This window comes from Scleropages formosus, chromosome 12 (assembly GCF_900964775.1).
Source record: "Scleropages formosus chromosome 12, fSclFor1.1, whole genome shotgun sequence".
NCBI classification, from domain to species: Eukaryota; Metazoa; Chordata; class Actinopteri; order Osteoglossiformes; family Osteoglossidae; genus Scleropages; species Scleropages formosus.
In genome coordinates, this window is record NC_041817.1 from 17,161,317 (window position 1) to 17,303,797 (window position 142,481).

General features: G+C 43.0%; 9 protein-coding genes across 14 annotated transcripts; 8 read left to right on the forward strand and 1 right to left on the reverse strand.

Annotated features, from left to right (window-relative positions):
- Positions 1-24,765: 24,765 nt before the first annotated feature.
- LOC108920636 (fibronectin-like) lies at positions 24,766-51,019 on the forward strand. 2 transcript variants are annotated; one of them, XM_018729538.2, is made up of 46 exons: positions 24,766-25,067; positions 26,126-26,251; positions 26,573-26,710; positions 26,811-26,942; positions 27,323-27,460; positions 28,135-28,293; positions 28,551-28,730; positions 29,116-29,298; positions 29,428-29,604; positions 30,534-30,689; positions 30,784-30,912; positions 31,877-32,014; positions 33,292-33,413; positions 34,091-34,259; positions 34,436-34,612; positions 35,599-35,727; positions 35,992-36,081; positions 36,157-36,351; positions 37,241-37,519; positions 37,669-37,932; positions 38,045-38,139; positions 38,288-38,456; positions 38,666-38,752; positions 39,087-39,278; positions 40,167-40,439; positions 41,494-41,685; positions 42,017-42,106; positions 42,238-42,504; positions 42,679-42,795; positions 42,880-43,044; positions 43,173-43,328; positions 43,451-43,564; positions 43,696-43,965; positions 44,069-44,256; positions 44,520-44,607; positions 44,874-45,053; positions 45,308-45,397; positions 45,601-45,789; positions 45,909-45,998; positions 46,579-47,021; positions 47,369-47,507; positions 47,615-47,776; positions 48,739-48,864; positions 49,120-49,226; positions 49,516-49,629; positions 50,202-51,019. In XM_018729538.2, exons 1-46 carry the CDS (start codon positions 24,917-24,919, stop codon positions 50,268-50,270), a joined length of 7,404 nt encoding a protein of 2,467 aa, XP_018585054.2. In that variant the 5' UTR covers positions 24,766-24,916; the 3' UTR covers positions 50,271-51,019. The 2 variants fall into 2 exon arrangements, with proteins under 2 accessions (XP_018585054.2, XP_029112637.1); XM_029256804.1 differs by lacking the exon at positions 40,167-40,439.
- A 483-nt stretch (positions 51,020-51,502) lies between these two features.
- Positions 51,503-59,404, reverse strand: atic (5-aminoimidazole-4-carboxamide ribonucleotide formyltransferase/IMP cyclohydrolase). Its single transcript, XM_018729589.2, has 15 exons — positions 59,306-59,404; positions 58,420-58,546; positions 57,691-57,834; positions 56,946-57,034; positions 56,525-56,676; positions 55,168-55,324; positions 54,764-54,889; positions 53,896-54,003; positions 53,609-53,694; positions 53,341-53,430; positions 52,955-53,080; positions 52,678-52,770; positions 52,403-52,585; positions 52,129-52,284; positions 51,503-51,975 (listed from the first exon to the last, which is right to left on the reverse strand). Exons 1-15 carry the CDS (start codon positions 59,322-59,324, stop codon positions 51,856-51,858), a joined length of 1,776 nt encoding a protein of 591 aa, XP_018585105.2. The 5' UTR covers positions 59,325-59,404; the 3' UTR covers positions 51,503-51,855.
- A 3,981-nt stretch (positions 59,405-63,385) lies between these two features.
- Positions 63,386-70,366, forward strand: LOC108920693 (tubulin alpha chain-like). Its single transcript, XM_018729639.2, has 4 exons — positions 63,386-63,763; positions 68,312-68,534; positions 68,680-68,828; positions 69,198-70,366. Exons 1-4 carry the CDS (start codon positions 63,761-63,763, stop codon positions 70,170-70,172), a joined length of 1,350 nt encoding a protein of 449 aa, XP_018585155.1. The 5' UTR covers positions 63,386-63,760; the 3' UTR covers positions 70,173-70,366.
- A 1,484-nt stretch (positions 70,367-71,850) lies between these two features.
- On the forward strand, positions 71,851-77,453 carry stk16 (serine/threonine kinase 16). Of its 4 annotated transcripts, none has more exons than XM_018729520.2 (8): positions 71,851-72,356; positions 72,918-73,173; positions 73,810-74,029; positions 74,465-74,598; positions 74,734-74,854; positions 74,954-75,049; positions 75,217-75,338; positions 75,629-77,453. In XM_018729520.2, the coding sequence occupies exons 2-8, from the start codon at positions 73,088-73,090 to the stop codon at positions 75,765-75,767; spliced, it is 918 nt and encodes a 305-aa protein (XP_018585036.1). In that variant the 5' UTR covers positions 71,851-72,356; positions 72,918-73,087; the 3' UTR covers positions 75,768-77,453. The 4 variants fall into 4 exon arrangements, with proteins under 4 accessions (XP_018585036.1, XP_018585035.1, XP_018585037.1 ...); XM_018729519.2 differs by having other exon boundaries at positions 73,042-73,173; XM_018729521.2 differs by lacking the exon at positions 71,851-72,356 and adding an exon at positions 72,376-72,755 and having other exon boundaries at positions 73,042-73,173.
- A 20,847-nt stretch (positions 77,454-98,300) lies between these two features.
- mnx2b (motor neuron and pancreas homeobox 2b) lies at positions 98,301-101,785 on the forward strand. The gene is made up of 3 exons (XM_018729537.1): positions 98,301-98,748; positions 100,865-101,025; positions 101,393-101,785. The coding sequence occupies exons 1-3, from the start codon at positions 98,301-98,303 to the stop codon at positions 101,783-101,785; spliced, it is 1,002 nt and encodes a 333-aa protein (XP_018585053.1).
- Positions 101,786-112,359: 10,574 nt separating this feature from the next.
- On the forward strand, positions 112,360-113,954 carry LOC114909073 (tubulin alpha chain-like). The gene is made up of 3 exons (XM_029256681.1): positions 112,360-112,555; positions 112,718-112,866; positions 112,977-113,954. The coding sequence occupies exons 1-3, from the start codon at positions 112,375-112,377 to the stop codon at positions 113,952-113,954; spliced, it is 1,308 nt and encodes a 435-aa protein (XP_029112514.1). The 5' UTR covers positions 112,360-112,374.
- A 5,796-nt stretch (positions 113,955-119,750) lies between these two features.
- LOC108920633 (tubulin alpha chain-like) lies at positions 119,751-121,234 on the forward strand. Its single transcript, XM_029256678.1, has 3 exons — positions 119,751-119,886; positions 120,005-120,153; positions 120,257-121,234. Exons 1-3 carry the CDS (start codon positions 119,766-119,768, stop codon positions 121,232-121,234), a joined length of 1,248 nt encoding a protein of 415 aa, XP_029112511.1. The 5' UTR covers positions 119,751-119,765.
- Positions 121,235-128,982: 7,748 nt separating this feature from the next.
- LOC108920706 (tubulin alpha chain-like) lies at positions 128,983-130,737 on the forward strand. The gene is made up of 3 exons (XM_018729662.2): positions 128,983-129,118; positions 129,499-129,647; positions 129,760-130,737. The coding sequence occupies exons 1-3, from the start codon at positions 128,998-129,000 to the stop codon at positions 130,735-130,737; spliced, it is 1,248 nt and encodes a 415-aa protein (XP_018585178.1). The 5' UTR covers positions 128,983-128,997.
- Positions 130,738-139,528: 8,791 nt separating this feature from the next.
- Positions 139,529-142,291, forward strand: LOC108920632 (tubulin alpha-1A chain-like). Of its 2 annotated transcripts, XM_029256675.1 has the most exons (4): positions 139,529-139,664; positions 139,924-140,072; positions 140,163-141,089; positions 142,262-142,291. In XM_029256675.1, the coding sequence occupies exons 1-4, from the start codon at positions 139,544-139,546 to the stop codon at positions 142,289-142,291; spliced, it is 1,227 nt and encodes a 408-aa protein (XP_029112508.1). In that variant the 5' UTR covers positions 139,529-139,543. The 2 variants fall into 2 exon arrangements, with proteins under 2 accessions (XP_029112508.1, XP_029112507.1); XM_029256674.1 differs by lacking the exon at positions 142,262-142,291 and having other exon boundaries at positions 140,163-141,196.
- The last annotated feature ends 190 nt before the right edge of the window (positions 142,292-142,481 follow it).

Genomic DNA, 142,481 nt, shown 5'->3' on the forward strand with positions numbered 1-142,481 from the left:
GCTAAAGACCCAGGTGTGGGGTATGTCAAAAGTTAGAAGAGTAAGCAGATTTTTTTTAAAAAAGTCACATAATAAATGGAAATGTTTTCACGACGTAGGGGTGCGGTGGCGCAGTGGGTTGGACCACAGTCCTGCTCTCCGGAGGGTCTGGGGTTCAAGTCCCGCTTGGGGTGCCTTGCGATGGACTGGCGTCCCGTCCTGGGTGTGTCCCCTTCCCCCTCCGGCCTTACGCCCTGTGTTGCCGGGTAGGCTCCGGTTCCCCGTGACCCCGTATGGGATAAGCGGTTCTGAAAATGTGTGTGTGTGTGTGTGTGTGTGTTTTCACGACCTTACATTTCATTCTGCCTTAGTTATTTAAGGTTTAACAAGGACAATTGATATGAACACATCACAATAAACAATTTATGGACAAGTAACTGGAAAAGTAGTACTGAAGACTCCATAATAATTACGAAAAACAACAAAACAATTATCAGTTTCATTTCAGTAGCAACCTTGGTGCTAATTTCACACTTGATATTCTCCACACCTTCTCAAAAAACCCTTATTATGTTGACAGTTTATGAATGAGCAAAGAACAAGAGGAGAAAAGAAACATACCTTGAAAATAATCAGCATTACATCTGCAAAGTACTGTCAATAAGCTCTGTTACCCATTTACATATAAAAGAGCCACCAAAAGGCTTCCAGCATACCTGTTGTCATTTTCTTAATCAATCAGTTAATCAATCAATCAGTCAATCAATCAATTTACATTTAAAAAAAAAAAAAAAAAAAAAAAAAAAAACAAAAGAGTGGCTCTGGCAGTTTGCGGAACATGAACAAGTGCATGCCAGTGTCCTTGCCAGTCTGACTGTGCTTGCCTCCAGTTTGCTTGTTCTCCACGTCCTCCAGTCATTGCCTCCTCATTGTTGAATTGCTTCAGTCACTGTGCCTGCTTGCCCTGAGTCCTCCAGACACCATGTCTCAGTGACTCTTTGCACTCAAGCCTTCACAGGACTGAATCTTCACTTCTCACAAATTGCACCTTTGAACTCGCAAATAAATCTCTGCACTTGAGTCTACCAATGAACAAGTCTCTGTGTGATCATTTACATTTATTCTTCTAACTGATGCTTTTATCCAAAGCAACTTACAATGTTCAGGTAACAGTTATCACAAGCTTACTTGTATTTACCCATTTATGCAGCTGGGTAATTTTACTGGAAAAATTTAGGGCTAGAATTAGTACCTTGCTCATAGGTACTACAGCCAGAGGTGGGGATCAAACCTGCAACCTGGGGGTCTATTAGTGCAGTAGCACTAATCACTACACTACCAACTGTCCCCAACTTACTATGAATTGCCCATAACTGACTAATTGACTGGACTGTATTTTTTAAAACAATATTTAACTGGAAAAAAATATTTTCTAGTTAGAGGTAATATTACTCTTTTAAATGGGCAGTCCCCATATCTGAAACTTTTATTTGTTATTAATTTATTGTATTTGGCTAAAGCCTTTATGGAAGGCAAATTAATATGCTAGATAAACTGCACTACTTACAGTTATTTAGCCATCCAGAGTACAGAACAATTAACACACACACACACACATTAAGGAAAAATCTGAGCTATCAATTTATTGAAAACACATTCATTTGAACTATAGAAGGGAAGTCTATGGAAACACATGGAGAACATGTAGCCTCCACAAGGACAATGCCCCCTTCTAACTCATATCCAAACCTCCCAGGCACTGGGAGGCACCAGCACTACCCACTGCTTCACCTGTTTTACTTTTACACACACACACACACACACACTGCCTGAAACCACTTGTCCCACACTGGGTCACAGTGAACCAGAGCCTAACCAGGCAACACAGGGTGCAAGACATCCAGAACGGCATGCCAGTCCACCGCAACACATTCCGAGCAGGACTTGAACCCCAGACCCGCCAGAGAGCAGGACCTGACCAAATCCCCCGCACCCTTGCACCCTTGCACCCTTTTTACTCTCGTTGACCTAAATCTGGTGGTAACAGCAGTACTTTTGAGACACGTCCACCACTAGAGGGTGCTTCCTGTTCTTAGAATAACTGCAGGGCAGGGTGCAGCATACACTGTACTGTGTAAAGTCAAGTTACACCAGCAGATCCCTGTAGTTCTTCAATACTTGTCTTAGACAAAAAAAGGTCCACCAAATCTGCAGTCCATACTTGTGTGCTGAAGCAGAGCAAAATTCCGAGCTGATCCACGTCAAGTGAGAACCAAGGTCTGCTTGATGCGCAGGCAGGGCCTCGACGGCGTTGTTTCACAGCGTGACCTACATATGGTCTGCAAGCAGATGTGGATTTTGGAGTGGGGACAGGGAAGTATGTTTCACTGAAAGGTAACAACCTCCTGTCCAGCCCCCACCTCCACCTAACAGCAAAAGACTGCATCTTGATCCCATTAAACCGCTCTGTGACAGCGCAAACCTCAGCCTTGGTATCCCTCTAGAAAATTCCGGAAACTCTGCGCTCCACGTGATGGAAAGAGGGCACAGAATAAGAGTGAAGTGTGATGATGATCTCATATGCGAGCCTTGCCACAAAAGACAAGCCCCGTTTTGCACTGTTACAGAGAGACTAACTAGATGGTTCTTCACCTCAGTCCATCATCAATGATCAGCATTAACACTGCCAAAAAGTGACCAAATGTGGTACGGCACACGGTCAAGCTTCCGGACAGCGGGCATCCAGCTCAGGTAAAAACCTCTAATACCCAACCAATAGCAAATGAATAAAAGAGCAGTTACTGACAGAAGACCAAAGCTGAAGTAGACTCACACACGAGGTGTGACATGTGACCTCCGGATCTCCATGGTTTCTCAGGGGGGCGTTTTTGTGTGCTGGAGCAGAATTAGCTGCTGAAACAGTGTTCTGTTACAGTAAAAACTCCCTTTCTGGGCAGCGTTGGGAAGCTTTTGCTGGAATATGAGGCTTGATAGATCACATTGTACTTATCATGTCAAGGTGGGGCTCATCTGCCCACAGATACAAGTGAGACCCAAAGCCAGCAGCTGATGTCATCCTGGTAACAGCTTGTGCAAGTCAGTGTTCATCACACTGAAACAGGTGAAGAGCACAGAACTCTGCTGAGATGTGCAGGTTCTCCAAGCACTGCACAATGACCTTGAGGGTCAACGTTCACAGCAAACTGCATGTCCACAACATCTAGAGCAGGCCATGTTGGTGTTTGATGCCAAACCCTGCTCTCATTCGCATGGAAACTGTTTGGGCTGGGTGTGAACAGCGCTCTGCCGTCATCGGACATCCTATTCATCACTGCAGTTAAATTAAATAAATAAAAGGGGGCAGGCAGATATTCATTATTGCAAGCAAGAAGCAGCCAAGAATGAGCTTGAGAGCTGTTTGGTGGATCTGTGGAGCACTCTTCCTCCAGAGCTGTCTGTTTCTCCAGGCGAACAGCCAGGGCCATCGCAATTAAACAATGGATAACATACAGAATCTGTGTAAAATCAATCAGCGTTCCTGTGATGTCAGTGGAGCTCGTAAAATACTGCCCCCTTCCTCTAGTCCTACATCACCATCTCCTGGCTTCGGAACGACTTTTGTCAGGGCTTCTTCAGAATTTGTTCACAGGCAACGGGGAATTTGGGTCCAAAGCACCTCTCATCTGCTTAATGCCCCATGTCGCCTGTTCCGGTGGTCACCTTCCTCTGTCGTACCTCAAACTGCCCTCTGGGCTTCTTCCTAAAAGTAATTGGGCTCTGCATGACAGCTTGTCTCCGTGCGCCATGAGGTCAGCCTCTCTGAACCTATAAATCCATTAACTCATGAGTTTGGTATTTTGGAGAAGTTGTTTTCTGTAACAGCAGTGCCTTGCTATAAATGGTTAAGAATGTTCAACATCAGAGCGATGAAACAAGAAAAAAGGCACAACAACACAATAAAATTAGACTGAACCAAGACTGAAATGGAAGAGATGAGGAGCAGGACCTTCATTGTGGGCTGTGAAACACCGCTGTCTCTCCAGCCCAAGAACATCCAGGCGTGAGGCGGTATAAGGCAGACAACAGGATTTACTCACTTGCTTTCCAGAACTGTTAGTCCAAGTCAGGGTCATGGTGGTCCAGAGCCTGTCTAGCAAGAATGGGACACAAGGCTAAGTAAGGTACACCCTGGACAGGACGCCAGTCTACTGCAGGGTAGCCACATATTCACACACTGCTGTTATCATATAGTCAATTATAGGCAATTCATAGTAACTTGGGACAGCTGGTAGTGTAGTGGTTAGAGCTGCTGCCTTTAGACCCAAAGGATACAGGTTTGATTCCCACCTTGGGCTGTACCCTTGAGCAAGGTACTTACCCTGAATTGCTCTAGTAAAGAATTTCCCAGCTGTATAAAGGGGCAAATAATTATAAGTAGCTCAACATTGTAAGTTGCTTTAGAGAAAAACATCAGCTAAGTAAATAAATGTAACTGATTCACCTGAAATACATGGACTTTGGACTGTGGGAGAAAACTCAATACAGAATAAACTGGATTCAAACCTATAGCCCAGGCATTACCTGTTGTGCCACTGCTTACAGGGTTGGGTTACAAGATTTCACAAGTGGTGCAGCAGTACTACCATAATGAAACAGAAACAACAATCAGTTTAACTCCACCTGAGGTTAGCAGGTGGGCAGGTGGGTATGGCCCATGTCCTGCATGTAAACCCTTGGGTGGATGGGACCCTAGGGTCAAACAGCACACCACACCCTCTTAAAGCAAAATGGTTTAATTTGTTATGCTAAAGCTCTGCACTATGGAAACCTGAGCTTGTGGGGGGTCTGAGCATCAGTGTTGTCCCAGAGTGCTATTCGGTCAGAGAAACAGCAACAGCCTCCTGCTGGTCGACAGCTATTGTTTAACCATTTCCTATTTCCTCACTGGACATTCTGAAATGTTTTTCACAGACACACGTTAGTATTGGAATAAGTTCCAGTAATGATAACTTAGTTTTTCCCTAAGACTTGATTTTTTTTTTGGTTTCTCAAGGTTTCTGCTGTTTCTTCAAGGCATCGAGACTTTCGGTCCCATATCGTTGACCTGTGCAGTATTGTTGCCCTCTAATGGCCCTTCATATTGTCACTGAAAAGTAAGGTAAATAAAAGTTTCCACTCCCATAACATGTGCTGTGTACACTTTCTCAGAAGAAATGTGTCATTATACAGGGCAATTTAGGGGCACTTGAATTTTTCTCTCTTTGGCTGAATCTGAACATAAAAAGCCTTGAACTAGGGCACCACTGTGTCTTGGACGTCAGTCTTGGTTGTCTTCGTCCACTTCCATCCCAGCTGCATGCAGTGCTTCTCCAAGGAGAGCAACCCCTCCATACTGCGGACCTCGGACGTGAGCTCAGTCCAAATACCGCAGATTCCTCCCCTCATGGTTTTAAACAGCAGCGGTGCTGCTCTCTAATCACTGGAGGTCTCGTACAGGGTTCAGAGCTAACAGAACATCGATTTCAGCAGACTTTACAAGCAAGGCATGGACAGACATCACAAATGATCTGGGGTGAGATGGGCGTGTGGTTGAAGGCTCATGCTGACCTCACGTAGGTTACAGAGCAGCAGTGGTATGGCGGATGAATAAAGCAGCAGCCCACCATTGACCCTGGGGTCACAGCTCCTGAGTGTTGTTTTCAAGACTTGTGAGGATGATTACAGAAATTGTGCTGGGTGAGGGGGTGGGGTAACCAGGCGCTTCACTTCACCCTGAGGTCAAGGAGCCCGAGACATCAATAGAGCCCCGTTTGTTAAGGGCTTGGCCCTAACACAAAGTGCAGCTTCTGACGTCAGTCATGCTGTCCAGCTCCTGCTTCTCTCCTTGCTGGGACGGCATCTGAACCCTCAAGATGTTGCAAGCTGTCTGCTGTGTTATCTGTTCCGGCGAAACATTCAGCAGATGGGCTGACGTTAAACATCTCATCAAATGACCCCTGGAATCTCATGGCACGTCGAAGCAGAAACACACACAAAAACTCACAACCTTTGCCAAATACACCCATCCATGACCGTGCGCCCGGACAGGGGGCCGCACAACAGGGCACGTGTGAGCACACGCAGCCCGGTGCATTCTGAGCGCCCATCCATGGTGAACGCCCTCGTCTCTCGGAGCACATCTGAGGCTGCTGTCAATTGTGGCGTTGCTAGAGCTGCAATTAAGGCTCCGGTTCAGCCTTTATTTTTGTGCTGTTATATATTCGCAGCAGATGAACTGCTCTGCAGAGCTTCCCTTCCATGAGGGATTTGGGGAGATGATTATAGTGTACCAAAAAGATTCTCTCCCTCCTCACTTTTCTGTCTTCTCTTCTGTAGATACACATCCATCTGAGCGCTGGCGCTATTATGGTTTTGTTTTCCTTCACTATCTACCATTTTTTAACCAAAGCAACGTCTCACTATTACTTGTTTTTACAGCCAGGTGTTACAATAGAGTCAGTCACCTTGCTTAAAGGTGTTACCCTTCCTGGGGCTCAAACATGGAACTTTCAAATTATGAATCGTTGCTTTACGACTATCTCATTTCCTTCATCAGTCGTGTTTTATCACTGTCAGCAAGTTTGTACTATGAGCCTCCTTTTCACAGTTGGAGGATCACAGAGCATTAAAACCTTTTTTAAATGAAAGGCCTTCTTTACGGTCCATGCACCTCCCGTACATTTTTACCACCCCTTCCACCCTTCCTATACGGTGAGATAGCACATTTGCAGCAGCCGATGGGTGTTTTAATCTGCGCAGAAGACTTCTGTCAATGTGACAATTCGGCCTGGGATCCCATTGCCAGCGGAGCATTTCCCGAACACTGAGAAATCTCCAGGAACGTAAACAAAATCAATCAGTTTACGCTTGCCAAGGTTATTTGGCTGAAGCTGCCACCATCTACTCAGAGAGACGGTCTGTAGGTCTTGCTCACGGAACAGGAGGCGGCTAATAAAAAACAAATTTAGATGTTTGAGTTTCCAGTAACATGGTTATAAAATGGTCCCATCGCTTTAAACAGTACATGATTACAGCCAGGGGAACATAATCCTTCTCATGTATAGCGGCACATGGCTCTATCGTCTGGTACCACAATCGTGCCGATGTTTTTTGAGTCAGATGAGCCAAAGACCTTGGATTTACAGCTTTATAAGAATTCCTCAGACCCCTGAAACAAAGTATTTATAGACTTTTATGTTCCAGAAACAAATTAACACGTTTTAAAAAAGGAGACATGAGCCTGTGGAGGAGATGAGTAAAATGAGAATGTGGAAAATCAGACCCTTCACACAGCCTGGGTCAAAATGACCTCCGAAGTTGGAAATGCCATTTTTCTGTTTGCTTGGTTACAAGTCTGCGCAGATATGTTTTAATTATGTGTGCGATGGAACTAAACAGAGACATAAAATTGGGCGTGCACGGATACTGTGATGTACTGAGGGACTCTGTCTATGATGAAGTCAGTATTTAAACCTGACCACTCCTTCGAGGGCTTGCAAGGCTTTGAAGGAGAACTTCAGAAGCCACAGTTAAGCAAGGGTACGACCTATAAATACGTATGAAAGTGGGGGAAATATGCCGAGGAAACAGGATTCCCCATCGTCAACGAGAGGTGGTTCCAGCCCACTCTACTCTGGATACGCCCACGAAGCCTCGGCATCCAGGAGGGCGAGGTCAGAGACATGGCAAGTGAAGCGGCGGGGAGGGACTAGAAAGCCCCCAAGTCCTCAGAGACTCCATGTTTCAGCTTTAACTTCTCCCTTTTGATTCCTCTGCCCAAGTATTTAGTTGCCAGGCGTGGTGTTGTCATCGCCTTGTCTACATTCCTCTGCATTTAGGAAAACAGACGAGCGCTGATGAACTCGTACGAAAACTAAACTTTGGTCGTGGGCTATTAACAAACTGTTTAAAACCTTGTGGTTGATATTTATTTCGTACTTTAAGAAGTCCTTCAGTCGCAAATCCTATGCATACACTGTACACAAATAGTAGGGAAAATTTAGCAGATTGAGCTACTCATACAATCAGTGCTACTCACTTAAGCATACGTACTTCTCAATGTACAGTGTCTTAATCACAGCCCTGCACAGACGCATGTAATTTTAGTAAAAGCTTCGTAAGGAGACGAACCTTATGCTCGTTTTGATATGCAGACACTACAGCAGCCCTTTCCTAAGCGAAAATGAAATGTTTCTATAATGACTGATACACTGACGCATCAAGCCTATGTGAGAATTTGCCCTAAGAAGGAAGAACATGCAGAAGACCAGACTGTCTGAGGACTGTCAGAAGGGATTTGTGTAAAAGAATCAGTGGCGGGGAGAAAGCAGTGACTCCTTTTTTCTCTTTTTATCTTTTTACCTAACTTAGCAGAATAGTCAGGATATTTGGCAGAGGAAATGCCCTGTGAGTACCGAGGGCTGCAGCACATTTAAAACTGTTGAGTGAGGGACCTTCCGTGCACCTGGCTTGTGAAAGGAGGAACTAGGCAACGTTCAGAAAAGCCTTAGTTCCCACATTAACCAAATCCCAGCTCCGAACTATAGGCGCTGTGTCTTCATACAGTATGTAATACTTGTTGCTTGAAGTGTCAGGAATCTCATGCTGTTCTATCCTTTGAAAGCATGTAGAATTGTCTGTCTGTCTGTAATCACTTGTCCCAAGTAGGGTCGCAGTGAGCAGGAGCTTAACCTGGCAGCACAAGGCTGGAGGGGAGGGGACACACCCCGGGCAGGACGCCAGTCTATTGCAAGGCACCCCGAGCAAGCCTCGAACCCCAGACCCACCACAGAGCAGGTCCCAACCAAACCCATTGCGGCACTGCGCCACCCCATCCCCCCATCTACAACTGTCCATATGCAAAACTAAAAACCATGTAAGCGAATTTGACACCTACTGCAATCAGAGCACAGTTGGGAGAAGAAGTCTGTTCGTAACTCCAAAATATCATCTATGCTCAAAATCACAATCAATAAATGCTACATGATACAAACATCCCTCTGTTTATTCCCAAATCCCATCTCTCCGCTGTGTATATGGAGGCAGTCAAAAGACAGTCACAGTCACACTGATGTCTCCATGTGCTGCTCAGTTCCTGTGGAAACCACCTTCATATAGCAGCAAACATATTGCAGAAAGAGTGGAAGAAACCACCACATAGCCCTCATACCCTGCAGGGCACTGCACTGGTCCTGTGGTTAGGATGCCCCAGGGTTCACAATTCTGCGGCGTTTGATTTGCACGCCACTTGGTCTTTGTGAGTCTCCGTCAACGCTCGGGACTCTGCATTCCCACATGGTGAGCGCTATACTGGTTGTGTGGTCCAGCGCTTTCGGGAAACTTTAGCTGGAAGAAGAGAGCATCGACTCACGAAGGGTGGCAAACGTCACACTGGAAGCCAGGAGCTCTGTGAGCTGCATGTCGCATTGATCTGATGCGGAAAGCCAGAATTGTTCTTGCTGGTGCTGTTTGTGACAGTGGGCAGCGGAATCACACACTTGTGCCATGGGGGTGTGCTCTTGTTTCTGGTAGCCACCTTCTTGCAGAGTGTGGGTAAAGTGAGGAGATCTTTGGTATCTCCATGCAATTGCATTCAGCCTCATTCCTTGGTTATTTTATCCATGCGCCCATCTCCTCTCCTGGTGGAGGCAGCTGTTTTTTATCAAAAAGAAAAGCTTCATAGAGGAGACAGTACTGCGTCCAGGAAGACCCAGCTGGAACTTCTCCAGTTTAGAAGGTAGAGCTGTGAGAGATTTGGCCTCAAAGTGAGACAGCAGGACTCTTGTGCTTCAGACAGCATCTGGATGATGTCCCCTGGTATCTACTCCCCACAGCCCACAGCTTTTCTCAGCACATCTGTGGAGGACAAGTGAGATCATAACAGTATCCTGCTCCATTTTCAGGCAAATGCAGGAGAGAAATAGTTAACAGGTCAGAGGCTTAGAAAAAAAAACAGTTTCTCATGTTTATTGCTGCTGCTAACTCAAATTAGACAATTACAGATTATAGGAGGGCATTTTATCCCAAAATCGATGAAACAATAAGTCTTAAACAGTGTAGTTTTCTTAAATGCTGCCTTATTTCCAGTTACGTAATGCACACACAAATACGAAAGCAGTCCATTTAATGTTTATACCAACAAAATATGCCGATGTAATTGTGAGAAAGCTGTAAGAAGTGGTTACAAAATTGAGGGTTTGTTCAATGCTGCTGATGCCGTCTGAGATAAACCGTATGAAGAAAGCTAGTATCTTTGGAAAGGATCACTTAAATACAAATAGTTGCCATGATAGGGTAAAACTGGCCTTTTTTCAATGTAAATCTACACTAGAGCTATAAAGAAATACAAAATCCTAATCTTCTAATTTGACTTCTTAATGAGTTTAACCTTAATCAGAACTACTCGGTTCTGGCTAATTTAGCAAGTACCATTAGAGGGTTATACTTGGGACCGAAATGACTCACATATGCAGAATTTTGTTGATATGAGAATTTCCTAGGGTTATATTAAAGTATTTAAATCAGATGTTTACAGTTAGTCACACAGATGAGTTCCTGATAGTTATCAAACAACACAAGTGTATATAATATACAAAGTGACTCAGATAAACATGAATACACAAACACAAAAGCATGCATGCAAACATAAGTGTCTACACACATGAGTGTATATACCTATAAAGTGCATAAGAAATTATTTCCAATCCCACATAATTACATTTTACTAGAGTTGTAAATATTAATCTCATGATGGAAAACAAATTAAATTTTAAACCTGATCTTACAGAACCTTGGGCTTTAGGATGCACTGTGCTTGTTATTTCATAGTCAGACATTTTTTCACACACTTTATTATCAGGCAGACATAGCTGAAGATGTGGAGAAATCCAAAAATACTGATCGCTGTGTGTTGGTTGCTTAATAATATTTATTGATTTTTATTTAGTACCTGACAAGTGGTTTAAGGAGGCAGCGCCACAGTCAGCACCCTAGTGCGCACAACGGTTCCTTTAGTTCACTCTTGCTTATTTTCTACCTCTCAGCTCACAATGGAATCTGATTTTATTGATCCAACTTTTAATTTTACCAGAACATCATCAACTCATTTTGAGAAGATGAAGACTGGCATTTTAACTCGTTGTGACCACATTTTTCTGAAGAGATACGTTGTCTGAACCGCTTGTCCCATACGGGGACGCGGGGAGCCGAAGCCTAACCCGGCAACACAGGGCGCAAGGCTGGAGGGGGACGGGATACACCCAGGACGGGACGCCAGTTGAAGAGATACATTTAGGAGCTTTTCCTTTTAAAACCATACATCATTCACCATGTGTGAGCAGTAACGACATCATTCTGTTGCCTAAGACTTTCTTGTTCCGTCCCTACAGAGACAATTTCTCTCAATTCAACTTTGTGTCTTTGAACTTGTGCTCCAATTTGGCTAAACTGAGGAAATAATGACTATGATAGATATCTGTCTAGAAGATGCATCTTATCTTGTGTCATACTTCTCCTCCTGTAATCTCCAGTCTTTACTGAGGACCCAGTGAACTGGTTCAGTGCTGTCAGCGATAGAGAATGTCGTGGCATTTCTGCCGTTCGCTGGGTGACCATTCATGGATAGCGGACACCTTCGTTCTCAGCATCGTGCTTTTGGTTGTGTCTGCCAGGTGAAGCAGTTTAGTTTCTCTGATTTGATCCAAAAACAATTCAAAGAGGTTTGATATGTGTAACAGGAAGAGGAGAATAAATTGGTTCCTTCCTGTAGGGAAGTTTGTGGAAGAGAAATGTAGTCAAACCCATAATGGACCTTAGGAGTCCTGGATTCAAAACTAGTGGATTTTAGGATCTAGTTCATGTCGGTGGACACATGCGCACATGTGTTGCCTGTAGCATGTGAAGGATGTGTGTGTTTGTGTGTGTGTCTACTCTACGATGGACTGGTGTATCCCCAGCGATTCTGGGATGTGCTCTGCACTAGTGCAATCCCTGACCCAAGTGGTAAGTGAAGATGAATGAATTAAATGAAATTTAAACCTCCATGGTCTTTCATATTTTGCTCACTGCACCCCACCAACCTACCACCTTCTCTCTTCTGTGAGATGATGTCCCAATCTCTCCTGATGCCAGATGAGAGTCCTCCAGCTGAGGGAAAGCCAGAAAGAAAGTACAACAAGCATCCCCTCTACCGCACTCCATTTTCGAGGTGTGTCAGCGTCACATTCTAATTTACTTTTAGATCATAATGCACAAAGTATGTTACCGCAGAATGCTCAAAGTGAAATGTACTTAATAGGAAATGTTCCTGAAGGGGAATGGTTTGTGGTATGTTTGTAGACTTTGCCTCTCATAGCCCATGAGGAGGATTATGATGATGATGTCAGTCTTCCTGGGCTCTGGACCACTGTGTTCTTTCTGCGGTTTGACCTTCTGGTGCAGTACCATCAGCCAGGATCTGTATTTTAGGTGGTGCTGTTTCCTTAGTGGAATTGACCACGCGATAGTGAAACAGTGTCTTTATCCTATCCCCATATCTGTAACTCGAAGTCCCAGATCACACTGTTTATTCCAGCCACCAGCCAGTTTTAATGGACTATTTACATAAGGTCTACAAAACCAGTGCATAGAAGGAAATGCATTGGTCTAACTTCAGCCTGTTTCTGAATAATGTATGAACACTTAATAAGTTCATCCTTTTCCAAAATCTGCTGTCATTGTGCTGTTTGTTCTCCATTCTGCATATAGAGGATAGTTGGTCTTTTCTGACTTCATTAATCTCAACATTCTGCCCAGGCACTTTCATGAACTCAGTGGGGGCTTTCTTAAAGCTTGAAGCGATAAAACAAGTATGTGCTGTATTTATTTCCAAACGCCATGATGTCATCAGAAATCCAGCTGTGATCATCTGCCTGGACTTTTTGCATAGTTAACCCTGTGAGTCAACCAGGCTGGGAAAGACTGATGGAAAGTACACAGTAGATGTGTCTGGAAGGCAGTTGAACTGTGCCATAGAGTATGAAGTGGCGTGGTCCTGCTCTTTCCCTATGCTGTCCGTACCTGAGTCCAACCCCTGCAGGGTCAGGGCAGAGGCAGATCTCCAGTCAGCATCAAAGAGTCCTGCGGCAAATAATTACCAGAGTTCGTTGTGCTGGCTGCCCCACAGGCCTCTCACCGAGTCTGGGGTTCTGTGATCAAGCCCAATGGCATAACTGGGGCCTGCAGCTTCAAGTGCCCTGTATATACTTGTACGTACATACTGTAACGATCTGGCTAATGAGTTAGCCCAGATCCTCACGTGGATTCCAGAAAGGTGTATAATTATATAAACCCAGACGGACACGGAAAAAAGGAAGCTCTTCTTTTTAATATCTTGTAGGCAACTATGGGTGACATATTTCACACAGCTGTCGTTACAATAAAATAAACAACATTAAAGTAAACTCCAAAACGTGCGAGGCACAAAATGTGTACACGGCCAAGTATATCAGCCTGCGCGCGCGGGAGAGAGGACCGAGGGGAGGAGCAACCCCTTAGTCTCCACCATAATACGTCATCATTACAATACTCCTACAGCAGAACAACAAGAAGAAAAGCTTATTCTGACGTGAGAGCGACTATATGTGTGCTTGCTGAATAGCAGGTTGGGTCTAGATGGCTACAGCATTTTATTAGATTTTAGCGTCTGCTATAAGCAACAGGTGAATACAGGGTTAAAATAATAAATTGCAATGAGTGATGGTGGAAGGAAGACCGGGGTCTGCTGTGATTTACTTGCTTTTAGTCAGGTCCTTTGACTGCATGGAAATGGGTGCTTCTAAGTCAGTTTCTAATAACGGATGGTTAAAATGGCATGATCGGTGATGTCGAAATAGGTTTAACAGTAGGATCATATAGTGTGTTTTTACAGTCACACTTTAATGCATTCTCCATACACCGAAGGGCTGCTGGGAAACTGCAGTAAGAGGAGCTAATGGTGGACCATTGACAGACTATGACTCACCCAATAAACTGAGTGGATAATTCCAAAAAAGCACAGTCAATGGATGCAAAGGCACCACATTCCTGAGAGGCAACTGGAGCCAGGCCCGAGCGCAGACCGCCAAGGTCTTGCCGAGGCTGCTGGGAACAGGTATCCTAGCAGGACTATTTCAGCAGCCTGTTGAGTCAATGCACAGAAAGTCATTGATGAACAACGTGTCACGTGTATCTATTTAGCATTTTTCTCAGATGTATTTTTGCATATGTTTTTATGCATCTTAAGGGAAAGTTAATAAAGTGGCTGTAATCCCTCAATCTGAAAGCTATGGTAAATAGAGTAATATAGTAAATGATGCAGCTGAAGTGTTAACTATGTGATAGTTTAACATTTGGCAAATCAAAGTGTAAGTGTCGGTATAACGGGTAGTGACCAAAATAGCTGCCTCAAGGAAACATTTTCCAACTGCACTTAAAAGCAAACAGCCAGCCATGGTGCTGTGTGCTTGTCTAATAGGCACTGTGCACCACGGTATTTCCCATGGCAAACAAAGATACCCTTTCGAGTGGCCTGGGAACAGCGTAAAAGTGTAACGGCTCTTCTTCCGCGGATGCCATGTTTACTTTATCGTGAACGCCAAACGCAAAGCTGTGATCGCCTGGGAGATGTGTTAAAAATCAAGGGTCTTCTCTCTGTTACTACACCATCTTTAGTCCAAAATCATACTGACGCTGTCTTCTGTACCCACACACCCCCACCCCCTAGCACCCTCCCACTCAGGATAGGAATCTGAGGCATTAAGAGAAGCAGAAGTGCCTTGGCACACATTAAAAAGTATATTTCTTATGGTGCATTTGTATATTTTTGTTTCGTGTGCATCAGGGCCATCCTGTTAATGATCAAAATGCTCCAGGCGTTTCACTGTGAAGAGAGAGATGCACACAGCATTTTGGATTTGGCAAAACAGGAAACAACCCTGAGTATCAAAGGAGAAATTCGGGAGTTACCTTAAAAAAAATATTGCAGGTTTCGAGTTTAGAACAACTTACATTTCAAGGGAGAGCAGAGTGAGCTGCTATATTTTATTATTTTCTATAATTCAAGTGAAAATATTTCACTTGTTTTGCAAATCCCTGAATGGATCCCATAAAACCCTGCGCTCTTGGACTTTTCCTGAAAGTAAAAATGTGAATTATGTAAAAGTGGTTGCAGCAGTTCTGCTAAAGGGTAAACTTTTATGCAGCTACTCATGCTCCATATGTACTGTGGTTCATATGGTGGAATGTGACAAATTGACTGTACTGTAGAATCACGTGTCTGTATCCGAGTCTCTCCTTCTGTCGATATAACGCACTCTTTTTTCTTTTTTCTCTGAGATGTACATCCCTTTGGAGAAAAGTTAAATGAATAAATGTAAATGTCAGCAAGTCAGGTTGTCCGCATTCTCAGATCACATACAGTTTTGCAAGTAATTCTTCAGCCTTAAAGGATCTCGGCTGAAAAAACAAAAAAAAAATCCCATTGGTGCCGTATTGTCTGTGATACCTGTTTTATCTGGAGAGCTGAACTTCAGCAATACTTTATGTGTGTGTACCTGCGCTATAAAATACACACACTTTCAGAACCGCTTGTCGCTGACGGGGTCACGGGGAACCGGAGCCTAACCCGGCAACACAGGGCATAAGGCCGGAGGGGGAGGGGACACACCCAGGACGGGACACCAGTCCGGCGCAAGGCACCCCAAGCGGGATTCGAACCCCAGACCCAGCGGAGAGCAGGACTGCGGTCCAACCCACTGCGCCACTGCGCCATCACGCCCCCTCTGCTGTAAAATAGCAAACCACATTCTGAAAGTGAATGTGATGGTTTTATTTTTTCGACCGGTAACTGTTTCCGAAAATATAAAGTAAATCCGCAAAAGCTAAGTGCGTATCCTGGTGAGAGAGGTGCTCCTTGCCTCAGGGGTTCTTCACACTCCTAATCCGGTGTTCCTCACTGACGTAACGTAACGTAACCTCCCAATGTGCGGGAAGATGCCTCCGCTCTGGACTGCTCCCAGGCCACAACGCTACGTCCCCCCGTGGTGGATGATGAATCCTCCCTGGTTCGCTTCCAGCCCGCCATGCAACCTGTGGCTGGATTTGAAGCCCCAGTGACGGCTAGAGGAAAGCGGGAACGTTCCTGCACAGGCTGGAGACACAAAGCTGTCCACACAGAGGTGAAAGGGAGCAAATAGGCATTAAACTAACTGATAAATGAGCGTATGTACAAAAGAGAAAGCAGTACAATAAGCTAAGACTCTTAGTATTTTACGAAATGCATGTTTACCCTTAACTCTAGATTACTTTGGAGAAGATTACCTGCTACATGAGGAAATTAAATACATGTGAACACTGAAATCTACACAAAAATCTACAGATGGCACAAAAGGATACTCGGTGATGTACATTTTGATTGATGATACATGTCAGTGGTAATCCTCAGTAAACTATAGTCATAAAATGAAATATGCCCACCTTGAGTTACGAGAATTCAGCTGTGCGAGGGGTTCCGTTTAATTCTCCTGCATCAGCTTATGAGGAATTTCTTTGCATTTACGAGGCTCAAATTTAGATTTTGTGCACCTCCTGAGGCTGAGCCATGGGAGATATTTACATGTGTTTATTTCGCAGACCATCCTCTCCGCACACACGTACACTACAGGCCATTTAGACTCATTAATTCATTAGAAACGCCCACACAAACACGTGGTGAACGTGCAGACTCTGCACAGACTGAGCAGGGATAGAACAAGCATCAAATCACATACCTCTGGTGCGGAATTCCATGTCAAATTGTTTGCTGAGTCAGGTTCATCTGCACTGTTTTCACTGATTTCTTTTGTCTTCACTGTTCTGTCTTTTTTGCATTAAAGGTTGAATTAATACATAATCATTGAGTATCATGTATATTTTGTCTGTGAGCATTTGTTAAGTGGATGGTAGTTAAAGGCTACAAGCTCAGGTAGACTCATTCGGCATTATAGAGTAAGTAGTGAGGGAAATTACCGTGTTACCTGGTGCTATGGTAATTAATGATAACTACTGAAGCAGTAGTGTCCTTTTTAATGAACTTTGGTATCAGTTTTTTATTATTTTATATATATAATTTATTTATATATTTTATATATATTTTATATAATGGGGTGCGGTGGCACAGTGGGTTGGACCGGGTCCTGCTCTCCAGTGGGTCTTGGGTTCGAGTCCCACTTGGGGTGCCTTGCGATGGACTGGTGTCCCGTCCTGGGTGTGTCCCCTCCCCCTCTGGCCTTATGCCCTGTGTTACCGGGTTGGCTCCGGTTCCCCGCAACCCCGTATGGGGCAAGCGGTTCCGAAAGAGTGTGTGTGTGTGTGTGTGTGTGTATTTATTTTATATATCTCTAACCACTACAGTACCAGCTGTCCCTATTTTGGCACCGAAACTCTTAGAAATGTTTCCCATTGAAACTAATGGTAATTTCATCTTCATGTTGTGAGAATTCACGTTACAAAGAGTTTTCTGAGAACACATTACCTCAGTAAGGTGGGGGAAGACTGCATTTACATTGATTTCTTTAGTTATTCTTCAGTACGTTGCTCACCCTGACATACTCATGGCCAGAGTCACAGTCATCTGCTATTTGCACTTTATGAAACAGAAAACATGTTGTTTTTAGTTATGCTCACATTTAAGCACTCTTAAGTGGCCCTCCTTCAGGCTCAGTTATTGATCTTTTGACCCTGAAATTATTTTTTTTCTCAGAACCTCTGACTGATGCATTATTTTAAGGTTGTACAATGATGAATCCAACAGACAAAGACAACAGAATGGTCCAGCACAGGGCAATCATTGCTTGCACAGCAGACAAGCTGGGTTCAAGTGTGAAACCCAGTCTATGGTAGCATACAGTAACCTTTATAACGCACGACTACAATATTTATTATCTTAGTAGAACTGCACATCCTCGCTGGCAGAAATGACTGCTGAGCCACAGCTCCGAATCACCTGTTTCCGAGCTTTGTCTCACACCTGCCCTTCCCCTGATGTTCTTTAGGCCCAGCCAGAGGAGCAGAGACCTATACTCCCTGTCTAGACAGGACTGAGTGACTCACGCACACAATCGTTTTCAACAGGAGGATATTTTCACGTGCACGGCTTTCCGCAATGGAGCTGGGTCCTCTCCAGCCCTGGCATGTCAGAGAGTGGGCAGAGTATTAACAACTGGCATGACTGCCTGTTCATGTGCCGAGAGGTTCTGACTGGGTGGGCTAAGTTCTTGCATGCCCTCAGCACCCGTGTGGGAAATGGTGGTGAATTTGAGGAGAAACGTCTGCAGACACTGTCCAAAAGCTTGTGCCTCTGGTGTTCAAATAAGGCAATGCTCAAAAGTTATGTCATGCCACAGTTTTGCTGAGGATAGGAAGGTGAGAACATTATTTTTCAGTGAGTAACATGAGGTCTGGTTACAGATGTTGGTTGTGTAGGGTTAGGGAATGTGTCCTGAAGTTGACGATGGAGCCACGTAATCCTTGAACCCAGGGCTTTATTTTGCTTTTCAGATATGTAGCTGGAGTAAAGAAGTCCATGTTCTTCCTTTTCTGGAGTTCCTCAGTCTCACCGGTATGACTTAGAACGCTGAGTAAGCAGAAAAGGATTTGAAGACCAACAGAAGTCATTCCCTGGTAACCTCAACATCAACAGTTGTGCATTGCCAAGGCCCCCTGTTAACATCAACACGCTGGCAAGAGAAAGACTGTCTCCTCAAACCCTGTCATATGAAGTTCAACCTCATCTGGACCAGTATGCCAGAACATCTCCAGGACAAAATCAATCTCTACCACATCCACATGAAGACCTTCTAATCTCTCATACAGTCAGTGTACAGTAATAGATTGTTTGTAGATTTTTGTCTGATGGCAGAGCTGTACCAGACCCATCTGAACCCTGCCTACTATGAGAAAATGTGCACAGAATGACCTTCAGTCTTCTAATATTAGTAATTTGATTCCATATGTCTCATGCAGTTCTGAGTGCTATTACAAATTCAATGCCTAACATCTGAAGTACTTTGCTCAGAAGTAGCACAACAGTATGTGAGATCTGAACCAACAACCTTTGGATCTATAGGCAGCAGCTGTAACCACTAGACTATTAGCGGCCCTTATTTTAAGGGTCCTGTGTCAATTTCTGCTTAAGTTACTGAATGCCACTGAGTGTCTTCCCTTAATGTAGTCCCTGAACGTAGAAAGTTATAAAACACTAACACACTATCAAAGCACTCTGAAACATAAAAATAAGCAATAACACCGGCATGTCTTCTGCCAGTAAACAAGAATGATTCTGATGGAATGCCTCTGAGAGAGAATAAAAAGAGCAATAAAACCTGCAACATTTCAGTAATTAAGGTTTGAGCACAAAAACAAGCATTGTTCAGCATGACAGACTGTCAAAATTACAAAGCAGTTTACTGTTCAAGGTTTTAATGTGCAGAAGGCATGCAAGTAGCAAAATCACAAGGTATGGCATGAACCTGGGAGTAATAAGAAATCTATGCTAAATAATGTAATACTGCTGTGAAAAATTGCCCACTGCAAGGGGCAGTGACAGTATAATCCTTGACTTCTTCGGGATACTTCCATTTGTATGATGGACGGTGTACAAATGGGTGAAAGTTGAAAATGTAGAATGTCAAATCATGTAAGAAGACCTGGAAGGGAAGCACCCATTCAGAAAAGAAGGTGAGTACTCCCATGGCAGACTCAAAAAGAGCTGCTGTGTCTCCTGGAAGTCTGACTACTTTGCCATTGGGCTGAAGCTTAGGGAAGAAAAAAGGTAAATTGTATGGTGACTCAATAGGACCCTGCCCACATTGACCAGCTGCTCTTCCACTTCCTGACACCGTTCATGCCTGCATGGTCAAACAAATGACCAGTCACTGACCAAGTCTGCAGGCTTCACAGGAAAATAATTGCACGACAAGAACGATTACGGAATGGTTATGTTTAATTTGGTTTATCTACCGCAAAGGCAAGGTTCACACTCCCATTTTGGCATTAGGGATAGACTCAAGGAGTATTGATTAATTATGTTTTCAGTAGTGACATGCACTAGAAGATGGCATTGTGACCCAACAGGTAGTGCAGGTGCCTTATAGCACCTGGCATGTGTGATTGGATGCAGGTTTGCTCTCTGTTCATTCTGTGTAGTGTTGCTTCTTTGGCTTCCTCCCATAGTCCAAAAACATGCTACAGGTGCCCTGTTGAGCAGAAATTGTCCGCAGTATGTATGTGTAGGTGACTGCATGTGGCTATCCTACAATGAACAGGCATCCTGTCCAAGGAGTACACTGAATAGCCTAGCACATGCTTCTGGGATGGGTTCCAAACCTGATTTTTGTTCTTTATAGCTTTTGGTCCGAAAGTTTCATTCTGGGACACCGCCAGCCACATTCAACATGATTTCTTCTGCTTCAAAACTAACTGAATACTGAAATGTCCATCTTGGACTCCACTAATCTGTCCACCTCTTTTTGTCATCATTATCCAACTCCAGTGTGCTAATATGTACTATTTCCTGTGCACGTCTCTCCAGCAGAATTACATGTAATTAATGCACTAAACTCTTGACTAAAAATAAAGTCACTGATTCACTGAGGCAAAACATACCATAATGATAGCCTTGAACATGCGAGTTTTCCAGATTTCAGCAAAACAAAGACTTAGTGTTTTATTTGTTTCTAGAGGTAAGGCGTCTGCCTTCTGAATAATTCTCAGGAAAGGGATTTGAAGTTGAGGTTGCGCGTGCCATGAAAAAGAACTGTGATCACTGAAGTAGTAAAGACCAGCATTGGACAGTATGTTCCAGACTAACCCACACTGGCCAGGGTATTACCTTTTAGCACTTACTTCTGAGGGCTTTGGCACTATGCTACCTCATGACAGATGAGTGTCGGCCCCCTCCCCCAATACTAGCACTGTGCAATTTCTGGTCCAAACAAGGACTTCTGCTGCTCCCCGTGACTCAACAACTTTCAGAGAAGCACTACAGCACTCCAGTCACATCCCTGGACTTCTCAAAGTCTGTCTTTGGCATTACCATGGGTATAGTTTTTCACTCAAAATCAGAGATTATGCCTCACACTGATTCAGTGAAGTCTGAATTGATGGGGTTAAAAAACAAAATGGACCAACTTGTTAAGAGCTTCTATCTTCACTACTGCACTCCGTGTAGTAAATCCTGTTCTCTTCCACAGCCTTTGGTTTTAATGTGTTTCTGTTGACGAATGCGTCTACTCTAGTGGACAAGCATTTGGAATGCTGCTTCAGCTCGATGGGATTTGAGCCTTGCACTGACCCACTATGACCTTCTCACTCCTCAACCTTGTGTTTAAACGGAAGACTTTCCATGACACTTGACAATCCACCCTTCCAGAAAACGCTGCCTCCACCCATATCTGGAACTGAGCCCCTCCCATGTGTTGGTTGAAATCATGCCTTTGCACCCAGTCAGCAAATGATACTTTGTCCTTGGGGGCAGAGAAGGAACTTTGCATTTGTACATCCACAGCTCCAATGGACAAACAAAGAAATGCTGCACTTGTGACGTCACTGGGTAGGCCATCTTTCAAACTAAGTCCAAGAGACAGGGCTGTTATTTACGAGTGCCACTATGAACACAAACAGGACCCTACATGGAAAAAAATAATAGCAGTAACATAAAAAAGACACAGACACACACACACTTTCAGAACCACTTGTCCCATACAGGGTCACGGGGAACCGGAGCCTACCCGGCAACACAGGGCATAAGGCCGGAGGGGACACACCCAGGACAGGACGCCAGTCCGCCGCAAGGCACCCCAAGCGGGATTCAAACCCCAGACCCACTGGAGAGCAGGACCGTGGGCCAACCCACTGCGCCACCGCACCCCCTTAAAAAAGAAACATGCCTGAGATAATATCAACTGGAATGATGTTGAAAATGTAGTTATTTGTGGTAAATTCAGCTGTTTGTTTTAGCAATGGTGAAACTTTGGTCCTTCGGGGTTGTTTCGACATACATATTAGAAGACATGTAGGCATATAAAAGGCTTTCTGAAGAAAAAAGGTGTGAATATAGAAACTGCAGACCCATTCATAATGAGCAATGGTTTTATATGGTTTCAAGTATGTAAAATATAATAATTATCATATTATGTAATAGACATATTCCATTTATATTCAGAAAATGGGGACACTACCTCTTAACCGTGAAAAGGGTCCAAACTACACCTGCGCTGATGTGTAACTGTGAACAGAGGAAGAGGCGGAGAGACAGCGAGTGTGAGACCAAGCTGGGGATGTATGCAAAAGGTTAAAATGATGCAGAACTCAATGTCACAGTCATTCACTAGTCCAACACGTGATCATGTATCATTTACTCAATGTCTTTTTCTGGAGTTGGTTAGTTATCTTCAAACTGTTTTGTGCAGAGATTATTGCAGTTTTCAGTTTTACTGTCCCTTTTCGAAGCTCATATTTGCTGCTGTGTCCCACAATTAGGCACCTTCCTCAAAGAGAGAACAGCAGCAGGGCCCATTGTGGGCCTCAAAACTACAACCTTCTCGTCACGAGATATAGCTGTCTGAATGCCATCCACAGCGTTGCACAAATTTCCTCTAATTTCCTCTAAGGATTCCTGTTATATTGCTTCCTTTCCTGGGACGCCAAAGAGAAGAAGGGCCAGTTTTTATGAAAGCCTGTGTTCGTTGGCACTTTGAGGTTTTAGAGTCTAGTCAGTGTTATGGCTTAACTGCCTGATTGTGAGTTTTGTGGTGAAAGATGAAGTGAATGTGCATGCTAGCTACAAGGTCCAGCTGGGCTGCAGGAGTTCAGAGTAGGCCGGGTAATTAGGTTGATGGGGGTTACAGCTGTGCCCCACGCCTCCCCTCTTGGGGGATGAAGTCATAGTCTGAGGGAGCAATGGAGAGGTTACAGAGCACTCCCAGCGTCGGCCCCCACGCTCTCTTGGATCCATGCACTCTGTTCAGAGGGATGCCACACAAGAAGCCTGGTCTGACCTTTGACTAGGGACTCCTTCCTATCTGAGCATATGACAGAAGACATGGCTAAATGTATCTCAAAAGGGGAATGGCATGACATGCAATTAATTAAGCAGAACTCACACACCATACTCCAAATGAACTGCTGTGTGCACACAGTTACGTGCTCCATATAAATCGCAACTATTCCGTCACAGCTGTTGTCAAAATCAGGCATGTGCAAAAATTGAATGTTGACATGATGGGAAAGTTTCAAGATGTCTACTCCACTATTGCTGAAAAAGGAGAAAATATACAGTCCACTGGTGTTTTCTCAGCTGTTCATGCACACCATCACCGCCCCAGTTCCACTTTTACTCCATATATATTGTTATATTATGTTATATAGAGTATATTATGTTATGCACTGTGAAGTTGTGGCTTTCTTAGAAATCTTCAAAGCCCAAGCCTGCATCTTTGAGCTTTTAGGATTTATTCCATAAATGAAGGAGAGGGGATGATGTTTGACACCCACAGGAATTTCAGATGCTGCTGATGTCACGAGCCTTAAGTCGTCTTCAGAGCACATATGTACTGCATATCCTGTGCATTGTGGAGTACACATTCTGCTTCCTCTATATATCGATAAGGCAACACATTGCATCCTGCAGGAAGACAAGACATCCAGGGTGGGTCTGACTGCAGTTTGAAAGGAACTTGTTAGCAGACTATGAGACAAGTGAATGGAGATTTCATTTCCACAAGACTGTAATTGACAGCATGTGTGAGCCGTGGGCAGAGCCCTGTTTGACTGCTGCCTGCGTACGCAGAAGGCGAGGCACGTTCTCCATTTGGTGCCACTGGCGTGCTGTGTTTATAGCTCTGCATTAGGTCATGACAGCCCTGGAAACATCTAAAGACTGTGGTCTGGAATGGCACATTGAAGACTTTCAACAAAGCCTCCATTGATGTGTAAGCCTGTTTACAGCTATTACAAATGAGCGGATGCAATGGTGCAACAAAGACTCCTTGTCACCTGTTATGATTTGGTTTCAGTGAGACCCAAGAGATCTAAGGTAGTATGTTAACTCTGTCCTGCATTTTTGATGAGATTTATCATTAATCAATGACTATTAAATTTAATATTGCATTGTTACATTGCTCAGTTCCATCACTTTTGTCATACAGTGTACGTCACTACTTTGTCATAAACACCGTGTGACAGAAGTAATGGAATGAAACCGAGCCTCTCACTGTGGATTTTTTGGCAGCAGAATTAATAAAAACACACGCAGTAGTACATACATGAATGAAAGAACAAAGCGCATATGAATTTCCTTCATGCGTACTGTGACTTCTGTTATTCCTTACAACTTCTTCACTACATCTCATCTGCAACATTGTCTAAACCATGATTTGATAACTCTTCCTTTCGAAAGACGAAAAAGAGTGGAAAGCAGTATATTATTAAAGCCGAATAACTGAATTCTAATTATATTTATTGAATTGAGTTATGGCAGAATATATATATGCAGTGTTGTTTAGCAGTTCAAAAGACACGATGAACTTTTTAAATTAAAAAAAAAAGAAAATCAACTTTAAGAACTATTCTGGAGAGCGATGGCTCACGGACCGCGCGCGCACCGCCGCAGGACCCACCTCCCGCGCGCGCCGTTGCCCCAACCCAACTCAACCACCCCCCCCCGCGGTGATAAAAGGGCCCCGCGGAACTGCCCCCGTCCCACTCAGAGTGGCCGCGCTGGAGGCGTCGTGTCGCTCGGGGACCCCGCAGCCTGAGCCGCTTCGCGCACCGAGAAGAGCCGCAGCTTCGCACGCTGCGCTCCTTGGGATTGTACTTCGCTTTGCTCCCCGAAGCGCTCTAAGAGATGGGCGCTGCTCCCGCGGTGCGCCTCCTGGTGGCGCTGTGCCTCGGGCTCGGCTGCGCTGTCCGCTGTGCGCCGGAGACGGGCGCCCGAAGCCGCAGACAATCGCAGCATCAGGTGTTCCCGTCGCTGGAGGACGCCTCCCTGTCGCGCGGTGAGTGAGTGTTAGTGTAGCGCCTCGGAGCGCAGAGTAAAGCGGGTCCCTCTCGGGCTGCTTAACCCATGACGTGAAGACCTCAACTTAAGTTTTTTTTTTTTTTTTTTTTTTTTTTTTTGCAGACTTACATTAAAATCCTTTTATTTATTTATTTATTTACTTACTTATTTTATGTTGCGACGGACTGGCGTCCCGTCCTGGGTGTGTCCCCTCCTCCCAGCCTTTCGCCCTGTGTTGCCGGGTTAGGCTCCGGCTCCCCTCGACCCCGTATGGGACAAGCGGTTCAGATTTATTTTATGTTTTTTCAGAATCAACTTTTAAGCACATACATCTTTTTTTTTAATGAAATGAATTCATTCTCTACAGCCACTGGTTTATTGTCCGTTATCAAATACTGCACCGTTAGATACTTTCTACTTGTGTTGAATACCATATAGGTGTCACTTAAAATTCACAATTTCCGACCCCCAGTATTTTTGTGTAACTCTGTAAAGTGCTGTTGTTGATGTTTTTGGACTCCCCAACACCTTAAAAATGTGTACACTCCTGTAAAAATACTTTTTTTAAAAAAAAAAAGCACAATGAAACACCAGTACCTAAAAAAAATACACGCACACACGCACACACACACACACACACACACACACACACACCATCTCCGGTCGCGGGGGGCCGGAGACTAACCCAGCAGCACAGGGCGCAAGGCTGGAGGGGGAGGGGACACACCCAGGACGGGACACCAGTCCATCGCAAGGCACCCCAAGCAGGACTCAAACCCCAGACCTATCGGAGAGGTGGACCTGGTCAAACCCACTGCACCACCGTGCCCCCCCTGCCAAAAAAAAAAAATATTTCAACAATTTATTCTAAAATAATTACATAAAGTGCTGTTTGGAATTCAGTTTTCCCACCAAGAGACTGGACACTGAAGCACATTGAAGAAAAATGAGTTATGAAATTTTCCGCCAACATGCGGCACTTGACCACGAACAGATCCCTCTGTTCGTGGTCAAGTAGGGGGTTAATGTGTTGTCTTTACTCACTTCTTCCTTCAGACGGATGCGTTGAAAATGATCGATTTTATACAATTAACGAGCAGTGGGAGCGCTCCTATCTGGGCAGTACGTTGCTCTGCACCTGTCACGGAGCTGCAGGAGTTAAATGCAAAAGCAAACCTGCAGGTGAGCTTCTGTTCCCATCAGTGCGTTGACTGCGATGTCACATTGTAGCCAGTGACAGCTTCCCACATCTGTGTGTGCCTGTGTGTGTGTGTGTGTTTGTGTGTGTACCATCACCTCAATCACTCACCCCCCTGGGGAACATCCTGATTCTGGCCTGGTGTTGGGCTCCATTCTTTCCCCTCCTTGCTTTGCCGCTGATGGAAGAAGCACATAATTCATTTCCCAGCTGTGCTGCTTGTGTCCTCGCTGCACTTGTGTCACATGCACCGCTCTCTTGTTTTTTCTGATGAAAGAACCGACTAACTCTCGGCTATCCTGCAGCCGAGGAAACGTGCTATGATAAAATAAACGTGCGGTCCTACCGCGTGGGAGAGACGTACGAGCGGCCGAAGGATTCGATGATCTGGGACTGCACGTGCATCGGCTCCGGAAGGGGCAAAATCAGCTGCACCATTGCAAGTGAGTGCAGTGATGAGTGCGTTACGCACTTTCTGTGTGTGTGCGCCCATGTGCCCATAAGCGTACTGTATGCTGAGCGAGCTCTCCCTCTCCCCCATAGACCGCTGCCACGAGGGCGGCAAGTCCTACAAGATCGGAGATACGTGGATGAGGCCCCATGACAGCGGAGGCTACATGCTGGAATGTGTCTGTCTGGGCAATGGCAAAGGCGAATGGACTTGCAAACCTGTGGGTGAGAATCCAGGGGAGGGCCCGACTCTAACATATTACTTACCATTTTCACCGTAGGAAACGGTGGCCAGCCGTGACGCTTGCAGTTGATAACATTTCAAAAGTGCACCGTAAGCCTTGCTTAGAAAGCATGTACCAGTGAAGTAGAAAATATTTTACCAGCTTGCAAATATTGACGAGACTGTGTTCCTGGAGCCGCTGCTAAATGGGACATGGAGATAAACGGAAGCCTGTTGCAATGCTTCTTCTTCAAATATGATCAATCAATCAATAAGCGCCTTTCCGAGAGCGTTCCTGTGCCGAATCCGTGTAATCCGTTGGTCGGCGCACGTCGCTCGCGTCCAGTTTCGCATTTTAACTCCGCACCTCTTTCCTCCCAAGCGGAGCGTTGCTATGACAACTCCGTGGGCACATCCTACGTGGTCGGTGAAACCTGGGAGAAGCCCTATCAGGGATGGATGATGGTGGACTGCACCTGCCTAGGAGAGGGAAACGGCCGCATCACCTGCACCTCCAGAAGTAAGCACCCGCCGTGAGCCGCACGCTGCGGAAGGACGTCTCAGTGTCAAAGAGTAGAACCCGTCCGGACGGGATGGAACCAGGGTTCTGCCCGTGGAAGCGGTTAACAGAAGTTATTCAGCTGCGTGACAATGGGGAAAACTCAGTGGTCGAAATGCTGATCATCTCAAACATCTCAGCTTTTGCTTGAATTTTTTTAAATGCTAAGCGCTTGCTGTTTGCCCCAGTGTTCAGTTTCTACGGAGAATTTCTTCAGAATTTGCGGTGACACCACCCACCATCTCATGTGTTTTCTCACATACTGGGGTGGCGGATTTTCTTTCCCCTCCGATGTCTCGGCGTTACAGAGCGGCGTCCGGTCACGCCTCGATGTCGTCATTCCACGTGATGTCTGCAACTGTCTGTCTTTAAGCAGCTGGACAGGAGTGAGGAAATGACCTTATGAGGGAGTCGCTGAAACGCTGACGCCGTCAGCTCAGCTCTGGGTGTGTTAAACCAACCCATGGGCTTACTGCTGACCTTCTTTCACCAAACAGGGAACTTTAGGATCCTCAGATGACCCGGCCAGTGTGGAGCAACTGACAATGAGTTTGAAATGAGAGGGTGTGCCGATGTGTTGTTGTTCGCCGTTGAGCGATTCCGCCCGAAAGCTTAGTTTTTCCACCGTGTCACAGATCGCTGCAACGACCAGGACACGCGGAGGTCCTACCGCATCGGTGACACTTGGAGCAAGGTGGATGCCCGCGGGAACGTTCTGCAGTGCCTGTGCACTGGGAACGGACGTGGCGAGTGGAAGTGCGAGCGTCATACATCCCTGCACACCAGTGGCCCGGGTAGGAGACCACACCCTCCACCCCATCAACAGTTGCAAGGGTTCCTTTGGGCATTTCTCTTCCAGCGTGCTCACATTTATGAGTCCGTGCATTTCCCTGTGGGGCTTCTAGGAGTTTACACAAGAACAAATGTTCCTTCCCCACGTCCTGAGAATCACCGCAATAACCTTAGACTCTGGGTATTAAAGTCACCGATGTTTTGGCCCATTCAAGAAGCAGTAGGGTTCACCAGTGCGATTGTGTTTTATGGAACCCAGGCACCAGCATCCAGCCATTCATCTACCAGCCGCTGCCCCATCCCGAGCCCCCCGTGGAGGGCACATGTGTGACAGAATCGGGTGTTTCCTATTTTGTGGGCATGCGGTGGATCAAGACCCAGGGCTCCAAAGAGATGCTGTGTACCTGCCTGGGCAATGGCATCAGCTGCGAGGAGTGGGGTCAGTCTTTCCTTAGATTTATCTTGCCTTTACCTGATGTTCACCTGGGTCCAGCCTTCTTTCAGAGCCTCTCAGTGAGTCAGTGGGCAAAGTCTCTCAGCTCTGTGGCTGTTGCAGGAGGGGCTTGTCTCCAGATTTTTTTTTCCCTTCATGTACCATTTGTTCTACTTTTATGGTAGTTTCCATGGTAAAACAGTTGGGACATTGTTGGCTTTTTCATGGATATGTCATTTATGTAATGTAAGACCGCGGAGGCTCTGGCTGGTCATCGATGACCTCTATCCAGCATATTGTGTGGAAAAGAAAAGGCATATTAAGACACAACTGCCTGGAGCGTGATGTGTTTTTGTTGAATGTTACTGTTTGCGTGCGTGACATCACACAGAGGGCCAGTCGCAGGTCTATGGGGGCAACTCAAATGGTGAACCCTGCGTGTTCCCCTTCGTGTTCATGGGGAAAACCTACTACTCCTGTACCTCCGATGGGCGCACCGATGGCCAGCTGTGGTGCAGCACCTCCTCCGACTATGAGAGCACCCACAAGTACTCGTTCTGCACGCAGAAGAACGGTGAGCTGAGCAGCAGAGGGTCCATCATCTGATCTTGTCCATCGATCATTGCTGTACTGACATATTTCTGAACGATTTTTTGAGTGCGTCCTACATCGACAGCGCTTCCGTTTTTGCCCTTGTCTCCAGTGTTTGTTACCACCAGGGGAGGCAACTCCAACGGAGCTCTGTGCCAGTTCCCTTTCATCTATAGCGGACGCAACTACACTGACTGCACGTCGGATGGTCGCCGCGATGGCATGAAGTGGTGCGGCACAACCGTCAACTACGACAGAGAGCAGAAGTTCGGCTTCTGCCCCATGGCTGGTGGGTTCCCTCTTAGGCCAGCTGAGGCACGCCGCTCTCCCGTTGGCTTCTCGGTTTTGCACAGGCTCACCTACAGAGGAGACACATAAAGAGAGACTGCTGGTGGGTCTCCATTCACACCATTTATTTCTGCATGGAGTCTGTGCTTTAGTAAGTTGAAAGACCCCTGTGGTTCTCCTACAGATGTGCCAGTTGAAGCACATGAAGTACATGAAATACATGAAGCGGGTGTGTGAGACTTGTGCTGGGGGGTTTCGCATGACATTCGCACAACACCCCTGGGGATATGCAGAGCAAGGATTCTTTGTTTTTGGAACAAAGGGCTGCAGAGGAGTTGTAAATAGATTTGGCTTGATTTCTAAAAGGCTCGGTGGAAGTTACTGGGGCTGTTAAGTACCGAGACCAGTCAATAGCGGAGTTAAACTCCAGCTGTTATTACAATTGGGCCACTGGGTACAAGAGCTTGGGAAATGATGCTGTCATGTACATTATGGAGACAGTAGGGCCTCTGGTCCTGTCTGTCTGGCTCAGCTCTCCATATTGTTTAACCCCTTCAGTTCTGACTTGTTGACTGCACGCTGTGTTTTAAGGTGGCAGATTCACAGTACGTTTACCTTTTTTCTCATCATACCAACTGACTCTTCACGTATTAATTTGCCGATGAAGCCTTAGACATGAGCTGATGACTGACGTCATGTCTGTAAACAGCGAGTGATCCCCTGTTTCTCACTCCCCGATTTTGTTCTAATGGTGACAAGACTTGCTGTCTGTGACTGTTCTGTAAGGAGCGACTTGCTACCCGAGACTCCCCCGCTGTCTCTTATTCTGTTTTATGGAGAATGACTCCTGATCTGCAACTTTATCCGCTCAAGAACTGCTCTGTATCTGCGATGCTCGTATGTGAGGAAGTTCTGTGACGCTCCCCTCAGCTCACGAGGAGGTGTGCACCACCAGCGAGGGTGTGATGTATCGTGTCGGTGACCAGTGGGATAAACGCCATGATCTTCTGGGTCACATGATGCGCTGCACGTGCATGGGCAACGGGCGTGGCGAGTGGAGCTGCATCGCCTACTCCCAGCTCAGAGGTGAGGGGTCATGTCGGCTGTGGGTAGCGTACCCATGAGCACCGACGCGCTGACATCGTGGCCACCTGACCCGCCGTTCAATACTTTATCACAGATCAGTGCATTGTGGATGGCCTAACCTACGACGTGAACCAGACCTTCACCAAGCGGCACGACGAGGGCTACATGATGAACTGCACCTGCTTCGGCCAGGGCCGTGGGCGCTGGAAGTGTGACGCCATTGGTAAGCCAGCAGCCTGTGATGTTCACGTTGTATTTACCGTGTCCTTTCCATTATTCGCATTTTAAAGTCGTTCTACATTGTGAACTTTGTGTTTGTGTGATAGCTGTTCTTGACATTTCACAAATGCGTGCTCTCGCCTCAATACCATTGTTCTCCTAAATGGCGTCCTTTCCTTCCCTTCCGCCGGGTTTGTGATTTCCTGCAATTCTTCTGAAACGGCTCGGCTCGGTTGTTCCGAGGCCTCGTCGTGAGGACCCCCCCCGCGTGTGCCGCCTTTCGCTTTGATCGAGTGCTTGCTGAGTCGGCCCCCATAATGGAACCCACCGCTTAGTTAAAAATCGCTCATTTCAGGTTCTGTGGTGTGAAATGTTTAAACAAGTAAGCAAAGTAATAAAACTGATGGCAACTGCATTGCAGGTGACACCTGGGCACGCCACACGAGAAAACTGAAATATGTCAAAAATATTCGGATATATGTCCAGCGCATCATCAAGTGCAAATGTTGACAAATCGACATTATTTACATTAATATTTACATTCATTCATTTATCTGATGCTTTTCTCCAAGTGTCTTGCAGTGTTAAGCTACTTACTATTATTTACCCATTTATTCTACAGGGCAATTATTTATTCTCTAAAGCTCTTTTCTGAGTAAACAACAGATGTTAACCAGGACCATTTGCAGCTATGGTTTCACTACATTGTACCGGCTCAATCTCAACAGAGGCAAAGCAGTAACCACAGTGAAACAGTGTAGTCTCATGTCAACAGTGTCACTTTAGCAGTGTAATCCCAGCACGGTCAGGATGACCAGTGCAGTTTAGCTGTGCTCGTTCAGTATTGTCCTGCAGACAACTTGGATGTCGCTCTGCAATCTCATACAGACAACTGCAGTGTAGCAGTGTGGGCTCAGCACTGTCAGTACACAGTTTCATGGCACGCTGCTCCTGTTTGCTCTCCTCAGACCAGTGCCAGGAGCCTGAGACCCGGGCATTCTACCAGATCGGAGAATCCTGGGACAAGCTGGTCCGTGGCATCCGCTACAGATGCTACTGCTACGGCAACGGCAAAGGGGAGCTGAGCTGCGAGCCCCAGCATCCGGGTAAGCATGAGCGAGTGCTAGAGAGCAGGATCCCGTTTTCCAAGATGCCGAGAAACCCATCATCACTCCAGAACTTGAGCCCCTCCAACCCCTTCTCTTCAGGATTTCACACCCTGTTGGCATTGAAGGGTAGAGTTTGATGGCCGTGGCACTAACCCTAACCCTAACGCTAACCCTACCGTGCCTCCTTTAATTCAAATTTACCCAAAGTTTTGCCGTTAGCGGGTGCTTACAGCTTTCCTTGGAGGTGTTGTACACAGACATTCTGTCCCAGCAGGCAGGAAGGCTTTATTGGCTCATCTTAGTGTGCTGATCCAGTGGAAGAACCCACCTTGCTCTGCTAGACACATGCTATTTTATGTACAAGTGCCCTTGTCGAACTGTAGTATTGATGTACTCAGTGCATTGTTCATTCAGGGGAACACAGGCCATGTTTCACCCTTTTTTGGGTAGATCTATGGACAGGAACATACTGCTGTTTATTTGAGCTGGACACCACTCGGTGAACACCCCCCACACGCTAATCGAGTCAAATGGTGGGGAACATGTGCTGAAAGGCAAAATGCATTTCATAATAATGTGAAATTAAGGCTCAAAACAATCCATCTATTTGAAGAGAATGTCTAACTGTAATTGGGGCAAATTGAGACCAGCGGCGGTAGAACCGGTGGAACACTGTGCTTACTGCCCCCACCTCCCCACCCAAACGTCCCAGCTTCTCCCAGCCCCCAGCACTGTGAGCAGACCTCCATCTGTGCAGCCACTCTCTGAAGTCTACAGCAGCCCCTTGTAATCACATTTCTTGCACAAATAAACTTTGGAAAACCCGTTTGGAATTGACTACCAAGCTCTGTTGAGTGTCTCTGGAAGGATAACTCACTTAGACATTTTCGTCCTCTGAGGCTCTGAGTAAAGGTTGAACTCAGTCTGGAAATCCACTGCCAATAAAATACTTTGACTTGTGTTTTGGAATAGAAAGTTGGAAAACATATGTCGGCAGCTCCCTTTCCCCCTTTAGCAAAAAGCCTCAGATTTTCTAACCAGTAGTCATTCGAGCACGTGTTTTCATTTCACAGCTGGCTACTCTGGTTAGGGCAGGTATGCTCCTGCTGTTTTCTGGACAGACACACCGTTGTATTGCTTCTGTAAGAGTTGACTTGATTTTATATGTAATTTATAATTCTCAGAGTAACAAACATAACCGGTCAACCAAAGGTGATCCATAATGTACCGAGCGATTGAAATCAGTGATTTTTCTGGCTGTTTTCCCTTATCAGGTGGCCAGCGTCCTGTCCATGTGATCATCACAGAGACTGGTAACCAACCTAACTCTCACCCCATCCAATGGAATACCTCTCCATCCACCCACATCACCCAGTACATCCTCAGGTGGAGACAGGTGAGCGTTTCATCTTGCTGGGGAGCAAGAGAGTTTGTTCGAGACATCAAGAGAATATCCGCCAGAATGAATGCGAGGGCATGTGACTCACAACCCATTCTGAACCTGGCCGCCTTTGAACATGATTCTCTGTCCAAACAGAGGCTACGCAAACATTTACTGGAAGGTTTGTGCAATCAGGAGAATGTGACCAGGACAGCTTGTGCAAGCACACGTTGATGAGGCCATGTCCTTCAACTCAGTGCTTCTCCACACAACCCTAGCTGCCATAACAAAAGGTCAAACAAGTTCTTGAGCCCAGTGCCTAAGTCAAATTGGTTTAGTTCTGGAATACACTTTAAGATTTATGAATGGGAAATGAACTTTAACAGCATTTTGGAATGGTGGGCGATTCATCTTTTGCCATTTTGCTGGGATTTTCCTTTAAAAGCCAACAAATTGCTTTCACTGGCATTAGTGGTTGTACTTGGATGAAACGGGCTTTCTCTCAGGTTGTGAAACCAGTCCGGTATAGCAAATGGGCTTCAGAACTTGTGAAAAGAACGATTCCTGTAACGTGAGATTTTGTCTCTCTTTGGTCTCTAATACTACACTCAAGCACCTCAAATCTGTAGATATTACACCATTGCTCAGGGAATCTGTAGTCAGATTCTAAGCATCACACCCACATTTTACAGAAACATGTTTCAGCACCCTGGAGGGAGGTAACCATCCCAGGCCATCTCAACTCCTACACCATTGCTGGACTCAGATCTGGTGTCACCTACGAGGGTCAGCTGATCAGCATCCTTCGTTATGGGCCGCGTGAGGTCACCTACTTCGACTTTACCACAGCATTTGGCTCCTGTGAGTGCCCCTCTCTGTGTGATGTTTTCTCAGTGGGTCAGCTGACTGTGGGTTAACCAGAGCTTGCAGAGTGTTCGTGTTGGAAGACCTTCTCAGAGTTTGACTTTAGCTTATACATTTCACGTTCTGCGATTCTTGGAAGGTTATTAACATTTGAACTTCAAATCCTTCTGCAGTGGAAAATAAAGAGGGTGAGACCACACCGCCCCCTCCGGTGGTGGACATCTCGGAGTCGGTGACGGAAATCACATCCAGCAGCTTTGTTGTGTCATGGGTGTCTGCCTCGGACACGGTGTCTGGGTTCCGTGTGGAGTACGAGCTGAGCGAGGAGGGAGGACAGCCCAAAGTCTTGGGTGAGGGTCCTCTGACATTATTGTTCACCCATGGTTTACCCACTGGGTCCTCATTCCAAATGGTTCAGTTAGGAATTTTTGAAGAAACAAATATTTTTCTATTTATTTTAACTGAATTTTATTCACCCTTCTACCTTCTAAAATTTCTATCTGTTGCTAATGAAAAGCCACCTTTACTTCTGTTAGCTGGCAGCAAAATGCAGTCACGAATAGAAACAAAAGTGCAGGACCACCTTCATTTAACTTGCTTCAATAGTGTTTACAGGCTAGGCTCCAGACTACCACAACCAAATATTAGGATAATTGGTTATCAATAGTGATTGAGTATTTTTAATTGAGTATAACTATATCCCAGATTCTTCCAGAACCTGGTTGCTGAAGAACCAAAGGATGTCTATGTTAATGTTCATTGCTTGTGCCTTAGTAGTAAAAGTTACTTTTGGCGTCTGAGCAAAATGAATTATGAACTGACTTCTAATTCCAATAGCGTTTTTTTTTAGCTGAGGAGCCAGTGTATACATCATTTATGTGTGTTTCTTCGTCATGGCAACCTGGTGAAAATTTTCAGTATCTTTTCATACAGTATGTATCAATAATGCGTAAAATGTACGTTTTAATTTGTGTGTGTGTTACAAATACCAGTTGCAAATTTGAACTCTGTTGAGATCGCTTAAGGGTTTTGAGTGAACAAACTGAACAGAACAAATATTGATCATCTGAAATTGCCTCATTTTGGAGAGTAGACTCAGCTCGTGTCTCCTCACTGGTCTGTAGCCAGATGCCACAAAGTTAGGTAATGGTACATTTTAACGCTCTACAACAATTACTTCTGTAAGTGAAGTGTTCTCAGGACCTTAAAAGGTGAGGAAGGATGTTAGTGAGTTTAGACACTGCAGGATTCCTTGTATTTCATTTTGTTTAACATGCGTGAGTTTTAGAGAGTCTGTTTCACAGTTGCGTTTGCTCATCGATCTTGGTTCTTGCAGAGCTTCCCCGCACTGCCACCTCTGTCAACATCAACGACCTGCTTCCGGGACGCAAGTACACGGTTCAAGTGTATGAGGTGACCTCTGGGGAGAAGGGCAACCTCATCCTCACCACCACACAGACCACTGGTGAGCCTCCTTCCTCGCCCAGGCACCGCACAGCGCAGGTCGCTCAAGCTCTCCTTGCTGTCCCCATCGGCATTGTGCAGTTGTTTACCAAGAGTGCTGTCAGTTATCTCCCATCAAGAAGCTACAGAACCAACAACTTTTTCCCCAGTTTTTTGCTTTTCTTCCATTTTATTTATCCTCTCTGCATAGTAACCATACAATCGCTGTGCAGCATCATTTGATTTGATTTACTTGACTGATGTGTGATGCTCCTGCATTATCCAGCTCCCGATGCCCCAAGCCAACACAAGGTGAGCAATGTGGGAGATACATCCATCATGATCACCTGGTCCAAGCCCCAGGCCCCCATCACAGGTGAGCTCTGTCATGCGTGTGCTACTCATCTTCACGGAAGTGTTCCTGTCTAACTGTCCGCTGCTGTAAACACAGGGTACCGTGTGGTCTATACCCCGTCTGTGGAGGGCAGCAGCACGGAGCTCACCCTCCCTGACACGGCCACCTCTGTAACCCTGAGTGACCTGAGGCCAGGCTCCCTCTACAACGTCAGCATCTATGCCGTGGAGGAGAACCTGGAGAGCACACCAATCTTCGTGCAGGTTCCAACGACTGGAGAACCCCTGCCAGGTATTCACCAGCCTCCTGCTCACCTCCACCCTCTCAAACCTCCTGACTCAGCCCCCAGTTCACACCTCAAATCACACTTCTTCTGTCTGCTTGGACATTTTAGCAGGATTGATTGTTTAAGAAAAGGATCTTGAGAAATAAAGCCGCTGTACTGCACAACAAGTTAGAAATTATTGAAGGTGGAATTCTTGGAAGAAGTTGCATTTATCCTGAAATGAAAGGTTTTATATGAGTTTTAGCTGTCCCAGACTAACAGACGGGAGTAGGAGGAAGTGCAGAGGCCTGATTGGTGTGCCCCTTCAAGGTCTGATGGGAGCAGGGATTGCGTTTCTGTTAACTCCTCACGACCCCAAGTTCCCTGCTACGGCACTTCTCTGCATTTTTGCTCTCGTGTCCCTCACTTCCCTCCTTGTGTGGATGATTTGTTGACAACTTGTCCAGCTTCTGACTCACTGTTCAGTGTCTACAATGTGACAGGTCTGCTTCCTGCTGATCTATCACTCCCTAGGGCTCTTCAGATAGCTGGTTCTGATACTTTGCAGTTGTTTTTCTTTAAAAGAATGCTGCGTCAAAGCCATGAAAGAAATAAATCAACCTGTTTGTTAGTCTCCTTTTATGGGAGTTGCTTTCTTTTCCGTCTTACTTTTTCCCCTGCAGACTTAAAGAAGTCCTGTTTGAAGTCCCATGGCCCCTTTCAAATGGATTCTGTTACCACAGGACTGAGGGGACCCATTTTTATTTACACAGCATAGTACTCCCTAAAAGCAAGATTCCCTATGTTTCTAGATTTGGAATTGGGGCAAAGCATAGAGAAGTGTGACTCTGCCAGTGGTGTTGGGTTAGGCCAACATAGTCCAGTAACGGGTATCTAACCCTTACCTTCCCACAGAACAAGTCCCATCTCCAACCAACCTCCATTTCTATGAAGTATCTGACACCAAGATCATCATCACTTGGGTGTCGCCATCAAGCGAGGTATCAGGGTACCGTGTGAACGTGAGGCCCGTTGGGCCGGCTGGTACCCCTCAGAGGGATTTCAATCTTCCTACAAGCAAGAATACCTTTGCGGAGGTCACCCGTCTTCAGCCTGGGACTTTGTACCGTTTCCACATCTACTCCAAAAAGGGATCTCTGGAGAGCAAACCGCTGGTTGGGGAACAGGCCACCAGTGAGTAACAGTCTGCTTGTTGTGTTGACATATTTATGGTGTGTTTTATCACAACAAGCAGGCAAATGTAAAAGTCTTCATGATTTTGGACCGAGATGCTCTGATCCTTCTGTGAGTCTGGTGTTGTGACACAATTATACCACCAACAGAACCGGATGCTCCTGCCCATGTGCACTTCTCCAACCTGACGGAGGACAGTGTCCTGCTGATGTGGGTGGTCCCCAGGGCCATCATTACAGGCTACCGGCTGGTTCTCACTGCAGAAGGCTCCAGTGCCAAGCGTATAAAGATTCCTAATCGGCAGTCCCAGTACACCCTGCTGAACCTGCTGCCCAACACAAAATACATTGTCACCTTGCACTCTGAGAAGGGTAGCATGCTCAGTGAGGGTATCGAGAGTGTCTTCACCACCTGTAAGTCCCTCTGCAGTGTGAATTAGTTCTTTACCCAGAAACACTGTTTGCATTGCTGAGAATGGCAGCCATTGGAAAATGTGACCAACAAGCAGATCTGTTCTCCATCCAGTGCATCCCATGGGAAATGCTCCTCGTTTCACCACTGATGTCACAGACACCTCCATCATCATCACCTGGACCCCTGTCCCCACGATAGCCTACAAGGTGACACAGCTTGTGGTTTGACTCCCACTTTCATGGCTCACAGCCATTTTTGTTGGTTTGTGCTGATGAACCGTCACCCTTGAGCAGCGCTCCTCTGGCAACCTTTCTCATCCTGAAAACAACTCACCTCTGACCTTTCATCACCCAGCTGTCAGTGAGGCCCAGCCAGGGTGGTGAGGCCCCCCGAGATGTGATCTCTGAGTCAGGCAGCATCTACATCTCTGGGCTGACTCCAGGGATAGAGTACACCTACAGCATCCAGCCTGTCATCAACGGCAAGGATCACGGCACCCCAGTTACGCACCGCGTCTTCACAGGTAAGGGGAAACATCCATCAACATCAAGGACACTCCTGACCGCAGGGAATCCGCTGCCTTTCACTTCACCAACAGTACGATTTCCAGAGATAGACTTTATGATTCAAAATTGGACATTTATGACTGATTATGAAATACTGCTGCAGGTCAGGTATTTTTATTGTGGCCACTATGTGTGCTCTAATTTTGTCCCCCTTCCCTATCTTTAGCTCCGTCTCCCCCCACCAACCTCAATGTAGTGACCAACCAGCACACAGGCGAGCTGACTGCCCACTGGGATGAGACCCAGACACCTGGTAAAAAATAACAGCATTCATTTTAAGTCACTTTGGAGAGAAGTGTCTGCTAAATGAATAAATGTAAATGTAAACAAGGCTACACGTACTCCACTCTTTACCGAAAACCCATCTTTGTAGCATTAACATCCTCCCTACGTTTTGGTGTTGTGTAACTAATACCTCTTTTTCCTAACACAGGATGTCTCAACAGAATAAATTATTTGTTATTATTTTGTCCTCTTAGTACTGGTGACAGAATATATATATATATTTTCTGACCTTGGCTTGTGATGTTTCCTTCAGTGCTGTTAACAAAAGTCTTAGTATTACTTCCTCTGTCTCTACTACCCAGACATATCAGGGTACCGAGTGACTTGCACCCCGACCAATGGCCATCGTGGGAACTCTCTGGAGGAGTTTGTGAAGCCAGACCGGACCTATTGTGTTCTGGAGAACCTGAGCCCAGGCATTGAGTACAATGTCAGTGTTTACACGGTCAAAAACGACATGGAGAGTGTTCCTGTGTACACCACGGTCACCCAAGGTGAGTTTGGACAAGGGTGTCAACCTCTTGAGACAAATGTCCATGACGAAGGCAAGAACCCGGCAATCCACCAACGCAGTCCTCGTCATTTATCCTTTTTTCCATGGGCACTCCACTTTCTTCCTGGTCCTCATTAGTCGTTTTATGCGCGTAGGCCGTAAAGCTGTAGCCAAGACTTGCTGACGTTAAAGCTGTGGAAGGTCCTGAAATGTTCCAGAACCACGCTCACGGCAAAAGATTTATTGGAGTATTAACCAAAGCATGCTCCATTAAGTTGATCAGTCACAGCCTCCATCCACCTGGGGATATTGGGAAAAAAAAACTGTCACGTGTCTGCTATAGGGTGCTATCTACCCAGGAACCCACTTTTGCGACTTACCAAAAGCCCAAATGACAGCATGTGATTCTTTCAGTCTTTCAGTTCCTTGCACTAACATGGTTTTACACTGTGTAGGCCTCGCTGAGGTTTCTTGGCAAGCTGTGATGAAAAATTTCTCAGCTGGCATTTCAGTAGACTGCAAGAAGCATTACTTGGAAAAGGTGTAAAATCCTGCATTAACGCAGAATGGCTTTTCGGTTGTAATCTTCAATACAAAAATCCGGTGGAACGGCTGGTAAAATCGTATCTGTCTGGAGTCCCAGTTTTGTTGCTGGCAATTAGAAGCTTGATTGGTGCTTAACATTTTTGATTTGTTTTCATGTGTGTTCACTTTCGTTTATTAACCTGTTGAAAATTTAATTCAACACATCACTTACTTTGTGCTTCTTTCTACATCTTCAGTGACTCTGAGGGGCTCATGTAATTCAAAATCATCATGGCTTGTGTGTCTGTGTTTTGTGTTTTTTGTCTTATCCCGTGTACGGCCTCCTTGCCTGCTAACCTGGTAGATGTGCCCCGGCTAACTGACCTCAGATTTGTCGATGTCACCGACACCACTATCGGCCTGAGGTGGACTCCATTAAACTATACCGCTGTCACGGGCTACCGCATCACGGTGGTGGCAGCTGGGGAGACGGTCCCCATTTTCGAGGACATTGTGGAGCCCACCACAGGGTATTACACCGTATACGGACTGGAGCCTGGCATCGACTATGACATCAGCGTCATCACCGTCACTGAAGGCGGACAGAGCGAGCCCACCACACTCACACAGCAAACTGGTGAATGCCCGCCTTCGCAGTCTTGTGGGGGAGGGCTTCCGAGGAGAGAACGAGCAAGGGGACACGAGAGGGCTGGGGTTGGGTGGCTGGAGGCAAAAGTTCACATTTTACTTCTAGTTTTAGTGTCAGTCCTCAGAGTGTCATAAAAAGTACTTTTACTTATGACATCACCAATGTGCTCAGAATAGAAAATGTGCAACTGCACATAGTTTATTTTCCAGTTTGTATAAAATGTTAAGGATACCACCTATATTTTATTCCCACGGAGCATCCTTTACCGGGGGGATTTGTCTTGAGCTTTTTTGAGAATTGTGCGGGTTGCTCCCTCTAAGGAGCACTTTTACACCACCACTTCAGTACAAGGTTTGCTCAAACAGCAGACTGCTTTTCTCCGGTTGACATCCTGGAAGCAATAAAGTTGCCCTGTATCGATCAGATTTTAAAATGTATGATTTTACAGCGAGTCCTAAGACTGTCTAACCCACTGTCTGTGGGCCACTGGACTAATTTTTTGCCAGTAACCCACTTCTGATTGACTGTAGCTGTGGCCCTTCAGGACTCTGTCACTGTGAGGACAGCCTGACATGAGCCCTATTAGTGTTCCATTTCTTCATATGAGTAGCCCATAGGGTTATGAGGCTGTAGGGTCTGGTTACTGAGCTACGTGCAGCCAGAGGCCTGAGTACCAGGGTCTGCTCTGGTCTCGCTGTAGCTGAGAGGCCACTCTTCATGACCATATGGTCCTGTTTTGTAGAAGCCTCATTTTCTCCAAGCGCTTAACTGGGCTAAAAGGTTCCTTCAACACACTCCAAAAGCTGGAGCTCATTTTGTTTCATTTCATCTTACCGATCCAGGACCAATATTTTCCACTTTTTAAAATACAGTAAAACCCAAGATGAGTCTTGCTCTCGTGCTATTTAATTAGGTTGTTTAATATGTTAACTTCATTTCTGCTTGGGTTTAGGTTGGATGAGTTTTAACCCTTTTTTTTTTTTCAGGCTACTTATTGTACCTCATTCACTCTCGCTCAGCTGCACACCTTGTTTCCCCTTAGTTGTTCCTGCTCCCACTAATCTGAATTTTGGAGATGTGGGCCCCGACACTATGAAGGTGTCTTGGACAATCCCAACGGCCCCCAGGACCACTGACCGGACCCGCTTTATCGTCCGCTACTATCCTATCAACAATTATGACGACATCAGTGAGCGTAGCGTGGCCGGGAACAGCAACAGCGTCCTTCTGCAAAGTAAGGTTCCTGGTTATTTTACTAGCCGCTCTCACTCACCTAGTGAGTCTCATCTAAAACACTGCTCTTCAACCACATTCTGGAGGGTCACTTCCAAGAGGTTTTAGGGAACCACCTGCCTACAGCCACTTAACACTGTAAACTCTGTAAATTTAGCAGCCATTTAGCACATTTACAGCAAGTCCAGTTCATGCTAATGCAAAGAAAGCTGGAAAATCATGTGAACTTAGCTGTCGAGGACAGTGCGTTGAACAGCCTGAATGTCCATGAAAGATGGCCTGTAATGATAGATGAAGTTGATCCCAGCTTAGTGCTCATCTTCTCTCTATAGACCTGTTGCCAAACACGGAGTACCTAGTGAAGGTGGTGACTGTATATGAGGATCGTGAGAGTGTACCCGTCACAGGTACTCAGAGGACAGGTGAGTTTGGACAGGTGACGACTGAGTCATTTCTGTGAAGGAGATATTTCCAGGTACCAAAATGTAGCTCTGATGGGTTCTGTATTCAGTTAAGATCTCTCTGCTACTTCTTCAACACTTTTGTACAATAGCTCTGGATTCTCCCACGGGCCTGGACTTCTCTGAGGTGCTGACTAACTCCTTCACGGTCCACTGGGTGGCCCCTCGTGCTGTCCTCACTGGCTACCGGATCCGCTACCAGATGACCAGTGGTGGGCGTGCCAAGGAAGAACGGCTGCCCCCGACACGGAACTACTTTACCCTGACTGGCTTGACCCCCCTGACGGAGTACATCATCCACATCTATGCTGTTAGCGGCACCAGGGAAAGCCTGCCCTTGGTCGGCCGTCAGTCTACCGGTATAACCCTGTTTGGCCATATTGTGCCCTAGTTTTGCATAGGCCACTTTTGACAGGGACCTCTATGGTGCTTTCAGAACTTTCCCTAACAAATAATTATGGACTTTTAGCTCCATGCTGCTCTATTTTAACCGAACGCCTTAATTCGAACTCAACTTTATTCTCCCTCTACAGTCAGTGATGCTCCTACTGACCTCGAAGTGGTCTCTACAACTCCCAACAGTATCACCATCCGTTGGGATGCTCCCCCCATCATGGTCAGATACTACAGGATCACCTATGGAGCGACAGGTGAGATGACCTTATCCCCATCAGTAGGATTTCCTTCTGAATGGATGACATTGTGTGCTAAAATACCAACCCTCCCAACCCCAGGTGAACATGAAACGCCCAAAGAGATCACTGTACCTGGCAGCTGGTCTTCCACCACCATTGAGGGCCTGCAACCTGGAACTGACTACACCATCACCGTGTATGCTGTAACAGGGAGGGGGGATAGTCCTGCTTCCAGTACTCCTATCTATATCACACACCGAACAGGTACCTAGTGGTCTTCTCCATTAAAAAACATGGTACAAATTAGTTTGTTTTTTTTTTCTTCTGTATTTATCACAGAATGGCAAAGCTGAAATGTGATACATTGAATTAATGATTGGCTTCCTTTATAGATATCAAATCTCCTACTGGGATGGAGGTGAAAGACATGAAGGATCAGACCATTACTGTACGCTGGAGTGCGGCTCAAGGACCTGTCACTGGATATCGCGTCACTGGGGTACCAAAAAATGGTGAAGGCCCCTCCTTCTCCAGGGTCGTTCCTCCTGGTAGGCATCTGGACAAGCTCAGTCCTTGACATGTGTCCTACAGCTGGCATCTACTCACACACAGGTCCAGTGTTCCATGTTGTTCAGAAACTGCTCTTATGATGATACACTTTACATTACAGACCAGACAGAAGTCACTATCTCAAACCTGATGCCTAACATTGAGTATGAGCTGAGTGTGATCGCAATGGGTCAGGATGGAGGGAGTCAACCTGTTGTACAGTCGGCAGTCACCAGTGAGTAACTCCACGTGAATATCATTCTAAATATTACCCGCAATCCCAGTTGTTCAAGACATTAGTGTTTATCAGTGTTGAAGAACTCCTTAGAATTAGTGCTTTTGGTAGAGAGACCATTTCCTTTGCAGCTTTGGACCATCCTAAGGATCTGACCTTCTCCGATGTGGATACCACCTCAATGAGGATCAACTGGGAGAGCCCTGAAGAGAGAGTGACATCCTACAGGGTGTTACTGCACAGCGCAGAGGAGGGAGAGCGTGAGCTTCATCCCGCACCCCATTCTGAGGATGAGAGTACCGTGTTGCGCGGACTGCATCCTGGGACTGAGTACACAGTTAAGGTCATCGCCATGCATGGCCGTACACCCAGCCCACCTCTGGTGGGGACGCAGGCTACAGGTGAGACTCATGCATATATGCATGTGTGAATAGCTAGACACTAAATGTTCTTTGCTGCTCCACTGAATGAGATCTAAGGTTTGCCTCTTCCTCTGTTCCACAGCCCTTCCTGCACCCACCAAACTGCAGTTCACTGAGGTGGGTCCCTCTACATTCACCTTAGTCTGGCATCCTCCAAATGCACGGCTGACAGGGTACCGTGTGGTAGTCAACCCCAAGAGCAACAGTGGTCCTACCAAAGAGATCAACTTGGCCCCTGATCAAACCCAAGCCCTGGTATCGGGACTCATGGTAAGTCACTGGTTAGTAACACGATATATGCATATATGTTCAACTGTACAAAAGTTGACTGTAGATTTTCTTAATAGTGTTGTTTAGCAGTTGAACAAATTTTAGAATACCTGACGGTTTGCTCCCATGGGCCGCAGGAATCCCCCAACCAGGAAAGTCTATGGAGCCCCATGCAGCAGTGATTATAATAGGGACTTAAGGAATTTTGCTTAAGAGTTAGTTGTGTCCCTCCCTGATGCTGTCACCTCTGTTCTCCGGTGTAGATTGCCACCACCTATGAGGTGGAAGTATACGCCCTTAAGAACTCTCTAACCAGTCGACCGGCGCGTGGAGAGATCACCACCACAGAGAGTGAGTCATTTATGTTAGAAAACAGTGATAGGCCTGTATTTATGCATTTTCTTATTTTTAAAATCATTATCTAATTAATTTAGGACACATTATCTAGAATGAGTTAATAATCTCACACTATTGTAGACAGGCTCTACAAGAACCTCTGAAGAGCCGTGTTTATCTAAACAAGACTAGACTTATGTCACTTTACCCGAAAAAAAAAAGTACTTTAAACCTACAAAGGTATAGTCCATGGCTCTTTTCATTTGAACCCTCATCTGCAGGTGTCAGTCCCCCTCGTCGTGTGCGAATACTGGAAGCAAAGGACTCTTCCATCACCCTCACCTGGCGTGCCAAGACAGAGCCAATCTCTGGGTACCTGTTTGAGACCACACCCATCGGTGGAGTCCACTCCCCTATTCGGACAACTATCTCAGGGGCGGAGCGCACCCACACCATCTCAGGTAGTCTTACATGCAACCCGGAAGACCGGTAGAAAGACATAGTACACAAACTTAGAGTATGATGGTTACTGGGTCAAGTCCCATAATGGGACATTAAGTCTTAACCTGAGTTGCTTTAGTAAGGTATGAGTATGCATAAATAAGCAAAATTGCAAGGTGATCTACATAAAAGTGTCAGTTTATTGACGGAACAAAATTAAAAAGAGGTGTCAACTGCAAGGCATCATTTGATGTGGTGAACTGTTTTGCCACAGGACTGCAGCCAGGAACTACGTACAACATCAATATCTACACCCTAAACGGAAACATTCGCAGCTCTCCCTACATCCTCACTGCCAGCACAGGTACCTACTTGTACTTCTTCTTTTTCTTGCACTACAGCCTAAAGTCACATGACCCGTTTGATTGTACCCTGAAATATTTGAGCAAGGCTTGTCATTGGACAGTAACAAATGGCACAGTGTACCACAAGTGTGTGGATACGTTGAGCTGTTGAGCTACTGAGCCACTGCCAATATCTTTTGTGCTTTTTCATGTGTTTCTGCAGCCAAGCCAAACGTTGATTCTCCCAGAAACATCCGTTTCACTTCTTTGACCCCCTATACGATCAGCTTTACCTGGGAGCCACCTCACACCCGCATCACTGGCTACATCGTCACGTACGAGGAGTCAGGAGGATATCCCCAGGAGCTGATCCCTCGACCTCATGCTGGCATAAGCTACTCCACTATTTCTGGTACACAGACACATCACTGCTAGACTTTTCAAGATACCAACCAAACAACTTCATTAGTTTTGTAAATTGAACTTTTTTGTGCCTCTGTGTGTTACATGTGGCTGCTGTTTCACGTGTAGGTTTGAAACCTGGGACTGAATACATCATTAAGGTCTTTGCCGTACAGGACACCAAGCGAAGCATACCTCTCGTGGGGAAGGCCAGAACACGTAAGTGTACATGCTGAGACGTGCCCAGTCACATACATTGCTTCTCATATATACAAACCCCACCAATACCACCTTCAAGAAAAAATGGGTTTTAATGTACTGGGAGCCTTAGACATGAACATTTGTAAAGTATCACTTCTGTCCAAGGAAGTACCATCAAGTTGCGTCCAACTCCTAGTGACCACTCACTTGATTTCCAAGGCAAGGGAGAAGTAGAAGCAGTTTGCCTTCTTCACAGCTGTAGGGTGCAAACACAGGCAAGAATCATGCAGACTCTGACACTCTGAGCTGGATTCAAACCCTACGCCCACCAAGCAGCTCAGAAGCTTTGAGACACAAGTTTTACCCAATGTGCCTTCATGAACCTTTGTATAACAACCCAAAAAATAGCTCTGTCATCAGATTCATTAGCTCTGTTTCAAATGATGCTATATTTTTGGATACCAAACTCAAAACAATATTGTTAAGAATTTTAGAGCAGCTATTCTGTTTACCTAGCAGTGGATTATCACCCTCCACTGGCAGACTCTGCCAGTATTGGTCTGTCTAACTTGTGCTCTCTATCCCTTCTCTCTGCTAGAAATGGACTCACAGCTGTCAGTGCCTCAGCTTCCCATTCCCCACAGGCCTGGTCCTGAAATCCTGGATGTACCGCACACTGTGACTCCCGGTGATGGTGGCAACAACGGCTTCCTTCCGCTGGACACTGGTGGTCAGGATAGGTTCAAACATCAGGGCCAACACATCTACACAGAGGAGGACCACAAACATCTGAAGGTCCCGAGCAGCCGCGAGTCGCTGATCTACATCCCAAGGCCAGGTCCTGATGGGACACGGGTTCCCGTGGTGCGGGCCAGCGACGTTTCCGTGCCAGGCTTCCCCTTCCAGTTTGGAGGGAATGACACCAGACTGCCCCAGGAGGCTCTCACCCAGACAACCATCTCTTGGGAGCCTATTCAGCACACCTCTGAATACGTAGTGTCCTGCAACCCCATCAGCAGCCTTAATGAGAAGATGTTCCAGGTGAACACACACAGCAAACATATACACTGCTGTAAAAGCGTTGTGTCTCTCAGAGTTCAGGGAGCAGTTTCTTCTGAAATCTGGAACGAAAGCAGTTTCTTGGAAACAGTGGCCTAGACCTTCAGATTTATACTCAGGCAGAATATTTAACTTACAAGCAACAGAAAAAGAGTTCTGGGGGGAGATACCAAGAAGTAAAATTTTATGTAATATATTTTTATACACAAATTGTTTCGAAGTTTTCCAGATGAATAAAAGACTAGAAGAACCTGGTTGCAACTGATCGTAGCTAAACCTCCTGTGTACTGGGCCTAAAATTTCTGAGATGCTCTCCTCCATACATTCAGGTCAGCTTGCCAGGAACTTCCACCAGCGCCATGCTCATTGGCCTCACATCAGGGGCCTCTTACAATGTCCTGGTAGAGGCTCTGCAGGGCTCCAATAAGCAGAAGGTCCTGGAGAAGATCATCACAGCAGGCAACACTGGTAAATGTTCCCTCCGTCTCAGTGAGCTTGGTTAAATTAGTGCAATTTTCAGTTAAATGAAATAAATTTTGAGTTATTTGGTTAAATATCAGTTTCTTCTTCCACAGTTCCAGGGGGCATCCCCTCGAGCAGCGATATGTGCTACGACACGTTCACAGCCACCTACCACGAGGTGGGCGCTGAATGGGAGCGCATGTCTGAGACGGGCTTCAAGCTCTGGTGCAGATGCCTTGGTCTGGGCAGTGGCCATTTCAGATGCGATTCCTCCAGTGAGTGACTCGTACTTCCCATCAGGCATCTCGCCCCGAAACGCAGCTCAAGCCCTGGCCGTCCGAATCCCAGGAGGGACAGTCAATCATAAAACTGCTGTAGCAAAAAAAAAAAAAAAAAAAAAAAAACTAGTTCGTCCACTTAAAACACAAATTACAAACCATCGTGTGATTTTTGATTTATGTCAGAACACCACCTACTAGGACAAGCGGTATCATAAAGCTACAGGAACATGTTTGCATGAACTACATCCTACCCATTCCATCTTCCTTGCTCCATACTTGTGAATTTCAAACTTGGAATTGATTGAAAGATGTCGGAACTGACACTTTTCAGATTATTTCTGGTTCTTTGGAGACTCGGTGATCAGGCACAATAATACTTTAAGATAGTTTCTCTCCAGATGTTAACCATGAGGCAGCTGCTCATTTCTCTTCTGCCCACCGAAACTGCTCCAAAAGTAACACGTGTCTCCTTCTAGCACACTGACACTGGCTCTTATCAGTATTATTCACCAAACTGTCTTCATTAAACCTGGTCAAGGACTTAAACACTCACGTATCTACTGGTGGAAAATTTCAAGTAGCAGGAGTCTTATTCTGGCATTTCTAGAACATTCTAGTGTGGTGCAGTGTCACATGGAGGAGCAATAAGTGCAAGTAAATTTAAGAGAGAAAAACTGAAGAAATATAGTAGGATACAGTAAATGTGAAACATCTATAGTAGGTATGATTGAGTAAACAAAAATAAAAACCACCAGGAAACTGAAGTACATCACAGACTTGCTGAGATATAGAACCCTTTTCATTTGTATCTTCGTGAGCGAGGTCATGGATCACTCATCCCATGATGCCACTGTGTGCATGGAGAGGAGTTTCCATGGCCAGGTATGCACAGGTAACCCTGAAGAAATCGTTCCTTGCTGAAGGTCCACACCATCTCTTCCCCTCTTCCTTCACAGAGTGGTGCCATGACAATGGTAACAATTACCGCGTTGGTGAGAAGTGGGACCGTCAAGCTGAAAACGGGCAGACGATGACCTGCACCTGCCTGGGCAACGGGAAGGGCGAGTTCATGTGTAACCCACGTAAGTGCAGCTCTGCATCGATTTTCCCCAAAACTCACCGGCCATAGGACTGATCCTCATTTACAGGATCTGTCTCTTCCTGTCGTTGCTTCATTGACTTTTAAAAATCCCGTTTAGAAGTTTGTCAAACACTGCACTTAAACTTTGTGACATTCACCGTTTCAGTGCTGGCATTACTGCTACCTGTTCATATAAGGTTGCCATTGGCTCATGGTTGCTCTTGGAAAGCTTTGCCGTTTATTTTTGCCTCCGCAGATGAGTCCACCTGCTATGATGATGGTAAGACGTACCAAGTGGGGAACCAGTGGCAGAAGGAGTACCTGGGAGCCATTTGCACCTGTACATGTTTTGGTGGACAGCAGGTAAGACTTTTTCCTTCTCACCTGGCAAAACATCACCCTTCAAGCATGAACATACGGCAGTGCATCAGCAGCTGTGTCAGATAGCACTTCAGGCAGGGGTGTGTGTGTGTGTCCGCGTATCCAGTGTAAGCCACCACAACTGATGTGGGAACATATCACAGACATATTGTGGCAATTTGTGTGAATGAGAACCACACAGACGTGGCTACCATTCCAGGCTTAAGCCAGGTGTTCCCTGTGTGAGAAGACTGACCTTTATGCTTCCACACCCCCCCCCCCCCCCCCCAAGGGCTGGCGCTGTGAGAAATGTCAACGCCCAGGTGGAGACGTAGATGCAGATGTGGTGCAGCCTGTGCGCTCCAACGCTTTTGACCGCTACAGGGACAACAACCAGCACAAAGTGGTGAGTTCCTTACACTTTCTGGATGGAAGGCAGGGAGCAAGAGCTGAGGTACTGCACGTGCACGCACACACACGCACCTTTGTAATAACTAAGGTCTGCCTTCAAGACCCTACATTTGTGTTAGATCAGTGCAGAAGCAGGTGTTTATTTTTTAAATAATTTGTACACCCTTCTTTAACCCCGTAAGAAGCATCCTTTGACCATGCGCTGCAGTCCCCAGTTTCATTTTAAACCTCATCTCACCTCCAACCCATACTAGACAAAAGCATTTTACTAAAATACTGTAACATAGTAATTACAGCCACTCACAATTACAGGACTATTGGACCACATCAGGTTCAGTCACCTGGAGTTAAGCAGTGGTGAAAACTAACATAGAACCTATGTAAGAAATCCAGGAAGTATGAGTGCTGAACGAAACATAAAATGAAAACATGTACAAGCTGTTTAACTTTTTCAAAAAGTATGAAAATTGCACTATAACAATTAACAATTAGCTAATTTAGATGCTTGCTGCAACTGGTGAATTTAGGGTCTAACATGGCTCGCTAATGGGAATTTGCATCCTACAGAAAATCCAGTGCCCCATTGAGTGCCTCCAACCAAGATTCCTTGCAGACTCACAGAACCCCAGGGAGTAAACTGAACTTGACCCCCAACTCCACCCACAGTTCATCTGGTCAGGGCTCCAAATTGGAAGTTCAAACCACTGTCAAGCTGCTCTGCCGTCCACCTCCTGCCTTTAACTAGCACCTTGTACACAAGACCACCCTCATGCTCATTTCGCACCTGTTGTTGTCCTGGTTTTGCTTTGCTCTTTCAGATGAAGGCTTTCCTTGCCACACATAATATTAAGAATGAGGTTGAGAAACATTTCAGGAACACATTATCTTGAAAACATCCAGAAATTGGGACAAGGGCAACTGTATTCATGCCCTCTGCACCCCTCAGACTGTCAGGTTATCCCTTTGTCTACCTGTAAGAGAGACCTACTACCTGAACTGTGTTCCTCTGTGCTTGACATTTCCTGAGACATGTTACTTTCAGGCTCCCTGTCCCATAGTGCTGGATTCCCCCCTGCTACTATTGTACTTTAACAGAAAATTCAAAAGATCAAGCACTGCTGGAGGAAAATGCAGGCTGAAATAGCCCTCATCTCCCCCTGGAGGTTACCCCATAATTATTCATATGGGTTTAGTGTTTTGGGTGTCTCAGTGCCAGGTGCCTTGGACACAGCTGAACATAATGACTGGTATTAATACTTACTGATTTTTTTTTTTGTGGAAATTGTTCCATTCTGTCTTTCCAATTCTATTTTTATACTGTAGGTGCAATCATAACTACTGTGGACAGAAAATTACCTTTTTAAATAAAGTTTTACAAACAATTACAAAGTGTAACAGTTACTAGACTATAAGGTGTAAAGACCTGACATATCAGAATTTAATCAAAATAGCAATCTATCCACCAACCTCTCCCCAATAATTGCTCTTCTAGTTAGGAGTTAGAGTGGATCAGGTACGTTTTAGATTCCCACCTAGAGCTCAGTAACAGGCACCAGTGCTACCTGCTGCACCACTGTGCTTTGTTCTACAAGGCTAAGTCCAAAAGTACTCGCAATCCATTCAGAGGAATATAGATTGAGGATAATTCTTAACTTAGACTCCTATTTAAGCCTTAGTCAAGAGCTCACGCAGACCAAAAAGCAGTTTAGACATGGAGCATCAAAACAGGACTGAGCAGCAATGACGAAATCCAATCTTTCCCCAATCCTACACCGGTTTTTGACCAGAGGTGTGTTTATAAAAACTTTGTAATGTTATCACCACATACAGTATTTGTCCAACTAGGTATTTAAGAACACAACCTATAAGCTCAAAAGACTACTACAGTAAATCAATTTGCAATTATGCATATTTAATCAACAGCCTTAGTAAGTAGTCAAGTTCAATTTCCTAAGCAGCATAATTTTCAGCACAGCTACAAAACACCTGTAGTTTGTAGAAAGTCTACATTCCTTCCATAAATGGGTTATAACCATGTTTATTTCAAAGTGTTCGTAACCAAATTGGTGCATGTACAAAGGGAATGAAATAGCACACACATGCCAAGGAATGTAGTGATAGAATAACAGCAGCAACAAGGTGCTGCACACAGTGATTTCAACATGTTGGACCCTCAGCTTTTCTAGTATGCAAAGCCACCAGTGTGCTGAGTGTGAGGCCCTCAGTGGTGGAAGAGGCGAAGGTTGGTATGCACCAAGGTGATGCCCAGCTCATTGCAGGCATCGATGACCACCTGATCCGCTGTGGAGCCAGCAGGCGCCGCAATGTACTGAACTCCACTCTGTGGGCACAAGGCAGTAACAGGAACTGTTATGCAAGAATTGCCCCCAACAGACAGAGCCACCTACTTTCATAACTGGTCCTGCACACTACTGTTACATGTCCTAGGAAGGTGTACAGTTCTGCTGTTGTCTGGCAAAGATGATAGCTGTACCTGCTTTGCCCGATCTACATTGTCTCGGAAAGGGAAGAAGGCATCAGAGCTGAGGGCCACAGCCTGCAGGGTGCTGATCCAGTTCTTGCATTCTGTGTCAGAGAGGTGCTCAGGAACTTCCTCAAAAAGACCCTTCCATACAGCTAAGTCTGGTCCCTAAGGGAGTCACAAAAATCAAAAAGGGGGGAGGGGGGAATAATCATGAAGTTTAAAGATAGTGAACAGTGGGAATACTCAAGCATTTCTGAATTGGCTGTGGGTGACTGAACCTTACCTCTCCAACTGTCCCACTCACATACTGGTCAATGGCATTGGCCATTTCTGCCCTCTTCACACCAGTTTTGAACTTCATGGAAAGGACTTTAGGGTGGTGTCTAAGCCACCAATTATTAGCTTTGTCTCCTGCCAGTCTGGTGCAGTGGATTCGCGATTGTTGTCCTGCCCCAATACCAATCACCTTAAAAAAAGGTGACAGCAGAGAATAAATTTGCCCTGTATGGTTGTCTCTCTAGATAAGTGATTTCAGTTTGGATCACCATTTGAAGTTACCTGGCCATCCTTGGCATAGCACACAGAGTTTGACTGAGTGTATTTTACCGCCACAGTGGCCACAATCAGGTCTCGCACAGCATTATCAGCCAGCTAGAATACATAAAGGATGAGCATATTTTCAACTTTACAGCTTATTCCATTACTATTTTACATCAGATGGACCAACATTAATCATGAAGACATGGACATACACTCAAAATGAATCACAGTAAATAAAATGCAGTAATACATGCATTGTTAAAACCATGTGAAAACAAACTGGCTGCTGACCAACCTCCCCCTTAGAGACCACATTGCTGAAGAGGGAGCTGTCAATGGTGGCTGCGTTTCTCTTCTGTTTCAGATACAGCCCGAAGAGCATGCGCACCTCATTCTCATCAGGTTCGTACTCTGGGTCCATCTGAAAAGATGTGCGAGAGATAGAATTCCTCCACTACACCCACGAAAGTGTACAGCACAAAAAGCATTTACCAATTCTGCTTACGTCTGTACAATTCCTCATCGTACAAGGTCAAACATACAGTGCTATCAGTACCAGATAGTAAACTGGAATGAGCAGTGACCTATTGACTAGTTTTGCTCATCAACACAGTCTTTCCAAACACTGAACCACACTGATATCTGAAGAGCAACAACAGTGGTAAGCCTCCAAAGAGTCACCTGAAGCACACAATAATTTCCATTCTTCTTCTTAGAAAGAATTTTCAGGGCTTCTGGTTCATAACCAGGAGCAATGATTCCATCCGATACCTATAAGTCAAAGAAAAATTAATAATCAACTCTACTGGCTTTTCAATGTGCAAGAAACTGGACATGTATGAAATTTGTTTGGTACCATGCTACTAGTTTTGATTATTCAATCTAATTCTCTACAAACAGAGCCAACAGGTCTCAATTTAGCAGACATAGAACTACAGTTGAAACTTGCCTCTCGGGAGATTATCTTGGCAGTTGGTACATCACAGATGTCAGAGAGAGCAATAAAGTCTCCGAAGGAGGACATCCTATCAGATCCTGGGGTAAGAAGGGGAAAATGAGGGTATATTTCTGTAGCCCGGTAAGCCTTGAGACAATTTAATGAAATACACACACAGCCAAGTCATTCCCACCTTAGAAGAGGACCGAGTACCCCACTAGATCTGCAGGTGAGACACAGATTCTGCAACTGAAGAACAGGTGGCCTGTACATCACAGCCCTGGAGAATGGGACATTACCTCTGGCTCTGGCATAAGCAGAGGCCAGTGGACTGAGATCTGGGAGCAGGTCTTTAACCATGCAGACTGCAGCTGCCTCCTCACTGAGCAGAACACCAACAGCAGCACCTAAGAGAAACTACATATAAAACCCCTGGAAAAAATGTATATAATCTTGAAACCAAGGAGTCTATTCAACTATTTTTAAAGCTAACACATTAGAATTTCATTTTAGTAGTAGTGCCACCTGCTGGATTACTGTAGCATACACACACACACACACACACACACACACACACACACCTTTTCAGAACCGCTTGTCCCATACGGGGTCACGGGGAACCAGAGCCTACCCAGTAACACAGGGCATAAGGCCAGAGGGGGAGGGGACACACCCAGGACGGGACGCCAGTCTGTCGCAAGGCACCCCAAGCGGGACTCGAACCCCAGACCCACCGGAGAGCAGGACTGTGGTCCAACCCACTGCACCGCTGCACCCCCCACTGTAGCATCCATTTACATTTATTCATTTAGCTGACACTTTTCTCTGAAATGACTTACACTATTAAGCTTCTTAATTATTTACCTGTTTATACAGCTGGTAATTTTACTGGAGCAATTTAGGATAAGTACCTTGCTCATGGGTACTATAGCTGGAGGTGGGAGTTCAACCTGCAACATCTGGGTCCAAAGGCAACAGCTCTAAGCATTACACTACCCATAAATCACTGGATTAACTGGAAAAAGTTTGAACATGAAGTAATGTTAAGTACTGAGAAGAAGCCAAATTTATAATTCTGATGCAATTGAATAAGAAAGAAATGGGTCAATTAGTTCATCCACAATAATGGAAACCCAAGGGAATATAAGAAGTGTGTCCTGGGAATACCTGCAGGGCTCACATGCTTGAAGGAAGTGGCAGCAGGGAGGCCCAAGGCCTGCTTCAGTTCCCGCACCAGCTGCCAGCCATTCAGAGCATCACACAGGTTGATGAATCCAGGGGAGCCATTCACCACTGGCAGGTGGTGAAGAAAGGTACAAGGCAAAGAGCAGGAACTGCTCAGTTGCATTAAAACAATTTTAGTAATAAAAAGGTCAAAACCTAGAGGTTCTGCTATATCAGCAAACAAAGTAACTTACTAAGCATATCAGGCAATATAAATGAGTTGACAATGACTTGCAATTATACAAATAATTTTGGATTTAAGTGGACAGAATTAGGTAAACATGCTTTTATAAACTTTCCATCAAGCAGATTATGAGTAACCTCATTGGACAGGCAGATTTATGTACCTTTGAGTGGGAGAGCAGGGCGCAGGGTATAGAGCTGTGCAGGTGTTTGATGAGGATTCATGCCGTAGCGCAAGGAGAGCTGAGAGATGCCAGCACTGTACTCTCTGCGAAAGTAGTCTGAGATGGCCTCATCGTACTGGGCAGTGTGAGTGAAGGCCTGTGGGAGGGAAGCAAAAACTGCTACAAGATGGAATATTAAACTCTCAACAAGAGGCAAGACTGGTTCACTCCCTGTTTTCTTGTGTGTGCAACTTCAAATGCTGCATACAATCATTTTTTTGTAAATGCTTCTAGCTAAGAAAGGTAAACATTACCTTGCTGACATCATGCGTAACAACTTAGGTGTGAATGGATCCTTAAAGCCATTACCTGTCTGAGGTCTTGCCAAGCTCAAATTGATTGGTATCAGTGCACACCAGCAAAAACTGCAGTATCAGACTAACTAGGCTTTGATAGTCATGTGTCTGTAGCTAAAGCTCTTTGCAAAATGTATATTTTGTTGAATTGTAGGCTGCATTGTAGAATACAATCTGCTAAGAGTAAATGCAAAAGCAAGTCAAAGAGTAATAGGCCAATGCAAAGAACGGCCCATCTCAACCCACAAAAAAAAAAAAAAAAAAAAAAAAAACACTGATGATCTCCACACCGGACCCTGTACTGTTAGATACAGCAAGTATACAAACCAAATCCAGTTTTATCAATAATGCACATCATCTGTACTCCATGGGGGTCAAATCATTATGCTTCCATTACTTCATTTAGCAAATGCTTTTCTCCAAATTGACTTCCAATGAACACTATCATGTTATCAACCCACACCTTATTTCACTCAAAGTGACTTATACTGGTATATACACACTACTTGCAATAAGTTACTCATCCATACATCAAATCAACAAATCCAATTTGAGCTTTTAACCACATATAAAAAAAGCCAAGGACATGCCCTAATCTAAAGGAGAGAGTACACATCTGCATTTAAGGAATTGCTTACACAAATCTGAACAAGTCCTTAATGAAGAAAAATTGCAAATGCTGGAAAGCATTTACACTGAAATTCTGAATCACATGAACATAATGCATTCTGAACATTTCTCAGCTGATATTCAGATTTAAAATCCTTCACTGTTTTAATGCATATGAATATATAACACCTATTACCCACTGACACCACTGAGTAAAGGTTGGAGATTCAAGGCCTTGATCTGATGGCAAGTGTATTTGACATGGTTACACTGAAGGGCAAACATTTAGGGTTACACAAGTTGTCACTGTTATACAAGCATCCTCTCATGGTTTAAAGAGGTAACCTAAAAGGACCACATTCATAAAGAAGCACTGCAGTGGTCATTGTCACCTTCAGCGCCAGAGTTTTCCGAGTCTCCAGAGTAGTGTCTCTGCCTTCAGAGCCCTCCAGCTCAGCAGCAACCATTTCATAGTCAGCAGGGTCACACAGGATGGTCACGCGGGCATGGTTCTTAGCTGCTGCCCGCAGCAGTGTCACTCCACCTGAGCAAACAGATATTAGATCAAAGCTCATACTAGAGTAGAACTGTGCTATTTTATGGGAAGAGTTGGATAATAAGTGTACTGATGTTAAAGACATTGATAATTCTCTATGGCTTTGTATAAAGTTTCTTCATTTGAAGGTACAAAAGCAAGACCACTTTTAAGTTTTGAGCCACCAATTTTCAGGCAGTAAAACAAACTGCCCCTTGAAGCACATTTGGTCTGGATGTTGGGGGTACAAGGAATGTCAAAGGTCTCAAATGACTCACCAATGTCAATCTGTTCTACAGCATCCTCAACCATTACACCAGGAGAAGAAACAGTTTTCACAAAGGGGTACAGGTTACACACCACCACCCTGGCCAAAGAGAGCAGAGTGATAATCAGGTTCCTCACCACAGAAGGCAACACAAACCTTGAAAGTAAAAACACTGCCACAAGTCATAAAAGCAGCACGCACACACACACGGAGAAGAAGGGGGGAGGGGGGGAGAGAGAGAGGAGAGAGAAAAAAAAAAAAAAAAAAAAAAAAAAAAAAAAAAAAAAAAAAAAAAAAAAACTTTGCTCCTCCCCAAAACAAGGGGTTGGAAACATACACTTCCACACAGTCTCACCAGTGACCATGTTCTGAAAATGTGCCAAGAGCAGGCTCCAGATATGTGTAAAATGTAGGCTGATCACGCAGATCCCATTTAAGTATGGCCACCCTAAAAATCTTCATACTCCACAGCCTCCAGTCAATCCCACAGAGGCTGGAGCATGTGATGTTTATAGACAAAGCAACAGTGACACTGCTTGAACTACCCAGAAATCAAATCAAGCATGCATCATGAGCCACCTCCCACTGATCTTGGGGTTAACATTACAGGACACAGGATGCATTTTTCAGACATCACATGGTTTCAGATCAACTCATTCTATTAGTGGCTTATTGAGGATCTCCACGAAGACATGGAAGATGTAAGTGACAGAGCAGAAAAGCCAGCCAGCTGTAGGGCTGTCTTGACACTTTACCTCACCAGATTGAAGCCAAGCTTCTCCATGTCAGCTTTATCAGATGGGACATGGCGAGCCAGGATGCCCCCATGGACTGCAGGGTGTAGTGTTTTCACCCTGCCCCCAAGCATCTCTGGAAAGCCAGTAAGCTCAGACACATCTCTGTGGAAACAAGGGTGCATGGTTGTGTTGCATATACAGGACCAGTATGTTTCATTTCCAGACTTCTGCCAACAGGTAACCTGATAAACCTATGTCAACCACAGTGGGAAAATAGGGGAACAGTTCATCCCCTAGGGGAAGGGGGGAAGAGAAGAAAAAAAAAAAAAAAAACCCCCCAAAGTCACAAGAAATATTACACTAAAACTTGAGTAAAACAGAATGCGATAGACAGTAATACCATTTTAATATTTGTAACATTAACACTTTAGTGTTCTCAAAACAAGCCTGCACTTCACCAACCCCGAGGCCCATTCACAGAACCCCAGAGAGGATTCATGAACACAATGTCTAAAAAGTTAAAAACAAAAATATCAACTGTCACATACAAAGAATAAAGTTTCAGTGCAATAACTGAGGGGAACATTTTCTTCAAACTGATGGACATTTTTACAGGAAAAGCTGCAAACTTTCATGAGGTTCTTCTTTCAGATGAAAAGGCACCAAGTTCAGACCTGCACTGGATATTTTAGGTATACAGTACTAGATGACAGAACACACTTAAGGGGAGAGACAGGAGGCACTTACCTGACCACCAGGCCCGCATCACGGAGGGTTTTGGCTGTGCCACCTGAGGCCACCAAGGACAGTCCAACGGACACTAGGCGTTTGGCAAAGTCCACAAGTCCGGTCTTATCGGACACGCTCAGCAAGGCTGGAGCAGGAACAGAAAAGAGGACAAAGGACATTTACATTTAATCATTTTTCTCTAAAGCACCTTACAATATTAACCCACATACAATTACTTGCCCATTTGTACAGCTGGAAAGTCCCCCCCCCCCCCGGAGCAATTTCAGGGTAAGCACCTTTCTCAACTTGGCTACAGGTAGAGAACGGATTCAAACCTGTGATGTTTGGGTCCAAAGGCAACAGCTCTAACCACTACTACACTACCAGCTGCCCACTATCACCCAAATGAATAAGAGGACATTGAATGACACGAAAGCGCCCTGAGCCAGAACAGGAACGAACACACACACACAGGTTCTACCGCTTTACCACTCAATCAGTGCGACCCAGAACATCACAGTTGCTCCACAGCTGCGCAACTTTTCTACTCGAAGGCGAAGCTGACCGAGCTCAGGCGGCGGAGGACAGCAGGGACTGCGCTGCACACGTCGGCAAAGTCTACTGCCAAGTGCACTTACTTCAGAAATGTCCCCGTGCTAACTCTTCAATACCCCACCAGTTAGTATATTATAGCACTGTCTACACAATAAGTTAGTGAAGGTATCAGAACTTAGTTTTACCTCAGTACATGTTGTTGGCCCTAAACAAACGTAATTAACCAAGTTCTTGCCGAACTTCCACAGAAAATACAGCTGACGTGCATTCCCCAGAGACACCTATCGTTCATTGCACTCTTCGGAAAAAAAATTAACGTATTAACCGAGAAAGCGACAGTGTGAAATACCTATTTCAGCGGAGGCCATGATGCTGCGCGAGCGCTCTTTCGCACGGGAAGCTGCGCAAACGTGCGCGTCCGCGCTGTATTTCAACTGCGCCACGTGCGCGCGCGAGTCGGAAGGAAGAAGTGCATGCCGGGAAACAGAGACTCGGCCTTACCTTTTTGAAGATTTTTTTGGATGCGTTTGATAACGTTTCGACTTATCGGAAATGTAGTTCGGTTGTGTGCAGTTTTATTTGAATATTCCAGACGTGATTCATTTCATTTTGACCAATTTAAACTGAGGTACCGTTACCATTGATCGCAGGGTAAAACTTAATTTATTACCGTTTGTGCAAGCTTTTTCTTAGAATTTGAGCAATAAACCGTAACAAAATGTCAATGACTCGATACAAAACAAGAGTACCAACATATATCATTCCACAATCATATCAAAAAAACGAAAAGAACAACATCAGAGTACATATTATAACATAAGATGTTGTAATAAAACATAATCTCACCTCAGTCTGTGTGGAATTTGCATGTTCTCCCCATGTCTGCATGGGTTTCCTTTGCTCTGGTTTCCTCCCACACTCTAAAGATTGTGATTGCTGTTCAGGTGGATTGGTGACTAAAATCATCCACAGTGCGTGTGTGTCGGTGACAGAGAGAGTGTGTTTCACTGCTGTATGGGTGAGTGAGTCGTTGTAAGTAGTGTATCTAGCAGTGTAAGTCACCGTGGTGAATAAAGTGTGGGCCGATAACACTACGTAGAGTTCATTGGAAGTCGCTTTGGAGAAAAGTGTTTGCTAAATGAATAAACGTAAACAACACAAACACACGTGAAAAAGATATACACTTGTATAAACTTCATGACAAGTGAATATGTATATAGTATACTTATATGTAGTATGTACGATATACATGTATACAGTATACTTGTGTGGGTGTGTGTATTCAAGCATTTATACACAGCTTGAAATGAAATTACAACCAATCTAAATTAGTCTGCAGGTGTTTTGACAGGTCAAATATATTTACAGATATATTTCTATTTTTTTGTAGGACATTAGTTTCAGCAAATCAGAACAAAATAATAGCATTTTAATTAATACCAGTCAAATTTTGATTAGCGATATGTCGTTGCAATTTTGCATGAATTGGTGTAATTGTGACTAGTCAAAAACTGACGTTTACAATAGTTGCATTAAACCAGCGAGTGCCGTAATATTTTTAAAAGTGCAATTTCTCTTTGGTTCATACTGAACGTGGCATCATGTTGCTGTTAATTCTAAATGTACAAATATAATGGCTGCACAATAACATGTCCACAAAACATGAAATGTGAAAGTTTCCTTGGCCTGCAGTTGGAATTTTATAAGCCCCAGACTGCTCACAAGTGCTGTATGTAAAATATGGGATGCCGTAGACACTTTCTGACAAAAGCTATGAAATGTTAAATTATTGTCTGTGGAAAAATAACAATAAAATAAAGATTTATTGAGCCACTGAGGAAAGTATTGGTCATGTTAAACTACGGTGCAGCGTGGCTCTCTCGCCATTGGGACCTTCCAGTACCTGCGTATAACCCTGTCCTCGTTACAGTTTAAACCTGTATTGGTAATCAATGTAGCACAGGGATCTCCACTTAGTCAAAAAATGCAACATCTTGTGAAATGAATGGCAAAATTCTTGAAAGAGATGATGATGAAATTGCAGTTTGTGCTCTTTTTGTTTTACAGATAATTGGAAGGACAAGATTTTTTTTAACAAACAATCGACATAAAGCAGCAATTAGTGAAGTTAGGATCATAAAGAAAACAAGGAACCACACTGAAATATTACAACAGACAACAATGCCAGAGGGAATATAAACAGAATATAACATTTATAAATAAATAAATAAGAAATGTAAAATATAAAAATATGAAAAAATATATAATTAAAAAAATAAAAATAGAAACATACAGAAAAGTCATCAAGACAGTAAGACATCAGTAGAAGTGCAGTTCTCAGTGGGGTTTTTCGAAAGTAGAATATTTTTATATATGGGGGAAGAAATGCTTTGAGTTATTAAATGTACATTTATGTATACTGTACACTATTTTGCTTGTTTAAAAAAAAAGGTTAATTGTATGGTACCTACTGTCATCTTTCTCACACTTGTGAATCCAAGCAAAACATGCTTAAAAGTAAAGGAGAAATCAGAGGAAAGGAAGGCAACGTGGACGTTTCTCAGGCCCGTGTGGAAGTGCGCGACACTTGTGTGTTCCATACATTGTGGCTGGGCCTTCCGTTGGTGAACCACTCTGCCACCTTCTGGGCACTAAGGGTATGACCGTAGCCGAACGATGACGAGCAAAAACACACAGCAAGTTCTTTCTCCTACATTTTAGCAGCTCTAGAGTTTTTTTTTTAAAAAGAATAGTTATGTCTGGCACTCTAGAATATCCCAGCGAAACAGATTTTATGCTATAACTGCATATAAAAATATGTTAAATAAAAACAGCTTAATCACCTTGCTGCTTTGTGATTGAATATCAGTTCTTTTGGAGGAAAGATGTGCACCTTGTTCACATTTTTGGAGGAAACTAGAGAAAATCCACATGAATACAGGGAGAGTACGCAAACCTCACACAGAATGAGCCAGGCTTGAACCCACAGCTGAAGAACTAAGAGGCACCAGTGCCACCCACTATAAGAGCAAAAGGGTGTGAAATGGTAGTCTACTTAATTTTTAGAGCCATTTTCAGTATGTCTGTACATAACAGTGGTCACAGTAACTGACCACTGATGTGATAAAGTGATCTTCCAGGAACTTAAGGTCCACTCAGTATGGGACACCAGTTCATTCTGGTCATATAAGCAGACGGTGAACACGAGGTGCAGCTTACCGAGGTGTCTGCAGTGTGGGGGTGGTAGTGGGAGATGTTGGCCCTGCATCCTGTTACTGCGCAAACATCCTGCTTCTGTGTAGATCAGACTGTGCCCAAGGGTGTTCATGCCTCCACAAGCAATTTGTGGTGTAGTCACAGTGCCGAATGACATGGCCACCAGTCAGACAACATAACCGTCTCATTGAAGCCTGCTGTCACATGGTTTCGCTGATCCCAAGGGACATTGTTAATGCTTACCGAAACCCCCTTAGAATAACCCAGGAAAAACCCTAGGCCAGTAACAAAAAATAAACTCTGCTCAAGACAAAAGGCAGCCAGACTTTCTTAATGTCTTGTAATTTTATAGATGAGCAATTCAACAATGTTCACCACCTCATCAGAGTTTATTTTTTCAAAACAGGATCGAAATATGCCGCATGTCAGAATTACAGCATGTTTTGTTGAAAATGTATTTTCTGAGCAAAAACACTGAATTATTAAAAGAAAGACAGTGCCATCACATCAGAGATGTGAAAAATATCCTGGCCTCTACAATGAAGTCATAAAACAGAACATGCGTATAAAGGCAGTATTTCAGACAAATCACTCTGGGGTGGCACAATGGTAACTGCTGTCTAACAGCGCCTGGGTGGTGCGAGAGGACGTGAATTTGATCATTACTCGGTCTGTGTGGCGTTTGCATGTTCTCCCCATGTCTGCGTGGGTTTCCTCTGGGTGCTCTGGTTTCCTCCCACAGTCCAAAGACATGCTGTTCAGGTTCGCCCATAGTGTGTGAGTGACAGAGAGAGTGTGTGTGTGTTCCACTCATGTATGGATGAGTGACCCAGTGTAAGTAGTGTATCTAGCAGTGTAAGTCACCTTAGTGAATAAGGTGTGTGGGCTGGTAACACTACTTAGTTAGAGTTGATTGGAAGTCGCTTTGGAGAAAAGTGTCTGCTAAATAAATAAATGTACTCTAATCACTCACCAGCAGCAATGAATGAAAAGTCCTAGCATAACCTTGAACAAACGCGTATGTTTTCTACAGTTATATGTGACTAACATGCCTGGTTTTAGAACAAACGAAGTCTGCATTAGTAGGAGCAAAAACGTAATATTTCATCCGTTTTTTCAGCGCGACTCGAGTATCTGACTTACGCACTTCTTACGGGGAAAAACAGCCCGCACCTTTTCGGACCGCATTGGTGGCGCAGTGCAGCGCAAACCATCATCTCTACCTAATGAAATAGAGGGAGGCAGAGAGAGAACGTTCCTGAAATCAGTCGGAGGCTGACAGTCAAGGACCAGTCCACTTTTTTGCTCGGAACAGCTCCTGCGCAGCGCTGTGTCTGTGTTTCCAGGTGTCGGCGACCGCCCGGCCGGCGGCTCCTCCTCCTCCTCCTCCTCTCGTCTCCGCTCCCGTCCCGCGTCTCCTCTTCCTCCCGCTTCGCCCTATAAAGGTCCAGCGTGTGCGTGCGGAGAGGCGCGTTTTGCTCACGGAGACCCCCATTGAAGGTGCGTCGTGAGAGTCATCGGCACGACCTCCTCCTCCTCCTGTTCACTTTAAAGGGCAGCGCGAGCGATCATAGTGAAAATCGTCATCATGGTGAGTAAAAGCACTGTTACTACTAAAAGTTTACACCTCGACTCGAGTCAAATAATCGCGTCCCGCCCGGTCGAAACGTGAACTGTTTCGGATCTACGAGTGCTAATAGATTTAGGCTCTTCTTCTTCGTTAGATTTTAAGTCTAAACTTTGTCAAGGAGCCTTTTCTGAAAAAAAAATCCGTGCGCGAGATGGGACAGAGAGAGAGAGTTAAAAAAAAAGGGTTTAAACAGCACGAGGGAGAGGGGATTACTGATTTACTCGTATTTTTTTGTGTGCGCGAAACGGCCCTGCTCAGTTTACCAGAAATTTAAATTATCACCAACCAACGTCACCAAGTCCGCCCGTGCCCAGTCAACAGAACAACTTGGTGTTTATTATTATTATTATTATTATTATTATTATTATTATTATTATTATAAATTACAGCGAATGTGAAATTCCGCCCAACGCAGCATTTTTTCGCTCTAACTACTCCTAGTCTAAGCTTTACTATTCAAGTTTCATAAAAGGCATCACTGGAAATTCAACCGTTTTTGCTGTTTAGCTGCGTAAGTAGAGCACTGGAAGCCCGTCATGCGGATCTGCATATTATACAGACAAAAAAATGTCAGGCAACTGTGAAATGTACACAGAGAACACCGCTTTCATATTAAGATTTATTTAGAAATTGATGCCGTAAATGGCACCTCTTTATTTCTTCTACTTCCTCCAGCTGTGCAGACACAACATAAGCTGGACCAAAACTGAGGGTTGACATTATTTTGATCATCTGACTGAGCCTTGGTGTCCAAGGACTGTGTGTGTTGTGTACATTTCCCCTACCAGGGTAAATGTAAAGTTGTACTTTCGAACGTTTTCAATATTCATACCCTTGTTTACTTAAGTTTTAGACTTGCCTTTCTTACATAGTAAACAGGCTCACTTTAGATGTTGCCTTCACCTAATAAATGGCTTTGAATTGAATGATCGGATGTGCTTAGATCTTCCTCCAGTTAAATCTGATGACCCTTTTTAAGTACAGTGACCAGGCACTGGAAGCTCAAGGTTATTCAAGGTTCCAGCCTAAACAGATCAGATGAATTGTAATTTTGTATCTTCTAATTTTGTCGACCGATCTTAACTGTCCTACTAAAAAATGACACGCAAATATGTGAAGTGTTCCATTTTTAGGGTGCAGCTCATAGTGTAGTGGTTAGAGCTACTGCCTTTAGACCCGGAGGTTGCGGGTTTGATTTCCCACCTCTAGCTGTAGTGCCCTTGACTAAGGTACTTACCTTAAATTGCTTCGGTAATATCACCCAGCTTTATAAATGGTAAAAACCTTAACCTTGTAAGTTGCTCTGATGAAAAGTGTCAGCTAAGTAAAAAAATGTAAAAAGTTAGCTCAACTGTAACTCAATGGTGAAGATCACTTTATGCACTTACCCTAAAGTACCTAAAGAGGAGCAAAAATTTGGGGCAGTGTGTGAGGTTTTTACCTGCTGAAGTTAGCAATTGTCCTTGTATTGCTCTTTAATTTAAAAACCCCCAGTCTCTCCACATTATATGAGCAGGATAGGACCTGGTCTCTGGATTATAACCTACTCTGACCATCTCACCTTATTTCATGTTGGTGAATTCAAGGAAACAGAATCTTTAGCACTACATTAGAGATTTCAGTTTTTTTAACTCTGTGGTTCTAAATCAGTTAGGAATGTCACAGTCACCTTCCTGGCTGCTGTGCTGATGTTTCAACTCCCGTTTGTTATTTGGATGGATTCTGTTGTGTCAGGATTTGGCAAGGGGGCTAGAAGATTCTCATCTTGGGAGGCAGGGGTGTGCTGCCATAAATAGCAGTGTGCTGACCCAGCCAGCATGCCCAAACTAGTCTGTCATGTCTCCTCCTCTTCACCCAATAGGCTGCAAGGGGTAGGGCTGGGTAAATATAGTGCCCTGATTCCTTGGACTGAGCGATTGATAAAAGGAAAACAATCCCTGTTCGAGGTCATGGTGTTCTGTTGAAGTGGGTCAGTTCTCATGGGACGGGGGGCTTCCGGCAGAGGCACCATTCTATATTCAGCCTGGATACCTGCGAAAGGCCCCCAAACCAGTACAGTTTGCAAGCTTTGGACCCTCTCGAAATCCAAACATGAGTCCTCAGCTGGCATTTAGGTTTCCAGCCATGTCTTTGTAGTGTCCCAAAACACTGCGGTGATCATGGAGAGGTGGGACAGAAAGGAAAATCTCTTGTGTCAGAGTCTAGACGTGAAGGCATGAATCCAGTGCAGTTACTCAGTCCTCCTGTGTGTGCTTTTTAGGTAAAGTGCTTCAGATTTTGTCATGAGGTGTGGATCGACCTTGTTCTCACAAACTTGACACTGCCGATGTGTGTAATTTCTCACTTTCTCACCCTGCCTGCTGGGATCAGTTGTGTGTATGTGTGTGGATTCATAGGTGGGGGTTGAGGCTGTAGTATTTCACCATCTGTAGTTACAGCACCTTTATATTTGTAGATTCCTAATGCATAACCACCATTTAAGAAATAGCAGTGCCCAAAATACTGCTCACAATAAGACCATGTCCCAGCATGGCATTTTCCATGAGAAGCAGTACCCATTAAAGCACAAATGTCAGTACATAATATTCCCCTTGTGGAGAAAACTTGCATGAGGACACTGAACACCACTGTTACAATAGCCATCTACCACAGTAAAGCTACAGTAATGTAACAAAGTGTTCTTAAAGGGTTCTAAAGGCTTGCAGGAAGTATAGTATAGATGGTCCCCAACTTACGATGGGGTTATGTTCCGATAAACCCATAAGTTGAAAATATCCTAAGTCGAACATGCAGTTAATACACCTAACCTACCGAACATCATCGCATCTTATCCTTTAAGATGGTCGAGATCATCGATTGCGAAAGTTCACGCTCGATGGCCATTACGGGCTTGCCACCTTCATCAAAGTCAAAGTCAATTGTCATTTCAACATATACAGCTGGTACACAGTATACAGTGAAACGAAACAACGTTCCTCCAGAAATATGCTGCTACATAAAACAAATCAAAGCTACTTACATAGGACTAAAGTACATGTGTGTGAGATGTGTGCAAAACAAGACAGTGCAGTAATTATTAAACAAAAAACAATAAAAAAAGTAAAAAAACAGAATATATTAAAATATAATAGTAAATACTATAGATATAAACATACTAATTGGAGTTCCTCCTCAAGAGTAATTGTCTTCCTCCTCTTCTTCTCACCCGTAGCAGGAGACACAGATGGGCGTTTCGTAGACATGATAGCTGCACAAAACACAACGTAGATATGGGCAGGTATCCAAAAAAACACTGGCAACACACAACACTGTAGAGTATCAGTTGTATACACTAGTGACCGCGTGGCAGACTGGGAGATGAGGATCGCTGTCGCTGCCCAGCATCACGAAAGAGTATCACACCACATAGCCCTTGTCTGGAAAAACAATCAAAATTCAAAGTGTGGTTTCTGCTAAGTGTCTTTTGCTAGCACACCATCGTAAGTTGAACCATCGTAAATCAAGGAGCATCTGTAGTTAGACTGTCACCTTCCATTCCAGTGACCCAGATCTGAGCCTCTACTCCTTTTCTGTATAACTCCCTAGAGTAAGGTACTTACCCTGAACTGATTCAGTAAAAATTATGCAGCTGTGTACAAAAAAAATAACCTCATACATGCCTGACGTTGGAAGATGTTCCGGAGTGAAGTGTCAGCTAAAATAATAATAAATGACCTATTACGTACCACTATTCAGGTGATACCTTTGTTCAGTGTGACTTACAATGCTCGATATGCAACTTTACAGTGTTTTAACAATTTATACAGCAAGGCATTCTTACCAGGGCAGAACGATGGTGCAGAAGGTCCCTCAAGTGCTGGTCCCTCACAACTGTGGGTTTGAATATGGCTTGGACCACATAAAGCTGCCATGTTAGTATCTTTCCACAGTTCAAAGACATCAGTTGACTCATCTTGATTGCCTTTAGAATGAATGAATGCATGTGTATGATTTCCCTGTGATGGACTGGCTTCTTGCCCACATTGTACCCAACCTTCCACAAAACTTCCACAGTAGTCTTCAGACCACCACAGCGCTACATTGGACAAGTGATTAATGAATGGACTGGTATTCTTGCTGAGGTACTTTACTCATGGGTTCAAGAGCAAAAGTGGAGATCTGAACCAGGCACCTTTAGACTATAAAGCAAAATATATAGCTCCTCTCTTACCTTCTGACCTATTTAGAGTAGAGTATTCTTACTGGCATAACAAGTCGATTGCTCAAAGGTACTATATCAAGAATGGGATTTGAACCAGAGACTTTCAGATTGCAAGGCAATAGCTCTAACTTCTATGTTAGCGGTTGCCCCCAGAGTAGTATCTTTTGTGATTATACATATTTAGTCTCTAATGGTGCTTTTATCATGAGTATTGGGGTGAAGCTGGTGTCCCAGACCAGACCCCAGACAGTTTCCTGTCAAATTGTGGCTACTGAGCAGGATTTGTCAAATTGTTTTATTCACCACAGCGAGAGTGTATCTCAGTCCATGTTGGCCAAGCTGGTGTCCAGATGGGAAACACCTGCTGGGAGTTGTACTGCTTGGAGCATGGAATCCAACCTGATGGGCAGATGCCCAGCCAGAAACCAGTGGGGGGCCATGATGATTCCTTCACCACCTTCTTCAGTGAGACTGGTGCCGGCAAGTATGTTCCTCGTGCCATTTTTGTGGACCTGGAGCCCACTGTTATAGGTAAGCACCATTCACAACAAAGTTTTGCACAAGTGTTGATAATCTGAACAGCCTTGAACCAAGTGAATTTGCAGGCTGCAATATACACTGAAAAAAGGTTGAGATGTATCCTGTCATATAAAAGGTTTCTTATGCCTCTGCACAGACGAGGTGCGCACAGGTACCTACCGCCAGTTGTTTCATCCAGAGCAGCTCATCTCAGGCAAGGAGGATGCTGCCAACAACTACGCCCGTGGCCACTACACAATTGGCAAGGAGATAATTGATTCGGTTCTAGACCGGATCCGCAAGCTGGTATGAAATCTATTCTTTTGTCAAAGTGGGAGGGAATGATAATTTGGCCACTGGCTTTTTCTTAACGCTTTCTAAAGGCATGTTTTAGACCAATCTGGAGGCCATAAGGTTCCTGTTGCAGTCTCTGTTACAGAAGCTTGCTACCTTGCATAAATGTGTGATATGTTACACCTAAAGCTTGGAACAGCCTTGCCCTCTTAAGGAGCTAGGTGAGTGGAAAAGACAATAAGCTACCAAGCAGCATAGGAAAAAAATGGGCTAAAAATTCTGGAAATTCTGAGAATCAATGAAATAGAAATTAAGAGATGTGAATATGGTGATTATTCAAATACTATATTGGTTGTGAAATGAGGTCCTCTTTCTGGACAGGCTGACCAGTGCACAGGCCTCCAAGGTTTCCTAGTGTTCCATAGCTTTGGAGGAGGAACTGGATCTGGGTTCACTTCCCTGCTGATGGAACGTCTATCAGTGGATTTTGGCAAAAAGTCCAAGCTGGAGTTTGCAATCTATCCAGCTCCTCAGGTGTCTACAGCAGTGGTGGAGCCCTACAACTCCATCCTGACAACCCACACCACACTGGAGCACTCTGACTGTGCTTTCATGGTGGACAATGAGGCCATCTACGACATCTGTCGCCGAAACCTGGACATCGAGCGTCCATCTTACACTAACCTCAACAGGCTCATTAGTCAAATAGTCTCCTCCATTACAGCATCCCTGCGCTTCGATGGAGCTCTGAATGTGGATCTTACAGAGTTCCAGACCAATTTAGTGCCCTACCCCCGTATCCACTTCCCTCTGGCAACCTATGCTCCAGTGATCTCAGCAGAAAAGGCTTATCACGAGCAATTGTCAGTTGCTGAAATCACCAACGCATGCTTTGAACCAGCCAATCAGATGGTCAAGTGTGATCCTCGCCATGGCAAGTACATGGCCTGCTGTCTGCTCTACCGGGGAGATGTGGTACCCAAAGATGTAAATGTAGCCATTGCTGCAATCAAGACCAAGAGGAGTATTCAGTTTGTTGACTGGTGTCCAACTGGATTCAAGGTGGGTATCAACTACCAGCCACCCACTGTTGTACCTGGGGGAGACCTGGCCAAAGTCCAGAGGGCTGTCTGCATGCTGAGCAACACCACTGCCATCGCTGAAGCCTGGGCCCGTCTGGACCACAAGTTTGACCTGATGTATGCCAAGAGGGCCTTTGTCCACTGGTATGTGGGAGAAGGCATGGAAGAGGGAGAGTTCTCTGAAGCCAGAGAAGACATGGCAGCCCTGGAGAAGGACTATGAAGAGGTTGGTATTGACTCCTTCGAGGAAGAGGAGGAGGGAGAAGAGTACTAAGCAGTTCATGTGAGCAGAGCACTATGGCAATGAGATGGAATTTAATGGACCATGGAACAGAAGATCATATTGAATCACTGGGCAATGCTCCTGCCCAGATATCGCTCATTTACAGCATATGTTCCGCAGTGCCATGAATGTGAAGCTCATGATGTCAATAAGTATGAGGCACCAAATAAAAAATGTTGAAATAATATAATGGAGCTTCAGAAGTTTTTATTCTATTTTTATGAGAGAGAAAATGTACAAAAGTATCTGTTAAACTTTACATTTTATTCAATCACAAGATCAATAGGAGGGGGTTTAGTCATAACAATTTCACAAAACCACAAATATACCAGACAACTACTTCAGTTAAGTAAACCCATGTCGATCATTAAAACCTGAGATTACTATGATTGTGTACACAAAACAACATATTGTCTAGTTTAATTTCAGCATATACTGTACATGCATTTTAATATACAACTAAATATATCTTCAGAGGTATGCAGACTATATCTGAGCAGGGTAAAATTAATGGTGATGACAAATATGCAGTCTTTATATTTTTCCTTAAAATGTATGGTAGTGCACCAGGTAGAACTGAGCCTTAAAGCTTCTAGGCTGTGGATGTAGTTGTGGTTTCAAATTTGGCTCAGTCTGTACAGTTAGCATGCATTCACAATGTTTCCTCCTAAAGCCCAAAGACATTTTTCAGGTGAACTGGTGACTCCAAAGTTACCTTAGTGTATAAATGAACGAGTGTGTGCTTACACGGTGATGGACTGCCATTCCATCCTGGGTGTACTCTGTCTCACACCCTATGCTTCCGGGATAGACTCTGGACCACAGGAACTCCACACTAGACAAGTGCGTAAGGATAATGGATAGATGTTGTCCCCCATATATTTACAGAGAAATCTCATTTTAAAAGTATTTTAATGAAAGAGTAGTTCATAGGGGAAATATCTTGGATATGAAGATACAATACTGTCAGTTAATTTCATATGCTGTTGCATTATGACAACTAATGACACCAAAACTGGCCTTTTAAAAGCCAATATCAAGCTGGAATATGCATATGATCATATTCTCATTATTTTTACATTTAAAACATTAAGGATTTTATTCTATAAACTGCCTTTTAAATCATGTAATATTTTGTCTGTCTACTAAGAAATGTGAACTTCATCAATCACAGGCTTATATTTTACAAAACAGAAATAAAACAAGAAATCACCCTGTAATAAAAGAATCATCAGATTCTATAAGATGTGCTTCCTGATGATTTCTCAAAAACAAATTATTCAATAACACCCAACAACAGCATGGCAAAGTTATGTGGGTGATAAGGGATGTAATAAAATGTTGTTCACTCGTTTTACTGAATATTTTGATGTCTCCCAGAGTTTCTCACGTTCAACACCTGGAAATGTTGATACAGTGAGTGCAAAACTTACAACCAAACAAAAATAACTCCTTTGTAAACAATGTCTAAACCCTTTATTTACTTACCTATCTTTAACTGGTCACCACAAGAAGGGAAAACCACACTTCTGATTTCAATACACTGTATTTAAACAATTTCGGGCTCCATAGTGGATTTATTTTATGTACTCACTGTATTTGATTACCATAAGTTATAACGACAGCAATGAGCAATGTCAGGTACACAACTCAACTGTAAAAAGGGTGTTCGGTTTTGCTTTCAAAATCATTATTCTCACTTTCCATTTGGTCTGTCTTTATGAAGTTAACTTTATTCTGAAGATGGATTTTCATCATTTCTTGGCGCACACACACACACACACACACACAGGCATGAATTTGACACAACAACAACGACGTACTTGACATTCATTCACCCCGAACGACCAGTAAAATTTGCACGTTTGTACAAGTGGTAAAATAGCGCATGCTACTTTATACACAAGTCAGTGTATGTGAAGTGACTGGCTCAATATTTACACATCTGTACGTGTGGCTACTGAAACCCCGCTTAGCACTACCGCGTACGGTATGAAGCTGTCGAATGATAAACGGAAGTGGGGGGGCGGTTCTGCGTCACGGTTCCCTGTGTACGGAAGTCTCGCGGATGACGATACCACAGGAGACGCGGTCGAGAATCGCCGGCTTCAACATCAACCGCGACTTTTACGGCTGACGTTAATTCCACGGCTGAATATCACATGTGAAAACCAGGTAACGAACATATGGCTTGTTTCTCTTTAAAACCGAATAGAGAACTGCTTACTGCCAAACGGTCAGAGCAAGGTTTTTATGTCGCGACGGTGACAGGATTCCAACAACACGACTTCGCATGCGAGCTCGACACGACATACGTATAACGTCATTGCGTCACGTGTGATACATTAGCGCATGCGCAAGTCCTTTAAAGGGACGGGACCTGACCTGACCCGAACCGACCCGGAACTGGACTGACCCGGTGCAAGGTTTGGGATCACGGTCCGTGCGCTTATTCGTGGTTGCCGCGGAGTGCGATACTTTGAATTTAATTCCCCCTCGGCAGTTGTTACAGCTCTTCTGACTTGTTTCGCGTCGGTGTTCCTCCGCATGCATCATCATCATGTAGCCGGCCCGGTGAGGGAATGTAGGACTAGTAGTTGTTTTGCCCAGTAGTTTTGGTATCATGTGTCGCTTATACATCGATGATCGCTGACGACAGACAGAGAAGAATGCGGCTGTACACACACCAAGTCAAAAATTATTGAGTATTTGTCTTGATTCTCGTGTGACGTGCAGGACTCTGCGCTTGAATGTTGTGGTACCACCATCATCATCATCATCATCCATCACTGGAGATGAGTATGTTACAGTAATTAAATGAGGATTTTGGACCCCCCCGCCTCCTTTCTTGGCCTTGCAGCCCCACTGAGCCCAGTTGAGCAGGGAGCTGCCATGCCCCAGTGAGGATGGGTCAGCACATCTGCATCTGTTCCCGAAGCTCCATCACCATAGAGAATAAGAAATACTACTTCATACAGAAGCTAGAGGAGGGGTAAAGGCCTGTTCACTATGTGTTTCAGTTCCCTCCCTGTTCACATGTCTCTGGCTTCCTGCTGTAGTCTTCCTGTATTTCTGCTGCCTTTTTTTTTTTATTTTTAAACTTCATTAATTTTCCAACATCTATGTGCAAGGTGTACAATGTCAAATAATGAATGTTACTATGATTTACCTGTTTGTACAGTTGGGTATTCTTACTGTTATCAGTGTGTCTTGGTCAAGGGTACTACAGCAGGAATGGGATTTGAACTGGGGAAACTTGAGATTATGAGGTGACAATCCTGACTAGGGACAGCTGGTAGTGTAATGGTTAGAGCTGCTTCCTTTGGATCAAAATCTCACCTCCAGGTGTAGTACCCTTAAGGAAGGTACTAACTGTAAAATTACCCAGCTGTATAAATGAGTAAAAACTGTTAATAGGTTAACATTCTAAGTTGCTTTGGAGAAAAGCATCAGATTAATGAATAAATGCAATTTATCTGCAAATGTAACCATGATGCTACTTTCATGTAGTACACTGTGTTTTTGTGGAACTTAGTTACTGCAGGAGTAGACAACTGAACATAAACAGCATCAACACTGAGATTGAACAGAAAGAACCCAAAAACAGCAGTTTAATTCTCTTCCCCAGTGGGTTCAGCTATGTGGACCTGGTGGAGGGTGCTCAGGATGGGCGATTCTATGCATTAAAGAGGATTCTCTGCCATGATCGGGAGGGCCGCCAGGAGGCGCAGACAGAGGTGGAGATGCATCGTCTGTTCAATCACCCCAACGTCCTGCCTCTGTCCGGCCACACCTTTGTAGACCGTGGGGGAAAAACTGAGGCCTGGCTGCTCTTGCCCTACATCAGTGTGAGTTGGTCTGCTCACTGAGGCAGTGAGTACATGCTGTCCAGTCAGCTGTTAAAGTACACAAACAGGATCATTACTAAACACTTTGTAACTTGATGGTGGGGATTACTATGACTTTTGAAAGGACAGCTGGTAGCTTAGTGATTAGAGCTACTGCCTTTGGGCCCAAAGGTCGTAGGTTCGATCCCCACCTCTGGCTGTAGTACCCTTGAGCAAGGTACTTACCCTGAATTGCTCCAGTAAAATTACCCAGCTGTATAAATGGGTAAATGATTGTAAGCATGTAATAATTGTAACCTTAACATAAGTTGCTTTGGAGAAAAGTGTCAGACAAATGTAAATCTAAAAAAAAAAATAGGAAAGGGTATTTAAGCCAGAAGACTTTTCTGTGTTGGTTATTGAGGTTTGCCTTTCTTATGTTTCTGCCATGTGCAGAAGGGAAGCCTGTGGTCTGTGCTGGAGAAATTGAGGGACAAAGGAGGCTTCATGCCAGAGGATCGCATCTTGCACATATTCCAGGGCATCTGCACTGGTGTTAAAGCCCTTCATGACAAAGGTTATGCACACAGGTGCAGTCCTCCCCCAGTGATGAACACATACCAAAAGGACTGGGTGTACAATGTTCGCATATGAAACATTAAACATTTTCACATGGAGGGCTCTCCTGACCTTAGTGCTTCAATTAGCTATTCTTATTCCGCTAGGGACCTGAAACCAACAAACATCCTCCTGGAGGAAGATGATCGACCCATTCTGATGGACCTAGGCTCTATGAATAAAGCCCGTATTGAGGTTCGGGGATCTCGTGAGGCTATGACATTGCAGGTGGGACAAGAGGGAGAGTATTTCTGGAGATTGGTAGTGCCAGATTTTTTTACAGTATGGAGTGTCTGTAGAATTACATGGCCATTTTCACTTCTTCAGGACTGGGCAGCCCAGAGGTGTACCATCTCTTACAGGGCACCAGAGCTGTTTAATGTGGAGAGCCACTGTGTTATCGATGAGCGCACAGACATCTGGGTAGGTAACTTTCCTGTTGTTGCATAGTGTGGTCGGTCATCACACTAGCTGTGTTTCAGTTGGTGTGGTGTCAGTAGGTCTTTGAATCTGCAGATTCCCATTACCACTTTTTATTTCTTTGTGTTAATTTTTTTTTTATTATTATTTTTTAAACTGCTTCCTTGCAGTCCTTGGGCTGTGTCCTATATGCCATGATGATGATGGAGGGTCCCTTTGACCTGTTGTTCCAGAAGGGTGATAGTGTGGCTCTGGCTGTGCAAAACCCTGTGATCATCCCTCAGCCATGTAGGTGAGTCACTTGTCACCCATGCGCGCACACACACACACACACACACACACACATACACTTCTGTTTTTTGGTAGTCTATTACCTCTATACTCATTCTTCCTCCTCTTTGACAGAGAAGTATTTATAAATGGCTTCACCTGTAAGTGAAGTAGACAGAATATATTGCACAGTATGCTTACTTAATTACCCAAATTAAGCAAAGATGATGTATTAGATTACTTCCCAGAATGGCCAGTCTTCATTGCAGTGTATGGTGGAAAGGTTAACCTAATGCCATCAATATTCTGAAGGTACTCCCAAGGACTTCAGACCCTCCTGAGCTCCATCATGGTTCCCAACCCTCGGGAACGGCCAGATATCAACTGGATCCTGGACCAAGTTCGGCACCTGTGCTCACTGGAGCGCCCTGTCGAAGCCAATATGGTATGATGTTCCTGAGGAGAGAGGAATCCACTCGTGGTTCCTCTCTGAGACTCCATTATGGACTGTCCCCTTTTGGAGCATCTTTACCTTAGCACTCAGGCCTTCTGCTCTTCTGCTCTTGAACCACAAATTTTACAGAGCTGTTGGTGAAAACTGTATGTCCACACCAGTAAAATACGAATACATACACACCCATTCACAAATGCAGGCATGGACACAATCACACAAGCAAGCATGCAGACAAGTCCATTCACAGTAGGCCTCCTTGTACAGTTGGTCACTTCAGACCTGGCAGCTGCTGCATGCACGTTTTTGAAAAGCATACACATAGCTTGGCATGCAACGTTTTAATCTTTTTTTTTCTTTTTTTAATGGGTTTTATGATTTGGTGTATAGACCAGGAAACTTCAGTGCCTAAAAAAATTATTAAATGGTTATTGATTTGAGCTTCATGTCTCAGCATGCAGAAGTGACTTGTAATAGTTGAATAGGGTGAAAATGGGCAACACAGAAGTCAAAACCAAAATGGATGGTATTTTGAGATGCATGGTAATATGCATGCATCTCTAACTGAAAACTTTGAACTGATGTGAACTTAAGAATGCAATACCCACTTGGACATAATGAGATGGAGCAAAAAGATGTTTGACATCCTTTACAGTTGGTATCCAGTAGGTTTAAGTTATGCAGAAAATTACATCCATTTAAAATTCAGCAAGGGACCTGTTTCCCCTGACACTTCTGGACTACCTGCCAGTTACCATGGCAACAACATATGACAGGCTCTTAGAAGAATCTTTCTTCAAGGCCTTCATTAAAACTGCTGCTGGTGAAGAGATTATAGCCTATTTCTTCTTAGTTAAAGATTAATAAAATAATCATGTTGAATGTTTAACAGGTAGTAAGGTATAGACTTGTAAATGCAGTACTAGTGGCCAGATCAGTCCTGTTTGAAAAGGTACTGTACAGTGCTTGTCTTTGGCCTATGGCCTTATTTCTCACCATAAAGGCTTTTTCAGTCTGAGGACACAAGGCCTTAAAGTGTCCCTTAATGTGCTAGCTTCATTCATGACTTATTCATCCAGGGTTTTTCTGGTTTTCATTTTACCCAGAAAAGCAAATGATCACATTCAAAACCTATTCAGATTCCTGGAGATCTTCAGTTGTTGTGTGTGTTTTTGTTTTGTGTGTGCGTGCGTACGCAGATGCATTCCAAAGCTACATGTCTTTCAGGAGTCTTTGGTTTCTGTTGAACCAGTGTTGTATTCTCTGTATGGTGTGATTACATACTATGTATATTTATAGCACACTTTTTGTCAGCTTGTCTTGGTATTTGTTTTGAAAAGGTACATTTTGTATGTCTCATTAACTGTCCAAAGAATAAGCGTGTTCCTCATTTTAGATCTCATGAAGAATTTGAACACATTAATAAAACTGAGGGCCATGCATCTTTGTAGAAGTTTTAAAATAGTATTTTACTGTTACGGTTGTGATTTGTCATTTTCTAAGCTTTGAAAATGCAACCAGTTGCTAGAGCTGGTTGGGTAATAAGTCTGTACCCATATCTTTAGGACATTCCATAAGTTCCATTTTTTTTTTTTTTTAAAAAAATGCATTCCTGTTGTGTATTTAAACTAAAATGGAGGACAAGATGATTAAATATTAGTTTGACCAACTAAGCCTTGTGTGTCATTGGCTCCCTTAGAAGCTCACTTCTGTGTTTTAAGGTGAGATGTAATTCCAGCAGGGGGAGACAGCTCCTGTACAATCAGTAAACCTTTTATATGGGCAGCATTTTAGAGTTGGCTGAATCTATATAGATACTCAGAACAAATGAAAATCATATAAAGTGAGGTTCATAGATCTTTAGCATCATGGACGTCTACAGGTGTTCCACTATGAAGCTATCTGAAGGAATGGACATATGGAAAGGAACAACTTTCAGTTAGAATCTGTGGTATGGTTAATAAATTGTAAGACTGGCTGTCATGTTGCAATGCTGTGCATTGTGCCAACTGACTTGCAACCATATCCGTGTCACATGGTGGCCAGTCTTAGCATTTGTTTGTTCCACATAGTTTAGAGCCACATCTGTAGAAATTTAAAGATTGATATTTAAAAAAAAAAAAAAAAAAGTGTCTACTTCAGTAAAATAAGTGAGGTTTTTTTTTTTTTTTTTTTGATATTCTTCAGTGGGGAAGTATAATTACATAATTTGTACAAAGATCACTGAATGGGTTTTGTTGTAGTGATGTTCCAGTGGTTAAATGATATGAGTGAAGAGTTATTTTGGGTAGCTGCTAGCGTAGGGGTGGGAGCTACTGCTTTTTGGATCTGAAGGTTGCAGGTTTGAATCTCTGCTGTTTGTACCCTTGAGTAAAGTGCTTACTTTTACCTGCTCCAGTAAAATTACTCAGCTTTGTAAGTGGATAAAGATTTGTAGGTAGCTTCGCTTTGGAGAAATGCATCAGCTAAATGAATAAATGTGAAGGTGTTTGATATTTCTTTGTTTAAGGCTGACCACAGAGGTAATTCTAGTGCAAATTTGTACAGGCACAGCCACCAATCCTTATCTTGAGGATTAAAAAGACATGCATGCATTCAGTTTTAACCTACCTTGTCAAATACAATGAAGCATTTTCACCACTTTTGGCAAAAAAAATGAACTGATCCCTTTTGAAAGCACAATAACACTGCCTTGAGTTTAGAACCATGCAAAAAAATATTCATTTTCTTTAAGTGCTTGTCCTGGGTCAGGGTTGCAGAAGTCTAGAGCCTATCCCGGAATCACTGGCGGTACACTCTGGACAGGACACATGTTCATCGCAGGATAGCCCCACGTACACACATGCAAACACGCGCATCCCCCACTACAGGCAGTTTAGTGTTATCAATTCACCCGAACTTCATTTGTTTTATACTGTGGGAGGAGATGGCACCTGCAGGAAACCCATGCAAACACAAGGACATCCAAACTCCATGCAGACTGAGCCAGATTCAACCCTATACCCAAACAGCCCAAGTGCTGTGAGATGGCAGTGCTAACCATGGTGCCACTCAATTAACTGATTTTTGAAGGCCCTTTCTATTTTAATACACTAAAATTAACTGTCTACAGTATAATGAAATGAGCAGCAGGTGGCACAGTGGTTAAAGATATTGCCTTTCAAGCTGAAGGTCCCAAATGCCACTCCTGCCATAGGACCATGGTCCAGGCTATGGTGGTATCTCACCTGGACAACTGCAACTTCTTCCTAGCTCATCTTTCAGCCTCTGCCATTAAGCCTCTACATAAAATGCCGCAGCACAAGTTTTATTCAGCCTGGCAAAGTGTTCCAGTATGTCTTTGCTCCTCATCTTTCTGCATTGCATACCTGTAATTTGACTGTAGTTTTGACCCACAGCAGAGCCAAAGGTCAGCATCCCTGTACCTTAAAACTCTACTTAATCACTACACCTTAACAAGAATGCTGTGCTTCTTCAACCCTGGCCACCTGCTTGTCCTATTCACAAGGAGTCCAAAAAGTTATCAGCTCTTATTCTTGGCCGCCAGTGTGATGAAATGAACACCTTCTGTCCCTCGAAACTACTGATTCCTTGCCAGCATTAAAGCATTTTTTTCAGACCCTTTTCTGTCCTGATCTGCTAACAGCTTTGTAAATTAGTCCACCACCATCTGCTCCTATTTGTGTGTAAAACTCTTGGTCTGTTTTATGCTTTTGTAAAAAAATCTTCTGAAAACTGCAACATGTGAATGCAAATGTACCCACCCTGAATTGATACAATAACAATACTCTGCTGTATAAATATGTGAAATTGTTGTCTAAATTTAAATCTTATGAGACAAAGGAATCAAACAAATAAAGGTCAGTAAAATAATAATTTATCAGTTACTCATTCAGTAGTTTAGCCTCTCAGTTTATTAGTCTGAAGTAAAGTTAGAGAACCTGGCCATGCTGTAATGTCTGGGGACAGGCTGGGGGGCGATCTCCAGCTCTAAATGAACCGATTGGACAGTACGGAGTTCTTCAACAGTCCAGATACAGAAGGACAAGTTGAACACACTAGCAGCTGGATACTGCTCTCATGCAGCCTTCTTTCTCCAACCTAGTTCTGATAGGCGTAAAAGAATTATCAGAAACTCTTCGAATGCCGGATTTATGATGGCTGGGGTCAGTGAGGTCACATGACGTCGTGCCTCAATTTCCTCAGTAACCGTAACCCCACAGTGCAACTTTGGTATGAGTGCTCATAAACTCCTGCATACACATATGCATCCATGCAGGGGGTATAAATTACACTTTAATAACATTTCCTCTTGAGGGCTTGCCCCTCCCCTGGTTCAACTACCATATACCTACACAGGGGCATTGCTCACATTGTGACAATGAGAAAAGCCCCACCCACTGTGAAATGGCTTCACTTCCATTGTTGTTGAGCTGTGTGACAATCACATCCCCGGTGATGTTATGGTCCTGTATTGCGAGGTCAGGGCCAAGGTGATTTCTATTTTAATGTTTTCATTTCTTGTGAGGTTGATTTTGTTGTTTCTCTCTTCTATTTGGGCCTTTCAGATCTGTTTGTTCCAGCTGCTGCTGCTGCTGTTGTTGTGCGTTACTCCAAGGCATTGCCCTAAAACCATAAACCATTGCTCCATGTTATTGATTAGGCAATGAATCAATTAGTTAATTATTTAATTAGGCATTATGGGTCAGTGTTGAGGGGCTTTGATCCCATAGTGTTTCTGGGTCCCACTAAATCACTACCTGCTGTTCTAGTCAGAGCAGGCAAGGACCTGCCTCTCGGGCCATGGTCTGCAAGTCAGTTGACCAAGTTCAGGTTGGCATGTAGGTAGGTAGGTAGGTGGGATGATGCCAAAAGCTTTGACTTAGGACATAAAGGCTTGAGCAAACTGTTGATGTCAGTTGCTCCCTTAAAATGTCCAACTGCAAAAATAGTATAATTTGGTTGTGTTTTCAAAGCAATGAAAACAACAGCAGCAGGTAAACATTAACATATTGATTTGGACTGGTGATTGGCTGTCCTTGGTTAGAGCTGCTGCTGCTGCCTTCAGACCCAGAGGTTGCAGGTTTGAATACCACCTCCAGCTGTACCACCCTTGAGCAAGGTACTTACTCTAAAATAACTGAGCTGTGTAAAAGGGTAAATGCTTGTAGGCAGCTTAACATTGTAAGTTGCTTTGGAGAAAAGCATCAGCTAAATGAATAAATGTAAGTGAAGCAGTCAAACTATGACTTGAGTTAATAAACTGAGCTCCAGGACACAACTGTGACTTTTTCATGGCAAAACTTCCCAAACCTGGTGCTCAGGTAACTCAAGACCTGAACACCATATTGCCCATTTGGACCAGGAGGTTTGGGAGTCACGTGTGCAGCAGGTATACGTTTGACTCTGTGGCTGAGAGCGTTAGGCTGCTTCAGGCCTCGGAAAACTCAACCCGGCAGCTTCATAACAAATTCAAGATGGCGCAGCGCACTGGCAGCAAAGTTACTGAATTATGAACTTGTGGAAGGTTGAAGTTTTAAAAGACACTTTGCGCTTGGCCGTTAATTGCCAGTGTTCAGGTTAAAAAGCATAATTAGTGAATTAGAGAGCATTTCTGTAATCACGAAGGGTATTGCTTTAATTACTGGAGCTGTTCCAAAGCAATACTCTCACGTCTTGGAAAGCGGTTGCACCTTGTAATTTAATTAAGTCCACAAATGCTGCTCGAAAACGTGGCCCTGGGGGGCAATTAGAGTGCAAAGATTGAAAGATCCCAGAGGGGTATATTCGGTGGCAGGAGATTGCCTATGTCAGTTAGCTGATTGCATTGATTATATTGATTTGCAACAGCTTTTGGGTAATTTCATCTTCAAAGGTGAGCACTTTATCTCTGTATAAACACGTTGGCCTCGAGGCACTATATTTATTTATATAATTTGCCAAGTGATTAAATGAAAGTGTACTACCAGGGCTCAACAATAAGTCTTTTTTGGGGGTTGATCAATATTTTTTTATTTTCCTCAGGGTCACTGGAGGTGATGTGTTATTGATGCTTTTAAATACATATATATTTTTTCCTCCGAAGGGCTACAAGAAATGCTGATGAATGCAGTACAGTGTCATAAACTGGTAAACAGGGACACGCATACACATAAAATTCGGCCTTCCTGGAGGATTGGAATATGTCGCACAACAAGTGGAGGGATCTTTCTGAAGGATTTTCTGACTGAACACAGAAAAACCTTAAGCCAGAAGCATATCCGTATTACTATAATAAAATAAAAATGTGTAACCTAAGCATCATGGAACAAAACATAAAGCTCATTCACAGAATCTACAGTATCTTCACAGACTATCCCCGGGGACATTAAATGTAAGGACATTCCTGGCACTTTGAAATAGTTGTTCTGGGAATGTGATAGAATACAAGTTTATGGGAACCATTAAAGAAGTTTAATCCCCCACAGCCCATATTCTTATTATGGAACATAGGTTGATTACTCTTACATGCTTGCTGTGCTCTGGACCTGAAGTACCTTCTGTAAATATGTGGATGACATACAGTGTTTAACTTTATTCTGATAGAAAGAAAATGAGCATTTGATCTATATGATGATTTAGTAGCGGTGGTGCATTGGCACAGCAGGTTTGGCTGGGTCCTGCTCTCTTGTGGGTTTGGGGTTTGAGTCCGGCTTGGGGTGCCCTCCGATGGACTGGCGTCCCATCCTGGGTGTGTCTCTCCCCCCCCCCCCCTAGCCTTGCACCCTTTGTTGCTGGGTTCCACTCTGGTTCGCCATGACCCCACTTGGGACAAGCCAGTTTTAGACAGTGTGTGTTTGTGTGATGATTCAGTAGACTGTCCCGACATTCTAGAATTAGTGCTTGAATGCAGGGGTACACGGAAGACCTGTATGACCTCCCAGTTAGTACTCTGACACATAGAGAACTAGACTCTGGGAGGGATCTCAAAGATCTTATAACCTCTATTCTGAGCAACAAAGAAACTTGGTTTCATTGGAAAATAATCCCAACATAATTAGAAACCAGTGGTTTTCTATGAAAGATATTCAAATTGGTAACATATAGTAATATTATAGTTTTTCTGTTCTTCTGCCAATTCAGACTTCAGTCACAAACTTGAAGAGCTGCTTCCTCCCAGAGCGGAGCTATTTATCCCCAGCAGGGCCAGATGTGTAGCACTTCCATCTAATTTGTGGATCAGGACTTCATTAAAGCAGATTATGTGCTGAGGATCACGAGATTATCCAGCGGTATGCTAGCCATAAAGGGTTTGGGAGAGGGACTGAGGAGGGGGAAATTAGCTGATTAAAGCAGAAGGCATGCTGGCAGCCTTGAATGGAGATGATGGTGTGAACGGGGGGGGGGGGGGTGATTAATATGTGGCTGTGGGTGGTGGAGTGTTTGTGTACCGTGTCAGTGAGCTGTCAGGGAGTGAGCAAAATGTCTTCATCAATTTGTACCCATTATCATGTCAATGGGTGTGGGAGATGTCCCCTCCCCTGTTTGTGAGCAGTGTTCATGCCACCATCTGTGTGTGCTACCCAGGCTATCCATCGCATTTACTCTCACACACACACACCTCAGCCCCTCCCAGCAGGCCTTGCTTACCGTAAACTCGTTTAATTTTCCTGAAATAGGATGCTGACAGTGCCTTTGTGTTGATTAGATTTTCGGTGTGTGGTCAGGCCATCAGAGGTGTGGTCTCCTCAAAGGGGCTGCAGACAATGGGATCCAGCGGCTTCTGAAGTTGGAAAGGATTGATTATTTGATTGCCTTTTAATAAAAATTCAGCCAATTCACTTTGTGCAGCACATCACCTGTAATGAAAAGCCAGCCCAGTGTAAGTTCAGTAAGAATGGATTTGTTGCTTGTAGTCCCAAACACACCCAAGACACCCTTGTGTCCTAATTGTTTTATAGTACAAGGAACAGCTCAATTATTAGTTCACGGGGGGAGCTCCTTTTGACTTTACAGATCTGATATCCAAGCAGACATGGCAAGGTATGGTATCCAGTGTTGCCTTCTGAAGAATTATGGCCACCAGTATCTGAATGATTTTACTAGGGCAAGTAACCATTGCTGAGCTGCATCATGAAAATTCTCAACAATTTTGCAGTTAAACACACTTGCGCAGCTGCCAAAGCCGCTTGTCCTAAGTTGGGTTGCGGCGAGCCAGAGCCTAACCTGGCAACACAGGGAATAGGGCTGGAGGGGGAGGGGACACAACCAGAACAGGACACCAGTCCGTCACAAGGCACCCCAAGCGGCACTCGAACCCCAGACCCACCAAAGAGCAGAACCGGCTAAGCCTGCTGCGCCACCACATCCCCTTGCAGTTAAACAGTTTTGGGGATTTTATTGTCGCAAATAGTGATATGGAGAAACAACCACATTTTACCATGGCGTGGCAATATATGAACGGAAATTAAATGGGATGAAAGCAACACGACAATAACCGCATAATTATCTTCCATCCTTTACTGATGCGTAAAGGTGTGTGCACTTCATTATGGTGGCAGAGATGCAGGATCCAGGGTCCAGTTTGCATGTACTTCCTGGCTTTATTTTCCTAGACTCGTTCCACATTATAATCTGGTATATGGTGAAAAATCAGTGGGGACTGAAGTAATAATGGAGAGCTGTTTTTTATTTCACCTCTATTGATTGTTATGGGTCCCACAGCCACCTGACCCTGCTCAATTATACGTATGGGGCGGTGCGAAAAACACTCGGCATGCGCTGGACAATAAACACTGAGAGAGGAGGGAAAAATTGCCCAGCCAGAGAATGCATATTACTTAATAAAGAAGAATTGAGTCTCTCACATGAGTGATGTCACTTCCCTCCATCTGTCATGTCGCACTGCCAATAAATGCAAAGCCATTACATTAATGAAGCGTTGACGTGACCCTCTCAGGGTGGCATAAGAGCACACTTGAAAATGTAGACTTTATTTTGACATTTTTAACAGCTATTCTTCCTTTGCTTTCAGCTGAATTTAGTAAATGTAGTAAATATTCAGTCTTAGGTTCCTGGTATAGATTTTGATGGCTGCAATATTACCCCCGGGCATGCTTCTGATGACGAAAGCACCCTGACCTTGACCAAAGAGCTCCTGGTATAAGTGAGGTCTGTGTTAGAGGTGAGGTAGTTTGGGGCCAGAAATTTCATTTATGGTCGGTTATCTTTAATTTGCTTCTGTACTCTGGGAATAGTCGGGTCAAAGGTCAAGGAAGGGTCAGCTGAAGCAATTGGCTGTTGAGGCTACCCCAGCTTTGTTTGAAATATTTGAGAATTTTTGTCAAGGTAGCAACAGTTACAACTTTTTTTTTTTTTTTTTTTTAAACAGTAGTTGGGGGAAATTTTGACTGTTTGGATATTTTAGAGAAGATGGTGACTAGGTTTTTAAAAACTGTGAAAAATGGACAGCTGAATTAATTCAAAGCAATGGAGACTCATTAACCTGAGTAATTTGAATAAGTTCTGCTATTAATGTGGCTGCATTCTGTTAGTACATGACCTTCGTGATACTAGATCTGGTTTGGTTTTCATAGGCCTGTGGCTTGAATCAGTTTGTCGAGGACTTTATGATTTCGGGCTGCGCTGCCAACCTGGTGGGTAAACAGGTCCTGAACATTGTATATTCTGATCTGATAGGCTGCCCTGGATTAATGAAATCTGGACCTTTGAGATTGTCAGGCTGACTTATACTTTCTCAGAGGGTGGATACTGTACCCTTAAAGCCATTAGGCAACATTAAGCTCTACCATGGCACAGCATCAAAACAAGGAGGGGGAAAAACACATTGACACTCCTGTAAACACTCTGCTCTTGACTGGTATGCACATCTCTCACCTCTAACAATTGACCCATTCAAAAATGAACTGAATGTGGTTAAAACCACATCACCAATGAAGAGAGCCTCAGACTCAAACCAGAGGATAAGTGTTAATCGCTCCTAAATGCATGTGTAGCAAAAGAGGAACGGAAACTGAGCACTCTTTATGCACCAAGCAGAGACATGTTCAGAGCGTCAGGTGCGCAGAAGTGGCGACCTGCTGGAGCTTCTAGGGTTTGGTTCCACATCTCCACTAAGATCTGTCATGTGGTGTTATGGTTTGAGGGTTATGGGGTTGAGTTGGGAAGGCGAAGTATTGGAAGGTGTCGAGAAGGGAGGGGGGAAGGGGGTGTGGGAATGTGTGGCCGCAGCAGGTGCGGGGGTTGGAGAAGAGCAGGGAGGGGCAGCCAGGAGGGCAATTCTGTGGGACGCCACCAGGAGAGCAGGACTGTTTAACCAGCCCAATTAGGGCGAGTGGCTGTTCCCCGCTCCCGATTATGGCCTGCTGCCAGGGGTTAAGTGTTCTGATGAATGGGACCTGCCACAAAGCAGAGGCTGTTAGCCGTCTGCCCCCCTGTCCTCGGTTTCCCATCCTTGCCCCGTCTTCTCCCCTCATCCCCCTGGGGTCAGCCTGCAAGTGGCAGACTGAAAGATCCCCAAACAAGCCCTCGTTATTCGCCTGATTGGGCAGCGACCTAAGCGAGAGCGATGCTGCAACGTGACATCTGTTGACTGGAAATAAAAAGGAAATTGTCGTCTCCATTTGGTTTAAGTGGCTTCCTGTGCAACACGGGCTGCCCTCTCTCTCCCTCTCCCCGGTGTGAGATGAGATGATCGCCAGGCAGAGGGACTTACCGTCAGGTGTCGAGCTGACCTCATACATTTACTTCTACTCATTTAGCTGAAGCTTTTCTCCGAAGCGACTTACGGTGTTGAGCTACTTCCAATGATGTACCCATTTATACATCTGGGTAACCTTATATTGGAGCAATTCAGGCTAAATACCTTACTCACGGGTACCACAGTAAGTCCGTAAATGAGACCAGGACTGGTAGCAACGGTTTCATGTCTCACAGTCCCTAAACAAAAAGCTCAATCCACAACCCACATGGGAAGCCTGAAATAACATTTATGTTTCAGAAACTCAGGTGTTGGGTTGAAACCAAGACATTTACAGTGCTGTAGTGTTAAATTCCTCTCATTTTTGACAATGAACAGTACTACACAGGGAGCATGCGTCTGCAGGTGCGCGTGCATCCGAACCCGCATGAGATAGTCCTTGTATACGCCGCCGTGCGTCTGTGTGTTACAGAAAAAACTAAACCCTCCCCAGCGGGTGACCTTCGCTGGGACAACTCCCGTATGGGACGCAGTGGTTGTGCCCATTCCTTAATAAATCATCCGTCTTAATCAACACGGAGCCCTCCCCCATTAATAACCCTGTGCAGGCAGCCTGACGGCAAGCCACAATGCGCCTAATGGAACTATTTATTTCCATAATGCTGCATTGTCACGGCTGTTGTTGGGGCCTGCGGAGGAGACATGGGATTGGGTGCAGAGGGGAGACGGGGGGCAGCAGGTGGAGGAGGGAGGGGGATGAAGGAGAGGTGGCAGGAGGCGAAGGCAGTAGGAGGGGGTTTCTAATTAGCGAATGAAATTTCATGTTCGGCCCGGGACAGGAGATAAATTGACCACTGACAGTTCTACCCTTTCAGCTTGTCAGAACCCCTGACAGAACGGCCAATTAAAGGATTGCTAATTCCTCAGTAAGCCCTCTGAGGGCCTGTCCCTTCCTGCCAGGGGTGGACCATTTCCTAAATAAGCTGCCAGCGCACCCTGTTGGAGTGGGGGCAGTGCCACTCGACGGAGGGACCCTGTTGTGATGGAGGTGACAGAGGACAAATTGTTGCTACGACGCTGGGAACGAGAAGAGGGACTAATGTGCACCGCTCCATTGGGGAGCTGCTGCAGACTGCGCAAAAACTCTGCAGCTCTCCTCTGTAGTTTTACTCTGCAGGAAACCTCAGCTTGATGGATGAGCAGCAATCAAGGTGTAGGATAAACAAGGTTATTGCTGTATCTTTGGGTCAATGCTAGCGGCTCATTCACACATACTTGACAGGTGGTGGGGGGGGTTGTGTGAGTTACCGTGGCACATGCGAACAAGTCGGGGAAACTGCCCGCTGAAGCCAATGTTTAATTCCGAATGGCCTCGTCCCACTTCTCTCACACTGCTGATAACAGCAACACAGCTGGTGTTTTCAACAAATCATTGTGCTGGCTGTTCTTTCGATCATAACATGAAATATTAGGTTATTATATTGGGAACATGTGCCGAGAACTGAGGAAGTATTAATGTGTGCGCAATGGTTCCAAACAATAAAACTACTCGGATATGACATAGTGAGCTTGATCTTCCTGCTGATGCAGAGAAAATCTGCACAATTCTGAGCATTTCAAAGATGTATGATGGCATTCCCTTCGGCAACTACGGGACCAGTCAAAAGTTTGAGGACACCTGGGCAGTTTTCGTATGTGACGAACTACGCAGAAGACTGAAAGCAAAGCAGCCCGCAAGTGTCCTACATCTCTGGGAAGCGGTGCAGAAGAGCTGGGAAGACACGTCTGCTGATTTCCTGCTGAAACTGAATGCCTCAGGGGAAAAAGGTCGTTCGCAAAAAGAACACTGAAACTTTTGACACACCGTATGTGGGCTTTTTGCTTCAACCTCCTTCAGGGAATTGTTTGCATCTGATCAAGCAGTTTTTTTCCCCAGTTTAACATTAAAAATGCAATTAAAATCACACGCAAAGGACATACTTTCATTTATATACTGACTTTATGTGGTCAGTTATTTTTGTCAAAAAAAAGTGGTGGAAATACCAGATTTTGTGATTAGGGCTGCGCTTGGAATTATGAAATTCGTACACCCCGTTGATCACCAAGACTGATACCTGAACTGGATAGGCATCCGAACACCACCCACCCATTGTTCACCTGTACAAGACAAGCTGTGTCCCTCTGAACCAAAAGTGGTGGGTGCATTGTGGCTGTATTTATGTGCCTGTGAGCAGCGGCTTAACATGCATGCTGGGGACGAGTTTAGAGGACATGAGGAGGAGTGGTGTGGGGGAGTGGCTGTAATAATGAATCATTTGTATTTATCCCTTTTCACTCAAACGCACACTTTTGTGGTGGTGGGGGCGGAGACTGGGTCTGATTAAACAAGCCTGTCGAGCTGGGAGGCGGGGCAGCTCATATCCGAGACTATTAGCCTATGCAAAGAACAGGCACCGGCGGATGACCACAACCTAATTGAACCATTGTGTTTAATGACTTCTCCTGAGATGAGGGGAGCTGCTGACTCATAATTGTTAGACACAAATTGAAAACCAACATCATGTCTTAATGAAAAATCTGTTTTTTTTTTAATGCATAATTTACTATAAGTGGTAAAATCCTACTTATATTTCAACCTTTGTCAGTTTTATCAAAAGCAAGCTTTGGGAAGGTTATAACAACATTGTCAGGGTAAAAATAAGGTGGTATTCTGGTTATAAACCACTGGTACGAGTTTTAATTGTCCTCTGGATATACAGATGTGTACTGCTGCATATAAGGCTTTTTTTCAGTTTGTTTTTTTTATTGTTAAACAATCCAGATTTTTACTAACATTGTCTTTGGACTTTTTAGTGGGGAAAAAAAGGATTCAATTTTGTCATGTCAAGTGCTACGGTTACTCAGTTGAACACAAAAGCAAACGTCACAAAAACCATAATAAGCAGCATGAAAGGTTATTGATTTTCAAACATCCATGGAGCTTGATTGACCGATGAACTGATTCAACACTCCAGTTCTGTGGGAGCAAGGCTTTGACCAGTACTAAGTGCAAACAATTTTCCTGAGCTTGAAGAAACATTCACTTGATCTCTTCACATTTGATTAGATGACCTGGTGTCATTGTCATTAATGTTCTCCTAACATTTGACCAAACCAAATAGTCAATGTAATAATTTTTAGAGAGTGTGAAAGTGTTGCTAGGAAATTGGGTTTAATCATTTAAATCTCATGTGGCACATGGCTTTTTACTCCTTCATAATTGCTTTGTTAGCATCTTGTTAGTCATGCTGTCTACAGGCGGAATCTAGGAATGCTGGATATTTGGATATATGCTAACAATTGGAGGTTTTGTACTAAATGATCCGTGTGAGCCATGCACCACCCACGAAGCACGCAGTGGCCTGGCCAGGGATATGAGAAGTCTGGAACAACAGATGTGTGTGAAAGCCCTCCACTTTCAATTATACAATTAACTCTGCCCTCATGTCACTTGAGTGCATACGTTACTATTGAAGTTTTATTTTTGCCTATTCAGAAGTGCGAGATTTATTCATCATCATGCGGACACCACCCCCGCGGTGCCATGCCACGCACCCTTCCGTCCCTCCCCATTGTCCCAGCTCCTCAGTCTCACGACCATGAGCAGCGAAGCCATTCAGAGGTGTCATTCAGGGGTCAGAATGTCTCTTAACACCTCATGGTCCATTAGGAAGTTTTCAGTCCTCCCTTCCTATTCAGAGGAACATGAGCGTCAGACAAATGGAATGACTGTGTGAATAGGTCTATTCCCCATCTTCTGCCTCTGTTTGCCGGCTCATTGTTTCTGGGATCCTGGTAGGGGATACAGTCCTCAGAATGCAGCAGACACAACAGTCCAAGGACAAAATAATTTCAAAGTTAATCTGCTCAGAGCTTGTATGTCTTGGAATCACTTGACTTCTCCCTGACAGATGCATATCCATTAACTAGTTAGCAGTAATTAGAAATCTTACTGATGTCATGTTTCATCTTCAGTAGGATGGAGTTTGGACTCTAGAGCTTGTCTATCAGAACATTATTGATTTGCGAAGGCAATTTCCCCAATAATACAATGGGTTACAAAGACCCTGACAGTCTCTCCTACACAGTGCACTGCTACCACAAATGCGGTTTTGAACTTGGATTCCAAAAGGGGTCCTCCCACAACAAATATTTTTGATCTTTTCAATTCCTGTACAAACTCCTACAACAGCCTGCCTATAGTTCCTAAAATAACTGAATTCAGGTCTCAGCCAAAAATCATCCAGCAGATTTCTAGTTTCAGTTTGTGTTGGAAAGCTATGAGAACTCAACAAATGAAGCAACACTTGAACAAGTACAAGTGCGGTGTCACTATGTTGGATATCAAGCTCTAGGTAGGGTTTGGCAGAGACAGTTACACTGATCAATACAGTGATTTAACTTTGTGACTGAGGAGGGAAGTGTGGGCTTTCAGCTCTTTGAGGGCATACTCAGGCTTGGTGCAGACTGCACCAGAAGGGACAACCCTGGCTTCATAAAGCCACATTTGTGTATGAATGGATGTTGTCTGAATGGTGTCTTTGTAATCTCTTAGTGACACAGACACTACAGAAAAGAGACCTCCAGGACTGCATCCGAGTTGCTCTCACATCACGAAACCAGTTAAGAAGTTGAGTGCATCTGCATGTTTACAAATATAGCAAAGTGTCCTCTCATGTGCAATCGGGAAAAGGAAGCACGTGTACAAGAAAGTGTGTACCAACCAGCTTTCGCTGCACCTCCCTTTTTGCTGATGAAAATCTTAATCAGATCTTGTCTAATATCCAAAACCCAGACCCCTGCACAGTTCAACAGGATGCTTTTATTTTACTTGTATTATCCCTCATCCCAGGCCAATCTGTTTCCCTCATAAGTCTACACTCCTTGTAATTGTTTTATGTGGTGTAAAAATTATGTACATGTATTGTAATAAAAGCCACAGTCCTGATCACTACAGGTGCACAGGTAATAATTTGTTTCACCATGTTCTGGTTACTCCCTGTCCAAACAAAATAAAGTTCTGACTTCCTCAGAACTCCACCCCAGTATTGTATTTACTTCTTACTCTTAAGGAGGAAATGACAGACCATTAGTTTTACATTTACTGTAAGGCACTGATTTTTGTATGGCCAGCTTAGCTCTATTTACATCTATTTTGATGCAGTTGCAAAAGACAGACTGATAGAGCTGAGACTGTCTGAAGTAGAGAGATAGGGGAATAACAGGGCAAAAAGTAATTATACCCTGTTGTGTGAAAGAAATCATCTCTACCTGCTATCAGCATAAGTCCACACAATGGGCCGCTTGTTCAGGACAGTAAAAGCTGAGCTGTTAACCGAATAGCCTCATTAACCAGCCATAAACCTCACGCTGTTTAAGATTATTACTAAAGGGTGCTTTTGTTGCCTGTGTGGAAAAAACAAACAGGTGTGACCTAGCACAGGGGTGGAAGAAGGAATATCAGATTCTCAGCTGAAACGGTGTGAAAAACCTCCGAGGCAGAGTGACACATTGTTCTCATTAAGGTCAGCAAACTAAATGAGCGCATTTACACGTATCCAGCGTCAGGCTAATTACCGCGGACAGAGTGCTTTAGCGCAGGTGGACGTGACAATTGACGCTCGAGGCGTCCGTGTCACAGTCATGCAAACAAAGTGTCGATCTGGAGAGCTGCAGCCATTCCCACATCACACCTTTCTCACAGCTTGAATCCAGGCCTGCACACAAGACACTTTCCCAGAGCGTGGGAGACTCGCTCATGTCCAGAAGCACACACACTCAAGGCTGTCACACACAAGCCTTCTCCCAGCTCTGTGGTTGTCATGTAAGTTTGAATATTGGTTAATGAATGACATGAGAGGAAAAGAGTCTAATAAATTACCTTTATCTCCTTAATGAGCTGACATTAATTTGGGTCCCAAGGTCTGGCTACGAACAGTGTGATTTATCTACACGCTCTAACTGTGTGGGAATTAGTCTAATTAACAGAGAGGTGGAGTGGGGATTTTAGTTAATAAAATAGCCATTGTGTCCCAAACCATTTATCATCCTAGCGAAAAGCAGCGGTGTTGCACCGGTGGCTTTCGGCTTGGTCCAGGAATCTAGTCCACTGTCAATGCCAGTAATGGTTCTTGTCAGAAAAAAAAAAAAAAAAATTGATCGATATCAAGCAGTCGTGTCAGGTTCTGGACAGAATCCTCACATCCACCAGGTTTCTGCGTGGCTTTGGGCAATCTGAGGAGAAAGGCGTTTAGATTAAATGACAACAACAGTAAAACCAGAGAAATCCAGCTGACTTTGGGTTCATAAAGACTGGGAAACATGAAGCGCTCCAATTCGTCTGCATCGATGACTGAACGGGGTCAACGGCGAAGATGGGCGTGTGAACGCTGCGTCGCTCGCCTTTGATGTTTGCACCTCGCTCACTCCAGGGAAACACAAAGACTCTTTTACCAGGACAGTCGGAGGTGCTTATCAGCTGTGAGCAAACTCTGCACCACCTGAGAGCAAATAAACTGCTGACTATGACAAGGATTAGTGGAAAAAGCAGCACTGGTAGAGGCTGCCATTTATTACCGGGATCAGCTTAACACTGTGATAATGATTGAAAAATATGCCTGTAATTGATAATAAGTTCTTTAATGTTCTGTGAACTCAGCAGGCAGTAAAGTTTATTGCCAAAGAATTAATTGATAAACTTTGACTTTGCATGCTGCTTTGGACATCTCTGTAAGTACCAGCATGCCTTAGAAGAGAAAAGCCATGTTGACAAACTTAGCTTTACAGTTATTACTTTTACCCATTTTTCCAAATCCGTGCACAGCTCAGTGTATTTCACTAACAGATGAGAGATACAGATGCAGACATGCAGTTCACATACAGGTTTGTTGTTAACTAGTATTTATCTGAAACTTTTGTCCAAGGAGACTTAGAGTGCTACATACACTACGCTAAACTCCCTGCACACATTTGTACAATGGAAAAAAAGTAATACACGCACATATTACCAAGGAGAAGTCTATCGCAGACATGCATTTGTAGTGCAGTCGAAGAGCATGACACCTTTATAAACACGTGCGACACCAGCTCTCACTAGAATACCTGTCTGGCTAATCGGTCCTCACTTCTCCAGCTGTTGTTTCCACGACTTGTCATTCATTGTCACTGAGGCCTTCTACATGACTTCTACGAAACCTCAGAAAGGTCCCTGGCAGCTGATGGGAGTACCAGGTAGCTCTTATAGTGTTTTTGCGAAACAGCGCCGAAACACTAAGAACACATCCGCAATCACGGACTCGAGTCACTGAAGGCTTCTAGTAAGGGTGCCAAGCAGACCACCGCACTCCTTCTCCAAATCCGCCTCTTCACCAGGCCACAGGAAGGCCACCATGGAACTCGGATGAGAGACCGTAATGCGCTTCTCTCTGAAACCGGATGTCACTAATTACGATTTATTTAACGCGAAGTCTTTTGATACTATAAGTAATCAACATAGAAATTTTGCTGCTGTTCCTTTCTTACCATAGGTAGGGATGTCTAGTGTTACTGTGGTGAGGGAAAGTGCTCATAGTGAGTGTCTATGGATTAGTGGATGTGGATCATTAGTGCATTTCTGTTGCCAGGTTCAGCTCACAAATTTATCAGCGGAGCGATACAATCATTTTAAATCAAATAAATGACGGGAGCAAATAGGTAGGCAGCAAGTGGCCAGCAGGCACTGTATTTTTTACGGCTGTTTACTGCATGTCATCATCTGCAGGTTCAGGGTTTGAATCCCACTGCTGCTGTAGCATTGATTAAAAGTTACTTTGCCTGATTTGATGTTGTAAGAATACCATATAAACGGGCAAATCATTGTAAACTTGCTCCTATGACACGTGAAGCACTTGGTTCAAAGCAGTGAGCTACGTAAAAGTTCACGTACTGTGTAAATGTTCATGCACCGTAACTTCATGAGCATCACCAGATAAAGCCTTTATTCAGCCACTACTCCAGCATTGTTTTTGTTTGTGTATCTTATAAAATTATTTAAAAAAAAAAAAAAAATTGGTAGGATGGTATCAGGATTTGTCTATCCTGTGTTTTATGCACCTGCTTGAGCGATGAACCTCGGTGTAGCAAGTGGTAGGGAACAAATTAGGTTTGCTTGAGACTTCATCACGTCTGCAGCTATGTCTCCTTCTCTCAATGTAATGCATAAAATTGTACTTTGGCTGAGATGTACGTCGCTTTGGACAAAAGCGTCTGCTAAATGAAAAAATGAAAATGTAAAAGCTGGTAACAGTCACAGTTATATATAATGCTGAGGAAGTATGTATTTGTCCGCAGCGGATGGCCGCTGGTTTTTCGGCGCGCAAACAGGCCCTACATGTCCGCGCGAGCGGCACGCGCTGCTCCTCGTCGCGGGGAACGAGTCGAGTGCGCGAGGACATGACGCCGCTCCAATCCCGTGGGGTCACGCGGAACGAGCGCAGCCGCATCAGCGTCGCGCGGCAATTCATCCGTTTTCCCTGCGCGGGCCCTGTAATGTTTCAGCGTTTCGGCGTTTCGGCTTCCGTTCGCCTCGATGTGGAGGCGCTGCAAACGCTCACCTGCCAGCTGCGTCCAGTTATATCTCCGTTCACTTCAACCGACATGCAAAGTCAAAGTGCTTCCACGAAGTTCCATTCGTAATAAGTCGTTTCAGATATTTTTGAATAGTAACCTTTGAGGGTCAGTCGATCTGTGAACAACTTCCCTAAACCCACTGAAACGTGTATTTAAGGGCGTTAAAATAAAGATTAAATGGTTATAACTGTACCTGTTTACGTGGAAAAGTTTTAAATTGAGTTTTCAGTGTCCTACACTTAAGATTTTCTTTCTCATTTCTGGAAGCATTTTTTTTTTCTTTTTTTTTTTGGCGACTGAAAAAGATTTCACGTTCCATAAATATTTAATTTAGTGCTAAAGAATCTGAAAGTAATTAAAAATTGCTCTAAAGTGAACCTTTTAGAATTCGTCAACAATTACCGTGACACACGGACAGGACAACGTGGTGGTTTAAACGTGTCCGTGACAATCTAAAGTAAAAAAATCTAAAGTATTTCTGGTAACCGATTATGAGCCCACAGCATTTGCCATAAATACCCACGAAACGGCCTGGCATACTATTAACGAAGTTATTATTGAGATGTTTAATCGTATTTAACGTCCTGTTTTCACGGTAAAAAGTTCTAGTTCTCATTTTTTCGAACAGCAGCAGGAACACACACATTTAGTTATTTTGTCTATGTTACACAGATTAATAGGCATATTTGAATTATAAACTAAGTGAGACTTAATTGGACTTTTCCTTGATTTCAATGAAAGGCATCACTGCGACATTTAAACATTTACACACAGTTTGTCATACAGCTGAACGGCCTTCTCAACAGTGAAAAAACATTTAATAAACATTTTCTCTCAGGTATTTTCCGCTCATCTGGCACGTGGAGTAAAGTGCACAATTCTTTAAGAAAACACTTTCTGTCACAGCTGCAGAGAATTCCATGAATGGTCATTATTATTATTATTATTATTATTATTATTATTAAATAATAATGATAAGAATTTCATAAACTGACCGCAGGTGCATGCTATAAAGATGTTTCTCGTTTACAAACAAAAGTAAGCCTGCGATATTAATATCTTTATATTTCTCTAGACTACATCCTAAATTTTCTCGTAAAATATAAAATGCACTATGAATTTTATTTATTAGCGATTGTTAGGTATTATTAGGTAGTAAGTATTGTATGTGCATGGGTTAATTCTAATTCTAAATACCTGTTTATTATTAATGCACCTCGTTCCTACACCCTCCGGTTCACTGGAAACGTTGTAAAAACGTTGTAGAAGAAAGTAAAGGCTGGGAGGACGGAGGGATGGGCGCTGCGATGCTAAATCACATCTCTTACTAATGCACTTTTTTACGGTTTATGTATAATTCTGCGTCGTAAAATTTAATTACTCGGGCATTTCAGCCCAGATTTTTAACATAAGGAAGTCGTTAAAACTGCACTAATTAAAATATAAATCAAATAATATTAGTATAACCTCTTCCTGCGGACGCCTCATGTCACAAACGGATAGTAATGGCGGTGTCCTTGGAAACTCTAAACGAAGCAAGTGGGGATTATTTTTTTCATTCCAAATAAATAAGTAACATTAAACATCTACGAAATATTTATTTTATTACACGAAAATGGAATGTGCTACTACGCCCATTCGCAACAATAAACTACCCCATAGCTGACTACAAATAAAAATCCATACTAGACCTTATTTTTTGGTGGTATTTATTTATCTAAAAAAAAACTCAATTGAATTGAATATTTTCTACCACCAAATTACGTTTGAATTACGTTTTTAAGGTGATACTTGTTTATTTTTTTATCAAGGAAATTCAAATGGCTACAAATCTAACTTGTTTAATAGGTAACCTGCTCAATTTTCCAGCTAAAATAAAGACGCAAATTCTTTGGACTGCGATCTTTATCACACGAAGCATGATTTGACACGTGACAGGAGTAATAAATTTTTACTTTATGTAATTTTTAATACATGTTTAATAGTCTAATTTGTATCATTCTTTCATATTGAACGTGAACATGTTAATGTATGGGTGCGACATCGGATACATGTCGGATTTTTTACTGACATCACAATATTTCCAGATCAAGCAGTGAAGGTAATGGAATTCTACATAAATTACTGTAGAAATAACGCGTAAATAATCCATCAGAGATATGTTACAGACCTAATTCGGTTTCTGCTGTATAAAGCAGGTAGACCAGTCGGAAGTGGGAAGCTCATGGTACTATAGATGGTATTAGAGATGGTTCTGTAAATTGTGGTAAAAGCTGTGTTACAGGCGGTGTAACAGAGGGTGTTTTACACGGTGCTACAGGCGGTACTATGGATGGTGTTAAATATTGTACTACAGACGGTGGTATGGATGGTGCTATACATGGTACTATGGTGCTATAGATGCCATGGTGCTGGAAGCGGTGCTAAATGACAGTGTAATTAGTTAATTAGAAGGCTGTAGTTGTGTGCGACCTCGTGCTCGCAGAAGGAGCCAATGAGAGGCCGCAGAATGGGAGCAGTGCGGTGCGGGGGGTGCTGGAGGACATGTGGGGCAAAGTGGGGATGGAGTTAGGAGGAAAAGTGCCATAAAACCTCGAGAAGTGGAAGAGTGGACAAGACGCGTGGAGCCGTGGAAGCAGAAGCAGGAATGTGCAGCGAGCAAAGACAGACACTGGGCGTAATTAATGATTTCGACAGATCTGAGTCTGACTGCGATATTTGAAGCTGACGTTTGCGAGTGTCAGACCACACCGGCATGATTTAACGGTTCCGTGACGGCTCCAGCCTAGGCAAAATTGATCAGAAAGGGAGCGCTCCAGTTTCCTTCCATTCTCTGCTCCGCCGGGCGACAGCACGCTCAGTCAGTGCGGGAGGAGCAGCTATTCAGGGCGCAGGTGACCGTTGACTTGTTACACACTCAGCATCTGCCTTTGATCAGAGCCGCCGAACTCCCGCTTTACTGCATAATTAGCGAGTTAATGATATACCGCCATAAGGATGCGTCACTGATCTGAGGGGCAGCTGCCGAGGAGTGCGAGCGAACGCTGGGACGAGTCTCGGGTTCGTACGGTACGGGGCTGTTGTTGACGGTTCGCTAAGTGAGCTGCACCTCAGCAAGTCGCGCTGGTGCACAAGTTCGCACGGTTGTAGGTTGTAGGTTGTAGGTTCGGGTCCTGGAAAGCGGCGCTATGGAGAAGTCCAAGAACTTTCGGATCGACGCGCTCCTGGCTGACGAACCCCACCGAGGGAATCGGGACGTTTCCCCGGGACTGAGCAACGACAGCCCTGCGGGCAGCCCCGTGTCCTGCCGCCGAGGGGAGACCCCATCACCCCGCGGGACCCCGGCGGGCATCCAGCTGCAAACAGGAATTATACCCAAACCGGGTCTGTTGAACGTCCCCCACCCTGGACTCACCCCACTGCCCCAGGGTGCCCTCCCCGGCATGTACCCTGCTGCGCCCATGTACCCGATCTCTGCCCTGGGGGGTCAGCACCCGGCCTTCACGTACTCGGGCTTCACGCAGCTCACACATCCGTACCCGGAGCACCTGAAGGCGGCGGCCGTGGGAGGGTCCTTCCCTCTAGAGCAGTGGATCCGGGCCGGAATCATGGTCCCGCGCCTCCCGGATTACACGTGTGAGTATCGGACGCCGGTTTCCATAGCAACAGAGTAAGCACAACATAGCTATATGACGGAAATCATATCAGACAAACAGATGTGTGCCGTATTTGTTATTATTGTCATTACTGAGTTGTAGAAGACATCGTGTTTCTCTTTTCCAACCTACCCTTATAACTGCTTATTTAATTATAAATTTGCAGTCACTAAAAATTGCGAAGAAACGAAAGAACACTTGTTTCCTTTGCCGTGTGTTTAAAAAAGGAAGTCTTTTCTATTCTTAAAGTCGAAGCTCAGACAGTCAGTGCAGCTTTTTTAAAAATGCAGAATTGAAAAATATTTAAAATGTTCATTTTATTTCGGCATCCAATGTCAATGAGTGGTATTTTTAGTATTTAATGGTAATTTCTCGCTTCTGTTGTTGCGGAACTTCTTCGCAACGGCTTCTTCGGCAGAGTACTGAGGAAATAAACTATTTAATTACACCAAGTTCCATTTAACTAAGAACGTCAATATCAATAAAGACTTCCACCGAATAGTTTATTTATTTCAAGGCAACAAGAATCACGAAGCAAATCTTCCTAATTCTTTTATGACGTTGAAAACGTTTAGCAGCAGAAGTGAAAATTTTGTAAATCTGTGATGACATTTTTCTTTGCTTAAAATTTTAAATTGCATTTGATTTTTTTGGTCTAAAGTTAAGGGATGTTAGACAATTTTATCATCGTATTGCGCTTGATCGTCTCTCGAAGTGATGCACATCAAAGTGGTGAAAATAATTAACTTTACCTTTGGCCACAAGAAGGCATGAGAATGAAAACAAATGTAAGAAAAAACATATCTGGTGGAAACACACATACCTGTGCGTCAGCTCGCATACGCGCTCAAATACACGCACTTAACTTGTTAAGAAGGTCGTGTTGAAGCTCATTTTCTCTTGTGGAAACAGGCGAGATGCGGTCATTTACTGAAAGAAAATAATAAGTCAGACGCTCAGAAATAAAAAAAAAAAAGACAATTAAAGCTTTTTAGACACTCCTTAGGAGCCACCTGTACGGTTACAGAACTAATACTGATTACTGGATATAACTGAAGCTTCAAATAATACTGTACTTCTAACCAACTAGTTCTAAAAGAGTAAAATATAACTAAAATAATTTGTTGTATTCTGAATTAAAACGAGACCAGTTTTAATCAATGTCAATTTCTTTTTCAGATCAGAAGCTGAAATAAATACAATAAATGTTTATTTATAATAAATATTTTTTTATTAGCATATCGTACAGTATTATTTCTTTTATTGTCGTGTATAATGGTCATGTTTCCATACTTAATAATTAAACCGTGTCAAAATTTTTTGATAAAGCACAAAATTATGTGGTGTAATAGACAATATGTGTTTCAACACAGACAAGAAAGACAACACTATGCTTCAAATGGTCCTATATCACATATATATATATATATATATATATGTGTGTGTTTGTGTGTTATATAAAATTTTTTATGTTCTATTACACGTCTTTTTAAAACTAAAGTTAAATAAATCAAAAAAAGGATTTTAGTCATGTAATAAACAAGTTTTACATCTAGTGATTTTTGGCACTCTTCATCCAAACCCTGTTGCCTATTCAAACAGGTTTGACCAGTAATTTTATTTTTGCTTTAGTCTATTTATATCGCCATAAACACTGACTCAATTAAAAGAGCTTTGTGTGAGAGGAAACAATAAACAAACTCCTTAAACATTATGTAGTTCCTCAATAAAGTTTCCAAAGCGTTCATTGAATTTTCATTAAGTTAATGGCACTCTCTTATGTTTTATAGCATCTCTGCTGTGATGTTTCTCTGTCCTCTCACCAACAATAAACTGTAATAAATCATTAATGACCACCAGGAACTTAAAGGCTGTCTGCCCTTATGCTTCGTGGGTATTTATTTTTGGACAGAGAATGTGATGTGATATGAGAATATGATATGCTGTCTGTGTTTCCCTTTTCTTTTTGGCTGTGAAGTCAGCCAAACCACGGCATCTTCCTGACATCCAGGTCTGTTCCCCCGTGTGATTGTCCCTCTCTGCCTCTGGTATTAACATGGTCTCACCTCTCATCCCCCGCTGTGTTTTTCCAACAGCTGCCCCCCAGTCGGGTTTGATGGGGAAATGCCGTAGGCCTCGCACAGCCTTCACTAGCCAACAGCTGCTGGAGCTGGAAAACCAGTTCAAACTCAACAAGTACCTGTCCCGGCCGAAGCGCTTCGAGGTGGCCACTTCTCTGATGCTGACAGAGACGCAGGTGAGAAAACCAACACAGACATGGACGATGACCAAGACAAAGACTAACGGGAGGTTGTAGGTATCTGGTGAACACACAGGACACATGGCTCTTGAAAATTAATGTGTCTGGTGGAGCAGCGCAGTGATAAAGAACCTACACGTTTGAAACAAAAATGATCTCGATAAAGAAACTTAAATACGAAGCATATTGTACAGATACGTTGTCAGTTGAAAGTTTGACAGGTATTTTTGAAAGTACTGAATTATTACATTTGTTCTTGGAGAATGTGGCTCACATCTTTGGTGAGATTGGATTTCCGCTTTGGTTCGGCTGTTCCCGCAAGCGGCCGTGACCCTGGCGTTCCTGTGCTGTGTCCCGTGTGCAGGTGAAGATCTGGTTCCAGAACCGTCGCATGAAGTGGAAGCGGAGCCGCAAAGCAAAGGAGCAGGCGGCTCAGGCTGAAGTGGAAAGGCAGCGCTGCGGGAAGTCAGCCGACAAGCTGGGGGAGGTCCGCCGGGCCGGAGCGCAGGGTGAAGATGACCTGGAGGAGGACCTGGAAGAGGAAGAGGAGGAGGAGGAGGAAGAGGAAGAGGAACCACAGCGAGAGTTTGCTGTTACCATGGGCGGCGGGGGCGTAGGGTTGCAGCGACCCTCCGACTTCCTGCAGCACACATCCGAGCTGAGCTACAGCCCCCACAGTGCCTATTCGGAGGATGAATTGGAGGAGAGAGGTGGGGGACAGGAAGATAGAGGCAGGGCCTTGAGGGGTCCCATCTAGCATGGAGGAAAGTCTTCCACAACTGCTTACATAGTGAACCAGCAAAGAGACAGTTTTCATAGCTGTTTTCGGCATGTTTACTGTTTGGAACCAGCAAGAAGTTCTCTTGACAGGTTCTGTCGTGGAGAAAAAAACACAAAACAGAGAGAACACCACAACCACCAGGTGCTCACCACCTCTCGTATTTATTCCCTTTTTTGGGTACTAATGAGCTGGCCAGGTTTGGATCCTTTCACTCGTTCTTGAACCATGTATACTGGGTGGCAGCAAAAGATTTCTGGTCTTAACATCTAGTTTCTCATATTTTTCGTGTCCAAATAATACCTTTTCCACATAAAAATTTAAACATTATAACTTGTAAAAATATTTTACAAAAACTATGGGTAAACAATTGAACTGAGATTTTCCGATTGCTTTTGCACCGTATCTTCCAAAATATATAGATGTTTATTGCAGTTTCGCTATAAATTTGCAACTTTGATAAAAGTCGAAAAGAGTAACACAAACTAAGCGAGCCGTTGACAATATTTACCACCATATTTAAGCTTTTTTTTTTACTGAGGCTGCTTTATAATAGACTTACTGTACATTATCAAGAGCAAGTCACTGCCTCTGACACAGGCAGATAGGAACTTGAGCCAAATGCTAACCAAATTCTATTTAATTAGAAATTGTGCTGAACCAAATACACATTCAGTACACTGTACTCGCATTGCTCATCACTGCTTTTTACACACTTTAAAGACAAGGAGACATGCACATTCATGCATGCCCAGATGGGGGAATACATCTTCCTCTGCTCTTTCCATCAATGCAAACATACACACAGCAGTTACAGCAGTAACATCATTCATCGAATTACTGCATCACTTAATACTGTTACTGTAATACACAGTACTGTAATACAGAGTAATCTGCAACAGAACCCGTTGCGAGCATTGTTAGTGCAAACAAACAACAGACCCTCATAGCATGCCAAAAAGAGTTTTTTTTTTTTTTGCAGTATGGTTTATATATACAGTATGTGGTGTATTCTGAGGCCAGGCTTGTGTTTTAATGACTGTGTTAAAACCGATATTTATATAAATGTAATGTATAGACAAGGCCTCTGGGTCAATCACTGTGACACAATTCACCAGTCTAGAGGAGGGAAGGGGAGTCTGTACAAATCTGGTTTAGAGTCAGACACTGAAGTTAAGCCTTGCATTCCAAAATGTGAATGCAAGAAGAACTGAGACATTACCCATGATTTTTTTCATGTGGGTATGGCTTATTTCTGTTAGCCCTGTTTTTGTTACTGTTGTTGTCAACGTTATTTAACCATTTGAAGTTGTATCTAATTTATTTGCAATGGAAGAAAGAAAAAGTATGTGTATTTATCTGTAATGAGTCTGTTGATGTATAAAAACTAAATGAAATTAATAAAGAACAGAACCACAACTGGACATCTTTAGACTGCTCAGTATCAAGATTTTTCATTTGTATTTACTAACCCTGAACTCAGAGGCTCAGAACATGTCTGTACGGAAAAAGTGTTTGGATTCCTCTGAAAAATTTAGTCACATTGTTGAGGTGAAGGGGGGTGCGGTGGCGCAGTGGGTTGGACCGCAGTCCTGCTCTCCGGTGGGTCTGGGGTTCAAGTCCCGCTTGGGGTGCCTTGCGGTGGACTGGCGTCCCGTCCTGGGTGTGTCCCCTTCCCCCTCCGGCCTTACGCCCTGTGTTGCCGGGTAGGCTCCGGTTCCCCGTGACCCCGTAAGGGACAAGCGGTTCTGAAAATGTGTGTGTGTGTGTGTGTGTTGAGGTGAAATTTACCTCCAGTGCCCAGAAATGAAACATCACTTATGCTCATGCAGAGATTTATTGTATTGGTAAATGGAAGAAGATTTAATTTAAAAGTGTAATATTTGGATAAACAAATGTAAAGGTAACTTGAATTAAATAATACAGAAAAATATTACAACACTTTAGGGGGGTGTGGTGGCACGGCAGGTTTGGCTGGTGCCTATAGTGTGTGGCACGTCTGCGGTTCGAGCCCTGCTTGGGGTGCCTTGCAACGGACTGGCATCCTGTCCTGGATGTGTCGCTTCCCCCAGTCAGCATTGCGCCCTGCGCTGTCAAGATAGGCTCCAGCTTGCCTTAGCACAAGCGGTTGTTGACAATGGATGGATTTCAATAATTTAATTAATATGTTTTTGTATTAATTGATTATGTAGACTTCTTTAACAGAATAACTGAATACACCAATCTACTGAGTAACAGAATATCTTTGCAAAGTTACAGAATGGTTAAATACACCTTTGAGATTATTCAAAAAAATGTGTTTGGACAATTCTTAATCCATAGAAACAAGAGTCAGAACTTTTTCCATGTTTCAGAACATTTAATGAGTACAAAGCATTCAGAAAATATAAAACATAACTTTTCATAAATAATGCAAGCAAGACAATAATGAAACCCCTCTATTTCTGCTTCTTTTCATAGTGACTGATTTATTGCAGTTGTTGAACACAGCAAGCAAAAAAAGTTCTCAGTTCACGTCTACATCCGTTATTTAATTATAGGGTTTCTGCTGGGGACGAGAAGAAAAAACCAGATTACAGTTGAACAACGTCACCATAAGTGTATGCAAAATCGGTTGCATGTTGGCTTTCTGGCAGCCAACATGTTGTTGAATGTAACACATATGACACACTAGGTCAATAGCAGGTTTCCATCTGTTAGAAAGCACTCCACCAGCTGTCTTTCCAATGGCTCCTTTATTTGCTTATTTATGAGATTACCTTACCTTTGTTTTTAGGTAAAGTGTCCAGGCACCGAACAGAATCTTAGAGAAGAGACTGTGAGTACCTTCGCTTTAACATTCCCAAAGATGTATTTCACTTAGCTTCCTCCCTCCCATTTAGTTGGCATGAGTCAACTGAAGCACACAAGAAGGTTGCAGGACATTAATAAGTCAATTTAAAACTTGGTCTACTAGATTCAAGCAAATTTTCATTTCAGTCCATGTCAGTCGTACACAGACTCTCTTGAACCGAGACCTTGAGACTTGTGATCAAAATTGAAAGGGTGCTGCGGTAAATTCCTCTGGATGATCTTAACTGTGTTGAGGAACATTTACAGAACTAATGAGGAAGAATCATCTGACCATTGGAACTGACCAATTTACTGAACTGGCTCTCATTAAGTTCAAGCTTTTGATCTATTAGTAAAGGAAGTTTCTTGTTGTTCTGAGGTATTGTAGTGTCTTCGATATTTGTGAGATTTTTGCTGAAGAGCGAGAAAAAAGAAGCTCAGTAATAAATGCATCTGAACGGACAGGTTGGCCAAGCAGTAAATGTGAGGATGCTCAGTGTAAGTGCTCACAAGTATTCACATTAGCATTGTTCGTTTTCTCTTCCCCTACTTACCCCTCGCCGCCTGCAACAGTGGCACTGATTAAAAGAAGGAAGTCAGGCAAATCCAGAGTGATAAACAGCAGCACTTTATTATTTATTATCATGGCTCTCAAATATGAATTACTCAGGCAGGTTTACTGATAGTGAAATAATTAAGTTAATGAATGAGAGTAAAATAATGAACCAATGATGATGATGTCATCCAACCCATTTAATTTGCGAAAAACCAAATGATGGGTGCGACCAAATGGGGAACTTTACTGGGAGGCTGTGTAAGGGCAGTGATTAAATATGAGAACAGTAGAGACGCAACATAACTCCTCCTCAGGGCCAGCAGGAACGTGTTTATATGGAGATTAAATGTATTTTTAACTGGCACATTTCAAGTCACTCTACCTAGCGAAAGCTCGATGAGATCCGAGTTGACCATTGGAGGCCTGAGACACTGACAAACCCAGATGAAAGGGAATTAGTACTAGGTGTGGAGGATCCAATAGCGTGGCTTGATTAAAAAATTAATTGTATTGTGCATGCATTTCACCTCTCAATTTGTTTATGTTGTTCCACCACCTCTTGAAGACTCACCCATCATCTCAGAGCTGTCTAAAAATCTAAAAAAAAAATCTATTCTGTTATTGATTTTTGTCATCTTGAAAGGGCTTTTGCTTTGTATAAATATTATAAGCCACTTAGACACAGGAATCAGTCAATCAATAAATAACAAAATAAAGATAATTAGTGACATTGCTTGATTTACGAAATTAATTATATTTGGTATAACTGTCATAACTGTCCTCTTTTTGCTTGACAAGAATGTATATTGGTTTCAGGTTAACATCACAGGGTGGCACAGAAGAACAGTGTATTATGGTGTTTTATAAACGGTATAATTCCGGTGGGTGTAGCACATACAGTAGTGGTTAAATGACTAACCGTGCCAGATGGGTATGGGTTCATGTCCCTGGAACAATCCAGTAAAATGTTGCTTCACGGAGCAAGACTGGCTTAATTTCTTCAGTGACACGTAAATCCATTGTGAAAATTCCCTGTAAATCACTTTCAACAAAAGTGTTTGCTAAGGAACTGCAATCCTGTCAAACATGGGCGGAAGGGTCTCACACAGTACGTCTGCCCTGCATGGTTACTCTCCGGTTTGAAGAGGTCGATTCAGGAAAATTAACATGTGAAAGACTTCGCCGCACCTGACGGGAAAATGAACGTACCCTGGATGGGCCGTACGTGGAATTTCTGGAGCAAAGTTTGTGAGTCAGGTAGAAAACTTGGGAGTACGTGGTAATTATGGCATTGATCAGGTGGAAGGTAAATAAGAGGGTTTAGAGACACATGGAGGAGTGTTGGAGTGTAAGTGCAGTTTGTATTATTTTTACTGCCTTTATGGTAATATGTAACTTACATTACTGAGTGCTGAGTCCATCAATTACTCTTATGAGCATTTGGATTATATTTTATGTTGGTATTTTATTAACTCCCCATGTTAACTTTGTACCAGTCCTCTATAGCTCTGTAATCTTCTGAAGGAAGAAACAAACAGTAATAATATCTATATCAGTGAGAAAACACAACACAAACTACAAAAAAAGGTTGTATTACAACATTTTAGGGAAAATACCTTCACTATTTTGTATTTTGCCTATAAAAGATGTACAGACACATATTTTCAAATATTTACTGTAATTATCCTATACATTTACTTCAAAATTTACTTCAAATTATCCTATAAATAATTTCAGTGGTAATTAGAATATTGTTCTGAATATTACTGTATATTGAAAATACTACCCAAATGAAATATCTTTGAACATACAGGTTCTTTTTTAGTAGTGTTTTCTGAGTAATCTGAGATTTTTTTCCTGTTTTTACATGTTAAAGATTGATTCCAAATCCTTATGAAAATGTCCCCCTCCCCGCCTCCATCACATTTTTCCTCTGAGGTGTCCTTCATAGTGCACAGTATTTAACTGACTTGCTGTGCCATGATGACAAAGAAACAACGTGAAATGACTAAAATACGAAAACAAGAAAAAAACGAGTAGATATGAAACACTAACAATATAAATAACAAACAATAAATGAAACCTAACAATAAAAATAACAAATAACAATAATCAGATTAAGTACCTGAGAATATTTTAAAATTACACATAATAATAATAATAATAATAATAATAATAATAATAATAATAATAATAATAATAATAATAATAATAATAATAAGAGTGCTATAAATTCTTTCTTTTTTTCAAAATCTTAAACTGTTGTTACTGAACACTTAGGCTACAATAGTAATAGTTGCAGTTTAAATACCCAAAGTTCCTGATAATTCTTTTTTCCAAGTACTGCATAATTTTTGCTCCTTGCAATTGTTGGCGGCTTCCACGTTCTTCCAGCTATACTGCAGTAGCTCAAAATTATATTTTACTTTTTGCTCTGAGGTGTTCATGCATGTGCATGTGCTTAAAATAGAAAATGTATTGAGGCAACTACACTACTGCAGCTGTATATTATTTATTATATATTATTTAAGTCACTCCGTGCAGTCAATATGACCTGCCGAATCCCTCCACTTGGAAATGGTTACCAGAAAGCCTCATTTCAGAGATAAATAAATAAATGTCTGTATTTCAATTTGTTAGAATATAAATCAGGTACAATAACTTAAGCAGCAGGACCCTGTAAAATATTTACACCCTGTAGTTTAATCAATCAGCAAAATGTCAGGCTCATTAGGGAAATATGAACAGATTGTGTGATCTTTTAAAGTAATCACCCTTATTGGTTCAGGTTTTTGTACTGCCTTTTCGTGTCACTTAAGTTAATGGGATGGTAAAAGTATGAGCGACGGGGGCCATAAATTCACATCTGTCCAAGTGTAACCACTGCAGAAATGCATGAAAAAAATGAACTTTTGGTAATAAAGTTTACCAAATGCATGATTGTGTGGATATTAGATTGCATGTATGGCCGAAAGTCCAGTGTTATGCGTGCAGGCCCTGGAAATCTACTGCCGAAACAATAACTGGATGTTTATCAATCACTACATTTACACGCATTGAATGGGTTTAATAAAAACACATAAGAATGCTGAGCTACCCAAAAAAGTCTGTTTTTTTTAAAGGAAAACATTAATAATTTCAGAAAGTTTTAGAATTATGCAAAATATAACATCGGTTACTACACATTTTTCAAATTAAACTGATTTAAATTATGATTGCATTCATTTTTTTGTATGTAGTTAGCAATGTTATTTGCCCCATTGCTGCCAAAACTAGTATGTTAATATAATAATATACTGTATTAATTTCATTTAAAATACAGTACACAAATGAGTTCTTTGTCAATAAAATAGAAAATTTGCAAAATCAAACTACTGGGTTTCAGTTTTGTTTGATTACTAGGCTAATTAATGGCAAATTAATGATTTGAAATCACACTGAGCTCTGTGAAGCTAGTCTTCTGAAACAAGAACAATTTTTTTTTTTGGTTTAAAATATGTGCAGTTTTTCAGGTTTTTGATATGAAAACTAAAATTTGAGCTATTTTTCTTTTAAATGTAATAGTAATAATTCTTTCCGGACTGTGTGTGACATCACAGCGCCACAGGGACCCTACACCTGGCTCATTCCATTTTGCTGAAGAAACATCATAGCACTTAAATTTTTTTGAGAAGTTTATTAATATTAGTATTTATATCTCATGGTTTCATTGAGCCCCTCTACAATAATGCAGGGACCTCAAACTGGGCTCTTTTCTGTGAAGCGCTGAGCGAACTTTGGGCCGTTTCTATGAAAAGCTAAAGCGTTGATTTATATCACTCTGACCAGACCACTTCAAACAAAGTTTTGGTGATTTTTAACAATTTTAGTGTTTACCTTTACTGTAACTATTAGTAACACCTCCTCACCGTCAGCTGATTTCTCCCATTTCTATGGATATCATTCACCATTGCCAGCTGTCAGTCAAACACTTTGCATGAACCAATCAAGTGACTGTAACTGTAACCGTTAGCAACGCTTCCTCACTGTCAGCTGACTTTTGTGGATTTCATGTGCCATTCTCAGCTGTCAGTCACCATTTCCCTTTATGCAGTCAAGTGTGCTCACCGCAACATCGACAGCAGCGCTGGTAAGGGCAACCGAGAAGTTTTAATAGTAAGCTGTGTTCACACAACTATCACATATTTGTCTTTTAAATGTTTCTCAACAGAGTCGTTCGGCGACTCACTTCTGCGCCATTACCTAATGGAAACGGCATTTTGTGCGTTCCTGACCTGTTAACAGTTAAGGTGAATGTTTGAACGGTTAAAACTTACAGGTTCATACACCGGCTCAGTTTACTTAAAAGCGCTGTCAGGATTTTTTGTCTGTAACAGTGGTCGGCATGTACATTTCTGGAGAACTTTTCAGAGTCGATACTAGCAATGACACGCTTTACTCAAGAACGTTGGTAAAGAAGAACGTACTCGTACTCAGTTACATTTTCTCGCTCTTCCTGCCAGTTTTCAATTCTTTGAATTTAATGTTTTAAAGCTAATAATTTACAGTCGAGCCAGGTTTACTGTAACCATTAGCCACGCCTTCGCTGTCAACCCACCTCCATGAATCTCATTGGCCTTCATCAGATGTCACTTTTCCCTTAATGCAATCAAGTCACTTTTACTGTAACCATTAGCAACACCTCTACGCTGTTACCTGACGTTTCACTATTTCGTTTGCCATCGTCAGCTGTCAGTCGCCGTTTCCCTTTAACCTGTCAGGTACAGCTGCAACAGCAAATAACTTATGGAAAGGACAATTTAAATATTTCCGCGTTAGTCCCGGCTTCTAGAGTTATTTTATTGATTTGTCGTTTAGCCGATGCCTTTATCCAAAGCAACTTACAGCTGTTTGCCTACCTCTGCGGCAGGGTATTTGTACTGGAGCGGGTCACAGTGAGTGCGTTCTCAAGGGCACGGTAGCAGTGGAGCGAAATGAATTTTGAACTGGCAACCTTCAGGTTACAAGTAATCATCTCTAACTGGTACATCACCTACTGTCACATGGATTTTAACCTATAACAAATGAGCAATGTATTAATACTATACAGGGTTAACATATTCTCTTTGTAGTAAGACCAATTAGAGTTCACTGCTAACAAATCAGTTTTTGACTTATTACTTATAGTATTACAAGCTAGTTCTTTCACAGTCAGAGGAAGCAACTGTGAAACACAGGAAAAGCGTGACTTTTTTCCTTGTACCATGAGCTATTAATTCGTAGATAATTTTTTTTCTGAATTATTATTCAGCCAGTCTTTGCAGTTTTAATAGCTAAAATGAATCATGTTCTGCGCTAATAGAAATGGCATTTTGTGCATTGTTGATGTAATAGGCCATTGAATGTTCGAAAAAGGTGCATTTTTGATTGCTGACATCAAAGTTGACTTCTATGAATCTCACAGGCCATTGTCAACTGGCAGTTTCAGTTGCCATGCCAACTGCACGTATGGACTGCAACCTATCAACTTGCTTTTACTGTAACCATTAGCAACACCTTCAAGCTGCCAGCTGACTTCTGCCCATTTCATTGGCTGTCAGCTGTCAGTCACCATTGTCCATTTTACCTTTCAGGTGTTTCCACAACTAAGTCTTAAAGGAAAGGCAATTTAAACTTTTCAATATTAATCCAGGCTTCTACAGTTATGCCATTTGTTATTTAGCTGATGACTTTTTTCAAAGCAACTTACAGCTGTTTACCCATTTCTACAGCAGGGTATTTGTACTGGAGCTGGTCACAGTGAGTGCGTTCTTGAGGGCACTGTAGCAGTGGAGCGAAATGAATTTTGAACTGGCAACCTTCAGGTTACACGTAATCATCCCTAACTGGTACATCACCTACTGTCACGTAACCATGGATTGCCACACATTGTGTGTAACTCATAAAACATGGGCAATGTGTCAATGCTATTTAAGGAAATCATGTCCTCTTTGCGATAAGACCAATATGTGTATAGTTATAGTAATATAGTTCACTCATAGGCAAGGGGAAGTTTTAATGTGTTAAAATGAATGAACTTAAAATTTCTTTCAGTAAATCTTATTCTCATTGTTCTCGTTTTTAGCAAACAGTAGCAGAATAAAAGTTTGAAATAACTGTTAACTTACACAAGCTGCAGCCCTGGCTCATTTAACTTAAATACAGCCAAAGCATTTTTGGTCTGAAGTGTTTTATTTTGCTCATATCTGTTCCCGGGATATATATTTGCAGAAAATTTCTATTATAGTTTTGATTTGGCATATTACCTCTGTCTGTCACCAGCACTCTTGCCCAGGTAGTAATATTCAGCTTAATGGAAATACTGGCTGCACATTCAGCATAATCTTATATCCATCTGCGGGTCAAGCACTGGGCACAAGTCTGAGGGGGATACACCCTGGAGGGTGTGCCAGTCCATCGTAGGGTAGCCACACACACAGTTTCTCACTCATTCACACATTAAGGGTGATTTAGCATCATCAGTCCATGTGAACTACATGTCTTTGGACTCTGGGAGGAAACCAGAGCACCGGGGGGAAAAGCCATACAGACAAAGGGATAAGATGCAAGCTGCACACAGACTGAGCAGAAATTGAGAGCACTTTTCTCACATCACCCAGGCGCTCCGAGGCGACAATGCTACTCAGCACTGCTGCCCCCAACCTTGAATATTTTTAAAAAGAAATTTTAAATAAAAAAACTCAATCCAGTCTAAGAAAACAGGTTGCAGTAAGTTTTTGCAACAAAAGAGTGCAAAAGTATGCTGTTTTGGGCATGGTTTAACAGCTTAGTTTTACCTTGCAAGCAATGTATTACTTATACAAACACTTAACCCATTGTTTCCCACAAAAATTGTTGCCTAGGGTTTCACTGGAACTTCTGAAAAGAAAAACAGTAACAGTGAGATAAATCAGACGACTTGTGAAAACATCCCAGCCAACTGAAACGCTGACAATGGTAAGCTGTCCACTGTTTTTCTTGTTTCTTGTTTATATCATGATGACTTTAGGTCTGAAAATAGTTTTTTCAGCCTTTCTTAGTTTGAAATTTGTAGTTAATTTCATTCAAATCTGAAGAATTAACTCACTGTTTCTCGTTACCACTTTTTCCACCTTTCTAGCGTGAGTGCATCTCTGTTCACATTGGCCAGGCAGGTGTCCAGATGGGCAATGCATGCTGGGAATTGTACTGCTTAGAGCATGGTATTCAGCCTGATGGCCAGATGCCCAGTGACAAGACTATTGGAGGAGGAGATGATTCCTTCAACACTTTCTTCAGTGAGACAGGAGCAGGGAAACATGTCCCCCGTGCTGTGTTTGTGGACCTGGAGCCCACTGTCATTGGTGAGAAGTAGTAATAATCTACATAAGTGAACGGATGAAACTGAAATCAAAGTACAGTATTTTCAGAATGGTCCTATTGTAGCCCTTTTTGCCGTAGTCTGGTTAAAATGAAAGGGATCAGATGCATCTACTGATAAAAATTTCTGTTTTTGAACTATATAGATGAGGTGCGCACAGGTACGTACCGCCAGCTCTTCCATCCCGAGCAACTCATCACAGGCAAGGAGGATGCTGCCAACAACTATGCTCGTGGACACTACACCATTGGAAAGGAAATTATTGACCTGGTTTTAGACAGGACTCGGAAGTTGGTAATTCTTTTCCAAGAACTTGTTATTCTAACATGTCACAACATTTTTAGGCTTTAATAGTTAAAGCTCTACAATTAAAAACCGTACAGAATGTCTGTCTTCTCCTTCAGGCTGACCAGTGTACAGGCCTCCAAGGTTTCCTCATTTTCCATAGCTTTGGAGGAGGGACTGGATCTGGGTTCACCTCTCTGCTGATGGAACGTCTCTCAGTTGACTACGGCAAGAAGTCCAAACTGGAGTTTGCAATCTATCCAGCTCCTCAGGTGTCTACAGCAGTGGTGGAGCCCTACAACTCCATCCTGACAACCCACACCACCCTGGAGCACTCTGACTGTGCTTTCATGGTGGACAACGAGGCCATCTATGACATCTGCCGAAGAAACCTGGATATTGAGCGTCCAACTTACACCAGTCTCAACAGGCTCATTGGCCAGATTGTGTCCTCCATCACAGCCTCTCTGCGCTTCGACGGATCCCTGAATGTGGATCTTACAGAGTTCCAGACCAACTTGGTGCCCTACCCTCGTATCCATTTCCCTTTGGTCACCTATGCTCCAGTGATCTCTGCTGAGAAGGCTTATCATGAACAACTAACAGTTGCTGATATCACCAACGCATGCTTTGAACCAGCCAATCAGATGGTCAAGTGTGATCCTCGCCATGGCAAGTACATGGCCTGCTGTGTGCTCTACCGTGGAGACGTGGTACCCAAAGATGTCAACTCAGCCATCGCCACCATCAAGACCAAGCGCACCATCCAGTTTGTTGACTGGTGTCCAACAGGCTTCAAGGTGGGCATCAACTACCAGCCACCCACTGTGGTACCTGGCGGAGACCTGGCCAAAGTCCAGAGGGCTGTCTGCATGCTGAGCAACACCACTGCCATCGCTGAAGCCTGGGCTCGTCTGGACCACAAGTTTGACCTGATGTATGCCAAGAGGGCCTTTGTCCACTGGTATGTGGGAGAAGGCATGGAGGAGGGAGAGTTCTCTGAAGCCAGAGAAGACATGGCAGCCCTGGAGAAGGACTATGAAGAGGTCGGCACTGACAGTGTAGGGGAGGAAGAGGAAGAAGGAGATGAATATTAATATGGAAACAGTATTTTGCTTTCTTCAAAACACTTGTTTCCTCAGTTTATTAGCCCTTTATGAATGTAACATATTTATTTATACACAGGAAAACAGTGGACACAATTCATATTATCTTAATCAACATTCTATACAACATTCTATACAAATACAAATGAAAGCTACTCTTCGTGTTTGAAAAATATTGTGTTAAAATAAAGATGGCTTTTCCATGTGTTTAAGCCAAAAATATCACCCATTTGTGTTTTTCATTCTTTGCATTAATTTTGCTCAATTACATGGAGGCTGCCCATAATTCTGGAGTTGATTGTATTTCTTTACAAGCTGCGTAGCAAGCCATGAAAGGAGCACTCATACCCCGGTCCACAGGTTGGAGTAAAGATGTTATATTAGGAGGCAATACACAATTTTGATGTTAGTATTATGCTCAGTCTCAAGATGCCCGTTATCATTAATTAAAATCACTCATTTTAGTTTTCTTGATAGTGTTCCTCAATGAAAGGACTAAACTAATCACATAATCTGAGCAGACCCCTTTAGTTACCTATTTCTTTGAATGTGAGCTCTGACTGGGAGATTGTTCTTGTTCATTCTTTTTAAAGCGCTTGGATTTTCTGAATGATACATAAGAATTATTCTGTGTTGCTTTCGATAGTTAACTCTTTTCTTTTGAAACTTTGTGATCAGGGACAGTATTCTCATGACATGTATGATCAAAGACATACTTTTCCAAAATTATCCCCTGATCAGCTGTTTTCAATAATTTAATCTTCCATGATTTTCTTCTGTTTAGCAGTGAAAATATTTTTGACCACATCAGTAGCAGCAATCACCTCATTTTAAAGTTGTGCAAAAATCCCATCTGAAGAGTTTTCATCCAGAAATCTATTGCCTTGAATTTCATTATATCACATTCCACAATGACTTTCTTTAAATTAAAAAATTTAAAGAATTTAAAGAAGCAGAACTGTAAAGTCAAACTGCAAAGAAGCAAAATGAAAGTATAAATAGGGCATAGGGCTTGGCAACTTGTACAAACGTACAAGCTACGCCATGGATGGGATACCCTTTTATTTTATCAACTACAGATTATTGCTTGCTTTTCGCATGCGATTCATCCTCCTTAATTCTGGGTCACAGCTTCTAACAATTGTCATGTTTTCTGTGATAATTTTATGCTCAGAGCATCTGTTCTTAACCAAATTCAGATGAAACACATCTGAGCATTTTATGATCTATATAAAATGTTATATACAGTGTTGCTTGAACGTACGTGAATGCTGTAGAGATGGTCATTATACAATCTAAACCTAAAATCTTAAACTCATAAAATGAATAAATGATTATGCTTTACACACTGAGGGGCAGGGTGGTGCAGTGGGTTGGACCGGGTCCTGCTTTCCAGTGGGTCTGGGGTTCAAGCCCCACTTGGGGTGCCTTGCAACGGACTGGCGTCCCGTCCTGGGTGTGTCCCCTCCCCCTCCGGCCTTATGCGCTGTGTTACCAGGTAGGCTCTGGTTCCCCGCAACCCTGTATAGGACAAGTGGTTCAGAAAAATGTGTGTCATTTACACACCTGCTCAGACGAGAAAGCCTGTTTTCATAAAATAACCCTTATGTGGTAAAAGCGACACAGGGGCTTCACATACTGTCAAGCAGCACTATGTACAATGGCAATCGTACAGTATTTAGCTTGGGCTTTAGAAGTAGTTGATTCCATTAGCAGCCAAAATGTATTCTAAATATACAATAAGCAGAACATCTACAGAGGGATATCTCCCCAATATATGTGCATCAGCTGAATTTTTTTCTCTGGAATTATATAGTAGTAACCATGCAGTTAAACTAAGTTGTTTCATAAAATTGTTCAGCAAATTTTCATTATGAGGGATCAAATTTTCATTATTTGTGGAAAACTGATCCCTGGAGAAAATTGTCACATAATTAATTGAAAAGCAAGATAAACGGTATAGACGCACCCTTCACAATGATAACACCAACACCATTAGTCCTTCCCAATTCCATTTGCACTTTTCTACCTGTAATTTAAAGATCAATACACTAGCTAGAAAAAAAGCCAGTTTGACACCATTGAGGGATAAAACTTTTTTGAGTTTCGGACATTAAATGTGTATTTCTGTTCTAAAAAAACAAGGAGCGGTGCTGTTGTACACAATTAAATACCTGCAGTGGAAGTGAAAGCCTTATTCCTATTTCTTCCAGCAAGATGGGAAACAGTGTGAATGGGGATTTTGTCAAGTAAACTTAACTGCCATCCTGACCAGGGTTTCACTGCTCGCGAAAACCTTTTCCATACTCATATTTACCACTTTAATTGGAACACTTTTGCCACTCTTTCATCCTATACAATGCACTGATTAATGGTTATTTTGAGGACAATGATCTGCCATAGACACAAGATGGAATGACAACTTATACAAAACTCTGAATGTTCTGTCGTAGGAACTCAGTGGTAAATTTTTTCTTTCTGTGATTGTTATAGCTTTGGGCAATACAGACGGAAAAAAGCAAAATGTTTAATTATGAATTGATTTGCATGCGAACACCTTTTTTGTCTACAAAAAGCACTGCTTAAAACCAATCAGCTCTTATTTGCTATAACCATTAGCAACACCTCCTCGCTGTCATCTGGGGATTTCATTGGCCGTTGTCTGCTTTCAGTTACAATTTCACCTTAAACCAGTCAAGAATAGTCACAACTTACTGTTTAGGAAAGGCCTATTTAAAATATCAGTAACTGACTGCACGTACACAGACGTGTCATTAATACGAAATTTATCTGATGCCTTTATTCAACGAGACTGTTTACCTTTTTCTGCAGTAGGCTATTTATAATTAAGTAATTTACAGTTAGTGCATTGCTCATGGGCAGTATAACATGAATTTGAATGAATTTGAACCACAGCCTTCAGTTATAAGTTGTCACCCCCTAATTGCAAGTGTCTGCTGTGACATGGCCATGGACTGACACATGGAATGTGACATAATATATGTGTAGTGTGTTGATACAATCCAGGGTTAATAGCTTGTATTTGTACTAAGACCTATTAGAGTTTATTGTTGTTTAGTCTCGCCATATCGTGAGGTATAAATTGATTGTGTTTAAATTTTTCTCACGCGGAGTAGTTTGGTAACCATTAGCAACACGTCATAGTCATCGTCTTCTGTGGATTTCATTGGCTGTTGTCAACTGTCAATCACAGATTCCACCTTAAACCAGTCCTGCCTATTTTATGTAACCAGTAGCAACATTTCTTCACTGTCAGATTTTTTTATATAGAGCTCTTTAGCCATTGTCAGCTGTCAGTCATAGTTTTTCCTTTACCCAATCAAGCACAGTCCCAAAAAATGACAGTTTACAAAAATAGGCAACAATTATTTTATTATATCATTATTTTGTCTTTAGTATACACCTATATCTAAAGCAACATACAACTGTCTATCAACTGTTTCTACAGCAGGATATTTATATTGGAACAGTCCAAGGTAAGTGCTTTGTTAAGGATACTACTGAGCACTGTATTAGTCAGTCCCATCCAGCATTTACATGTTGTCTGTGTAGTAAAATCAGAGTTTACTGTTGTTTTTTTTTGTTGAATTTTCTTGCCTTCACTGACAATTTAGTTTATTCACAGCAGGGTAACTGATGGTGGAACTCTGAGGAAAAAAACGTGAGTTTAAAAGAAGTTTAATAGTATTCTTGTTTGAGGTAGAGGTGGGTAATAAAGAGTTACATTTACTTTGCTGCTTGTATTTAAGTGTATTTCTGGAAAAATTGTGCTTTTCAGAGTAGCTTTTGAGTGATACAAGTCATACTTTTCCTTTAAACCATTCAACTGACATTTATTGTAACCATTAGCAACACCTCATCCTTCATAAATAGTAATATTACACAGTCTCAAGGACTGTTTTTGTGGATCTACAAATCAGGAATTGTACTTTACGGAGTTTTAGGCAAATGCACTTTTTGCTTGTGTGTTATTTGTAAAGTTACGTTTTTTGACATCCGTTACTCGTGAATCGATCAGGTCAGATGTTTAAACGTTCCCTCCCCTGAAAACCAGTAAAGTCACATTCACTGTCACCATTAGCAACACTTTTTTTGCTATCAGCTGACTTCCTCTGCTGATTTCATTGGCCATTGCCAACTGTCGGTCACAATTTTCTCTTTAGTCAAGCGTAGTCACAACAACCTCTAACTCTTTAGGAACGGGCGATTAAAAATTTTTAGCTATGTTTACACGGTTCAGTTATTCATTAATCTGACTGCTTCATCCAACGTGGCTAACAACTGTCTACACAGTTCTACGGCAGGGTCTTTATAACAGGATTATTTCAGGGTAAGTGAAATGTTCAAGGGCACTATAAAAATGGAAAGAAATTTATTGAAACTGCAACCTTCAGTTACAAGTTCTCATTTCTAACAAGTGGTAGTAGTAACAAGTTACATTTACGCCATTACTTTTCACTAAATTTCTGGCTAAATTTTGCTTTTCATTATAGTTTTTGGCAATAGTACTTTTAATCAATGGCATCTCTAAAGAAATTTGGTTAGCTATACCTAATAACACTTTGGCTACTTTCATCTTTTTTTAACATTTTTTGACATTCTTTTATTCAAAGCAACAAAGCCACATTTACTATAAGCATTACCAATACATCCTTCCTATCATCTCATCTTTCCTTTGGATTTTATTGGTCAGTGTGAGATGTCAGTCAGTTTTCTCTTTTACTGGTCAAGCATAATCACTGCTGACTTTTTAGAAAAGAATCTGTTATAATAGGACGTGCTTGTATAACGGTCAATTTACTTTGGTGACGCCTTTCTCTAAAGTGACTTACCACTGTTTACCCATTTCTACAGCTGGGTATTTATACTGGAGCAGTTCAGGGTGAGTGTATTGTTCAATGGCACTACAGCAGTAATGGAAATGTACTCGAACAAGCAGCCTTCAGGTTACAAGTCATTATCCCAGACTGCTACCATAGCTATGGTTACGTGACCATCAATTGTGTTATTATGGCGCAGGTTTAATTGGTTCTTCGCAGGAGGAGAAAAGAGTTCATCACGTCAATCCTCATTACTTCTGAATTGCTCTTTTTTAATATTTTAACATTGTCTTTAAACCAGTCAAGTCATCTTCACTGTAACCATTAGCAACCCTTCTGTTGGATTTAATTGGCTTTTGCTAGCTGCATGCAACGCTTTCTTAACCATTCAAAGGACATTTAGTGTAACCATTAGCAACAGCTCCTCACTGTCAGAAGGCATACTTAGTTGCTTCTAAAGGTCTGGGTTACACATCCGTCTATTGGCTTAACATCAGTGATCATGAACAAATATCACAGTATTGAAAAAGATGTAAAACTTAGAATTACCTTGCAAGACAAACACTGGTGATGCACTATTATCCCATTGTTTCCCACAATAAAACTTGTTGCCTAGGCTTCCAGTTGAACTATCAATACTGAGAAACAGTCACAGTGAGCGAAACCAGATTTATCTACCAAAAACTAATCGGCCAGTAAAAGACTGAAAATGGTAAGTTTACAAGTAACTTTTTTCCACATTATAGTTATGATGATTTTCTCTAGGCAGTAGCCTTTACAAGCTTCATTTTAAAAATTAAGGACTTAAGGATTTAACTTAAATGTGACTCACTACACTCTTTTCCTTTTGTCTTTCTAGCGTGAGTGCATCTCTGTTCACATTGGCCAGGCAGGTGTCCAGATTGGCAATGCATGCTGGGAATTGTACTGCTTAGAGCATGGTATTCAGCCTGATGGCCAGATGCCCAGTGACAAGACTATTGGAGGAGGAGATGATTCCTTCAACACTTTCTTCAGTGAGACAGGAGCAGGGAAACACGTCCCCCGTGCTGTGTTTGTGGACCTGGAGCCTACAGTTATAGGTGAGAAGTAGGGATAATCCATAGACAGAAACAGATCAAACTGAGAGTGAAGCACAGTGTCACAGAGAAAAAAAGTTTGATATATCCATTGAAAGTGTTTCTCACTTAAAATACCCAGATGAGGTGCGCACAGGTACCTACCGCCAGCTTTTCCACCCTGAAGAACTTATTACAGGCAAGGAGGATGCTGCCAACAACTATGCTCGTGGGCACTACACCATTGGCAAGGAAATTATTGACCTAGTTTTGGACAGAATGCGGAAACTGGTAATTCTTTTCAAAACTTTGCTAAATGTGAGAAATATTTTGGCATAAGAAGTTTTAAATTTAGAATAAAAAATTAATCACTACCCAATATCTTCTTCTTCAGGCTGACCAGTGTACAGGCCTCCAAGGTTTCCTCATTTTCCATAGCTTTGGAGGAGGGACTGGATCTGGGTTCACCTCTCTGCTGATGGAACGTCTCTCAGTTGACTACGGCAAGAAGTCCAAGCTGGAGTTTGCTGTCTATCCAGCTCCTCAGGTGTCTACAGCAGTGGTGGAGCCCTACAACTCCATCCTGACAACCCACACCACCCTGGAGCACTCTGACTGTGCTTTCATGGTGGACAATGAGGCCATCTACGACATCTGCCGAAGAAACCTGGATATTGAGCGTCCAACTTACACCAGTCTCAACAGGCTCATTGGCCAGATTGTGTCCTCCATCACAGCCTCTCTGCGCTTCGACGGATCCCTGAATGTGGATCTTACGGAGTTCCAAACCAATTTGGTGCCCTACCCTCGTATCCATTTCCCTTTGGTCACCTATGCTCCAGTGATCTCTGCTGAGAAGGCTTATCATGAACAACTAACAGTTGCTGATATCACCAACGCATGCTTTGAACCAGCCAATCAGATGGTCAAGTGTGATCCTCGCCATGGCAAGTACATGGCCTGCTGTGTGCTCTACCGTGGAGACGTGGTACCCAAAGATGTCAACTCAGCCATCGCCACCATCAAGACCAAGCGCACCATCCAGTTCGTTGACTGGTGTCCAACAGGCTTCAAGGTGGGCATCAACTACCAGCCACCCACTGTGGTACCTGGCGGAGACCTGGCCAAAGTCCAGAGGGCTGTCTGCATGCTGAGCAACACCACTGCCATCGCTGAAGCCTGGGCCCGTCTGGACCACAAGTTTGACCTGATGTATGCCAAGAGGGCCTTTGTCCACTGGTATGTGGGAGAAGGCATGGAGGAGGGAGAGTTCTCTGAAGCCAGAGAAGACATGGCAGCCCTGGAGAAGGACTATGAAGAGGTCGGCACTGACAGTGTAGGGGAGGAAGAGGAAGAAGGAGATGAATATTAATATGGAAACAGTATTTTAGATCTTTATTTATCCATTTCATTTTCTTTAATCCAAATACGTTTTTATGGATGCCAGAGAGGCTTTTATCTGGAAGAAAACTCAATGGAGGTAATTCATATTATCGTAATCAACATTCTAGATACATTCAATGAAAAGATATTTCTGCTAGAAGTGCAATTATGCTGTATGGAAGAAGAGGAGTATCATGTAAAAGCAAATCTTTAATCATTAAAACAAACTTAAAAAAATTACATCTAACTTGTCAATATTAAGACAATACAGGAAAAAAATCAATACATCTACAGAAAAATGTAAAACAGGCAATTAATTGTTGTTTTGTGTTTGCATTTTTTATTCATTTTACAAACAGCACTGAGTCACAGCAACATCCAGTACTTCTTGAAAGCTTATGAAGCCCTTGTGTACCTTAGTTTTTGCACAAAAATCATTTAATCAGAACAAGTCTTTGAAATCTGGTCTAATAAATGTACAGTTTTAAGATTTAGATTTTATAAGTATTAATATTTTTTATAAGAATAATGACCATCCCTATAAGAGTTCACACACTTCCAAGCACAGTACATGAAAAACTTACAAACACGTCCACATAAATGGCAGAAGACCTGCAGGTGGAAAGGTTCCAATATGTCAGGTATGATAATGTAACATTATCTAATAAGTTCTATAATGATATCAAGACATTATAGAATTTCTTTGAACTGTCATGCAATTCAAATGTTAACTGTTCAAGTGGAAGAAACAAAACACTAATCCACGCATTTATATAGAGAAATTGAGATGTAGATCATCATATTAAAGTTTCCTTGAATTTTTATTTTCTGCTTGTTTTATTTAACTCTTTTCTTTGTTACATGCATCACCATTTTGCTCTTCGTTATTGCTTTGTCATATTTTAACTTCACATTCTCTGTTTCTCAAAGTATTAGATTCGAGTGACACTTGCTGGTCATTTGGAACTTCTGTCTTTAATCAAAAACATGGTCACACCCTATAACGCTTTGTCCATCCACTCTGCTGATTGACTCTTCCCAATCCTGTCCCCCAGATTTTTTGCCAGTGTAAGAAAATAACTCCCTCAGAATATGTGCTCCTTGCTCACTCCACTCAGCAAGGTTACAAACTCAAAAGCACATTTGCCTGGCCTTGGATTTCCTCATTACTGCTGAATTGCATCCCAGCATCATCTCTTTCAAACCCGTTACTGTCCAAAAAATTATCTTAACACCATTTGCTATTATCAACACCTGAATCTCACTTCTCTTACAGGTACCTGGAGTAATGTGCGCTAACTAAATGTAGCAGTATCAAACAGCTGTGCTTTCGTAATGTTATTGCATGTAAAGCTTCATCTGCTGTTCATTACTCTTTCGTCCTCTGTCGTGTGGCATTTTTGAGAAAAGCATTGGTTAGATGAATAAACGTACTCAAGATCACATGAGAAACTGGTTCTTCCAGTTAACCTGTGCAATCAAAGGATTTTTAATCCCAATGTTCAGTTACTGACCAATGAGCTTCCAAATGTTTGGTTAATGAGTGAAGATGTCATGTACATGTTCTGTCTGCGGAAGCTGAAATATATAAAGTAAGAACACACACCCACACACACCTTCAGAACCACTTGTCCCATATGGGGTCGCAGGGAACCGGAGCCAACCTGGTAACACAGGGCATAAGTCCAGAGGGGGAGGGGACACACCCAGGACAGGACACCAGTCCATCACAAGGCACCCCAAGCAGGACACAAACCCCAGACAACAGGACTGCAGTCCAACCCACTGCACCACTGCACCCCCAAGTAAGAACACACACACACACACACACACACACACACACACACACACACACACACACACACACACACACTTTCAGAACCGCTTGTCCCATACAGGGTCGTGGGGAACCGGAGCCTACCCGGCAACACAGGGCGTAAGGCCGGAGGGGGAGGGGACACACCCAGGACAGGACACCAGTCCATCACAAGGCACCCCAAGTGGGACTCAAACCCCAGACCCACTGGAGAGCAGGACTGTGGTCCAACCCACTGCGCCACCGCACCCCCTGATGAGTAAGAACACATGAAGTATAAATATGCACAGAAAAAGTTGTTCCATGGTAGGCAAATTCCCATTGTGATGGATAAAATTACTATTTATTTTAGGAAAAGTTCCTGGCCTAAAATATCAGTTCTGCTCAGTTCAGCTCAGTTCAATTTCCTTCTACTTGTCCTGGTGCCACGAACTGCTGTCAGCCCAAGCAATGGCACCTGCACCGAATCAAAGCAACAGGGTACAAAAGCACCACATTGACACCACTGGGTTGTGGAACCTCTTCAGGACCACTGGTTTGACTAGGTGATCATAGAGCTCACGAACGCCTTTCCTGGCCTGCTTGTTTGCTTCATTCCTGAGTCCCTCACTCCTTGGCCTCAGTTCCAGACCCCAGCTTCGCGACATCGACTTTGGCTCCCGTTTCGTCCTTGCAATAACGTTTGCCCTTCGACAGACCCTTGCCTGCTCCACGACAATGATTCTGGTTTGCCCTTTTGGTTTTCTTCATTAAAAGTTCCTGTGATTGGGTCCACCTATCCCTCTGTCTCCAAGCCTTCTCCTTGATACCTGGAGAGGGCTATGGGAGCAACACAGGCCCAAACCTTTATTTGTATTAATGGGCACATAGTTGAACGTAGCTTAACGTACATGTCGCTGTGGAGAAAAAGCATCGGTTAAAATACTTAATAGTAATATTTTTGAATCTTGTTTCATTTGATTATCACATTTACCTTTATTGGTGGTTGTGAGTAGTTTTGTTTGGGAAGATGGATCATTGTGTTAATAAATTTAAGGAAATTAAATACACTGATGGGGGGCGTGGTGGTGCAGTGGGTTGGACCGGGTCCTGCTCTCTGGTGGGTCTGGGGTTCAAGTCCCGCTTGGGGTGCCTTGCGATGGACTGGCATCCTGTCCTGGGCATGTCCCCTCCCCCTCTAGCCTTACGCCCTGCGTTGCCGGGTTAAGCTCCCTGCGACCCCGTATGAGACAAGCGGTTCAGATGGTGATGATGATGATAAATACACTAATACCAGTGCAGCAGAAAAACTTTGGGTTTCAGACTTCAAGTGTGTTCCTGTTGCAAAAAAAGATACAAGTCTATGACAGAAGCAAACACCCACTGTGGAAACAAAATGACTGTTAAATAAATCCTTGGTATGAAAGGTTACACACACACACACACACATTTTCTAAACCGCTTGTCCCAGACGGGGTCGCGGGGAACCGGAGCCTACCCGGCAACACAGGGTGTAAGGCCGGAGGGGGAGGGGACACACCCAGGACGGGACGCCAGTCCACCGCAAGCGGGACTTGAACCCCAGACCCACCAGAGAGCAAGACCCGGTCCAACCCACTGCACCACCGCGCCCCTGAAAGGTTACATATTTTCATAAATGCTCTATAATTTGTGTGCAGTCTACTAGCCTCCAGAAAAAAAGTTGATATGTATGCTATTTATCATATGGTATGATATGTAATGGCTGCAGTCTAAGCAGTTTTTTTTAGCTAGTGAAAGAGCCCTGGGAAAATTCACTTGTCGCAGTACAACATGCAGACATCTGGGTGTACTGATATTGCAGCAGGGACAAATGTAGACCTTTTGGTGCCCAGTTTTTCTCAGCCAACAAGCTTTTACTGGAATGGTGCCCATCTGTCCCAAACCTTGTGCACCGAATGAGAAAAACACTGCTACATCCATCTCTCTGCTTTTTAATGTTGTGTTCCAAATTAGACTCCTTAGCTCAAATCAATAAATGAATGCCACTCAATTTAGTAGTTACTCAGAAGACATTTTAATTCAAATCAATTTAAAGCAACCTTCTGGAGGAATTCAGGCTAAATTCCTTGCTCGTGGGAGCTGCAGCATTGGTGAGAGAGGGAGTCAAAGCAGAAACCCTCCAGTAAATTTACATCTGCTACCCAAATCCTGCAACCCTATAACAATTAATTTTAATTTTTAATTTTAATTTTAATTTTTATTAAATTTGTTAAACATAAAATCCTTTAAACGTAAAATCCTTTTTTGTTTTATGTCAGCTGAATAAGTTATTACATATAGAGACAAAACACTAAATGAAACATATGCTTGGGCAGTACATGCAACTTACCGCAGTGCATGGAGGATGGAATTACTAGTGATGTATAAAACGAAAACTGCCAATCAGAAAAGCACTGGAATGTATCATTCCAGTAAATTTTGCTGTCTTCCTACTTAATGAAGTATTGTGCGACTAATTCTTACCAAAAAATGAGTAATGCATGGAATGTTCTTCACTCGCCACATCTTTGGCTGGATAGAATCCCGTTGTAAATTGTTCCCGATGCTCTTTTCAGTCCTATCTCATGAAGAGACAATTTTGCCTGACTGAAAATGGGCTAGGGGGTGCGGTGGTGCAGTGGGTTGGACCGGGTCCTGCTCTCCGGTAGGTCTGGGGTTCGAGTCCCACTTGAGGTGCCTTGCGACAGACTGGCGTCCCGTCCTGGGTATGTCCCCTCCTCCTCCGGCCTTACGCCCCGAGTTGCCGGGTAGGCTCTGTGACCCCGTATGGAACAAGTGGTTGGAGAAAGTGTGTGTGTGAAAATGGGCTTTTATTTCAGTTTGAGGACATTACCTTGGTTTGAAGACTTGTTGCAGCCCTCTGGTGGTAAAAAAAACATTGCTGTCATATCCATTTGCTCATTTTGACTGCTCCCCGAACTGTAACTAACCTCAAACAAAGAACCCAAGAAAAAAGGCGTTCCATGGCAATGTTGTATTTTGCTCATGCAACTCTAAGAAAATCTGCAGGGTAGCTAAACGAAACCCATAGAGACCCTTTGTGGAGGAGGAGCTGGAGACTTGCTGGAGAGCAGTATGTTTCAGCACCTTAGAAGTAAGTTAGTTTGAAAGGAAATGTTAAAAGTTACGAAGGTTAAAACGTCAGCTAATTTCATTTCAACACTCAAGAGTATTGTTGGTCTGAGGCACAGGTGGGTTGTTACATGCACTAAAGGTACTTTAGCAAATTTCTGGAGAATTTATACTTTTCAAGGTCAGTTTTGCCAGCTGTGTGTTCTACTTTTGCTGAGGTACATTTGTAAAGAAAAAATGTACTTATGCTGTTGCATTTTTATCATTCCCATTACTTCTGCCTTAGGCAAATTTGACGTTTTAAACCTTTCTTAAGGCCAATCATTTACATTGACTAATCATGAGCAGCACCCCCTCACTCTGGGCTGACGTCTATACATTTCATTGCCCAATATGAGCTGCCATTCACAGTTTTCACAAAGTCACTTTTACTGTAACCATTAGCAACACCTCCTTACTGTCACCTGACTTCTGCGTATTTCATTGGACAACTTCAGCTGTCATTCACGGTCTTCCCTTCAACCAGTCAATTGTAGTCACAACAACCACTAACTCTTTAACAAAGTTTCATTTAAATTTTTTAGTAATAGGCTAATACAGTTACAACATTAATTTGTCATTTAGCTGACACCTTTGTCCAAACTTGGTCATAACTGTTTACCCATTTCTACAGTGGTAAATTTATACTGAAGTAGTTCAGGGTAAGTGCTTTGCTTGCAGGGTGAGGCATGTATCAGTGGTGCAATATGAATTTGAATAACCAGAAGTCATCATTCCAAACCACAAATTTACTAATGGTCTCATGGTCCTGGATTGTCACATATCATGTGTAACTCACATAACATTTGAATAGTATGTTAATATTATAAAGGGTTAACATGTTCTCTTTGCAGTAAGACAAGTTAAGTGGATTTTGTTGAGTTTTTCCCCGCTGTAATTAACAACCTAGTTCATTCACGGCGCAAGAAGGGATGGTGGGACTCACCGAAAGCATGAATTTAAAGTTTAATGTGTTTATGCCTTGATAATTGTTCTTCACAAGAGCTTTTCTTGAACTGAATTATTTGGTAACTCACTCATTAAGTTAAGCATATAGTCTGTGCCAGCAGAAAAGGCATTTGGCATGTTTCTAATATGTTAGTAGTATAGGTCTGAAAATAACTGAATAGGTGTCTGTTATTCATATGAAGTATTTTATTTTGTTTATAACTGCTACTAATTATGAAACAGTTGTAGGAAGCATACAAGGGTAAATAATATGCAAATATGCTGGCCACAGATGCCTTGTAAAAGAGTACAATAGTTAGCAAGGGTAGCAGGGCTACACAGAAGGTATAGTTTTAGGTTATCTATATTTCCTTTTGGTTTATTATCTATTTCACATTATTAAAAGTCTCTGCCTGGGGTAGTGTCATTTAATCAATATGTGATTTGATCCAGTGCATTTATTGGTGGGGGAACACTTAAAGCTGTTAGTTTTTCAGGTCCCATGTAGCAGTTAGCATGATTTCTGGCCACAATATGACCCACAAATAAGCTTTATAACAGTTTTTCTTTTGTTTTCAGTCATAACACTTAATTTGTCTTTGCATTAGCCAAATACAACTATGACTAATTTACAAAGATGGTCAAATAATGGTCAAAATTTTTAAAAATTCCTTTATCTTTAAAGATCACCATATGTGTTTCGACGTTTTTTAGTTTCTTTTTGGCTTCTAACTGTCAAACATGAAACCTCAGTAGGTTTACATTAAACACAGTTCTAATTTGACTCATTTCCACTTTATCAGGTCGACAGTGTATTTATTATAATTTAACTTGTGAATACTGTGCAAACACTTTCGATTTTTAAAGAGTATAACAGAAAGCCCGCTCTTTGATCTCCTTATATTTACTGGTATACCTGTACCTTTCCATTGGAAAAAGCATTTTGGTCTTGCATAGATTGTCTAACTACAAGCATAAACAATGTCAGTGTAAATTAACTCATCTTTTAGTTCAAGAAAATGTGGCTACTTATACCCTGTCTGGTCTGTAGCTCTTTGTATCCTATTCAATCTTTATATAACCAGATCTGCTTGCTTTCTTCAGAAATGTCAACATTATCCATGGAACTTCACTAAAAACTAGCTAAGTAACTTCTTGTCAAAGGATGGTTGCTTCAATTTGAAAATTACTTCCTGAATTAACAATCACTGCTTAGCTAACTATCAAAACAAGTGATTTATTACTGACTGACCACTGCACAATATTTGAATGTTTCCATATTTTGGTGAAATGATACTTGTTCTTTAAGTGAACTCAGACTATGCAAATGTATGAGACATATTGAGATAACCCTATAGGTCAAGGTTCATATTTGCAGCAAAGACTTAACATTCCTGATAGCTTATCGTTAGAATATTGTATTGAAAAGGATGTAAGACCTGATAGAGTCTTACCTCGCAAAGCAATCATTTCTTACAAACACAGTTAACCCATTCTTTTTCAATTAAAAATTTGTTGCCTAGGTTTCCATTCAGTCTATAAGTACTGACACAGTCACAGTGAATCAAAGCAGATTACTCTTAAAAATGGTAAGTTTTTAAGTCATTTTTTTCCTAATGTAATTGTCCTTTCTTTGTTTCAGTATTTGTTTTCTTGTACCGGTGTCATTGTAACATTACTATAATTATTTATTTTTATCTAGCTGAAAAAATGAACTTCCAGTATTATTCACAACTATTTTTTCCTTTTTCTAGCGTGAGTGCATCTCTGTTCACATTGGCCAGGCAGGTGTCCAGATAGGTAATGCATGCTGGGAATTGTATTGCTTGGAACATGGCATCCAACCAGATGGCCAGATGCCCAGTGACAAGACCATTGGAGGAGGAGATGACTCCTTCAACACCTTTTTTAGTGAGACTGGAGCCGGGAAACATGTTCCTCGAGCTGTGTTTGTTGACTTGGAGCCTACCGTCATTGGTGAGAAAAAACTATAATCCACATGATGTTAATAGATCACACTAAATCGCAAACAATAGCATTACCACAAGATTCATTTCTTGGGATTGTGACCATAGTGAGGGGGTGCGGTGGCGCAGTGGGTTGGACCTCGGTCCTGCTGTCCGGTAGGTCTGGGGTTCGAGTCCCGCTTGGGGTACCTTGCGACGGACTGGCGTCCCGTCCTGGGTGTGTCCCCCCCCCCCCCCGGCCTTACGCCCTGTGTTGCCGGGTTAGGCTCCGGTTCCCTGTGACCCCGTATGGGACAAGCGGTTCTGAAAATGTGTGTGTGTGTGTGACCATAGTAAACAAAGTCAAATGCATCCTCAAAAAGTGTTTCTAACTCCATTTGAACTACCTAGATGAGGTGCGCACAGGTACCTACCGCCAGCTCTTCCATCCCGAGCAACTCATCACAGGCAAGGAAGATGCCGCCAACAATTACGCCCGTGGACATTACACCATTGGCAAGGAGATTATTGACTTGGTTCTAGACAGGACTCGCAAACTGGTAATTCTTTTTCAAGCAGTTTTTCTAATTCTGAGAAATATTTTGCCTAAAATAGATGCATATTTACACTAAAAACTAAGCTTTAATCACTACCCAATATCTTCTCCTTCAGGCTGACCAGTGTACAGGCCTCCAAGGTTTCCTCATTTTCCATAGCTTTGGAGGAGGGACTGGATCCGGGTTCACCTCTCTGCTGATGGAACGTCTCTCAGTCGACTACGGCAAGAAGTCCAAACTGGAGTTTGCAGTCTATCCAGCTCCTCAGGTGTCTACAGCAGTGGTGGAGCCCTACAACTCCATCTTGACAACCCACACCACCCTGGAGCACTCTGACTGTGCTTTCATGGTGGACAATGAGGCCATCTATGACATCTGCCGAAGAAACCTCGACATTGAACGTCCTACGTACACCAACCTCAACAGGCTCATTGGCCAGATTGTCTCCTCAATCACAGCCTCTCTGCGCTTCGATGGAGCCCTAAACGTGGATCTTACGGAGTTCCAGACCAACTTGGTGCCCTACCCTCGTATCCACTTCCCTCTGGCGACCTATGCTCCAGTGATCTCTGCTGAGAAGGCTTATCATGAGCAACTGTCAGTTGCTGAAATCACCAATGCATGCTTTGAACCAGCCAATCAGATGGTCAAGTGTGATCCTCGCCATGGCAAGTACATGGCCTGCTGTGTGCTCTACCGTGGAGACGTGGTACCCAAAGATGTCAACTCAGCCATCGCCACCATCAAGACCAAGCGCACCATCCAGTTTGTTGACTGGTGTCCAACAGGCTTCAAGGTGGGCATCAACTACCAGCCACCCACTGTGGTACCTGGCGGAGACCTGGCCAAAGTCCAGAGGGCTGTCTGCATGCTGAGCAACACCACTGCCATCGCTGAAGCCTGGGCCCGTCTGGACCACAAGTTTGACCTGATGTATGCCAAGAGGGCTTTTGTCCACTGGTATGTGGGAGAGGGTATGGAGGAGGGAGAGTTCACTGAAGCCAGAGAAGACATGGCAGCCCTGGAGAAGGATTATGAAGAGGTCGGCACTGACAGTGTAGGGGAAGATTATGAAGAAGGAGAGGAGTACTAATATCCAAGAACTATTCTGGGATTCTTCAGTCCAGTTCAGTTTTATCAGTCCTACTTGGTCTCCATGGCTGCAAAAGATTTCTTATATACAGAAAACACTAAAAAAACTCCAGTAATGAAAAGGATACTGCTACAAAATCATTTAGGCTTTTGAGAGGATGACAAATGCCATATTTAAAAAGTAAATGAATAATCTATTAATCACTGAACAAAGAGAAAAACAAATTAAACTGAAGAAACTATTAAACAATTTATCAATATAACATTAAAAAATGCAGAAACAATCAATAAAATACATTGTAAAGCAATGTAACAATTGACAATGTGCAAACTAAATAAAAATTGTAAGTTTTCTTTTGGAATTTTTCCATATAAATAAAACAAACAACCTTTCTGGAACCTTGAGAGGGTAACAAGGGAAGCCACTAAGTAACAAGATGATAAGTAAGTGTAGGTGGGATAACTGATTATCTCCCAGTTTTGAGAGGCTACATAACAGCTGGAGAGCAGATATAGATGCTTGCTTGTCCTCAGCATTGGCCCTTTTAAAGTTTTCTAATGTCATTTACATTTGACAAAAGGAAGAACTTTTGTTTTAGGTTTTCCCACAGCTTTACTGCCTATGTAAACACATGATCACTGTCATGAGCTCTTCACTTCACCTCTGGTGTCTTTCCCGTCCTACTTTGTCTAAAATTGAATGGTCCTCTGTTTCAGCCCTGACACAGTAAAACAAACTCCCTTACTCAAACCTATCATTTTCAAAGCCAGTGCTCTACCATCCTCAACTGCCACACAAATTTGTACAACACCATCTGCTACTCTTATCAACGTATTTGCTATTTAAACCTCAGTTCCATGGGCAGCTGTTTGAGTATTGTGTGCTAGTAAACTGGCAGCATCCAACAAGCAGTCGTACATCACTTTGAGAAAGACGCAACAAAATTTCCCAATGTTTGGAGTACAGTTACATGTTATGTCTGTATTTCTCAGATGCTTTTCTCTAAAGCGTGAATACAATGCTGAGTACAGAGCTTTAGATACACACAATTATTAAGCACAGCATTTTGCCAACATACATTATTCCAGTACCCATCTATAGAAGTGACAGACAGAGCAAAATAACCTTTTTAGTGTATTGCTGCTGTCTAGCAAACATTCAACAGCTAATTTGAAAAATGTCAGTGCTGTTGCAAGAGTAAGCTGTGAAGGATGAAGAATGCAGAGCAGGGGTCCAAATGTGGATTAATGACCAATTAATGTCACTTTCACCTGTGAAGGATGAGAACTCCTGCTGGGTGGGTTCAAATGTTTGGTTAATGACTGCTGAAGATTCAGAAGTTTGGTAAATGACCAAAGAAAGTGTTGATTACATCTGTTTGCAGAACCACAAATATGTGATGGAGAAATACAGTATGCGCAAAGTAAAAATATGAAACAAAAAGTAAATAAATGCAATGTGACCTGGTGGGCAGTACCACACTGGCAAAAACAACAGAATCAACCATTTCCTCAGTAATGTTACAATTTGTATTGAGCCCACATTTAAAGATTGTTAATTGTCCAACACTGCTGACATTTGTCTTTCCATCAAGTGAGTGAATTTTGGCCTCAACACTATTGGTTAACTTGACATTTCAATGAGCAACAGTTCTGGTCAAAATAACCTTGTTTTAGTAAACTGCATTTTTTCCCTCAGGACATGTATCAGAAACTCTCTCAAAACATTAATAAATTTGCCATGTGAAAAAGATTTGTATTTCTTGGCAATAATTTCAGCTACTCTATGACTGGGAGGACATGTGTTCCCGAAAGTTTACTTTGTTGCTTGCATACCTTGTCTTTATGAAATTGGCCTTGAAATTTAATAACGTAGGTCTTTCAATGTTATATTCCTCAAGAAGTGACTCCACTTCATTGCATATCATAATTTGCTTGTTCATCATATCAGGAGGGGGTGTGGTGGCACAGTGGGTTGGACCGGGTCCTACTCTCTGGTGGGTCTGGGGTTCAAGTCTCACTTGGGGTGCCTTTTGATGGACTGCTGTCCCGTCCTGGGTGTGTCCCCTCCCTCTCTAGCCTTACGCCCTGTGTTGCCGGGTTAGGCTCTGGCTCCCTGCCACCCTGTATGGGACAAGCAGTTCAGACAATGTGTGTGTGTGATATCAGTAAGTACAGATTTATCCTACTCCTAACTGCCCTATGTTCATTCCTTCCTTGATTCAGAAGCAGCACTCAGCTATTGCTAACAAAGTGACTAATTCACTGTCAAAGAGTTAGTGATAAAAATGCAATATACAAAAACCAACTGCACAAAACCACTTCCACTAAGGATGACTGAGCTCCAGCTGAACATCACACACTAAGACACTAGCAAGGCAAGCTGACTAGGGATAATAGGCCCACCCTTCTGGGTTCTACTCTTCTGGCACTGGCCATTACAAGCCAAGGTATGCTGTGTTCAAACATGTGGGTCCAGCTGTGACTGAATTATTGCGTGGTTCAGTAAAATATCTAGTATTTATGGCAGGTGTAGTATATAATTACAAATGCTTTCTCATCCCATTATGTGAAATCTCTGGCTGAGCATCGAATATTACTGGTCTAGGATGTCACTCGCTGGTACCCAGGATTGCACCTTGGTGCTATACCCTTCCCTCTCCAGGAGGTAGTATGATCAATCAGCTCAGCATGTAGAGTCAGGGAGGAACCACACATTCAGATTTTTGAGATATATTACCAGAACAAGATTTTAATATGTGAAATATCTGTACTAAAATATATACTGTAACTGCATATAGATGTGGCTGCAGCATGGTACATTGCATCTCTGAAGGCAGATTATTTTGAGGGTTAAAAATGTTGACTTTATATCTGCATTTATTGTCAACGGAGCAAAAATATAGGGTAAACAAAATTATACCTACAGCTAACTAGAAAGGGATCCATGTTTATTGGTACAAAAAAAACACTGTATTACCAAAATAATAATGACATGAACTCAGTTCAAATGCTGAAGAGCTCTCAGAACCATACTAGTAGCATAAGCATGAAAACTACTGCTGTTCCAAAATTTGTATCACACAAGGAGATACGCAGCATGGACTCATGCTGGTCATCACAAGTCTTTCAGACTTTTACAGTCACATTCTACCACTTCGTCTCAACATAAACACAACGTAGAAAAAGTGGGATGGTGTCGCCTGGGCATTTTTAAAGCTCTGGGAGAACTGCTTTGTTACATGCAGTATTTTTCTCTCTGAGAGCTCTGATGTTATTTTCCAACCCAGCTGCTTCCTTCTCCAAAACCTTGATGTATTTTTTTATCTTCATTCTGCAGGCAAGGGATGCCTCATTGTGGTAAAGTGAGGTATAACAGTCATTTCTCCCATCTGCCCACAGGGAGTGTATACTACTGCCCTAATGCAGCAGATGTAACACATTTTGTACTTCATAAAACACTGTAACAGTATGTTACGGTATTCAGTAAACACAAAAACCAGTCAAGCGCTCTGAACTTGATTGAATAACATAAACTGAAATAAATAAAAAACCAATCACAGATGCATACATACCTGTGTTCTTCTAAAGACATTCAAACTAAATCCGTTTAACTTTCACAATGCCGGTTTCAATGTCCCTCTAAGCCCACGTCTATACCTTAACATGGTTTGTTAAAACTTTCGGTTCTGAATCATTCAAAGTGACTGACTTCACAGGAGCTGTATGATGTTTCAACTGTTTATTATTTCATTAAACCAGTACCAGAATGCTTGTGATGCTAAATGCAAGAGCTCACCAAGCTAATATTTAACACCAGTCAAACATGTCCCCCACTCCAAGGAATCCCATGTCAGGGAACTGCTGGGGGAAATTCTTAAGACAGTTGCCTGCAGTCTAGACAGCTGACTCTATAGAAACTTAGATCTAGGAGTAATGACAAGTCTGGTGTTTTTAAGTTAATACAACTTATAAAATCTAAGATAAGAATAGAATCCTTCTTCACAGTCTAGAATGACTTCATTTCCTGCCACCACATACTCAAACTGCTCAAACTCCACGGAGTCTATAGGTTGTTCGGAATCTTGTCATAATCACAAAGACACGTGAACATTGGTGGACTCAAGAGAAAAGTTATATACAAGGTCCCATAGGTAAGAATTGAAGATTCAGTACTGCAAATAGGTGAAGACAGGCAAAGAGACAGGGCTCTGCACTTTGGGCAAGATGAATTCCGGGCGCAATGAGGCACAAAGACCAGGACACACAGCAGCCAGTAAAAGAAGACAAAGTAACTAGAACTGGGAGAACAAGGAAACACATGAGAACAGGTACACCAAAGGTGGGAGCACACAGCCAGCGGACAGAAGGCACTGAAACTTGATCAGGCAGCCACGAAGAACCAGGGAACAAACTGGTTGAGATCTCACAATCCTCCCAGTTACAGTGTCAGTCTTTTAAAGAGCTGTGTGAGTGAGTGAGTGAGTGAGTGAGTGAGTAAGTGAGTGAGTGAGCAAGTGAGTGAGTGAGCGAGTGAGTGAGTGAGTGATTACTTATTTGGTAAAGTGAAAACTGTTCAACTGGAATCCTCCAGATTGCTCAAATCAAGGACCTTTGATGCAGTGCTCTCAGAGTGTGTGGCAGTCATAGTTGGAAGTGGGAGAGACCCAAAGGCTTGATGGTAAAAGTGGTAAAGAGATGTAAATTTGTAGGAGGTGTGGGAAATAAGGTAATGGAAAAATGTGCAGGGGACTCTAAGAAGCTCAAGACAAGAAACAACCTTCAGTATTAGTGTCTTTTATATTAACACTTCACAAGAGATGGTCAATTGGTGTTCAAAACAACAAAAGGAGTTTCTCATCTTCAAGGTAAAATGGTGCCAGTTGTTGGTTAACAATGTAAAATCACTTTATACAAATTATCAAGACATAGTGAGTTGAGTCCACATGTCAGAGTTAAACATTAATGTGTGTCAGCTTAACATTAGTGATCCGTATCGGAGTGTATGAACATACTCTATTGGGCAGGATGCAAGACCTTAGTTTCACCTTACATAGTGAGCATTGTTGGGACACACACTCTCAACCCATTGTTTCCAACAACAAAACTTGTTGCCAGCTTCCACTCAAACTATAAATACAGAGGAACATAATGAGTCAAACCAGATTTTTCCTCTGAAACAAACACGAGGCTGTAAAAAGACTGAAAATGGTTTGTTGGAAAGTCAGCTTCTGCTGTATTGTCATGACTTCTCTCCTTAAAAATGGTATATTTTACTGTGTTTATTTCAAAATTTAATTTTATTCAAAAGTTATGCATGCATTTCCAGAGTAGTTCACTAACATCCTCTCTCTAACTGGAGTGGATCTGCATTCACGGTGGCCAGGCAGGTGTACAGATGGGAAATGTCTGCTGGGCGTTGTGTTCCTTGGAACACAGGACTCAACCTGTTGGTCAAATTGCTACTGACTAGACTAGGAGGAGACAACTCCTTCAACACCTTCTTCAGTGAAAGAGGAGCAGAAAAACATGTCCCTCACGTCCCCCGTGCTGTGTTTGTGAACCCGGAGCATACCTTCATCGGTGACCAGAAATGATGACATGAACAGATCTGACTGATCTCAAAGTGTACTTCTATCAGAGATTATTAACCAAATTTTGAGCATGACACCAAAGCTGATAATACTTTTCCCAGCAGTTCTTCTAATTCTGAAAAAAATGTTTTGGCCTAAAAAGTTAGACATTTACAATAAAAACTATGTTTTAATCACCCACGTTCAATATCTTTCAGACTGATCAGTGCACTGGCCTCCGAGCTTTCTTCATTTTCCACAGTATTGTGGAATAACTGGCTCGGAGTTCACCTCCCTGTTCATGGAACATATTTCAGTAGACTAAGGCGAAAAGTGACTATGGCGAAAATCCAAGCTGGATTTTGCATTCTATCCAGCTCCTCAAATACAATAACAAAATGTCTTAAAAGGAAAGTCTCAAAAACTTCAGAGTAGTTGCAGTGAAAGTTTCTTTAAAAACAGTTTTATTTGACTTTTTTTAACAGTGTAAGGTATGTATATTTGCTGGAAAAATTAATGGAAAATTATTGCCAAGGGACTCCTGTGCCAATTGCAAAGTAATAATCATCATTATAACAAGACCCAAGAAGTATGGAGTACTTCTTTTTGTCTGTTCCTCGGTGCAAGACTTTCCAGTGATTCTTCAGTGCTAGAAGCCAGTGAACCATAGCTCACTTTCAGAAAGTATGTGGTTGCCATGGACACTAACCGCTCCGTCATGGAAAACTCACTCTACCCATGGGTACAAAAACCTGGAGCCATTAGAATACCTGTCAAACTAAACATTGACCAGTACATGCAGGAACCAAAACACAGACTGTACTCCATTTCCAGACCATGTATTAAACTATGTTTGATGTCAGACAGTTGTTATGCTGTTTTAAAATAGCATTGCATTGAAAAAACCATAGTGCACAGTGATGGAACCAGCATGAATATCTGAATAGGCCAGTTCCTATTTAATACTCATATGACGACTAACAAGACACATTATGCTGAATCAATTTTAAAATGCCCTTTTTACAGTTGTAAACATTTTAATACTGAAGAAATCTGTTTTTTTTGATATACAGGCCATTTCATCTTCATGCTGCACTCGGGAAACCAAGCCAGCGGACTCAAGCGCGTGACATTCATGCGGTTTCATATTTTTCCTTTTTACTATCTCATTGTGTATGTCTAGAAACTGGGCAGTTATGATAAAGTAATTTATGTGGAAAAAAATCCAGTCTATTAGCTGACGGCCTTGACCTCTGTTTAAAAAAGGGGTGTTTACAGTACTCTGAGTCTATGTATATCAAATATTCTGTCAGCTTTCAGAAGTACACAAGGGAATCATGGGAATGTAAATAATTTTCATGCGAGAGACACAATGAATAACCACACACTCATTCAGGGCACACAGAACAGGCAACTGCTTTCCTAAAATGTGATGCTTTAATATCTGAAAGGTTGCTGAACCTATAAGAGTGAGTCTTCTAGGAAATGTCTGTTTTTTTGTGCACCACAACCACAAATGAAACAAATACAAGGGTTTGTCACACACAACACGTCTGAGACCATTTCATGCATGAGCAATTTCAGCTTGTGTGCCTGCACGTCACCTAGAATCCCTGCTTTGAGCAGGAAGGCTGGGGACTTGTAAGACTACAGCTATAAAAGCAGGCTTGCAACAATGCAGTTAAGCTCATTTAAGTTCATTCTGAGAAGGAAACACAGAACATGTTCTTGATGGGACAAACAATATGTCTGTCACCTTCAGGATAATGGGCACAACATAGCAAATCTCACTATTGTATCAGCACAATTGCCTGCTTCAGGGCCCAGTCCAGGTTATTGCTCAGGATGATATCAAGTTACTTGCTTTTTCACGCAATGTACCGTGGGGGGGTAGAAAGCTGTTACCAGTGCAGTGTTTAGGCTACAGAAAAATGTATTTTTAGAAAAAACATCCATCCATCGTCAACAGCTGCTTATCCCGAGCAGGGTTGCGGCGAGCCGGAGCCTAACCCGGCAACACAGGGTGAGGGGGAGGGGACACACCCATTACGGGACGCCAGTCCATCGCAAGGCATTGCAAGCAGGGCTCGAACCCCAGACCCAGTTTTAAAATTTAGCTGCCAAATACTATAATTTAGCTGTCAAATACTATAATTTAGAGGAATGCTGTGTATTTGCATGTTTGAATTGCAGTAACACTAGAATTAAAATAAGGGTGGCTATCATCTGCCATTAAAACAAGAATAACAATGTAAAGCAATAAGCTGTACAGTAAATCGTAATTTCCTTAAACGTAGTGACCATCTCTTTTCATGCTGTATAAATATTAAATGTTGCCACTCCTAATTGCATATTCCAAGTTGTACCTGTCTGATACAGCTCAGTCAGGCTAAGCACATTACTTGAACATATTTTAATAATTCTCTTAAAACTAAAACCTCTAATTCAGAAGGCCTGTGTTGTTTTGTTACGGCTAAGGGAAAAGCATCCTGAAGAGTTAGGTTACACTACCAAACCTTTTTACTATAAGAAGTAAACTGGTATTTTTTGTTGGTAGTAACCCAAGTGTTGATTGACATACTACACATCTTTACTTTAGTCTCAACTGGCAAGCCTCCCAATTGTTTTTTGTTCTTTAGTCAGTTGAGAATGCTAAGGTGATATTGGCCTGTTCACCTTCTCCAGTTACTGACAACAACGGCTTTTGTTGCCTAGTGATCTACAGATATAAAGGTGGTCCCAGTGCCTTTCTGCGAAACACAGATCTTCATCCTGAACCTGAACGTCAGCTTGAAGAAATAAAAATATGGTGAGAAAGAACCAAAGAAATGCTCTATTTCACTTGTTAATAATACAATAATTATTTACAGGAACTACGTGGAATGACAAAACTGACCTGTTGACAGAGAGGACATAGGTTACATTCTTCAGGCTGTTGCTATTTCTGAGTTTCAAAACTCAGGATGGAATGGCTGAGTGTGTGCTCTAAACAGCAGCATGTGATAGAGGATTTTCCTAATCTGGGAATTACACAGTGGAATTGTTGCAACGTGACTAACATTTTTTGCAGTGGTTTGTTGCAAGGGCATTGGGATAAATTGCTACTCTAATTTAGGTTAACTCTCTTTTCAGCGTGAGTGTATCTCTGTTCACGTTGGCCAAGCTGGAGCCCAGATTGGAAATGCATGCTGGGAACTGTACTGCCTGGAACATGGCATCCAGCCTGATGGCCAGATGCCCAGTGACAAGACTATTGGAGGAGGAGACGACTCCTTCAACACTTTCTTCAGCGAGACAGGAGCAGGGAAACACGTCCCCCGTGCTGTGTTTGTGGACCTGGAGTCTACCGTCATTGGTAAGGTCTACCAAAGTTTGACCCAGTAATAAATCATTTTTTGACCAAAGGTTCTGAAGTGCATGTGAAGTTCTACCTGTTAAGCTGTTCAGTTGAACAGCTGTGTACTTAAAAATTAACAAATAAATCTTACAGTACACATAGTGAGAGAAAGAGCAGCAGAGCATCATTATCACATAGAGAATTAAACTGAGTACATCTTCTTACAGACATGATACCCTGATGGAGTCAGTTCTGATGCTGAGTTTCCTCTGTCTAGATGAGGTGCGTACAGGTACCTACCGCCAGCTCTTCCATCCCGAGCAACTCATCACAGGCAAGGAAGATGCCGCCAACAATTATGCCCGTGGACACTACACCATTGGCAAGGAGATTATTGACCTGGTTCTAGACAGGACTCGCAAACTGGTATAGAATCCTTGGTGTTTTTAAATTTTCTTCAAGTAAAGAGGAAGACATTTTGTGTTTATTCTAAAACTTTCTCTTTGTGTTCACCAGGCTGACCAGTGTACAGGCCTCCAAGGTTTCCTCATTTTCCATAGCTTTGGAGGAGGGACTGGATCCGGGTTCACGTCTCTGCTGATGGAACGTCTCTCAGTCGACTACGGCAAGAAGTCCAAGCTGGAGTTTGCAGTCTATCCAGCTCCTCAGGTGTCTACAGCAGTGGTAGAGCCCTACAACTCCATCCTGACAACCCACACCACCCTGGAGCACTCTGACTGTGCTTTCATGGTGGATAACGAGGCCATCTATGACATCTGCCGAAGAAACCTCGACATTGAACGTCCTACGTACACCAACCTCAACAGGCTCATTGGCCAGATTGTCTCCTCAATCACAGCCTCTCTGCGCTTCGATGGAGCCCTAAACGTGGATCTTACAGAGTTCCAGACCAACTTGGTGCCTTACCCACGTATTCACTTCCCCCTCGCCACCTATGCTCCAGTGATCTCAGCAGAAAAAGCCTATCATGAGCAGATATCAGTAGCTGAGATTACCAACTCCTGTTTTGAGCCAGCCAATCAGATGGTCAAGTGTGATCCTCGCCATGGCAAGTACATGGCTTGCTGTCTGCTCTACCGGGGAGATGTGGTACCCAAAGATGTCAACTCAGCCATCGCCACCATCAAGACCAAGCGCACCATCCAGTTTGTTGACTGGTGTCCAACAGGCTTCAAGGTGGGCATCAACTACCAGCCACCCACTGTGGTACCTGGCGGAGACCTGGCCAAAGTCCAGAGGGCTGTCTGCATGCTGAGCAACACCACTGCCATCGCTGAAGCCTGGGCCCGTCTGGACCACAAGTTTGACTTGATGTATGCCAAGAGGGCCTTTGTCCACTGGTATGTGGGAGAGGGTATGGAAGAGGGAGAGTTCTCTGAAGCCAGAGAAGACATGGCAGCCCTGGAGAAGGACTATGAAGAAGTCGGCACCGACAGCATAGGGGAGGAAGGAGAAGAGGAGGGAGAAGAGTATTAGTGCATTTTTAGTTTTAAATTGAAAAGCAAGCACAATACAATGTTTGATCAAATGAACGGAATACGATTTTGATAATGAAACATTTCTGTTACATACCAGTCCATATACCAATAAATGTAACATTTTCATGTTAGTCTTGTCTTCATGATGTTGTCTGGAATCTGTTATTCTGTTTTAAATACAATCTAGCAGTCATCGAAATTTTCTGAGCACTACTGTACCTGACATCAGAAAGCAAATTGTAGCTTTATTGCACATTGCATGACACCAGTTTGTATAACCATTTTTGACATTGTGTTTTGCATGTTTGAAAATTCTATTTTGCATATTTTTTCAATGGCAAGATGGGGTGTGAGTTTTCATCTAGGTATCCTCTGAATAGAAGTAAAGTAAGACAGACATACCTATTAAGTCTATTTGAATTAATTTTTGCATAGCATCCTTCACAAGACATTGCTTCAGAGTGCTATAGAAAGATGTCTGTAGTGGAGTGGAGAACAACACCAACAATGACACAAACTGCTGGACAGACACCATCACTGGCAGCAGCATTAACAATTAAGCTTTCTTTAAACTGTATGTTAAATGAAAGTAGTAAATCTGTACATAATTGTATATTGAGTGAATGGGCATCTATTACACTGGCTGGTTCACTGTTCCAGGGTTTAGAGGTCTTATAATTGAAGGCTTTACTAATTCGTTTACATTTAGTTGATGCTTTTCTCCAAAGCAACTTACAATTATTTATCCATTTGTACTTCCTCATAATTTTACTGGAACAATTTAAGAGAAGCGCCTTACTCAAGGATACTACAGCTGGAATTCAAACCTGCAATGCTTTGGCTCAAAGGTAACAGCTCTAACCATTACCTTACCAGGTGCCCCTGACTTAGTTAATTCATTTCTATGAGCTACTAGAATCCCTGTATTGTGACTGAAAAGTGCATTCTGTCTTATACATACTAATCAGTTCTGATGATTAGGATAAGTAGGAAATAAACAATTGAGGTCATTGTAAGTAAGTAAACTTTGTTAATTTTAAAAGGACAGTTACAAATAACATCACAACCAAAGAAATATGTTTCAAATTTACGATCAGAGAAGCCTTGGAGTTCTAGATAAATTTTAAGTGCTGTGTACTTTGCTAAACATCACATTCTATGGTCATATATGGTTGAGTTTAAGTGATGATTTGAGAGCATCATAGACATTCATACACATTATTCCTTTCCTTTCAGTATTCCTCTCTTGTCACCATTTAACAACCTTAAAGTATCCAATGCTGTACATAAATAACTACAGTGTTATTGCAGAATATGTTTTGTTATCTTTTACCAG

Excerpts from the sequence above, each read along its gene's own strand:
- LOC108920636 (XM_018729538.2), top strand. The coding sequence starts at position 24,917 with ATGGGCGCTGCTCCCGCGGTGCGCCTCCTGGTGGCGCTGTGCCTCGGG. Across the intron at positions 36,082-36,156 it reads GCCCCAGGCCCCCATCACAG|GGTACCGTGTGGTCTATACC; the intron begins GTGAGCTCTGTC and ends CTGTAAACACAG. Across the intron at positions 45,790-45,908 it reads AAGCTACTCCACTATTTCTG|GTTTGAAACCTGGGACTGAA; the intron begins GTACACAGACAC and ends TTTCACGTGTAG.
- atic (XM_018729589.2), bottom strand. Across the intron at positions 53,081-53,340 it reads GAAATTATTGTGTGCTTCAG|ATGGACCCAGAGTACGAACC; the intron begins GTGACTCTTTGG and ends ACATCTTTTCAG. Across the intron at positions 52,586-52,677 it reads GCTATGCCAAGGATGGCCAG|GTGATTGGTATTGGGGCAGG; the intron begins GTAACTTCAAAT and ends CCTTTTTTTAAG.
- LOC108920693 (XM_018729639.2), top strand. Across the intron at positions 68,535-68,679 it reads CCTGGAGCCCACTGTTATAG|ACGAGGTGCGCACAGGTACC; the intron begins GTAAGCACCATT and ends GCCTCTGCACAG. Across the intron at positions 68,829-69,197 it reads TAGACCGGATCCGCAAGCTG|GCTGACCAGTGCACAGGCCT; the intron begins GTATGAAATCTA and ends CTTTCTGGACAG.
- stk16 (XM_018729520.2), top strand. The coding sequence starts at position 73,088 with ATGGGTCAGCACATCTGCATCTGTTCCCGAAGCTCCATCACCATAGAG. Across the intron at positions 74,599-74,733 it reads GACAAAGGTTATGCACACAG|GGACCTGAAACCAACAAACA; the intron begins GTGCAGTCCTCC and ends TTATTCCGCTAG. Across the intron at positions 75,339-75,628 it reads ATCATCCCTCAGCCATGTAG|GTACTCCCAAGGACTTCAGA; the intron begins GTGAGTCACTTG and ends AATATTCTGAAG.
- mnx2b (XM_018729537.1), top strand. The coding sequence starts at position 98,301 with ATGGAGAAGTCCAAGAACTTTCGGATCGACGCGCTCCTGGCTGACGAA. Across the intron at positions 98,749-100,864 it reads GCGCCTCCCGGATTACACGT|CTGCCCCCCAGTCGGGTTTG; the intron begins GTGAGTATCGGA and ends TTTTTCCAACAG. Across the intron at positions 101,026-101,392 it reads TGATGCTGACAGAGACGCAG|GTGAAGATCTGGTTCCAGAA; the intron begins GTGAGAAAACCA and ends TCCCGTGTGCAG.
- LOC114909073 (XM_029256681.1), top strand. The coding sequence starts at position 112,375 with ATGGGCAATGCATGCTGGGAATTGTACTGCTTAGAGCATGGTATTCAG. Across the intron at positions 112,556-112,717 it reads CCTGGAGCCCACTGTCATTG|ATGAGGTGCGCACAGGTACG; the intron begins GTGAGAAGTAGT and ends TGAACTATATAG. Across the intron at positions 112,867-112,976 it reads TAGACAGGACTCGGAAGTTG|GCTGACCAGTGTACAGGCCT; the intron begins GTAATTCTTTTC and ends CTTCTCCTTCAG.
- LOC108920633 (XM_029256678.1), top strand. The coding sequence starts at position 119,766 with ATGCCCAGTGACAAGACTATTGGAGGAGGAGATGATTCCTTCAACACT. Across the intron at positions 119,887-120,004 it reads CCTGGAGCCTACAGTTATAG|ATGAGGTGCGCACAGGTACC; the intron begins GTGAGAAGTAGG and ends TAAAATACCCAG. Across the intron at positions 120,154-120,256 it reads TGGACAGAATGCGGAAACTG|GCTGACCAGTGTACAGGCCT; the intron begins GTAATTCTTTTC and ends CTTCTTCTTCAG.
- LOC108920706 (XM_018729662.2), top strand. The coding sequence starts at position 128,998 with ATGCCCAGTGACAAGACCATTGGAGGAGGAGATGACTCCTTCAACACC. Across the intron at positions 129,119-129,498 it reads CTTGGAGCCTACCGTCATTG|ATGAGGTGCGCACAGGTACC; the intron begins GTGAGAAAAAAC and ends TGAACTACCTAG. Across the intron at positions 129,648-129,759 it reads TAGACAGGACTCGCAAACTG|GCTGACCAGTGTACAGGCCT; the intron begins GTAATTCTTTTT and ends CTTCTCCTTCAG.
- LOC108920632 (XM_029256674.1), top strand. The coding sequence starts at position 139,544 with ATGCCCAGTGACAAGACTATTGGAGGAGGAGACGACTCCTTCAACACT. Across the intron at positions 139,665-139,923 it reads CCTGGAGTCTACCGTCATTG|ATGAGGTGCGTACAGGTACC; the intron begins GTAAGGTCTACC and ends TCCTCTGTCTAG. Across the intron at positions 140,073-140,162 it reads TAGACAGGACTCGCAAACTG|GCTGACCAGTGTACAGGCCT; the intron begins GTATAGAATCCT and ends TGTGTTCACCAG.